The sequence below is a fragment of the Anguilla anguilla genome, chromosome 1 (assembly GCF_013347855.1).
Source record: "Anguilla anguilla isolate fAngAng1 chromosome 1, fAngAng1.pri, whole genome shotgun sequence".
NCBI classification, from domain to species: Eukaryota; Metazoa; Chordata; class Actinopteri; order Anguilliformes; family Anguillidae; genus Anguilla; species Anguilla anguilla.
The window spans coordinates 49,406,765-49,530,493 of record NC_049201.1 but is presented as its reverse complement, the minus strand read 5'-3'; the positions used below and the strand labels follow the sequence as shown (position 1 = coordinate 49,530,493).

The following is a 123,729-nucleotide window of genomic DNA, read 5'->3' as shown; positions in this document are numbered from 1 at the left end:
AAAATGTTGGGCAGGATGCCATTCCATCTGCTGCTAAGTTGTTTAGAAAACCTCACACCAGGCAGCAGATTAATGATCAGACTTGTTAAGACAAAGAAACAGCAGGGATTTCTGTGTGTGTGAAGAGTTATTTATATGCTTGTCAGAGTCGCAAGGCAGAAAATTGGGAAAATCTGAATGTTTTCTCACACGCACACTTGCCTCGGCAATTGTTTTAGTTAAATGTGCAGGTGTCTCCTTGGTCTGTTGAGCACTTCCAGTGGTTGATGTTCATGGCCTACACGTCCAGTGAGTGTCTCTTGAGTGCCAAAACGAATGTACTGTCTTCTACTCAACACTAGAAGAGGCTCTTTTGCCTGCTTCAGAAATAACCTTATCACATGAACATTACTGACTTGATGATTCTGAGAAACACTCCCATAAGGCCATTTGAAAACAAATTCAACAAGGTCTGTCGCTTTGCAGAAAGGAACCCCCTGGCAAGATGCAAGAGAAAAGTACAAAGGCCTGTACTCTGCAATATTTTTAACGGGCTCAGACTAATAGCTGTGCAGAACCACTGCGCTCTTCAAGTAGATCTGAGATTTGCCTTTCTCCTCTAGTGCAGGATGTTTGTAATCTAATAATGCTGAAGGCTAGATTTACTGTAGCCTCCTGTATTGGAGCACTAGATAGTTTATCGTCCCTGCTCACAGACTTCCCTCCATCCCACCCTCTATAGCAGAGAGATCCCCTGTACTAGTACAGCTGCTTCCTTTCAGCTTTGGCCAGTCCCTTTGATCAAGATGTGCGGGGAGCTAGAGAGTCGATACATCAAAAGAGGATAGTGCTCCTGTATGGGGCCAGGCTTGCAGAAATGTGGTTACCTCTGAAATTTCTGAGATCTTTTCCAGAGAGTCAAGGTTGCTGCTCTGAATGTTGACAAGCGTAAACATTTGCTGGCTGAGCAAGGCCCTAGCAACATATAAGGAAGGGAAAAATAGAAACAGTTGAATTCCCTGTTTTATCAAGGTACAATCAGTTATTAGTAATTACAGTCAGTGACTACAGTCATGCTTTCTTCCCCATTGATTCGTTTTTTAACATTAGGTCAGACCCATATTTTATTAAAATATGCCGAAATGTGCAATGCTGCCCAGCAGGGGGAGCAATATGCCTTGGTGAATCGAAGACTGGTGTAATGTAATTGAATATTGATTTAGCCTTTTCCCAGCTGCTTGCCAGTATCATTTAAATGAGTTTATAAAATCAATCTTAGCCTGGGTTTATCAAATAATATTAAAGGCAAAGGTTTTTAGTAACAAATAATAACATTGCGTTTATGTGCTTGTTTGTTTTCATCTTTTCCGTCAGTTTCAGGATGGTTATGTTAATCTGTTTCTGGAGATCACTTTTATGAGTAGATTAGATTAATTATTAAATAAAACAATTTAGCACAATAATTTGTGACAATTGGTAATTTCTGTCAGAGAATACATCTGTGTAATTATTGGAAAATATATTTGATTTTGGTTCTATAAATTTAATTTTCATTTAAGTTTGATTAAACTTAGAAATATAACATTTACACTAATTGCTCAAAGGAAGTGTGCACTTTGTAACACTATCTGCAAATTAATTTCGTAAAGAAATAACATTGAGGGGTAAAATTCTGCCTACTGCTGGGAAGACATGGAATCAGTCTCTCTGCTCTGTAATGAGGTTGTAGACTGTGGTGTACTGTGCACATTGTAATCATCTGATTATTTAATAGGCTCAGTACAAGTGAAACCTCAGTTCAATTTGGCTGTTTATTGAGCTTATAATTGACATGGCGTTCTGAAACTTCCACTGTAGCATAGTGCAAGCGCAATGATACAGATATACACGTGTAATCAAATTGCAATACAGTAGGCCTACCATCCAAAATACAGTAGCTAATCCAATCCAAGGGTCCTTTGATCAGGACTGATTTGATCACTCAAGATTGGTGTATCAATTTAGTAAATATCCTTGTTCACGTCGAAGTAGCCTATTTAAAAAAAAAAAAAGACGCGATCACAGGTCCACAGTGTAGGCTGGTAGTCGTGAATGCAAATGTCAGGATTTATCCTATCATTCAAAAGACTAAACCGGATTCTGAGGAGTAGGCAAGTCTGTTTCTAGAATTCTAAAACAGGACTAGCGCTGGGACCACGCAAACAAATCCGTCATGCGATTGAGACACATAAAACCATTGGTAGGCGGGGAGGGTGGTAATTGAATGTGGTTGCTGTTGGTTGCGGACGCTACTGCACCGCTCTCAATGGCTTAACGGTGCCAACCGGAGTTATTTTTCCTGTCAACGGTCCCTCTCTCGCTGGAGATAATGAGAGGATGGCCAAGCGGCTTGCCCCTGCGCTACAACAAGACCACGACGATGAACTGAATCCCGGCCATGTGAACATGGATTGCGGCGATGAAGAAGATGAACTGTCGTTGGATGAGATTTTAATGCTGTACGGCCAGCCGATCAACGAGGAGCAAGCATGGGCTGTTTGTTACCAGTGCTGCAGGTCTTTGGCGCAGGGACATCGGAGAAGAAATTCTAAATCTGCCACCGCTTCGGTGGGGGGTCACGCAAGAAGGATTGAGGGACCCGGGGATGTCAAAATTCATAAAGACGGGATGGTCAGGTTGCAGTTTCAGGGCAGACCAGGTAAACGCATTCATTTGTGATGGTCACATAGGCTACATATTTTACCTTGTGTTGTAGCTTCGACTGCCTGCAGTGTGTGTGATAGTAAACACTGACAACGCTAAAGTAGGCTATATGTTGAAACAAACGAAATAAATTGTTCAAACAAATCGTGCAGTTTCCCCCCCCACAATTATACAGGGTGTAGACATCGTATACCAACAGCTAGCTTCATGAACAGGATCCAGTGCCACGTCGCACCGTAGGTTAATAGCCGAATGGATGCGAATTATTCAACAATTTTCGTATTTTATTGATTTTGTGCAATTTCAGTTTTATCCGAACATCATATAGCCGACTGTCGTATCACCAGTGGCCATATTTGCGGTTTACATATTGCAGAAAATGTGTTTTTAATGACAGAAGTGGCGGTGCAGCCATTTAAAGATACATCTATCTGGGCTGAACCATCAGAAATAAAAACGTACTATTATGCAACACGGTTTAGATTAACCCACATCTTGTATTTAAATGATACTAGTGCGAAGGCTCTAAATAATAGCAGCAATTAAAAAAAAAAAAACGGCAATTGCTCTGCCAAGACAGGGCTTTGTCTCCTATTAGCCGAAATAAAAATAATGCTGATGGTGTTTGATTCTTCAAATAGACCTATTGGTTTGTATAGTGGCTACTGACTTCAAAATACGTTGTAAAAAAGAAGCACTGGCATGTCTGTGATTCCTGGAAATTTAACTTGACAGCTACGCCATGGGCTTGTCGCTGTAAACAATGAGACCATGTGATTCAGCCGGTGGGAGCACCTTTGCCGCCAGAACAAAAGGACGGCGGTTCAATAATGACCAACCAATGGTACTCCTTTAAACAGGCAATAATGCAGTCGTCTCTTTCCATCTAAGGACACACTGGTGTACCCAATTCTTATGAGTATATAACAATTTAACTGCACTGGTAACATTAATTTGCCAGTGATTTGTTCTGAAAATTCTAGAATTTTCTAATATAATAAAGCCGGAGTAGGAGGCCTATAATCACTAAAGGAAAATATTTTTAAAAAATATTACATTAAGATCATTCATTCCAAATCTAATAACAAGTCCATAGAATGATATGGTATAATATATAAATAACAAAATACAAAACGATTAGCCCTGTTATTATTTTTGCAAAGGGATTCTGAATAAAATATAAAAAACTTTATTATGATTTGTAGTAATTTCCCACTATTCTCAAAGGAAGAACATTGATAAAAACATTTAATTTAAGTGGCAGAATGTCTCATCCGTAGAGTGGTATGTGTGTATATGTGGATGTGGGTTTTCAGCCCTTTCCTTCATCTTATGTAAATGAAAATGGGTAATTTCAGGTACATTTTGTTGAGAGGTTTGCTGGAGTTTTACTAGGTAATGCTGCATATACTGAAGTGTTGATATTGTTACACGGAGGCCTACTGTGTCATAGAAAAAGTGGTGATTTGGCTTGTGACTGATGTTGACCGGAATAATTATTGAGGTTCTGTGAGAGTGGAGGGTTTGTGCTGCTGTCTTCCTGGTTCCCAGCACCCCCTTCAACCTCCCGGGTGATTGACCTGTATGCACAGCCATCCCCTGGGCACCGCACCTTCTCCTCACATCCAGAATATTCTCCCATCTTAGGGCACTGCTACGGACACATATCATACATTAAAAAGGGGAGATTCTGTGTACTTTCTCACTGGGCAGAGCTTTGTCCTCACCCGATTTCAGTTTTGCATTAAAAGAACCTCAGCTAAAATGTGGTTCTGTATTGTGGTCTGTCATGTGACAGCGGCATTCCTAGACAGTGCCATGAATAGGGACAGTGATAAGAGGGAAAGGTCTTCTTTTGTGTGTTGGATCTTTGATGTGCACAATCTTTGTATTCTTTGTATGTCAATGATGATTTTTTCTGCATCTTAATGTGCCAAAGACAGCTTTGCTGTTTGAATTTACACTCATCCTGCAAGCTGCAGTGAAATACATTTTATTCATGCTGCTGGCACAGTGTTAGATCAGGGGAGACCCTGATTCAGGGTTTGAATTTCAAAGGGCTTGTGTATAAACCTGTCAGCTTAAATTAGATTCTTGGTGCATGAGGTCAAGAGTGCTGGTGAAAATCTGCTGAACCTGCAGCTTCTGGCCTTGGGTCAAATAGTATGACCTCTACATTCCTGGGAGTTGCACTGTCCTCCATCAAGGGGTTTTCCTGGAGTACCCGTGTGTATTGCACAAGCTCTTAATCAATTAAGGTTAAGTATTATTTCCAACCAATGTTTAAGTTCTGTTCTGAATTCCTTCCTTAGACGTATCTTAATGCAATGCTGATTTGGCTCATTGATTTAGCATCAGTGACTAGGTGTCCACATTTTCATCAAATAGGACGTCACTGATTTCAATTGTCTGTCTGCGAGTTAAATCAATGAATAATTATAATGTCTTTCAAAAAAAAAAAAAAAATGCAGGGGTTGGACAAAATAATGTAAATACTTAACAGGATAGTTGCTGAACACCAAAGGCCTCAAAAATGACAATACCTCTTTGACTTAGTCTGGGCAAAAACTGTATGTTGTGCGTTTCACAAAGCTTATTGCAGACCGCCATTTGGAAACCACTTGCATCCAAGGCTAATGCACAGAGACACATAACCTGGTGTAAGGAGGACAAAACCTGGACCCCTTAGCAATGAAAAAAGTAATATGGTCTGATGAGTGGTACTCTTTTTGCCACACCTGGATGGGTTTATGTTTGGAGAAAGGCAACAGAGCCTTTCAACCCACAATGTCTGTTTCCAACTGTTAAACATGGCGGTGGGTCGGTAATAGAATCTCATGTGTGTCATTGGGTCTGACCATTGTTCTACATGGTATGATAGCCAAGGGATATGAAGACATTTTACAAGACCAGGTGCAAACACTGTTCCTTCATTATGTCCTCATATTCCAAGATGATAACACTCCAAATCACGGGTAAACAAAAACGAGAGTGGTTGGATGAGCACTGAATGCCTTCCATTGCTTCAACAATCACTAGATCTAAACCTGAATTGACTCTTTATGGGAAGTTGGAAGGGCAGATTGTGCAAGTACATTTTTCGACCCTCAAAGATCTGGAGGCATTCCTTCTTGAAGGATGCTCCAGTGTTCCCAGTCTCCTTGTTATTTACTTGATATTCATTTATTGTTCGGTGCTTCCATTATTTTGTCCAACCACTGTAGTTTGCCTTGGATGTGAATCAGAGATATTATTCTTCATGGCTGACATAGTTGCCTTAATAGTCGGCAAATCATCGCTCCACAGACATTAAAAGTGTCGAGTTGAGAACACTTAACTGCTTGTTCCAATGCAAGGGTTGCAGATGTGATTGAAAGAAAACCAGCTTACACAGGGCCCCCCTGGACTGAGTTAGAAAACCCATAGGCCTACTTGATGACACTTTCTCAAGTGGGTCAGCGGAGTACATGGAAGCATCTGGCTGACTTTGGCAGTTTCTGAGAGGACGTTGTCTAGTTCTCGTCTTCCTGAGGATGTTGATGTGGATGCTTCAGTGATGGGATGGAATCTCAGTTTGCGGGTTCATCTTTCCAAATATGGGGAAACGTAACAGGAAAAAGTAATGAATTATAAAATAGATGGACAATTAGATATCCCTATTCAAAATGTGTTCATTTTTTAGCTTTCTTTCCCAGGAACTGATTTATTGAGGTTGCAATAAATCCAGACATATCTGACAGTCCCTAGGTGGGCATTTAAAAGAGCAAGCTCAATTAAACTCAGGGCAACTGCCAAGTTTTCACCACTCTGGAAACTTGGGATATGACATCAGAGTTCCCAACCTACTGTTTTCTATTAGCTGGATCTGCGATGACAGGGTCACTGACACTCTATGGGCAAGGGGGGTGGAGGTATAACCCTGATCTTGCTGATAAATGCCAGCAATAAGCCAGGCATTAAGGCTGACTTAAATTTTCTCTACCTCTGAAGATGAAGGTCCTTAAATCCCATTCAATATCTGCTAATGACATGAATCTTGAACCTGTCCCAGCCTGCACTAGTGACGAGTGCCTTGACTCACTACTGTAAGCTATTCAGAGAGCTCTACAAGATATAGGCTATTGCACCTCCCTACTGACAGTGGCCAGGATCCAGGTATGCAGTGCCACCTGGCTTCTCCGCTGCCATTTAAAATTCATTGGCAACGTCAGACACCTAAAAAAATGGATTCCTCATTGATTCCGGCCTATTTCCAGGCCGGACAGACCGGTCAAGGTGGATTGTCCTTGCTGCATTGGTGGCTCTTTGGAGCTGCAAATGCTTCAGATGTCGGTACTCTGTAGACTGATGAGATGAGCGATGAGACTGCAGAGGAGGCAAGAGTTAAAAAAAAAAAAAAAAGACTGTAGTTCTGAGCCCTGTATTTGGATATATCTGAGTTCTATTTCTCCTACCTTCTGAGAGCACCCTCGAGCCCTTACATTTGCTCTTACGAAAATAAGGAAAACGGAAGTGTAGTTGTTCTGATGGGGAGTCAGACATTGCTGGTGAAAAATTGTACTGCAGAGCTAAACGGAGCAATCTCATGCATAGAAAATTGAAAACTGTGTAGTCAGTGGCACAGGGGGAAGCAGTTAGCCTGATTCTCCGCCTGAAAATAAATGCCTTTAGAAAACCAGGTTTGTACTCAAGAAGGATGCTCTGATTTGCACTATTGATAGTGATTCAGGAAGCTTTCCAGGTTTTTTTCAGAAATCTGTTCTCCAAATAGAACCAACAATGTGCTGGCTATGTACTAGCCTATATTGTTTTTCTTTTTCTTTGAATGCAACCAAGATTACACAGGAGTGTCAAAGCTCTGCTGTTATTAGTTAGGCTATATGATGAATGCAGTGAAGACTTGTTGCTAGTAGATATAATGTCTAATGGCCGAATAAGAAGTTTGTGGGATCTCGTTATTGGAGACGAAGCTGAAGGTGTGTGTTTGTAATGTTGTGACGGTGTAACCCGCTCCTCTGGTGAACATGAAGGCAACCCTTTGCTGGCCAGCTCTAAAGACAGAAAACATCACTTTGGCAGTGATATTATTTTTGTTATGGGTGGCGGTGGAAATGACTGCTGAGCCACAACTGAACCAAATGCTATTTCAGGATTTCTCTAAATCCTGTTGGGGAAAAGTTTGGCCAGTTTGAGAAATGTAGGCTAAAATGCAACTGAACGTGAACTTGGCTGCGGTGGAGCAGCGCTGTGTTTTTGCTCATGAGTCACTAGGGCAGTCATGAGGGTATCATTTGAACGCATTGTTATGTGTTGACGGTGTCTCAGTACAACGGAGCGTGTGTGTGGGGAGACGTATCGTGCTCTCTGCCGTTCTGTCATTTGATGAAAGGTTATGAAGTGGCCATTAGGCTGTGATGACGTGGCTTTGAGAAAAGTCTCTTGCATTTTCATCAATGTCCAAAATGTCCTATGTTAACGGAAGTGTAGCAGTATTTTAAGTGTAATTTACTTTTTTAAATTTACTACCGGAGATTGAAATAGCCTATTTAATAGTGACCCAGCTCTTAAAGTGATTCCATGGAGTTGTTTCATAGAGATAATTAATCTGTCAGTGACTCTTCTTTTAATTGAATTTTTTTGATAAAACCTATTAATGAGAGCCGCGATGCTTTGTGTTGCATTGTGATCCTGAGACTCTCTGCTTTAGTGCCAGTTGAGTTTGCAAAGTGTGTCTATGACAACCGGAGACACCACAGGCAGGGTCTGTGCCGGAATGCCAGGCGGTAAATGCCCGTTCTCACCGTTTTTTCCCTCGTGCGGGCGCCTCCCTGCTAATCGTGACCGTGTGTCAGGACTGCACAGTTAGGTCATCCTTGCATTCATCTGGTGGCATCCATGCACATAACTGAGGTGGTTATTCAGGGAGCACCTTTATTTGCTGGGAGGGTTATTTTGCCTGTGTCCCCATTTCATTTTCTTGTTATTTTTTTTTGTGTGCCAGGCCTGACACACTGATAGTAAGCCTGGCTGCGTTCGTACCGATCAAGGAGTGGCCTTTATGAACTGTGACTTAAAAATGTCAGATTTGTTTGATCCGCCCTTGTTCTCTTTTCTTCTCACTGAAACCTGTCCTACTTTGGATGAAGGAAGGAATTCTGGGATGTAATAATGCTAATACTGGAGGTCTCAGACGGTTTTTGCGCTGGAATGGACAATATTTAGGCTTAACCAATACAGTAAATTCCTGCATAACCAACCTCAGTGGGACAAGAGGGGATGTGGATACATGAAAGAGTGGATATATAGTAGTCAAAATTTAAATAAACATGGGAGCTTACACTGCAAAAAAAAAAGTTTGTCTTACAAGTCTTGTTTTAGTCTTGTAATGATACTTAATCTTTTTTTCCCTCTGAAGTAGAAAATATTATCTTAAGATAGGCCTACTTCTTGTGTGCCCAATGAAATTGTCTTATTCATTGCCAAACTCTCACCTCATTGCTCTATTTAACTACTGCTTGACTGCATTTACGTGCTTTTTTGCACCAAGAGCATAAGCATGGATATGTTGTTTATGTACTGAACTAGTGTAATAGTTGGGCAGGCTGCCAATCTCAATTTGAATTTGCATTTAAATGAGTGCATAGAATAATTTGGTAGGTTGTTTATGAGGCAGGTGGTAATGCAGGACCTTACTGTATTCCGCAGTCTGCAGAGCCGATGGAGCTGCAGTCCAAGCCCCCTCTATCCCACTGATAAATCTGAAACTGAGGAAGGAGGCCCAGTTAATTTAAACTAGAACAAATTAGGTTTGGTTAGTGCCTGCTTATCATATAATTTATGACGGAAGTGCCAACAGCCAATGTATGCCGCAGGCGTGCAGAATAATGATTGAATAGACCTGCCAAATTATAGCACCAAGTAAGGCTAGATGGCTTATTTAACTGGTGGCTTCATGTAGGCCTATATGTGTACATTTTGTTAAAACGTCCTAATTGCATTCTTATTTTGTCCCAACAGATAAATATGGTTCCCCGTGTACATCATCAGAGGTGAGTGATGTAATGCTCTTTTTTGAAGTTGTTTAGGAATACTGTTGTCTTAATGACAAAGTATTGGTTGTATGAATAAATAACAATAGAAAACGATGTGTTTATGCACTGCCACCGGCTTAAAAATTATTTTTGTGAATGACAGTGTGGCAATTTTCACGTCCACCTGAATGTGGCTCTTGCTTTCTCTTTTCATGAGGATGACAGAACTGTATGGTAATTACAGCTTCATCGCGAGGAGTGATGGATATACTGGAGAACTTTTTTTATTATTGCTGAGTCTGGATTTGCTGTGAGCCATGCCAGAAGCAGAAATATTTGCCTGGGCGTTTGAGTGTTCTAATGCTGCCTGATGACAGGTTCCAGACAGGACTGCTGGCTGTGATTGTCCTTCATCCCCAGAAACCATTAGCAACCTTTCGCACCATGTTGGCATGGCAACCAGTGACGCTCCAAGCTGACACAGGGATACAAGCCTTACACTATTGTTGCTTGACCCTTAGGGTATACAGGACTTGTTTAAATCTGTGGATAAGCACCCCCAAGAAATAAAAACTACAAAATACCCAGCTTTTAATTTTACATTTGCAGTTTCATATTGCAAATTTAAAGTTCATTTTCTGAAGCCTTTTGATGTTATTTTAATTTTAGAGTATGTTGGTCCCAGCTATTTTGTGTGTACACTTCATGTACCTCAAAAGCAGCTTGTATAACCAATTTCCAAAGGCTGTATGTAAGAACATATTATTTTATAGTGTTTATTCACAATTCTAAATATAAATATCAATTTTTAGATCATGCTGGTACATATTATTTTATAGTGTTTATTCACAATTCTAAATATAAATATCAATTTTTAGATCATGCTGGTACATACTATATCATGCACGTGATATAGGACACACTGAAAATAAGATGAAGCATTATTTAAAAAACTAATCGTACATACCGCCTCTGGAGGCATAACACCACTGTGAAACCTTCTTTGGAGTTATTTGAAGTGGATACTCTTGCTTTAAACAGAAACTTGCAAATGCCTGTATATCATCGATGATAAAACACGCAGGTTGTCAGAAACTAAACGTATGTAAGTATCTTCTACTATAAGGGAAATCAAAACATACAGTAATATGTATGTGTAATAATATGTACCATGTGTGAATGGTGTGTGTACCCTGTCCAGGGTGTATTGGTGCCTCTCGTCCAATGCACCCTGGGATAGTCTCCAGCACCCCCCGCTACCCTGCCCAGGATAAGCGGATATAGATAATGGATGGATGGATGAATTCTTCAGTGAATTCTGAGTACTCCGCAGACATGAAAATGGCTCTCTGCAGGATTTCCTGTTTGAAGTTGACCTGGGTGGCCTTTAAAGCCAAAATTAGCACGCCAGAAATTTTACTTTGATGGTCCTGTTTAAGGCATCTTCATAGTTATTCCCAGTATAGTCTGTCTGTTTGTGTTGTGAAGCTAGGTTTGATGGATATCTCACATCAACTTAAAAAAACAGTATTTAACTTGTAAAACCAGGATTTCCCAGTCTATTCTTGGAAAGGGAATGTGAAGATATAATTGGCTAGACTGAACACTTACACAAAGACCCAACCCAAAGAAAACAACTGGGAGATGTTGGAAGAGTTTATTTACTGAGAATGCTTCATGCCATTAGGCTTAATATCTGTTTAATTATCGTAATAGCTTCTGAATGGAATGGCTTCTGTCACTTCTGTCTTTTTCATGTTGGCAATGGCCCAACCAGATTTGTTATGGGTTTTGGAGTTTGAGTGAGACACTATATACTGATATTGAAGCTCTGCAGCTTAATTGGGATCTACCCTATGCTTGCTGATTGTTTGATTTTGAACCTGTTCAGTTGGTTGCTGGCCTGTAGCACACGGATGTACCTCTCCCATGGCTATGTGAAAAACAGCTCATGCAGTCTAATTGCTGGAGCTTTACCATTATGTAGGTGTGAAAGGCCTTGAGGGCTCGTTTAGTATGTTTCTTTGCACCTCAGTTGAAATAGGTGGCAGGAGCAGCAGTAGGAACACAAGTGGCGAAACATGTGCCCTTTGATGGGGGGGGGGGGGGGAAGGGGGGGTTCCAAGTTTGACCAGCCATTCAGATTAAGTTTAGGTTTTCCCCAATCACCCCAATCACCAGTCAACCATCATTATGACCATTAACCATTCCTGTTTCTTGCAGACTATATGCACTGGCACTGTATTATCAAGAGAGAATCCTTGTTAGCTTCGGTGTATGTGCCGTCCATGGTAACAGACTGTTCTGTGCAGGCCGTTAACTTTGTTTAGTCTTAATCGTGCTTGCTGCTTTTAATCTGCTAGCTCATGTGATCCCTCTCTGTGAAAAATCTTTCTCTTTTGCTACTCGATGCTCTCTCTCTCTCTCTCTCTCCCTCTCTCACTCACACTCACTCTCTCTCACGCACACACACACTCACACACACTCCCTCCCTCCCACCCATACTCACTAAACATGCAGAAAAGCTTTGCTGTCTTTATTATATTACTCTTGCTGTTCAGTCGCATCAATCTTGATTTGTTCCCTCCTGTTACCCTGACGCAATTAAACCCCTACTGCAGTGACACTAAATGCTCTAAATTATCCTTCTGGCATAATTCAGTCCAATGCAGAATGCTGCCCCGCCCCCCCCACCCAAACACTGCAAGTGGAACAATTGTCTATAATTGATTTACCTCTGGTTTTTATTTTTGTGTGATTTGGTTTGTTTGCTTATATGTACTGTACTTATTAATAATATAATACTAATACATTTTATTTATCAGGTGCCTTTCTGAGCGCTCAAGGTCACTTTACATGGTATTAAAATGGTTAGAAAAATGACAAGACACTACGCATACAGGACATGGTGTTTCAAAAAATAAAATAAAAAAATTACGGACTAATTACCTACGAATGCCATGGGGGGAGAGAATAGCTATGTCATGTTAATGTGAAGCTAGTGTGAAGAGGTGAGTTTAAAATGGAGAGTATCTCATCAATATGGATGTGGGGTGGGAGTGCAAGATTTGGATGTGGGGAGGGAGGCAAGATTTGACTAGTTGGTTGGGGATTGGGTCTAGCTGACGTGGACGACCTGGATTTTGAGGTGACTTCAGAGAGCGTGGAATCATTGATAGGGAGGAACTGAGAGAGAGAACCTGTCTGAGCTAGCTCCAAAGCGGGAGAGAGGACATCATGTTCAGTACTAGTAAGGAGCAGCTGTTGGTGGATTGCATCAACTTTAGTGTGAAAGAAGCTAAGGAATATATTGCAAAGATCAGTGGAAATGCTGAGTGGGAATTTGTCAGCTGGCTGCAACAATTTGTTAACAGTAGAGAAAAGAACTTTGAATTTCCATGACTTGTGTGAATGATGTTGACATCAGGCAACTGAGAGGGCATTTTTGTCATTTGTTAGGTGTTGAGAATATGCCTCAGCATGAACAAAACTTATTTAAAAAACTTATTAAAACTTATTAACATTATAAGTAGAAACCTTTGCAAGTACAATTTATCCTGCCCTGAACTGAATAATTAGTGAACCTTTACCTCTTGAAACTTTACCTCACACACCCACACTCACGCACACACACACACACACACACACACACAGACACACAGAGGGAAATGAATTAGCTTGTGGAATTAGTATGACATTATCTAGCAGTGCCATCTTAATTTATGCCTTTGGTAAAAGTCCTAGGGGAAAGAAACAATGTATATTCAAACAAAAGGCAACAGATTTTACATGTACACCTACATTTTAGGCATTTTGCTGCAGCTCTTATCAGGAGGGACTTACAATTAGTGCACAAAGAAAAGGTCTACATGTGTAAATCACCAACATTCCAAGTAGCAGTTCATGAGGGTGTAATGGTCAAGCTATAATACACTGGCAATAGGTAATCCATTGTCCCTAGAATTAACATATGGAAGGGAAAGTAGAGAGGTTTTTTAATAGGGAAATATAGGATAGATAGGAGAAGAAGTGGGAGAGGGGAATGGGATTCAGGGTTGGGATGAGAAGAGGGATTTCCTCAACAGATGGGTCTTCAGTTTACACCGGAAGGTAGAGAAGGACTCCGCTGTCCTGACTTTGGTGGACAAGTTGTTCTGCCATTGGGGAGCCAGTAGGTAGAAGAGTTGAGGGCAGGGGGAGGAGCGATGATGACCAGGTCATCACAGGGAGTTCTGTGTTCATTGGATAATTGTAAATTGAGACTGTGAACTTTGAATCAGAATTGTTGAGTGTTGAGTCCACATTGGTGTTTTTAAAGGATAGTCTGACTTTGTGTAATCATATACTGTGCGTATATTGTACATATCAATGGCTGGAGCAGGTCCTTTCCCCTCATTTGCATGGTGTTCTGTTCTGTGTAAGGTGTAACCAGGTAAGCAGACCCAGCAAATCTGACACTGTATGCTCGCTCGCTTTAGAGAGAGCCCCTGTTTCCGTAAATGCCTTCGGTGAGGCACAGTAATTGTCGTGTAGATAGAAGGGGACAGACAGTGCTTATTTTGTCTCTTCTGTTGTGGAAATAGCACATAATAGTAAACAATTGTATCTCTGATTGAATTAAGCCTAGGCATAACACTGAACATATGTTAGCATTTTGTATGTTTATATGACCGTGCTATTGCTAGCGTAGCATCAACAACTAGCTTTTTCATACATGCATGCGAGGGCCTAATGTGCACTCAACATTATGAGCCGTTTGTGTTAAAGAAAGGGGATTCTTGTTCCTCGCTGTTGGAGCTCCTCAGTGGCGGCCTTCTCGGTGGCTAAGTGTTTTGGGATGTTATTCTGGCTTTCTGAATTTGTAACAGCAGACGCTTGTTTGCGTGAAGGTCGCGGAGTCGCCTCGTGTTCCAGGACCGTGGGGCTCGCTCTGCGGTTGCGTAAATTCTGAGATTTCCCATCTCATGCCGATGGCACTCCATCGCATGCCTGCTGTTTCTCATGGCACATTCGTAACAGTGGCAAACATAAAGAAGTGTTTGTTCTCTGATATTCCCCACCTCATTCATACATGTCTCACGGCATGCAGGGGTGGAGTTAGGGAAATTTGTCCTCGGACCCTGCTGCCCTGATCCAGGGTAGGGTATAGGCCTACCTGAGAAAATTAGATAAAAGCTCAAAACTGAAACGGTGGATGAAACCCAGAAACCCCCTACCAGTAATAGTCTGTGTGCTTGTAGTCAAATTGGTCACTTGTCAGGACTAATTCAGTACCAGCAAGGATTTGTGGCCAGGGCTAGTTTTGGTGTGGCAATTATTATTTTGGGATGAATGCTTTGTGTGTGCATGTGTATGTGTGTGTGTGTGTGTGTGTGTGTCTGTGTGTATGTGTGTGTGCAAGTATGTAGCTGGGAGGATCAGAGAACTGCCTGTCTACACACTGAAGCGGACAGAAAGCACAGAGTCACACGACCCTGAGGTCATGGAGAGAGTTGGTCTCTCCTCCACTGCTCTTTTTATCTCACCCTCCCTGCCTCCATCAGAGAGCAGCCACATTTTTCAGGATTTTGATTTGTTTTTTCCTCTGGTGTGTCAAGTTCATTACTCACTTATACAGCCTATTATTTAACATGCTGAGAAGCTGTTGAACTCCTGATCAGATTAGCAGCTTGTAAACTTAATAGTTGGGTTCTGTTTCCTTCTGCTGTACAGCCAGGAAGAAAACAGGTGATCATAAGCTTTATATCTAAAGTAATAAGATAATTAATGAATAAGAGATGGAGCTAATCAGATTCTTTATAATGGCCTGTATTCAATCAACAGTTATTTGTCCTTAACTTTGACTTTAAAGTAAACTCAAGCATGGTACTTTTTCTTCACATTGTTTGTGTAGTTATTTTTTAAGCGATTGCAGTTTGATCTCACTTAAATGAAGAAAAAAATGCATGTTTGCATATTCATTAGACTATTTTAGTAAGAGGCCTTTCAACTTGGGAGGGGGAGGGGGGTGGCTGAAGATTGTTATTCTAGGATGAAGTCAGCCTTGTAAAACGATTACATTTTAGGTCTCTCTCAGCAAAACTTCAAAAGACTTAAAGGCACTGGCCTGAGACAGAGCTCCTTTTGTTTCCGTGAAGCCCCCTATGAAGTTATCTGTTGTGATTGAATCTGCTTTCAAAGAACATGGGTAGTACCCAGAGGTGGAAAATCCAGGTTCAGAAAGTAAAAGTCCTCCCCAGTATTTTGTTCCAATCACCTGCATTTACCAATTAGAACAATTCTCCAGCCAGGGGATATAAATAATTAGTGAAATCAGCTGGCTGAGTTCATGGGTGGAAGAAACACATGGCAGGACTTTTACTTTCTGACGCTGGGACTTTCCACCTCTGGCAGTACCATAAATCTCTCAACACATTCCCCTCCAGAGCATTCTCTTCTTGCTAGGAGGTGCTTTAGTCCAATCGCTGTAGGTGCATGTCACAATGGGAGGCACGACTGAACTGTGAGAGAAACTCAAAATTGAACCTCATTCTCAGGCTCATCACCATTGGTATCATGGTCCTTATTTTGTGTTGCATGTCTATGTTGATAAATAAGAGTTGTGACATTACTTGGCCCAGGACTGCATATCATCATCCACAAGGTACGAAAATATAGTTGCAAAATAGTATTTGTTATGTAGGAACATGGTGAAATTGAATGAGGCTTGGATTAGCAAATGTTATGGACTAGTATGTTATATCTGCATATTCTTGCATTAAGAGATTAGGGTTCCTCCTCATTCTAAATGTTAGTCTGGCTTCTGGAATTACAGTTATCTCATTTAGAACATTTTGTTATCAAACGAGCGGGTTTGATCTTATCAGGGATGGTAAGGATGTAACCATTAGCTTCCTGTACTCTGCAACTGTGTTGGGGAGGAATATGCCAGTGTATATACTAAATAAAATACCATTTAAGACGTAGGATAACCACATTTTTAAAAAATTTCAGAGAAAAGTGGCGTCTTTGAGATGCTCATACTTGAAATGTTTAGAATCATGGGTATCGACCTTGGAATTCTCGTTTAATGCCATGGTGATGGGGGGGTGGGAGGGTGGGCGGCGGCTTTTTGTCACTGTTCTGTGGAAGAGTCTACAGAGCTGAGGGTAAAGTTAGTTTATCTGACTAGTACAGTCTTTTCTTGCAATACAAATAGTTATTTTTAGGTCAATATGACACTTGATTATTAATGGGTCTTTGTGCCTTCTTGGGGATACTGCGTTTTTGTATTCCTGAGAGTAACACTGATGTTCTCCAATACCATACATTGCTCTGGATGAGAGCTTCTGTATTGTAATACAATGTAATGTAATGAATTGCTATGGATACCGGAGGGAAGATTGTCCACACTGACTTCAGTCACTGAGCTTCTGGCAGGGTGTTGTGATGCAGCAGCTTCAAGGCTTTTTATTTGCTCTGCCAGCACCTATATCAGAGTTTACCTTTTACATAACATCTATTGTTATTCTTCATTGACATTACATGCATTGACATAAACAGAGTGCAGGATACTCCATAGGAAAAATGTAGGCTAGATTGTCTGAATATTAGAATAGTATTAGCATAGTACAGACATTTAAACAATCAAGTATGCTTCTTGAAGCCTGTATGTTTTAATTGATTTGATTTCTACTATTTCCATTATACCTCTTTTCATCCCTTTATAATGTTATTTAATTAATGTTTACTCAGGTTGCTGCACTCATTTGTAAAAAATGTATTGTCAGCTACTCCTGGCCTATTTTGGCTCAGTTTTTACTTGAAAAACGTGACTTCCAGTAAAATACAAGTTGATGTCGATGACGGAATTGAGCTTATTTCAGTGGTTTTATTTGCAAAGTGTGGTGTACTCCAGGTCAGGGGACGATTGAGCTTATTTCAGTGGTTTTATTAAGTGTGGTGTAGGCCTACTCCAGATCAGGGGACGGTGCAGTTCCTCACAGCCCTGTCCACTCGGTCGTTTTTGAAAGCAAGGGATATGTGGCAGTTCTGCAGGGTTGACTCAAAAGTTTAAAATTCCAAACTTGTTTTCAAACTAGCATGGCGTGAGAGCTTCGCTCCCCTTGGTGTCAGCCGGAGACAGACACTACAGAGGTGGCTTCAGAATGCCCCTCGGCAGATTGTGATGTGGGCAGAGAAGTCATGCAGTGTTTCTGTACTGCGGGGCCCTGGCTAATATAGACAATCTTCTTTTACTGTGGTGAGGGCAAATGATATTCCCAGGGGTGGGTGGGGGTTGGGTGTGAGCTTGGGTACATCAAGCTGGTTGCTTTCATCCGCAGCCCTGACTATACAGACATATTTGTCAGACGTAGATGTGTGCGTGTTTGTAAGTGTGCATATGCGCACATGTCTGTTTGTGTATGTTTTTATGTGCTTACTTGTGTGTGTGTGTGTGTGCACATGACAGCCCATCGTACCCTCTATCTCTGTATGAATACATTATATCTCAGAAGAGCTGAATTGATGACGCCACCGCAGCAGGGTACATGCCAGAAAGTGACTCAGTGCTGTAGCCGGCTCTCTCTGGGATGCCTCTCCTGGTTTATCAAACTGCTATTTTTAAATTACCTTCAGCATTTTTGTTTGGCTGAACTTGGGTTTTGTGATGATTCTGCAGGTGCTGCTGAACAGGCTGACCTACTTCCTCCTGCATAAAGACTTATGAGCAAACACAAGGAGGGACTGACATGTCAATGCAGGGATAAACACAGAGATTACTGATACAAGCATAAATATGATCTCTCGTATACCTTAAAACCTGCATTCACCAATTTTAAGAATGCTAAGTCTTGATTAATGTTGTTTTGACAGTCATATTTGCCTTTTTACATGGTCATGAAATATAGAGTAGGTGCAGAGTATAGCAGGGTGGCCAGCACAAGGTGTGACTTTTTTTTGGATAATGCTAACAATCGCTAATGCTAACACTATGTTTACTGTGTGAGCCAGCTTCACCTGAGAGAGTCTGCTAGTGAAAACAATTCAATGTGACACAGAGTTCAGTACATTGTATCTCTCTTCAGCAAGACTTTCCCATGAACTGCCCTTCAGAGAGAATTAATACAAATTTTTTCTGAGTAGTGATTCATTTTCTGTTTGACACTCAGACCTGCAGTCTTCAGACTACTGGGCTCCCTCAGTGAAAGCCCTGTGTAAATATTGCGTTAGCTTTATGCAGCTAGTCGTGAGAGCTGTAATCATTGGCGGGCCTATGAGTAAGCCATTGGGAATGATGTTAAGGGAGTTGCCACTGCTGGATATGGGACTGGCCCTTAACAATAGCCAACATAAAGGGAACCATTACCACACTAGGCTGTGCATCCAATATGCTGGCTGCCACTCCTGCAGTCACTTGTGTTGTCATTCTGTAATTTTGAAAGGGTGTCTATTCCTGTTTTTAGCTGGATCAGCACTCATTTATAATAGCTTCTTATTTAATGTAAATATTCAGATAGAGCCTGAGATCTCAGTTTTAGCTTAGTTTTAGCTTCAGATTAGTTTTCTGAGAAAGTCAATACTGTATGTACTTGAAAAAGAATTCTTTGGTAAATGGTTTGGTGGACATTCAGGTTGTATGTCGAGTGAAATAAATTTTGTTGTATAATTTAGTATAATTTTATCAATTTTCTTCGAGTTTAGGTTTCTCAGGGAACAACTCCAGGTGTCATTTGTGGGCCGGTAGTAGTACTTGGACTACTAGGGTCAACCGGAGGGACCTGCTGACTGATGTTTGCTGGGTTGCCAGAAAAGGGATGTTGATTTGGGAAGAGGATTTGCCAGTTCTGTTACTCAAAATGGTTGGATTAAAGAGTAACCTGTTTGTGGTGTGTGCCTTTGTAAGGTTTAACCAAAACACCTGGGGTGCCATTGAAGTTTAAATGAACTTAATAGTATATTAGCTATACACTAGTTTCAGATATATATCAATGTTTATTTCTGTCCTTTAGTGAAGGGGCTGAAAATGCACTTTCACTACTTTTTGATGCTGGATAGTGCTAGAATATTTCCATTGGGGTTCAGAGCACCTTAAAGTTATCCTGTCTGTTTTAGTCGGATGCTTCGGCAACTTATGATGCAAAATGTTCCCTGAGCTTGATCACATCATCCTAATCACAGGCCATACTTTTCAGTAGAGGACAAACAGATCTCTCCCACGTCAATGGGGCTATGTAAAAAACTCATTGTTCCATTCCAGCAGTGGATTCCTCCGTGGAGCAGGAATTCTGGGAAGGATGAGAAAGGATGCTGAGAGTAGATTGGCCTGGGGACAGAGGCCACATGATTACATGCACAACGCTTGTGCGTTCTTCCTGTTGCATTGTGTGGCAGTAGAGCAGAGACAAGTAGGCCTTGAAGGGAGTTAGAAGAGAAAACCCACATTGTGTGTTTGCTTACAGATGAGAGAGTTGCAACTGTGTCTCAAAGGCCTTCTAAAATAGCAGGATCTCTCTTTCTCTCTCTCTCACTCTCTTGCTCTCTCTCTTTCTCTGTCTTACTCTCTCCCCCTCGCTATCTCTCTGTCATGTTCATACTCTCGTTACAAATGTATCTGAGACTGTCCCCCCTCCTCAAACAGCCTGAGCTTGATCCAGTTCAGAGCACCAGTGTGGAATCAGCTGGGGAGTCAGTCTTGCTTTATGAATCACATTTTGGTATGGAAGCATGGATAGTTGGAAAGACCTCAATGCATCGTAAGGTTGCAAAGATGACCTCCACTGAATTCCCCTTGGTTAAGTCTCTTTGAATTAGACACACCATTAAGCATACCATAAAGATAATCTCTGGCCCTTCTCATCTGGCCCTTTTTCAGGTGCACTCCTCTGGAAGCTGCTGCAGATCCTTACCAACTGAAGCCTAGAGCTTTAAGAACAGCCTCTTTCTTACTGTTTGGACGCCGAAATCCCTTGGCTAACATTACTACCACTTCACCTTGCTGTAACTTTGTTGTATTATATTTACATATACTGTATCTTTGTCAGTAAGTGTATTTATTTTGTGATTTTCTGGTTAGGTCTGTGTAATGGTCATAATGTACCAAAAGGACTTGCCTTAGGCCTAGGTCACGTGGCAATAAAAATATCCATTCTATTCTATTCTATTGGTATAACCAAGAGGTTGCAGGTTTGTCCTCCACCCCCACTCCCTGTGTCCCTGTGAATGGTTGCTGTATTTCAGCCTGCATGGACAGCAGATGACCCAGGATGAATGGGGAAGGCTGTGCATTTGAGGGCTCTGTAGAGGCTCTAGTTCACATCCTAAGGGAAAGGGCTGCCCTGCAGTGGTCAGGGAGGACGCACAGAGCCATATTAGCTTTCAGGGAAAGCTCCCAAGGTCAGCTTGGTGATAAAGATTCTATTTTCTCTTTAAATTCTTATGTTTTATTTCTCCTAGCACTGCAGGTTTTCATGGGTACTGCTTTCTAACTGCTTTCTAAATGTGATTGCTGAAACAGCAGCTTTTGGTAAAGGGGAAACATTTGGCGGGGTAGATTTCTTAGGGGCTGCGGTGTTCAGTAATAGTTGTGATATGGTACCACGGCTTTATAAACCGCATGCAGGCCAGGCCCGTTCAACATGTTGAAATGTCCAGTTGTTATCCCCTGACGATATGATACTTTTTATTGGAAAGCAGCGTTTTTTTTTGTGGGGAAGTATTTAGCCACCCACACTAAGGTACGGTAGCTGACCCAGCTATCACAGACACAGACTGGCAATGACACAGGCAGCCTGTGTTAACCCACTGTGTCATTTTCCTCCCGTTCCTGTGCACCATTTCTCAGCGCCGCGCGGGTTTCGCCTCCCCCCCCCCCCCCTCCCCCTCCCCCTGCCCCTCCCCCTCCCCCTTCCCCTCCATTCCGCTGTCACAAGTCTGGGAATAGGACGATGGCGCTTAATTGGAGCGGAGTCATGTTCCCGTCAGTGGTCTCTTGTGTGAGTGGGGAGAGCAGAGCTTGTGTGTATTAACCCTGCGCTCCCTCATAAACCTGCTGATGGATTCATTCTGAGGCTAATTGGCCTCCGATAAAACCCTAGCGCCCCGAGTGGCTATTCATAGTCTGCAGGATAGTATGCGTGCCGCCATTAGGAAACGCAACGGCATATTAACGCACATGGACTGTGAAAATTTATGTATTCAGTCCATATGTTTTATAGTTAATTAACTTAATGGTGTTGCTAGTATTGTGTGTGTGCGTGTGTTTGCGCTTGTGTGTGTGTGCACGTGTGTGTGTGCATGTGCGTGTGTGTGTGTGTGTGTGTGTGCATGTGTATATGTAGGTCGGTACATATAATTATGTGCACACATGCGAGTACAAATTGCACAAATGCATGCACAAATTAGTTGCACGTATGCATGTTTGTGTGTGTGTTAGAGAGTATGAGTGCATTTGTGCATATGTGAATTTGAGAGAGTATGACTTTTGTAGCCTCTGCATTGGGTGGCAAATAAAGCTCAAATTACAAACAAATTATTGACTGCTTTCCATTAACCCTGCCTTGTGAGGGCAGGAGAGTATCATGTTGTGTGTTGGGAGTTCTGTCTCCCACTATTCGTTCTTTTGTGGAATGCAGTGTCAGTACTTCACAAACATAGTGCCTCCTTTGATGCAGCGTCTATGAACTAACGGCCAAAATGGGGTGTCAAATGTCAAAACAATGAGCTGTTCACCTGTTCTTCATTGAGACTGTTCAGTTTGTATGCACCAAGCGCATGCTTCCATAAAGCCAGGAACAATATAGAAGGAATAGAAGGAACAATGGGAAAGCTCTAAAGTCCCTTATGGGACTGGCTGAATCAAAGGACAGTCAGACAGGGGCTGTAATGACCCTCTTGTCATCGTAAGGGAATATCTCTGGGTTGTAACGGTATCCGGGCGGGGATGGACAAAGGACGGGGTTCTGCACCCAGTCAGTCGGGGTCTCCAGGTTCCCAGGCGTTGTGTATCGGGCGAGGACAGATCCGCTGGTGTCACCGTTGCCCCGGTTATTGATGTGTCAATCAGGTAATCAGGTGATCTTAGCCCGCCCCCCCTGCCTTATCTGGATAAAGGGGCCTGTGCTTGTATTCACCATTCAGGTCTGTTCCAGAATGGTCTCTCGCGCGTTTCTCAGCTTTGCATTGTGCCAGACTTGGCATAGTGCGAAAGGGCTCTCTGTGTTCATCTGGGAGCCACACTGGGAGCCAGATTCTCCCTGGTAATACATGAACCCCGCCCCCAAAACATTTGGCATACTTGGTTGATTGCCAGAGCTGTGCCGGGGGTGGCACTCTGATACGGTACACTGACGACTCTCCCAAGTCCACAGCTGACCACAATCTGGACCTTAATCAGAAGGCGGTTACAGTCAGTGGATCCTCACAGAACAGGGCTTCTACATGTTTAGCAATACACGCTATAAATTACTGTATGTGCATTACTGAGAAGGTTAAGCAGCAAGCATGTGAAGTCATTTTGGAAATATTTTTTGAGTAATATGTTTTAACCCTTTATTCTCTGCTCTCATTTTGGTTTCTAGCACAATTTGCCTGACATTCTGCATAACCACGACAGTGCTTATTTCCTTAATCCCTGTGTTTGGTTTGGGTCAAATTGACCCATTTTGAACTTTTACTAAAATAAGAATTATGCTTTTGAGAGGTGTAGTTCATAACCAGTGACTTAACCGGTGAAAATGTGGGTCTTGCTTTGTGTTTAAATTTATTGTTAATCATCTGCTTTCTTCTTTTTTCCTGCATGGGTTCCTTGAATATAATAAGATGAAGAATAATTTGGAATGTCAATTCAAAACAATAAACATCAACAATAACAGATAAAGATGATTTATATCCCATGCCTTCAGTATAGTGTTAAACTTTATTAAACTTTAGAAATAAGCCAATAAATAAGCCAAACCCTTATCACAAATGAATGACCCTTCTATTGTTAAATGTGATGTAGCAGAGCTAAATGGTAACTATTGACCATAGTGTTTATATTTTCTGGAATTCAGATAAAGATAATATATATGGTATTTTTACATAAATTTTGTTTATTTATTGCTGTAAAATCCCAATAATGTCCCTGGGTATATTTGACCCAGGCTAACCATTTCAAATGTGCTAATAAGTAAACCAAACAAATGAGTAAAGCAAGTATCACATTTCAGCAGGTTTAGTTTTGTTCATGTGTGCTGTTGTGAGTTTGAAATTTATTTTGGAGCAAATGTGTAAAAAAGTGTAACCCGAGTTTTGTTTTGTTAAAAAGCTCAAATATAGGAAGACTGAATGAATGCATAATGCTTATGGAACTGGGCTTGCAAGTTTGTTCAATTCCCAAGTTGTGCATTACCGTTAAGAAAACTGCGTAACCTGAATTGCTTCTACAAATATCCAGCTTTATAAATGGTTTTTACTGTATGTAAAGAATGTATGGTGTGTAAGTTTCATTGGATAAATGCCTGCTAAAAGCTTTATGTAGATGCAATGTAAGGTCTCCCTTGGGTAGTTAAAATAGTTTTTGACTATGTAATGGCTGTTTCTTGCTCTTTTTTTTCTTGCCTTCTTTTCAACTGAGCACTTCAGACAGAAGTAACCATACTGCTGTATATACTTTTTTTTTGACAGTTATTTTTGTTTGTATTTCTGAAGATATCTATTCAAATTGAAGAAGGGTAACATGTTGCAACAAATAGTAATTTATTGTAGTAATGTATTGTTTAACGCACAGTACCATTTTAACTACAAAACTGCATACAAAGTTCAGCAGTGATTTATGTTATGACCACCGTATCGCATGTGATCTATCCGTCCATTATCTATACCCACTTATCCTGAGGCAGGAATACACCCTGGACAGGCCGCCAATCTATCACAGGGCACACACACTATTCACTCACACACTCATACCTATGGGCAATTTAGGGTGTCCAATCGATCTACCTGCATGTCTTTGGACTGTGGGAGGAAATCGGAGTACCCTGCGGAAACCCACGCGGACACGAGGAGAACATGCAAACTCCACACAGAAAGGCCCCAAGCCGCGATTCACAGTGCTACCCACTGCACCACCCTGCCGCCCCTCACATGTGATCTAGAATGGCCTATTTCTGCCTTGTCATGTGATGATTGTAAGGGCTGGCTCCATGTTGGATTAAAGTGACAACATGTTGATGACATCACAGCTGTCATTGTGGCTGGTTGCTCTGGTGGGATTGGGAGGTGGATTACATTACATAACACTAAGACACACAAATTATATCTATTTTTGTCATACAGAAGACTTAGCATCTGGACTGCACAACCCATTCACAAATTATTTTAGATCCTGCTGAGTAATTTCTTGTGAAAGGCAGAAGTTCCTTATATTGAGTAAAATCCCGGGGAGCACCGTGGTCGCACTGTTGCTTCACAGCTAGAAAGTCTTTGGTTTGAATCCCAGCCAGGATTGACAAATTGACAAGTACCTTTCCAATTAATGTGCATTTTACTCAGCAAATAGATTTTCCATGATTGGATTTATTTATTTGTTTATAAATTCAAACGATACTGATAAAAGTATTCAATCAAATAATCGATTTTAAAATATTTGTCAAAATTATTAAAGCATATTTTTATAATTAAATTGTTGCTAACTCCTGAAAACAAATAGTCATTACAACTGATAGACCCAGACACTCTTATTCTGCCCGACCATTCACTCTAAAAGTGTCAGTTTGAAATTTTACTCTGGGTAGTGATGGGAGAGTGAGGCATCATAAACCCCTTAATAGGTGGCTCAGGTGGCACAGCTGTGTACTGTCAATGACTTGATTGCATGAACCCATCAATATGCGTCGCACACCAAAAAAAAAAAGAATGTTGCTTTCTATTTTGTCCAGGTTGACGGCAGGTCTGCTAATTCCTTTCACTTTCTGTGGTTGTTGGATTTCTGTACATACAGGATGTGCCCAAAGTTTGCCCTGCTTGCATTTTAATTTTAGCATTTCAAAAGAGATGTAATTTCCGGTGGGTTTTATTTGGTATTTAGCCGTAAAATGTCAATTGGATGCTTACTGCTTTGTTCTTACACCCCTTTAGCTCATATGTGTGAAACCACGTACTAGGTTCTGAAACACAATCATGCAATTGTGTTGTCTGTTGTAGCGTGGCAAATGTATTCTCTGTCTCTCTCTCTCACTCACTCACTCACGCACTTGTACATGCACGCACACACGCACATACACACACACACACACACACACTCAAGTCACCTCTGTGTGGTGTGATGAAGGCCTCACTACTTGTCTTCTCACTTTCCTTGTTTCACCGCAATGTAAATCAGCTTTGTTTAAATTTCAGCTGATGCAGTTGAGCTAATTTTGCTCAAGCAACAACCTCACTCATGGTGTTCCTTCTTATGAGGACCTGGATGGTAATTCATTTATTCCCATTATTGACAGTATTTTAGTGAAACTGATTTAGAAGTGCATGAATGAACTACAGTACCATATGCATTCCCCCTCACTATCCCTTTGTTGGTTATTTTTCTTTCTCCGAATAGCAGATATGATGGACCAGATTCTTTCTTTCTTTAGCCAATGAAAACTATAGAAAATCCTTATGATGCCTGCTTAACATATTATACTAGCCTCTGTGGTTAGGGATGTAGGCTTTGGTTCAGTTTCTCTTTCTGAAAAATGGCACCATATGTCAAATAATAAAGTGAGTCATGATATTCAGAGGCTGATTTCTCAAGCATGGAGTTTTTTACGATATGGAAGCAATATGAATGGCTTTATGATGTGCTGTTCTGTCACTTCGAACCTGGATTAAAGTATGGAATGACCCTTTGTTGTCTTAATGTGTGGCTTTACCAAGGGTGTTTACTAGGTACAGCTCTGATATGAGCCTGACAAAGCCCCACACATTAGTCAGGTGTTATATTGAGGGAATGTGCATTCCATACGTAAAGTCCCCATAATCAACCATGCAAAGGAAGTGTGTGCGTGTGTGTAAGAGGAAGTGTTTGACTGCCTGTGTTTACAGTGTGTGTGTGTAAGAGAAAATGTTTTTTGTGTGTACGGTGTTTCTTTGAGTCTCTGTGTATGGGAGAGTGTATGAGAGTAATGAGACCTTCATTACACCACACAGAGGTGACTTTAGAGTGAGCATGTGTGTGTATGTATGTATATACAGTATATATGTGTGTGTGTGTGTGATGGTGTGTGTGTGTGTGTGCGCGCATAGGTGGCAGCCGAGTATGCAGGCATTGAGCTGGGATCACCGTGAGTTCTCACTTCCCTGCTCTGGCGCAGAAAAAAACCTGTCTTCGTCCTATTCTCTGGTGTTCTTTCTTGTGTATGAATGTACAAAACATTCATGTATATAAATCCAGTGTTTCTGCCAGCCTCTTTGGAAGCTGATAGAAGTACTTGGAAGGGAGGACAGTATATTTTGACAGACGAAAGCAGATGGAGCGTTCTGCTGCACTCCTTGTGCCAGTGAAACAGCAGACTGCTTTGTCCCCAAAATTAACTCCATGGTTTAGGCTACCAAAAGACCTCATTCTTTTATGCACCCCCCCATTTGTGTCCATAGCAACGCCAGTCTCTTAGTTTCCCAGGATGAAAAAGCAGTGCAGGGGCAGAAAAACGTACTCTAATGTCTTTTAACGACTTTATGTTTGCCATAAATGATAATATCAGTTGTCATTGTTGTGAATCAGTTCATGCTTATTTTTGCCATCTCCTTTATGACTTTTTCTGTGGGCTGTTTCTCTTTGGTCAGTTCAGACGGTATGTTGATGGTCATGCGTCCGGTCTATGTTTGTTGCATTGTCATTTGGTTGTCAGATTTCTTCATGGTTCCAGCGCTGTAATAAACCTTGCTTTTCGGTTAGGGCTGGTTGAAATTCCAGTGGTGCAGTAGATATTGAGTGAATTACACTCCCTCAGGGGTTCTCTTTGTGACCCAGCTGAGCCACAGCAAATGGGGGATGCTGCTAGTCTCCCAACCCTCTTTGATGATATTGATCCGGGCCTGTTACCCTTGTCCTCAGGGCTGGCTTTCCTGGCTTTATTGACCAGCAACGTTTTTGGCTGTTGGTGAACAGGAAGTTCTAGTGCACAATTGTCATGATATTGAAATTCATGCATTGGTAATCACCTTTTCCCTGTCATTGAATTGACTTTGTAGATTGTAGCAAAATGTATTAAATAGCTTACTTTACTTTTTATGTTATATTCACATCAGACACCACTTGCAACTGGATGGGGCCGTGTTGTTAGTTAGCATGTGAATTCATACACGGAAGTACTTCTACCTTTTAAAACAAGGGTTATACGGGTTGTACAGTGGTTAGCCTATATATAATGGCTATATCCTACAAGTAGAGGAGGACTTTTGGAGAAATATTGTTTAAAAATTATGTCAAAGCCTCAATGGCTAACTGTTTCTGTGAAAGAATAACTGAACTGTAACATGGAAATACTTGAAAAATGAAAATGAAAATGGAAATGCTTGACAGCATTTATTTAGGAACATCATGAGCCGATTCATTGTAGCATTGCTGGGAGTTGATTGCTTGGAAACGGAGTGCCTGCATCATAAGCTATTTCTTTTTGCAGCCTGGTAAGCTTCTGTTAAATATTATCTTAACAGGCTCCTGGGTTGTTCCCTTTGTGATTTTGAAATAACGATGAAAGCACCCTCTCTGGCTGGTTCATTAAGAAAAACACAAGCCATGCCAAGTGCTTCAGAGCTTACTGGTGTGCTCTTTAGCATCTTACCCAATGGATATAAAAACCTCTCTGTATGCTGTCATTCGGTGGGTTCAAATAAGTTCTTCCCGGCCATGTTGTGGGAAATGATGCTTACTCTCATCTTTTTCAAGCCTTTTCCTTGCTGCACTGATGTCCTGCTGTCTTTTTTGCTGTAGCACTGCAGAGACATTATTTGCCCTTAGCAGTGATTCAGATGCATTCAAAATAAGATATTGACTACTCTCCACTTATTTGAATTATAGCTCAAATAAATTAAGCAAATGCAGGTCAAAAAGGATGCCAAAATGTCACCTTGACCTTGTGGCAAGTGCTATAGAAGGAGCCTGAGGTTACAGCTCTAATCTGCTGTCTGTGTCAGTCTTCAGTCATTAGATGTTTTGCGAACTGTTGATAAAGCAGAGATGTGCAGTGCGGTGCGTACAATGTGTATATTGACAATGGTAATGGCCCAGCCACAAATGTATTTGTGTCTCTGGCTGTTTGGTGTTAAGATTTCTGAGTGAAACTAAGTCCATGCATGCCAAACCTTTTTCATAGGTTTCCAATTCACTTTGAGCGCAGGATTTTGTTGACAGTTTCCTGCTAACAAGGAGTAAGTAATAACTAGGCAGACTATTCATGTGACTGTAAGTAATAAATGGCCTCACCCATTGTGTGGACAAGCTTGCCTGATAACGATCAAGTCCTCTTTAGCGCTGAAAATATTTCACTGTAATGAGAAATCCATCTAGCGGTGCTGCAGTTTAGCACACTCTAGAAATACTTTATACACCTCATCTGATCACATTGATTTTAGTTTTTCTATTTGCATTTTTGTTTGTCTCTGTCAAATTGAAGATAAATCAATGTGTGAAAAATAGTGTAATAATTATCAGAAAATCAGTAAAATATGTAAACTATTTTATGTGAAGGTGCCGAGAAACTGACCAATGGGTGGGTTGTGTGTCCCGCAGGTGATCGAGTCGCTGGGCATCATGATCTACAAGGCTCTGGATTTTGGCCTGAAGGAGAGCGAGGAGCGGGAGCTGAGCCCGCCCCTGGAGCAGCTCATCGACCTCATGACCAACATGCCGGAGTCGGAGCGCGACGCCTGCCCCGACGAGGGCTACGAGGCCACTGAGGAGGAGGAGGATGAGGACGGCGAGGAAGGCCTAGCCGGCGCCGGTGCCTGCTACGTTCGAGGCTACAGGGACATCCTGAAGGTAGAGACGAGGATGGGCTGGAGCTTTGCAGGGTTATTAAAGCGGGTTAAGAACTGCTGCTGCCAGTTAGCTAGATCCATTTGTTTAAGTGGCTGGTTTACTACTGGTTTGGAAACACTGAATAAATATGTTGGTCTAGGCCCTATTGTTTTTCTTTTCTGGGCATAGTTGGCTGGGGACATTACAGAGCTCAAATCTGCAACTGTAGGACCTAGCTTGCACTTGTGTCAACCATCTTTATCAACTTAAGTTACTTGGGAGACCCATCTTATTATGTAATATAATAGGCCCAGTTTTAATAACTCTGGTATGGGGAAAATTATATTTTAATCATTGTGCTTCTCTGGCATTTCTTACTTTTGGCTTGGAGAACTCCTATATTCGCACTGTTATGTCTTAAATGGAACACATTTGTCATGTTGTGCTGTTTCTTGATTACCTCTCTGTCATTTTTGCTGAGAACAAATGCTGAACACACGTGAAATTGGGAAACAATCTCTCTGGCTCAGTGATATAAATGAATTCTTTGAAGTCTTTGATCTATGAGTAAAAACGGTGGAGACACGGAGCTGATGTTGGTAGAGGGTTATTTTGCTTTGAAAGATTGCATATTACATGTCTTAACCGTGGCATTGATGTTCACGCTCCCGTGGTGAGAGACCGAGGCCGGTCACGCTGTCAGTCACATGTCAGGCTCTCTGGCCTGCGTGTTCCTCTGGAATGAATGCAGGCAGACTGTACGATGTTGTTGCTGGTCTGGTCAGGGTTTCCTGCCCACGGGACTGCTGTGACTGAGGCGTACACCTAGAATCATGTCAGACATTCTGCCAAGGCCTGCCCAACCAATCACGTGTCACCTTTTACATTCACAACAAATTGCGGATCTTATCTGTGGCACTGGCAAATGGAATGTTTTTTACTTTGCTCACTGAGGCTGTTGTTCAGTTGCTGGAGTTTTGCCCTTTTTTATGTATGCTTCCTTCAAATTTAGAGTGCCAAATTGTATTGGTTAGATAAGCCAGCCTTCAATGCTGCAACCTTCTCTGTCAATTCAGAGCACATGCTCTATGGCAGACTGCACTGCTGTTGGCCACTGCTTCCATTCACTCCGTAGTCCTGAGGGGTTGCTGTCATGTGATGAGGGTACTAGGGAATATGGGGAGCATGCAGCCCACTGCAGCCCTCCCACTGCCATGTGATGAGGGTGCTGGTGAATATGGGGAGCATGCAGCCCACTGCAGCCCTCCCACTGCCATGTGATGAGGGTGCTGGGGAATATGTGGAGCATGCAGCCCACTGCAGCCCTCCCTCCTGGGGTTATGCTGCGGGCAGTTTAGCATTGCCTTGCAGGGCTCTAAGCACAGGGTGCTGTTTGGACCATGTTGCTCTTCAGAGTACCTGAGAATCACTCTTATTTATTTAGGCTTTTCACCCTTTTCCAGCTGAATATGTTCAGCTGAATATAAGAGAACCATTATTGCCTGGTTTGCACAATGGAAATTAAAAAATATATATATTTTAAATATATTTAATGTTGATTAATGAGGTGATGCTAATAATGGTATTAAGAATTAAAGCTTCACAGATCACATTTAATCTGTCATTAATAATATCATGTGACCGTATAACCTCTGTGGAAATTAAGTTATAGAAAGTCACGTGTTGCTGCCGGGACATAAATACATAAGATTGTCTTTCCAAGCGATATGATAGTAAAGATTCAATATATGCAGATGTAAATATCTGAGAGAGTGAGTGAGCATGCTCTTGTTGGCATGTCTGTAATTTCCCTTAATTCCTGGAACAATTGCTTGCTTGAGTGGGACGTGCATATGTTTGTGCTGGAACATTACATAAGTGTGCATTCTAATGTCTAATGCACACTTATCTAGTCAAGGAAGAAGTAAAAAGTGTCATTATGTGAGAGAGTGTTGGAATTATTACTCCCTTTCCTGTTAAAGACAATCCCTCTAGAAGGAAACCGTTGTCTACCACACAGACAATAATGGCTGCAGTTGCCCTTCAAAATCAATATTCCTCGGTCCAGAAATCATGTGCCCATGTTTATCTGAAGAACTGGGTCATCTTTTCCTGGAGAGGAAATTGACATATTTAATTTTTCTCTTGTTTAGTCCCAATATCAATGTGCACCTTTATTGTTTTTTTGTGTTTGATTTTGACAGTTTAATGTTCAATATCTTTGATACTACATTTTATAAAAATGATGACCCTTATCATAGCACAGTGTAGTATAGCCAATATCGACGTATTAAACATACTGAGAATACCAAAAGTAGTGGTAGTAGTGGTCGTGGTAGTGGTAGTGGTCGTCAGTGGTAGTAGTAGCAGTAGTGGTAGTATTAGCATGTAGCACATAGCACTAGTAGTTTTAGTTTTTCTATCCGGCACACAACTCGTGGATGAAATTCCTTTGGGGCAAGCCAAGAGAAATGTTGAAATGTCAGGGCCATTTAGTTACAGAAGGAATGACACACTATTGACCCTAGTAACGTGTAACACCATGGTTCAGGTCAGGAAGTAGTGTGCTTGTTTTACAACCCAGGATGAAATCTAGATGTGCTGTCTCCTCATTGCGTTCTAAATAATGTGCTGTGGTTGTTGGCCTAATTGGTTGGTTGGTTTCTAATTGTGTTAGTAAAATCTACACTACAGCCAACAGCGTTCATGCAATAGAAATGAATAATAAAACCATCTCTCACTCTTTCTCTCTCTCTCTCTCTCTCTCAGCTGTGCACCTCTCACCTTCCCAGCCCTTCCGACGCGCCCATTCACTACCAGGCTGTGTGCCGTGCTCTCTATGCTGAGACCAGGGAGCTCTGCACGTTCCTGGAGAAGATCAAGAGTGCCAAAGAGGTGAGCCTCTGAGAGCCTTGAGCCAAGCTGGTCAGGCTCCTGTATCAGAAGGCCTCAATCTGGTTTTCTGCCTCTGGATACCCACTGACCCCCTGTTAACCTGACCCAGCTAGCTCATATTGGCTTTTTATCGTGTCTCTGTCAGTGGACCATCATTATGTCAGCATGACCCAAAAACTGATCAAAGTTGTCTAAGTTTAATGTGGTTTAGCTCTTAGTAAAGAACATGTAGTTAATGTTGGACTTTTCTAAAGTATCTTTGGCAAATGTGCAATCGACTGCTTATAGATTACTTGTTTGGTCTTGTTAGGTGTGTTTAACTGGGTGGCAATGCTGGAAATTTACATTGGGCCAATGTGACCCTGCCATATGTTAGCCACTCTTGGCTTCAGAGGGAAAAAAAAGTATCTTCCCGTGAAATTAAATAGAACCTTTGGCAAATGACTGTTGGCATTGCTGGAGCAATAGTACAGCTAGTTTAGACCAGTCACGTCACATGTAGGGGACTGTTGGAGACCAGCAGACTCTGCAAGACCGGGGTCTGTGACCATGGTAGCTAACTATCCCTGCCCCCCCAGGGCGATTCTATTCTGAATATCAAATGGGGGAGCCTTGGCTGACTGCATACGTGGCTGCCTAAAATCAATGCAACATTACACATGCTGGTAAGGCAAAACCAGCACAGCAGAGCTTAAACAGGACTGTAGAACTGTAGTTTCTGTGGAACACTACACTGAAAGAGCAGGGCAGATGGATTCTGTCTGAAGTTTAAGGATCTGTCAGACTGGGGGAGAATAAAATCTTTGATGTCGCAGTGCAGTCAGGGAGGCTTCAGCCTTTTGTTATCCATGACCACCATTGTTCTAGAAAAGTCTGCCTATTCGAAAAACAACCTCAAGTGGGCATCAAGTGAGGGCTGGTACCATGTGTGGCAAGACGGAGCAGGGATACACTGCATTCGTCCTGACTACAGACTGGTAATTGTTGGATGTGCTATGGCAACACAATAGACTAGCCAAGATAAATTTCATTGTTGTCATGAAGTGCCTCCCCGTTTGTTTGTACGCTTTAATTTGTAGTGGGGTGAGAGTGTAAACGACATCATGAGTAAACGAGTAATGACTGGTCATTGCTTACTCTTAAAGAATGAGCGTTTCGGGCCGTCTGGGTAGTGTGGAGGTATAAGCACTCGCCTACCACCGCAGAGGGTTCAACCCCCGGCAGCGGTACTTCCGGCTTGGTCAGACGTTCCTATGAACACAATTGGCAGTGTTTGCGGGTGGGAAGCCGGTGAGGGTATGAGTCCTGATCGTTGCATTAGCGACTCCTACTGGTTGGTTGGGGCGCCTGTTCAGCAGGGAGGGGATCTGGGGGAGATAGCGTGAACCTCACGCATTACGCTCTCCCAGTGAAACTCCTCGCTGTCAGATGAAAATAAGCGGCTGGCGACTCCACACATATTGGAGGCTGGCATGTGGTAGTCTACACCCTCCCCAGACCGACAGAGGATAGTGCATTGACCAGGACTGCGATACACACGGGGAATTGGAAAGAATGAGCGTTTCAGTTGGAGGTTTTCTGTATTGTGCAGTCATTAGTATCAGTGGGAATACAGACTCGTGTTTTACTGGAGGGTAAAACAAGGTCGATAGCATTCAGGTTGTCGTTTGGTTACCTCTGGTTTATTGGATTTTCTGCAGCACAGGAGAGAACGGCGAAAGGCCAGTGACACACCGCTCAGTCAGGGCCAATGTGGGTGTGAATAAACACACTGTTAGCTTTGTGCCGGTGTGCAATATTTGCTCTCGCACCAAAGGGTGAGACACTTAAGCTGTTGAACCCAGTTCTCCTGGTGGTGGTAATCCTTACTGCTGTTTTTACCCTGTCTGCATCCTGCTAGGACTGTCTTAACATCTGTTCTCTGGGCTGCATGTCAGCAGCAGGAACACTTTTTGTTTTGCTCATTGAACTCCTTAGTTTTACATTATATTGCAATGTAACAATGTCACCCTTGACATCTGACATGAACATATAAATAAACTCATTTATATTACAACAAATAGAAATGGGAGACTGTAGAGAAGAGAGAAAGGATTGAAAGAAAGTCAGAGTAAGTGTAGGAGGTAAAGGAGGATATGAAAGTGGCATTTTAAACATGTAAAAAACTGTCATTAAGTTGTAGGAAACACTTATCAATTAATTCAATAATGGTTTGCCATGCTTTGTGAGAAGTTTTCATTGTGTGAATCCAATCTTTTCCAGTCTGAGAGTAGACACATGTCCAATTAGCTGATTGTGTGTGGGTTAAGAACAGTAGGACACCAATGATTTTTATATATACAATAATTTACTAATCTATTTGAGATTTAAGTCTCTTTTGCAAGGAAGAATTTGGAGATGGCCACAAGCAATGCATATAAATGACTGTCAAGATGAAACATTTTCCTGATACTTTTTTAGGCTACTCCTCCTAAGATTAGTACTCCCTTCCTCTCAGGAAAAAGATGTCGTGGACTATAAGGTTGTCGACCCTTATGAACACAAGTTACGCGCTGATTGCAGCTTTGGCCCTAAAGCGTATGCGAGTTTGTGCTGATGCAGCACTTTTACCTTTGGAATGAATACACCTCAGGAACATGAAAAACTGAAAAATGACTGTTTCAAAATTACTTTAAGAAGGCAACTATAGTATATTAGGAACAGCTGGGTTCTTTGGCTCTCAAGCATAGCCACCTTAGCCTCATACTGGAATCCTTCCTGTGAATCAGCACAGCACATGGTCTTCTCACACAACGCCCCTCTCTGTGGGGCCTTTGAATGGAGTGGCGGATTTGGTTGCATCTGGTTACATAATTCCAGATGCAACAAACGCAAGCAGATCCTTATTATGCTGTGGAAAAAAGGAGATTAGTGGGGTTTGGGGGGTCAGTGGGATGCATGATTGTGTTTCTTTAATCACAGAGGGATACAGTGATGTTCAGAACAATAACGTGCCTTGTGTTACAAGTAAATAATAGTTGTTTAGGTAGGTCTCTATAGGTGAGACTGGTAAATCCTGCCCCAAAAAGTATGTTTTAACAATGGAATTTGCTTCAGTTCTTGATGAATCCATCGCTTATGTTTTTCATATTAATCATTAATTAAAAGAATCAATCATTAATGAACATGCTGCACTATATCCCAATTAAAAGCCGTTCATTCAATCTCGGCCACATCTGGTTACAGTTTAATCATGAGTTTAGTAGGGGGACTTGGGCAAGATAACAACAGAGAAATTTCCTACAGAAATACACACTGCCCTGTAGAATACTTCTCCTTTCAGGGAATAATGTGAGGTTGATGTTCAAAGTGTTTCAAGAAAGCTTTACAGTTTTTGTGTTCAAAATGTTTTATAGGTTTTATAAAGCACAGGATTTCTGAAGTGACTAGGAAGCTTCCAGATATATTGGTGAATTACATTTGCAGCTTCTGCATCTCTTCTTAAAAGTAAAGAACAATTGTTCAAATTCATTATGAGCAGCCCCTTAATGAAATGGGTGTTCTGCTATATATTGTAAATATTCTAACATCTTGGAAAATATAATGAGAGAGATTTTATATAGTATATTCCATTTCCATTATGGCTGCTACCTTTATAAACAATTTTTATATTTGTCTTTTTAAAAAACATTTACAAAAAATAGTGGAACGTGGAGAACACGCAAGAAAAAATGGTTGCTGTAGAGATTTGGACCATATGACCTTATGAAGCTTGACAAAGTGCACAGCATTGCACTAAGTGCTTGAAGTGACACAACTTTCCCTGTGCAATCTCACTGAACACCCTTTCTAACCTAAATTATCAAGACAACATATCAAAGATATCCAGACTTAATTTAACTTCATAATGCCCATCCCTTCGTGATTGATTTCTTCAAAGATGTCATGTTTGTCAATGTTTATTTTGTGTGACAGTGCTTTGTCTTAATACTGTCTGCAAAGGAAAACAAGAACAGAAATTGGGGCTTGGCTGCTCAGCGGCCACATCATTACCTAGTGCCTGAGAGGGAGGGAGACTTTTTAAAATGTAAATATTTGCTTTTGTTTTGTTAAACTGTCTTGTTTAAACAAATGCTAATTGGGCAATCAGGTGCAGTTGTGCATATGATTAATGAGAACTCCCACAGTCATGGGAAAGCATTTTTTTTTTTAAATAAATGAAATGGATTATTTTGTAATGCGCTTCTTCTTCTACTTCTTTTTTTCCTTCTAGCTCTTCTTCTTCTTCTTCCCTCACCTTTCCTTTTTCTTCTTCTTCCACCTCTCCTTCTTCTTTCATTTCTCTTTCACCTCTTCTTCTTCCTCTTCCTATTCTTCCTCCTCCAGTCGATTTCATTTTCTTATTTATTGTTAATAAAATGTGTTGTTAATTTTTCACAGGCTTCTTTGCTCATTTTATCAAAGGTGTAGATAAGTTTAAAGGGCGCCATAGATATGTTTTGTAATTTCCATGGCAATGAGCAAATAGTTATCCACACAGTCCTGATGGGTCCTCCCTTTGAGTCTATATAACAATGCTGACAAAAGTCACGGGTCACCTCCTCCCTCCACTACAGTGATCCAGTAGTACTAAGTTGTGTTGTCATTTACATTCAGTACTTCTCCATCAGATATCAGCCTGAAATTCCCTGCTCTTTAATTCCGTCACTGGAAAGGAAGGAAAAACTCATCTCGGCTTTCTAGTATTGCTAACAGTGTGCTTATCATCCCCACGTCAATAATAATATGGGATAAAGAAAGTTATGGGTAGATTATAACAATCAACATGGAACTGATGTCATACTGCACAAAGGGCCTTGGTGTGACGATTTGCAAATTTGACAGTAATAATAATACAGTGATTGTGGCACATCTTGACCTGAGTGACTGCAGCATTATGGCCGCTATCTATCTCCAGTGAGCCCTTCCTGCAGTTACAGCCATTTTATGACTCTACATGTCGGGTGACAATTTATGTCCGCAGGTCCCAAAAGGTTGTAGAGCCTCGGTAAAGATGCTCTTGCTTTATAACCAGGCTCTTAAATCAGTAGGATAAATGAGGCCAGCTCACTGCAATGCCTCAGCATGGGAGAGCATCTGTCTCCGGCTACTGGTCCTGGTTCAGCGTCTATCTGTTTCACAGAATGGTTGCAGTTTGGAACAAGGGTGCACAAGCTGATCCTGTATCATTTTTTTCAGGCCACAAATGTCCTTAATCCCCAAGTCTATCCACACTTTAATTTAAAGGGAGCTCAGAACCTGGAGAGCCATCTTGCCTCCTGCTGTTTGGTTATAATTGAGCAACAACTTTTTGGTTAGTCCTGCTCGCTCCCTTGATGAATTTTGAAATTTAAAAGCATTGTAAGCTAAAGTTTTCCTTGATTTTTCAGTTTTAGTGGATTTGGCTACATCTGTTGTGACTGGTTTTCACTCTCCAAATACCAGAGTTCAATTTGAAACAAACTATTATTAGGAGCACATTGAGTGCTTATTTTTCTTAGAAGATAATCCAGCCGTATCTTATTTCGGAGAAAGAAGACTGCCTAGAGACAACCAACAATGCTGTCTTATGCGGTAATATTGAGCAACGTATCAAACCTCATTTTAAAGACGCTTTCAGAATTTTATGTGCTTGCTCTTTCTGAATATAAATCTGGGACTCCTGTCCTCATTAATGCTCCCAGTCCCAAAGTGAGACAAAAAAGACTGGAACGAATATGGAACTGGTAAGGAACTCCAGTGGAAAATAGCATGTAGTTGATCAAACCAGACAGACTCAATGGGGTCCCGGCTCTTTAACCCCTTCGGTTCATTTAACATCTCCTGCTCTGATTGGCTTAAGGCTGCCACCTCTTCTTGTGGTTTAACCCTTCTTTGTTTGATTGGTAGAATCTGCGGAAGATGGAGGGGGTCAAAGTCGAGGAGCAGGCCAGGGACCTAAACGAGCTGCAGAACGCTGACTGGGTAAGAATAGGGGAAAACTGATCCCATACTCCTTTACGGAAGGCCAGGGAAATGACAGAACTGAGAACGGTGGGCCGTGACTGGATGGTGTTGCACTGAACCCCACCTTCAGGGGTGTCTGCCCTCTCTGCCCCACCCCACCCTTCCTCACTGTGCGCTCTGCTCCTCCAGGCCCGGTTCTGGGTGCAGGTGATGAGGGACCTGCGTAACGGGGTCAAGCTGAAGAAGGTGCAGGAGAGGCAGTACAACCCCCTGGCCATCGAGTTCCAGCTCACGCCCTACGAAATGCTGATGGATGACATCCGCTCCAAGCGCTACAACTTGCGCAAGGTGATGGTGAGTGTGGGAGAGCCTGGGCTGAGGAGGACTGTGTGCTGGAATCTCAAGCGTTAGAACCCCCATGTTCACTTTAAATCTGCCGTCACTCTTTTAGCAGTTCATTTGAATGGTTTTGGTTGGAATCCAATTCTTTAGGTGCTCACATTAATTTCTTCCAAGAGTAGGCAATATAATTACCTCCTAGTAGTGTCCTTTAATGACTACCTCCAGTAGAAGTATATTTAAAACAACAAAGCAGAGGCTTGAGAGATCTTGTGTAATTGCTTGATGAAAAACTGTCATGCTTTGATACTCACTGAGCGATGGTCTACGTATCAATCTTCAGACAGTGTTCTCATGGGTCCCTGAGAATTTAGCTTCCCCTGTGAAACATGCAGGCATCACCTGGGATGACTGTACTTACAACTAAAGACAGCAATGCCAATGAGGAACTGCAGAACATAACTGCTATTATTTCCTGTTATCTCATGTTGTTTTTCCAAAAGGCATATGGCTTAAGAGTGTTTTTCCTGCGCCTCTCCTATGCTTACAGTGTATTACATGCCCTCCCCACCCTGTCAGCAGCACGATCTGCAGTAGAACAGGCCTCTCTCCACCAGCTGCTGGGAGTGGTTTGTTGTCACATGGAATATGAGAGATTAGTCATGGATCACTGGGGCCAGGAGGCTGGTACAGCAGGACCACGCCCCTTGTTGTCTGTTTTATGCCTTCGGTCTACTCTGCATTATGCCTGCCTGCAGTCTGCTGTTTACCTGCCTGTGTCCCTGCCCCCTCTCAGGTGAATGGGGACGTACCCCCCAAGTTAAAGAAGAGCGCCCATGAGGTCATCCTGGACTTCATCCGGTCTCGGCCCCCCCTCAACCCTGTGAGTGCTTCCCCTCGCCTGAACGCGTTCAACGCCGGAAAAAAACACAGATGATCGCTCTCATGCGGCCTATCTGGCTGAAACGCATGATACTCTGCTGCATCCCACGGGCCGTGCTTGTGACGGTAGTTTCTGGGATTCCCATGTGACTGACACATAGCCTCAACCAGGGAGGGAGGGTTCAACTTGAGCTGTCTCAGCAGTGACTCCTCTGGCTGATCTGTTGGCTGCAGTGTGCGGCTGTTGCCCCAGCTGCATGCAGCCTTCCGGTGCAGTGACTGAATTACTTTTCTGGTTGACCACAGAGTGTAAAGAAGCAGACCCAGGCTGAACACATATTTACTGTCTGACAGACGGAGGACATTGCAGGAATGGAACAGTTACAGTTCTGATCGAACTTTCCGAATTGGGAAATAAAATAAAATGGGGAATAGTAAATAATAATAAGGGTTGCTGGGTGGCATGTCCTGTTAAGGCACTGTTCTAGTGTGTGGATTGGCCTCGTAGTCTGCTCCCCTGAATTGAGTTTTTTTTCAGTGATGAGTGAGACTCACAAATGGAGGTAAAATTAAATGAATATAAAATAAATAATAAAAACTACATATGATGAATGCTCGATTCCTGTCACATACCATCAGTTTCTGCACCTTTTTTACCCCCCTGCAGACAGATTAGCTCTCTGTTATATTCAGGGATGCACAAGAGATGGTGGCAGTATTCTCTGCTGGTTTGGACCTGCTTTGAGGGGGATGGGAGGAGCCTGGCCAGGCTTGTTGCTACGGTCTTGGGCTGTCAGTCACGCTTGTCTGCATGCAGGTTGCTGCGCGGAAGCTGAAGCCCCACCCCTATCGGCCCCGGAGCCTCCATGAGCGAATCCTGGACGAGATCAAGTCTGAGAGGAAGCTGAGACCCGTTTCCCCCGATGAGATGCGACGGAGCAGGCTCGGTGAGCGGCATGGCCGTGTGCAGCAGAACACATACATGTCTACATATATGTCTACATATATACACGCATACACGCATACATACATACGCACATGCTAGGGGTTACTGTCAGGATAGCAGTTTCACCCGGATGTTAAACAGTTGGGAGCCTCCCTTTATACACGTTACTCTCCCAGGCACAGAGCGTAATTAAAGATACATTTATACTTTAGAAGAGTGTTAACTTTGAGTCTATCTATCTTAATTGTCCTTTGGGAGGCCCATTCATATTGTTCTTCATTGCAAAACTGTACATGAATTACATCCTTCCTGTTTTGTGTTGAAACAGAGGTTGTGGTCAATCAGAAATGCAGAATTGAAATTAATTGCCCTTTCTGGCTTTTTTGCAAAACAATTTTCAAGAAAAGTTAGCATTTTCTGTTGATCAGACCCCTTGTTTACAATGTATGACAGTGTGCCTTGGTGCCCTGTGTACCGCTGTTACACTGAGCTGTGATAGATGGAGAATGGGTCAAACATGAGTATGGCTGAGACAGAGTGGTCTCTGGATCCAGCGGTGTGGATCTGTGACCCTTCTCTGTCATTCTCTGTCTCTCTGTGTCTGCTTTGCCACATCATGCTGCTGCTTTGAGCGTAGATTTCCTGGCATACTTGTACGTGTACTTGCTATGTATCTGGACTGTATCCAGATACATCCTCAGTCCTGCTTTATTTTTCTGCTCTTTTATGATTTCATTGCTGTGGTTTTTTGACAGTTGCCAAATTCTGTATTTAAAAGAATGAGGGCAATCCATGTCATGGCCATAAAAGCCAAAAACTACACTGGTCTGCAAAGTAAATAATCACTGTAAAAGCGCTTTTGAAACCTCCCAATTTTGTGTGGGGAGTTCAAGGTGTTATTCACCAAAATGAATGCAATTAATGAGGGGAATTTCCTCTAGTTAACTAGATCTGGCAGGCTGACAACCGGAGGAGTCTCTCCCCCCCCCCCCCCCCCCCAAAAAAAATAACAAGCTTTAGGACAGGTCTTTATGATCTAAAGTGAAGCATTCTATGATTACTGCCTTCTTTGTGTTCTTCAAGGTTTTCCAGATCCTGTTTTCCCATGCTCCCACTGTTTTGTGCTTAGCGAAGTGGCCAGAGTATAATCAGCATGAGGTTTTCAATGGCCTTTCAGATTCTAAGAGGGTTTTCAACCTACTGACACGGTTGCATTAACATCTCTCTGTAGTGGGAGACAGAGCTTTAAAACTGCCTGTTTTTCTGCCAGTCTGTACAGACAGGCTTTCTGTGGAAAATTAATTTGCTAAAAAACTGAATATTGGCACGCTCTTCTGTACGCTTTTACTGCAGTTCCCCTTTTAGGTACTGCACAAACCCAGAGGCAAAGTGAACTTACGTAGGTGAAGTTTACAGGCTATAGTTTGTGGTGCAGAATTCTGAACAGTATAAAATAATTAATCAAACTAATGCAGACCTCCTTGTATATTTCTTTACTTCTTGTGAAACAAACAAATGTATACCAAGATCAGGATATCTTATTGAAATATCACAAGATATAGACATGGGTTCTATTTGAATAAAGTAAGAAAAAAAGAAGAAAAAAAACTTTGAGGGATTTTAGGCTGGGGAACATCGCCTACTTCTTTGAAATTCTTATCTAACAGGAAGTTAGATTTTAGAAACCACTACCAGAAAGTTTGTGTGTGTTTTGCTTTGCCTTTGTTTTATTCTGTTCTGTCTTTGTATTCCTGCTTCTTCTTTAACATTCCAACTGTTTTTCTTGCAGTAATTCGGCCGCTTAGCATGTCTTACAGTTTTGACTTGTCAGGTAAAGGTTTCCCTGGCTACCTGACCCTGTCTTTATTTCACCGCCTGTCACGCCTGTGTTCGGCTCCATGGCTCAGCTTCTCATTTCATGCTTTGGCTGTTCCGTGGTCGGCTTTGACGCAGCTGCGTCACCCCTGGCGACATCGCATCAGACACCGGTCAGGGAACGGGTCAAGTGCACATAGCAGAAGAGGGTGGAGGTAGCCAGAGGGGTTTCGCATTGAGACAGACACTGACATAGCCTGAATACCCTATCAGATATTGACGTGGTAATTGCTCTCTCTCCTTCGCTTGTATACTGCCGGAAGTGCCGCAGAGGTGACAGACCATATACCGGGGAATTATCTGACCAAGTTAGAGGTTATCTAGGGCTGTTTTTGATAGCCATGTATCTCTGCTCAATATCGTCTTTGAGAATTCTTATATTGTTGAATCTAATTTTAGAAGTTTTGTGTAAATTTGTTAAGTATTAGCAAACGAATGGAAGGCATCTTACCCAAATGCATATTGAGTAAATGACCTTTATGAAGTTGTTACTGGAACACAAGTTAACCAGCCAGGCACGTTCTGTAGTTGTTAATTTTTCATAGCATGGCCTCAGGTGCCTAGGAAAAAGTTATATTTGATTAAAAATTAATGGAAGTGAACAGCTGAATTCAGATTTGTTCCGTTTGCATATGTAGCGCTGTGTTTCATGGCCATTAGGTGAGAGGTCTGTCAATCAAGTATGAGTGAGTAGGAGGGCTTCTCTTTGCCCCTCCTCGATTCGGCGATTCCTGATGAATGGCTCTTAAAGATGTATTTGTTGCAAAAATGCTCTTTATCCCACCTTCTCTGGCTTAAATATGTGCTCAGTTGGTGCTCACAGCTTCCGATCCTCCTTTTAGCATTACAGAATGAATTTAATAAACGTGTCATTGTCACTGGAGATACAATGGAAAGGATTCTCAGTTCCTGGCACAAACACTTACTTTTATTATTTATGTGAAAATTACACTCTATGCTCATTGTTAGTGTCATCACAAATAACACATTTAAATGTTTGCTGAAAATAAACATATTTTATATTTAAATAAAATAAAATAAGCTCTCTCTCTGGACATGTATCTCCAGTATCTGGTACCATAGACCCATTTACAAAATAGAAAATTCCAGAGTTACTTCTCATTGTGTCAGATGTTAAAGATAATGGCTGGATTTCAGTCAACATTTCCCCTTAACTTTGACTAACAATCAAAAGGAATTGTAATGTTTACATTTACTTGTATGTCCAAGTTAAGAACAAATGTTGATTGAATACTGACCACTGTCTTTTTGTGTCAATATCAGTTTTTCTAAAGTAAAATAATTATATGGCATTTTTTCTGTAGTTTATATGTGAAATATCCCTTCAAACGTGAGTTTTCAAAATGTATTCAGAAGTACTTTATGTGGTTGTGTCTAAACAGGCTCCTGTTTAACAAGATCTCATCCTGTGAAGCTGTCTCTGATGATGAAATTTAGGCCTCTAATTGATGGGTTAATTCATAACCACAATTTTAGATGATTATCAACCACTTAAAGCCTGACCCTTTAAATAGCATTTAACATAGGGGAAAATGTGACATTTACTGCGTTGGTTCAACAGGCTGCGGTCCATACATTTACATGAATTCAGGATCTGACATGACAGCTTTGTTATCATAGGGTGAGGTTATATTCCTAGGAAACTATGATTAAGCCTTTCAGAAGAACAATAACCATATTAACCGTGATCATAGGATACTGAATACTGCCTTTATTCTGTAGCGTTGTATCTGAACATGTTATAAACACAAAAATGGGTGTGCTTCTGTGTAATTTATATAACATACTGTGTTAATAATACGGAAACACTGTCCGAAATGACATAGTAATGTGATAATGGTCACCGAAAAGAAGATTCCCGAAGGTGATCCTGAGATGCATGGATGACATCACACCATAGGTGTAGTATAGCAGCTGTTGCACTTGACCCCGCCTCTCTCTGGTACCTGTGTCTGAAGAGCGGCCATCTTGATGCCCGCTCAATGGCCCCATCTGTGACTGTGCCATAACCATGACTGTGGCCTGAGTGTGTGCTGTGCTCCCACTTGCCATCTGCCTTGAAATGCGCTCTGTCTGAGTGTGCGTGCGTGCTCACTCGGTCTCTTTCCGGAACATACCTGTATGAAGCAGGTGCTCATTGAGGTTTAGCGCGTGTACGCCTTGTGTGGTGTTTCTGGCACGAGCTATATTCCATGATCATTCGGACTCTATTGAAAGCAATGTTCCCTTTTAGGCGCTGGAAAAAGCTTCAGTACCCCTCAGGTGTTGTTATGTGGTCCAGGTAAAGTATGTGCAGTCCTGCCCCTTGTGCATGAGGCTTCTTTTGTACAATTAGCCTGGCTTTCTTTCAGTATGTATTATGGAGTTTTTCTGTCTAGCTTTCTGCCTGTCTGTCTGTGAGAAATTTAACTTTGAATGTGAAATGAGTGAATGTAACCCAACATGCTGTGTTTTTGTATATACAGCAACTAATTTACTCTGACACAGATTAAACATCTTTAACAAGCTTCCAATACTATCCCTTTTGACAAATTTCAATGGATATGGTTAGTCCATCCTTTGTTTGCAGCTGAGGGTTCTGGGTTGGACAGTATTATGCTGTTTGCTGTTTGAATGGTCTGCCAGTTGTAAAGTGTCTTTCTGTGCGTGTGTGCTTTTCGTTGGCTCAGTGAAGTGTGGTTGTGAGTGTTAATAAGTTGCATTTCAGTTTGGCAGCTAACATTGCATGTATTTGACCCACACCGCACCACCCCTTCCCCCAACCCCCAATCCCCAAACTCCCTGCCTCTTCTCACACTCTTTCCCAAAGAACATCTTCTGGGAGGATGACCAATTTGTGTGGAATTCATGTTTTTTCATTCACATCTACAAAACTTGCTTTTTTAACATGCCTGACCTAAAACTAGTAATATTCACACCCAAGAATTTCAACTTACTGTTAAAAGTGGCTTATCTTAGAAAATATACATGGCCTTTTATAAGTATGTATGATAATTATATCAGTTGAGCTCTGTTGGGATAGGCAATCAGTTAGTAATGCTTTATCTTCTGTGACTTGTGATCAGGGTTGGTAGTGTGTGCTGTAAGCAGCAAGCCGTTACACAGGAAGAAAGCCCTCTTGTCTTCAGCTTGTGTTGTAACAAGACCCATGTGTAGGGCTAACGAATTAGCAGTGGGAGGATAAAGTTGTTATGTAATAACTATACCTCCAATAGATTATCATAACCAAAAAGATTAATGCAAACCCATTTATGGGTACGGCAGCATGGTTTGAATCCAGACTACATGCTTGTAATGAAGAATTTATCCGCAAACACATTCTGCATTTCTTTATACTCTTGAAAAAACAGAAGCACTCTGAAAACTCTGAAGATTTTTAGTTTGGGTACTCTGCTACAACCTAACAGTACTAACAAATTTTCACTTCTAAATTAGCCGCAGCATTCTATGGAAGAATTCTAAAAACATATAGAAGTGGTAGTTTTAATTTATATTTGAGGCAACAGTTATACTGTCACTGCCTCAAATATAATGCAATGGAAAAGATATGTACATTAATTAGATTAATTCAATTGAAATTATGTACATTTTTTAAAAGAAGAGGTACTGCACATGTGGAGTACTATGTACTGCGTATACATGTATATTGGAATTCCCTGCTGCGTCACTTTTTTAGAGGTGGATCTGCATTGAGCTTCAGCCTCCCCCCTCTCCCATAATTCCAAGCAAAAATGATGCATTTCCTGGTACTTTACGCTAATTTCTGTAATGGTTCTTGCATGCAGATGTGTCCAGCCCAGCAACCCAGAGGAACCTTTCCATGAGCGCGCTTGCGCTGTCCAACGGTATGCCACCGGCTCAGCGGAATGGCGCGGGTGGGGCTCAGGCCCTCTCTCAGAGGAAGAGACTCCTGAAGGCGCCCACGCTAGCCGAACTGGACAGCTCCGACTCCGATGTAAGTGGTGTCTTTCTCCTTTGGGTATGCCTGTCTTTGGTGTGGCAGCCATGCTGCAGGTGACACCGTGCCCGTGTCACAGGATGAGTTGTGACCGGTGCATTGTGGGTAACTGATCCATACCTGTCTTGCGGGATGAATTGTGACAGGTGGATTGTGGGTAACTGTGTACCTATGTTGCAGGATGACACTACACGTGTATCAGCTAGCAGCTCCAGCATTGCCACTTCATTGCTGGATGACACTTCTCCAGAGTCTGCTGTAGGAAAAAAAAGTAAGTGAATTCTCTAAGATGAATGGGCCAGCAGGTACTGTGCTGACTGCAGTCACAGTTTTCCTCTGTTTTCTGTCAGTTATTTGCAAGCTCTGTGCTTTCTGATTGTCACTCATGTAATCTCTGTTATGTATTGTGTGACAGTTAATTGTGTAAAATGGGGTATGTCACAGTTAGCTGTGCTATGTACTATAGGGTGTTTTGTGATATTCAATGTTCTGTGATTGTAACTTTTACTCTATTTATTTTATGTTCTCTGTGTTTTGTGACATATATTCATCTCTGTGGTACATGCAGCTTGTGAACTCTGTGTTATAGTAACTGATAGGCAGCCTGTTTCGTGACAGTTTCTCATAATCTCTGTTGTGTCTCCATTACTGGTGGTTTCTGGGTTGGTGTGTGACAGTTACTTTTGTTTGCTCATGTCCCCTACCCAGCTCCTCCTATGTTCCTGCCCATCTCCTCCACCCCCCAGCCAGAGAGACGGCAGGCATCCCAGAGAAGGCACTCCATCGAGAAGGAGACGCCCACGAGCGTACGCCAGTTCATGCCCCCAACCCGGCAGAGCTCCAAGTCTCTGGTGAGTGACATAGCCTCCCTACCCCCGTTACGTGGCCTGAGATTCACAGAACTCTTTTTCTTCTAGGTTAAAGTGCTAACTGCCATAGTTTACAGCTGGAATCAAGGCCTCAGTCAAATAATTATTGAAAAATGCTTTAACCCTTTATACAGCAGTAAAATTTAACATATTGCCAGTATTAACAGAAACATCTATTTTCACCAGTTGTCTTAAAGTGTAATTATTTCATATTGTATGTTTTGGTTTGTAAAATGTTAGGTTGAATATACTCAAGGATCTGCAGTAAAGCTTTCAAAGTTTACAAACATCTAAAGAGTTAAACTGAGGTCTGCTCTCCTCTGCTCAAACACTGTAGATCTGTAGATCATCTTGAAATGATTAGAAGAGATTATTAATTAATTGTTGTCAATTTAAAAAATGTGTTAATATGTGGACATGAACTCCAGGAACACATTTAAAGATGCCAGACATTGGCCAAAGGAATTGCCCTCACAGGAAAGAGGTGGGAATGAGTGGTGGGCCCAACCAAACGCAAGATTTACTGCACATCAGAATGCAGTTCATGAATGAAAAGAACTGTTGTGTGCCCTAGTGCTCAGTGTCATTCCTTGTGCAGCCATAACAGCTGGAAGTCTAATGTTCAGAAGGCCTCCGAGCGTGTTTATAGACAGTCACGCTAATTCCCTTCCCTGGGCCTTCTTATGGTGTTTTCACTCTATCACTTTATGTAACGACACTGGAAGTGACAGTTTGTTCTCCCTGCAGTCCCTGTGCTTTTGCCCCCCTCTTCTCGAGCGTACTCTCAGGCTGTTGGGGTTGTTATTCTGCTGAATGCCTTGTGTGTTGGTGCTGCTCTTGGACACAGAGCAGCTGAGGGGTAATGTAATCAGCTGGACTCCTCGTGTCCTGAGGGTGTGGGGCGAGGTTGGTGCGTATGCTGTAACCGCATCACAGTGACTGTGACCTCGGCTCACCCCTCCCCAAGTCCCTCCCCCTCTCCTCCCTCCTCCCCTTTACTTGCCTCTGCTTTCGCACATCTCTCTGCCCCCGCCTGGCTCCTCGCACCCCCTGCTGTCTCGTTCCGCATCCCCACTTCACCCCTCCCCCTCCTGTCTGTGTGTCTGTCGCTCAGGTGGGGAGGATAATCCGCTTGTTTCTGAGGATACCCCTCCACCCCACCCTCTCCGCCCTGCGCATTTCGCAGGGCTCCCATTCTCTGGAGGCGTCCGCGTTGGGCGTCGTCCTGGCCGTGTTCGCTCTCTGTGAGAGCGTGTACACCGGCCGCCGGAATCCCGCGAAGGTTTGCCTCTCCACCCGACGTCCTGGGTGGCGTAGAAACCCATTGCGCTTAGTGCTTCCTGCTTCTTCCAAGAACCCTGACTATGCCTGAACTGGCATTATCATTGCTAGAATGATCCAGTAGCTTAGGCAGCCAGATTAGTTTGATTCTCATGCTTCTTATGGTTGATTAAACATCACCCTAGAGCTCCAATCATGTGTCGAGAATTGGCTTTGCCCTGCTTAGTCACAGCTGTAGTTCTGTGTTCAGTGTATTATAGCAAAAAACTGTTTAGGAAAGAACAGCACTCTCTGGTCTTGATCCAGGTCGCACTGTAGAGTTTTGCTAGAAGCAAAAATTCTAACAGTCTTCATAACTAGATTGTTCATCCATACTTGCTACTGAAGTGCCACGTGGTCTTACCAGATGTTCTGTTTAGGGCTTCAGAGACATAGCAGTGCAAATTTTTCTGCTCTCTTTGCATAACCATATGCTTTTTTTTTTACACATGCGTATATGGTGCTTGTCTACCCATTATGTGCCATAACAGCCCATCTGCTGGAAGAGCAGGTCATGTGGAAGGTCCAATTGTATTATGTTTGTGGCCTCTAAATTACAATGATAAGAATGTTGTGGCTTAGAGAAAATGGATCCTTGGTGTAATGACCTTTGTTCCGAATTTAGGCCATTTATGAAATTCAAGAACAAAAAAGATACAGTACAACAAGAGGAGGAGAGAGAAGGCTGGAAGTGACAGGGCTGGCTGAGGGGGGCCACTGGGGTCAGACACAGCTAATGGAGGGGAACACTGGGAAGAAGCGCGCTGGTTCTTCCTCGGTAATTCAGGAAGAATTTAGGCTGTGAAACCAGAGCGTTGCAGTTCTCGGCATCATTGTAGTTATCATTGTATTTCATTACTTAACTAGAATTTTACCTTTCTATATCCATGTAACTGTTGTTATTCCAGAAGAGAATTATCTCTTCAGATAAATCACCCATGTCTATTGCTTCAAAAGGTCTTGCTAGGGATGTTCCTCTAAAGAAGTTGTAGTTCAACATTTAGAAACTTTTTCATTTAGTGTCTGTAGAAAAGCAACTCTAATTAAATTATTTATTTAGCTGAGCCAAGCAAAGAGTCTTTAAAAGGCTTATTTGCTCAGCAAGTTTAATCAAAGTGATTTTTATTTTCTCACAGAAATTATTTTGCCAGAAATGTAGGCTGTAGACCAGGATGCTCCAAACCTGATATTGAAGAGTCACATTATTCTTCTGGTCTTCATTGTGACTCTTCATTGATCAATTAAAGCATTGATTACAAAAATTAATCTTACCTGATTTCAGTGTACGAAACTAGCTGCTGTGGCCCTTCCAGACAAGGTTGGGGACTTTTGTTCCAGAAAGTATCCCCATGGAAGATTGCATGTTCAGAGTGATTTTCTTTTTCTCTTTCATTGGTAATGTAGGCTCCCAGTTTTCAGAGAGATTGGTGTAGTTATGGTTCCTTTTGATGCAGTCCCAAGGGTACTGGTTGCATGGGTGTGGCTTATTGTGTCATTTTTTCAGGATTGCGTGGACGTCGGCGGCGAGTTGGTACGTTCCGTATGATTCCACCTTCATGTGGATACTAACAGTTGATGATGGCCTTGCCCTCCCCTCTCCATACAACTCTGCATTGGACCACCCTCACAACCTAACGCTGGGTGTTGGAAAAATAAGATGCTAATATGGGTTACATGTAATCGCCTGGGTCTGGCTACTGAGCCCAAGTCCTGGAGGTCTGCATTATCTGCACTTAGATTTTCCAGTCAGGTGCATCACTGCATGATTAATAGTATAAACTGACCCAATTCTGGCTGTTTCCCCCCTTCTGAGAGCACTGTTGTAGCTGGCATGCAGTTGTGGTACACCGGGACCGGGGTAAAGTAGTCATTACCTGGGAAATTCGGTTTAAACTCACATTGTTAAATTCATCTCTTGCTGGATTAATTCACCATGTATCAATGTATATTGGATTCAGACTCTGGGCCGTGAAAGTGGTGCAGTGTATTGGCCATTATGTTATATTAGGTGATAGACTGGGGGGTTTGGTGGGTACTCAATACTATCTTTATTTGATTTTTTTTCAAATGGAAATTTACATGTCTTGAAAGTCTCTTGACTGAGAAATGACCGGTATGGGAGTCCTTTGATTACATTTTAGATATGTCACATGACCTGAACCTGTTTGTGATCATGAGATATGAAGAAAACTGAGAGGGGTTGAGGTGGGTCATAAGATCATGTTAAACATCACTTTGGCTACCTGGTTTACACTGTACCATCCCTTATGATAATCTGCTACCAGAAAATTGGTGCTGAGCCTTGCTAGAGGGGAGAAAGTGGAAGTCCTCTATATAAAATTTAAGGTTGTCCATTTGAATGAAGCTGACAGCAACCTCCCTAAATACTCATTTGCCCAAAGCAGCACCAACATCACTTGGAGTGCCAGCAGTCCCGCTTGATACTAATCACATTCTTCACTTCATGAAGTCCATCCCTTTAAGGAATGTGGTTGCTCATGGCACTGAGCATGCTCAGTAGACGGGGTTGAGGCTGGCATGGTAATGGTGGCCCTGTGTGTTGCAGGAGGAGTTCTGCTATCCAGTGGAGTGCCTGTCGCTGACGGTGGAGGAGGTGATGCACATCAGGCAGGTTCTGGTCAAAGCCGAGCTGGAGAAGTTCCAGCAGTACAAGGATGTCTACAACGCATTGAAGAAGGGAAAGGTAAGCGCTGGACCTGGCTTTAAATTTGGGCTAAATTGTTTGGACTTCTTGAATGTTTGTTGGGGACTGGTATGATCCTCATCTTTGTTGTCCTTCGGTGTTTAAAGACTAGAGTAAGAATTCATTCTTCAGAATCTTTATTGCAGCTTAAATGACTTTTTGTTGAGGGTGAAAGCAGCAGTGGGGTGGGGTGTTCTGTGCTATGGATACTTGGGTTAAGAATCACTAAACAAAGGTCAAGAATTACATTTAGTTTTTTGTTTTTTCAAAAGGAATCATACCTATGGTCTTGACCCTTTTGATAAGTGCAGGGCTGTTGTCAGGACAGCAGCGGTCACAGTCATGGTCACGGTTACGGTCCATGCGTGCCTGGAATTGCCTTAAGCAGTGGCTACTGTCCACTGCAGAGGCATAGACCTCATGCCGAGATTCTTTTATATGGCTGTCCTTCTTTCCCATGCAGCTCTGCTTCTGCTGCCGCACAAAGAGGTTCTCCTTTTTCACCTGGTCCTACACCTGCCAGTTCTGCAAAAGGTAACGTGTCACCATGTTCCAGCACGCAACAAAGCCACACTTCCAGAGGCTTAAGAAGCCTTCAGAGCGACTGCACAAATCTTTCCCTTGTTGTCTGTACCGGCAAAACTAATCCTCTGAGGCAGTCGGCACGGTTTGTCACAGAAGCCAGATAAAAGGCCCGTAGCCATCATTAGCAGTCTTCTAATTAGGCGCGTGTGTTTGATTCCGAAGACATGAAAGCAATAGAGGGAACTGACTTATTTTTCATTCCCTGTGATGATGCTTTTGCTTTTTGACGTGCAAAGGCAAATCTCGTCTGCTGGGCATTAAGCGGTGTTATTGTTGCTGACCAGATTCTTCAATGTCTTTTCTTTTCTCTTTCCATGTGTAGGCCTGTGTGCTCGCAGTGTTGTAAAAAGGTAAGTCTGTACCCATAGTGCACCCGTGCCATCCCAGAATGCACCAGTCTGCAGAGTGTAAGGGTGGTTGGTCTGTGTGTTTGTTGACACTGCGCTCCCTGTCTCAGATGCGGCTGCCCTCCAAACCCTATGCCAGCCTGCCCATCTACTCTCTGGGCTCCAGTGCTCTGCCCAAGGGGGAGGCCGCGGGCCAGGCTGAGAAGCCTTCCACCAGCCACCGGCATGGCCTGCAGCGCACTGTCTCCAGGTAGGGCTGTGTAATCAGTTAACCGAGTAACCGCGGTAACAAGCCCCAATGACGGTAAAAACCAATTAACCGTTGGTTAAAAAAAAGTTACTCATTTATTTATTTTGTGCATACCATAGCATAGTATAGCTACCATTTCCACATGACACACAATAAATTTTAAATATGTGGGTGGTAGCACATTTATTGTAACTAGAATAGATCATATTCTTCTTGTCTAGTATAAATGCAGCTGCAGTATAAGCACAGTTAATTGAGTGTGCAGGTTGTGTTACAAGCACGGCCCTACCTGGGGTACACCTTTACTGAGCTGGTCTTTGTTCCAGTGGAGCCCTAATTCATTCGTTTTGTTGAGCCCTTAAATTCTGAGCCTGGGTTCACTGGTTATTTGGTCTTAATCATTTGCGGTGCGACATTGGTGCACATGTGCATTGGCGCTTAAAAACTACAACCAACTTTAAAATGAGTTTGCTATCTGCCTATTTAGGTGTCTTTGTACCCTTTTTAAGATGATTAATAGTTTAATGACTCATGATATTTCATTGGGCATAAAAATGAATAAGTTGAACAGCAATTAAGACTAGTCATTTTTGGAAAGAGAACAAAATGCTGAAGGGAAGTTTTTCCACACTTCAGGGATGTGGAAAGGCACTGTGATCTGGTCCTTTGTGACGTGGTCTTCTCTTGTGGGTCTGCCCCCCCCCCCCCCCCAGGCTGTCTAAACACAGGGAGAAGTCCCGGGATGAGGGTGAACTCCCCAGGGAGCTGACAGAGGACTGGAGCACCATGGAAGTGTGCGTGGACTGCAAGAAGTTCATCTCGGAGATCATCTCCTCCAGCAAGCACAGTCTGTCGCTGGCCACCAAGCGGGCACGCTTAAAACGCAAGACTCAGTCCTTCTACATGTCCTCGCCCAAGGCCTCCGAGTTCCACCCCTCCGAGAGAACTATCAAAGAGGTGTAGACTGCTGCCTTCTGTCCCCCTTCTGTCCTGCCCTGCACCCCCCGTGCTCTGTCTAGATACCACAGGCCCTTCTGCCAGTGTCTCTGCTGTCCTTTGTTTTTGTCTGGGTCGGTGTTGTCCGTGAGGGCCAGACACAGTCAGCCAAAATGTGGCTGAGAAATGTAAGGGGGAGGGGTAATCTGTTGTCGTCGTTGATGATGTCTGTTCCTGTCATTACCGTGTTACCGGTTCTTCCTTAACAAAAGAATGGTTAACTTTTTAAAGTTCTGTAACTGCTGTACTGTACATACCGGAATTCCCAGAAATCCCACTCCTTTCCCCATCTGACAGAAGTAACTGGAATATGAAAAGCGCTGTTTCAGGCAGAGTGAGCTCTCCGCATGGCACACAGCTCTCAGCATGGTGCACAAAGTAGCTACCGCCCCCACCCCGGTTACAGACCGACACTCTTTGGAATTTGCCCTTGCTTACTCACCCGTAGAAAGATGAAATAAGCACAATTTTACCAGTGACTTTGAAATGTTGCATGCATAGAATGATCATGCATTTCTTTGATCACTGAGGTAAAAAAAAAATCCTTATGGAGAGTTAAAAGAACAATTAGTCTGGATCATGTTTCAGTGATCAGTGATTACTAAAGAATGGGTACATGGTGGCTCTGTCGCACCGGAGATATGTCCTGGTGTGAGCTGAACAAAGTCATATTTTCTACAAGTGAATTTTTTGTAGGGTAAAACACTGGTGTGCGTGCGTGCGTGCATGATTTCTTTGAGGGCTAACAGTAATGGGAGTGTAGCTGATTACTGTATTATTTTAACCAACTACTGTATTCTCTGGCTTTCCATGAAATGTTCCATGCTTGAATTTAGCAAAGTTAGCATTACAGTGCTTGTTATTTTTTGCTGTTTTTTTAGATTAATCTACATCATTTTATTTGTTTCTCCACTCCTATCACGATTCCTTTCATTCTGCCTCGCTATCTCTAGATGCCCCATCGGCACATAAGGTCAGATTGACATTCTCTGATTTTGCATGAAGAGCAGGCTGGTTTCAGTCAACAATTGTCCCTACCTTGACTTGGCTTAACCATGTCTCAGAAATAAGTGTTAGTTTTCTTATATACAAACACAGTTTTGCTGGTTTGTACATCACCAAGATACATTTTTTCCAAACCAGAAGAAAAGCTAGCATCACCTTTTAATTGAATTCCTCGTTATGGACAAATTTTGACTCAATCCCTACTTGGGTCAGGAAGAATATGATCAAAATGAATAATCAATTTCCCCTATATATTGGGAGGCTAAATTAACCTGTCTAAAATTATGTTACTTTTATATGATATTAATTCAGTGTTACTACTGTATTCGGGGTGGGGTTAAGGTGTGTGTTCCAATTCTTTAGTCATTTCACCCCTGAACATTGCCTGTTGCCAAAAGGTAAATTACTCTGTCAGAATGGTGTGAAGTTGAGGCCCCATGTAGTTTTTAACCTGTTGTAAATATCTTGTGATGGTGTTCAATATGAATCCAAAGCTGGCATCTGATTGGTTCCTCCTTGCACCCAGCAGGCCAATGAAGATTTTGTTTGTGTACATACTGTATTTCACCATGGTTCTGAGCTATTGAACGGTAAGATTCTTTGTAGAATTACCTTATTATTTGTATTAAAATTATTATTACTATTTAGTAATATTATTAATATTACATTTTTTAATTAACACTAATTTCTACTCCTGGTAAGGTTATCAGTGGAATATGACTTTTTACTGAGATTTCCTTTTTTCATTATTTTTTTCAGTTGATGGCTGATAAAGTTTTACTTTTGATGTTATAACGCAAAAGCATGCACAGTCGTCCTTCAGAGCCAAGCTGTTCTCTGTTATTATTATTATTGTTCACAAAAGACCTGTCCAAAGACTAAAGGCTACTTTGACATATCTGTTTTTTCCCTTCCTGGCATTTTCATTTCTACATCATTTTCATTCTCAATTTATTATGTGCAAGCTTCAGTTTTCTCTCTGAAGGATGACTAAAAGCAATGATTTTGATTTTGCTGGAGATGAGGACACTGCTGGTTTTGTGCAATAAAAGGAACATTTTCCCCTTCTATAAATATGCTTAAATATTATATGCAATGTAGTTATTAAAAGCACACCCATCATATATTCCAATCTTCCTCCTTATGAACCCTTGTATCCAGTGTTTGAGTCACACTCTGTCTTTTGAGGGGGGGGGGTCTCTCAATCAATGGTTGGGTAAGGGGTGGTTAAGAATGGTTATTTAATGAACATTTTAGCGTCCCCCCCCCCAACATCAGCTTTAACTGCTATCAGGTGAGCTCCCTGTGGCGTGTGCGTGTATCACAGTGTTTGCATCCTCTGTGGTTTTCAGGATGGCAGGAATGAGTTTTTAAATGTTTCAGCTCTAGAAGGTGAAGCTTTCAATTTATGAGTAGCCATTATCCACATCTGATAGGTTAACAATTAAAGCTACAGTTTTTTAAATGGTTGAAATAATAAAAAATAAAAATAACTTTTTCAGGTCATATTTCAGGTAGATATTCTGTCATTTATATGTACGTTGTCTATAAACTGTATTGGATGCCCTAGCCTGAATCCATTAGACAAAGCTGTATTCCCAAGCAAAAAGTCTCGCTGAGGCTCAGCAGCTTGTCTTGTCATCGTGTCACAGCACAAACTAAAACGGCAAACCTTCAGTTTTTTTACCTGAATCAGTCTTTTCTGTCATTTTTGGTTTCCTTAGATTATATATATATTTAAACTGCGTCAGGATTCATGGGAATGTGTTGTTTTGGGAGAAGGGCTGCATCCCTTTCTGTAAACATTTTAGCTTTCGTACAATCACTACTGTATGTCATACTGATAGACATATCACTGTGCTTATAATAGTGTTATAACCATGGATTGGGGTACGTATAATTGGACTTTCAAATTCTATGCACTACTACTTTGGTTGCAGCCATGCTCCAACAGAGATATGGTATCCATAACGATCCAAGCAATTAACTGCAGCAGGCATTTCATCCAGTGCCATCACGCAGTTGGTAGTTCACCTTCAGACAAATGATGCTGTAAGAAAATATATACCCTGATGTCTTTGCATACTTATTTCACGTAAGCATGTGGTTGTCACCATATGTATTAAAGGTTAGCTGAAAGAGGAAGGCCTCGTACTTTCTGATAAGTGAGGCTAAATTTCCTTCAGTTGATTTCCAGAATTTGGTGTTTCTACATGAAAAACTGTTTTGCATATTATGCTTAATGCTAACAACTTTTCTCCCCCACCTGTTGAGGACTATTTCAAACATCATTATGCACAAAATATAGATTGGTCACATGCTGCTTTGTGACTACTGTATTAAAGATGCCTTCAGCGTGTGATATTCAGTGGTTACAGACTGCACCTTTGAGGAATGGCATATTTGTAGACCAGCGGCATGATCCATGATGGGAGGGTTAAGGGGTCAGGAGTGCTTCTTGCAGGGGGGGAGGGTGTTGCATACGCTTGGCCAACCCATCAACTGCTCCTTTTGATGTTTTTTTTACTATTATTTGCAAATTAATTACTTTAAATTAAGCTGCCAAAGCTGCAAAGCTCATCGATATTTATTTTGCCTTAAAGACACTACATTTTAGTTTGTTGTTCCTTTAACAAATGGCATTGCATCATAACTCCTCTGTTAGCAAGTAGTCTACTTCTACTACAGGGGTGATTACTGGGCTTCCATTGCAAACCCTTTGTATTTTTTTCAAAAGAATTAAACAGTTTGATATTGGAGATTTTAAAATGGTAGCATGGGGCTACGGCGAAACAGTTAATCTGGCACATTCCAACTGGTTTAAACTAGATACAAGAAGGAGCAGCTGGAGAGAAGTATCCACATACAATCGCGTAAAAACTGCATTTTTTTCCAGCTGTGTTATATATCACTAACTGGAGACACTCCATATAATACAGAACGTGAAACCCCCTTTGTTTTGTATTAATATTACAAAGGCAAGGAAGGATCACGTTGTACGAGACCCCCAGTCCCCCCCTTGTGTTGCTGCAACATGCATGTTCCACTGTGTACCTTGTACCTTCAGTCTGTAGCTGTTTTTTTAAAGGAGTAATAATAAAATTACCTAAAATAATAATGCAATGCCTTGGAAATGCCTCAAGGATATCTGTTTCATTGTCAGAAATTGAAGCTTTACAGCAGTCACCTTCTCGTAGACCAAACCTTATGGATACAGCTTGGCTTGACTTCAGTGATGCAACTTTGGATGTACTGAATATATACAATATTATTTATTATAAATAAATGAATCCACATTACACAGAAATGGTTTTTTCATTAAATATTAAAATATTTGCAAAACTGTAATAGTCTTCTCTAAGGCAAGTATTTGTCAGTTTAAAATTTTTTTTTAGAGGAAGTGAAAAATATTGCCTTCTCAGAAGCAAACAAGACCAGGTTAAAACCTAGAATATGGCTGGACCTAACACACGTGATCCGGCCGACCAGAGGTGTAACTTCATCACTCACTCAGTCACTCACTCAGTCACAGACATTCGCGTTTGTAGGGCTGGCCCTGCTGTTGGGGTCCAGCCAAAAATACAGGAAACATCATATCATAGGAATTGCTGGAGAAATTTGGCCCTTGCAATGAACCCATCATTATTAGTTGCTGTATTGATTTGGCTGGTGTCACGTCATAGGCCAGTGACATGGCTTCCTTGTTCATACATGATAGTGACATATCTGACATGTCACTCCCATCAATAAAATCCAGTGAAATGCATAGGAAATACATCTTAAATGGACAGCCTGTTTTTTTTTTTTTTTGCTTTTAAAATATTAATTGTCTGCCTATTCCCCAGTTCACTGTCCCTCCGCAATGGTAAAGGTTTAAAGTGCTGGCATAGTCGCTACTCTCTCCTGAATTGAGCTACTTTGCAGTGGTCAACACTGGAACCCCAAAACAAACCCCACCTCCCCTTCTCCCACGTCTATCATTCAATAAATACTCTGCAACAGGGGCAGGCCACTGTCAGTCTGCGGTTCTCCATCTCTGTCATTGCTCCTGTCAGATGAGTGCTTGCTCTTCTCCTTCCTCTTCCTCCTCCAGTCCCTCTGTCTCCACAGTCATTGTATTGTTGTCCCCAATGATGACATACTCCATGTCAGAGCTGTGAACCTGGAGGCTCTGTGGTGCTGAAGAAGAGGACTGTGCTGGCCCCTGCTGGCCACACCTGCAACTGCACATTTCTGCCTCTATGAGAGAAAGATATATTGTTAGATTGGTATTTTGCTGTAAAGGTGGTAGCTGCCTAAAGCTAGCTCTACTTTAATGTGATGCTACGCTGGCTGATGTAGTCTTAAATTTGCAGCACTTGGGGAAATTCTTTACGTTAAGTTCTGAGTCTTAGATTAAGGAAACAGTGAACATGTCCAAGCAGATCCAGCAGAACAAGCGCAAATATTGTGGAGATGCTAAAAAAACTTACACGAACAAAGGGCAGCCAAATGACATACAGATTGTAAGTACATATGATTTCATCAAGAATGTACCATTTTAGAACCTGTCCCTTGATTCGATTCTAAAATGCCAAACAGAGGAGTAGTTGCTAACAAGCCTCTGGTATAACTCAGCACATGGGAATAAATATGTTTGTTTTCATAATTCCACAAGAATCTTTTGCTGTAATGGTTACCATTATGATTCTGGATGCAAGGGAACTGCTTTTACAATTTGATTTGATATTGCATCAACACAACAGCTTGAGGCAGTTGCTCTTTAGCAGTCCAATGGAATTTGTAAGAAAGGCAATCTGGTGGACTATCAATACCACAGTGTGTACAAATGAACAACGTAACTGAAACACATTAGTAGGAGATGTGCTCAGCTCCTCTTACCATGCCTCACGTGCTCAGGGCTGTAAAATGGCGGATACTGGCGTTCTGCACTTATGCACTGTCCATTGTTGCTCCCAAAGATGCAGTTGTTTAGGGTGGAATCGTGAATGTTGATGATGTACGTCGGAGCCATGTCCTGTCGGTCTGTGAGGGGGCAACAGGAGCACTCAGTTGTTTCAGTTCTATTTTCAATTTCTGCCCCATACCAAAAAGAAATATACTGGCATATATTTCCATATATCCATAATATATGTGCACTACATGTCAGTATATGTTAATTCCTGGTCAAATATATTTCTTATATTCAGAATATACAGAACATATATTTGAATATATGCTTAAAATATGTCACAGTGTATTTTGGTTAGAAATATATGGACAAGAATATATGCATAAATATATGTCAAAGTACATTTTGGTTAAGAAATATATGGACAAAAATATGAAAAGGTATACAATTAGCCTACACTCCTAGCTATGAAATGTACACTAAAATGAATGTATGTGGCATGTTTAGGCCAAGTACTTGTGCTTGAATAGCTATTGTCTATTTGATTCTGTGGGTCAAGGAAACCCCAGACATCCTTGTGGAAGTTAGGTCCCCTGCAAATGAGGAATAGTTAAGTTTCACTAATTTATCATAATGGCAGACAATTAAGAATCCATTCTAATCATAGGTTTCACTACCCACCTGCATACAGTTATAATCATATCTAATTAAAATTTTCTCATATGGGGTTTTTGGGACAAAATCTCAAACCTTGACATGAAATATTTTTTATGATCGATATACAACATGGTTTAAAAAGAAATTCTATACAGATTGTCTTCACAATCATTATAATAGCCAGAAAACATATGGAAATATATTTAAACAAAATATATTTAATGTGCCAATTTTTAATGTTTACATATATTGTTAAAATATATGTTAAAAATATATTTTACATATGGAAATATATTTAAACAAAATATATTTAATGTGCCAATTTTTAATATTTAAAAATATGTTAAAAATATATTTTACATATATTTATTTTCGGTATGGGGCATCGCATTCAGTGATGAGTGCAGAGATTTCCAATCCCAAGAAAACAACACATTCTTGATCATGGACGTGATGGTGATCCCCCACTGATCATAATGTAATAGAATATAATATATAGAATAGAATATATCTGGACCACAACCTGGACTCAATCAGCATGTCCCAATCTTGAACATATTTTGAATCTGTCAATCGTGAAACAAATTTTGACTGAATCCAGGCCCATATTTCTTTCTGGTTAAAGGGTATTTTTGCAATGAATTAGGCAAACCTATTATTTTTATTAATGTTTAGGTTATAACAAACTACTACAAGGCAGTCCATCACTTCTCTCTTGGCTTGCATAAAAACACAAATTTTACTTCAAATAGTTACAGTTTAATATTGTACATCTTACTAATAAATATCACACATCTGCTTGAATTACATATTATATTGATATAATTTTAAAAAAATCTTCATGGAAATTAACAACTTCTTTTGCACGAAGATCAGTTGGCTGTTGCCTTTCTCTTACTGGACACAGGTAGCCTTTTGTATGTATTTCATTATTGCCAAGCAATAGATTAAACATAAAAATAAAATAAAAAACACCTGCAGTGTTTAGGTGCGTGTTAGAGACTCACCAATCAGAGCAGTGGTTTGCAGTGGTGGGGGGGTTTGATGAACTGAATCGCTTGCTGGATAAAACACAGAGCGGGTTTTTAGATAAACTATGTACAACTGAACATTGCCGACACAGGCTACAGACTACACGGACCAGATCCGGCCCTTATTATTTCTTTATTGCGTTTAAAAAAACGTCGCTTCACGGTATAGCCTTACCTGGAGAGCCCGTGGCACTTTCGTATAATAAGGGGTCACAGCTTTCCAAAAGCTTGTAGAACAGCTGGCAGGCCCTCCGACCTTTGCGTATTACAGTCTGTATGAACTGAGAGGGTTGCTGTAGGTCCGTACATTGGAACCGAATCATCTGACTCTCGTACATTGCGATGGTCCTCTTGCTGGACAAGTAGTCCGAAATTCGCTCCAGCAGGCAGGACGACATGAACGTGCTCAGTGCGTACTTGCGGCGTAGCAAGCTTTTTTCTTTAGAGAACTGGCGTGAGGAGAAATCAAAGGAAGAAACAAATCAATAACCGTAATATCTTGTGTTGAATATTAGCCTGCCAAGCACAAGACATAGCCTACTATGTCAACATTCAAAATCAGAGACCCAAAAATTAAATAGAGCTTAGTAGCCTAAAGCCACACAGTAAAATCAGAGTTAATTCAACTTTTAACAGACACTCTGGAATGTGGGACCAAAAGTTGTCAATTAAGAGTTGAATTAACTCTGCACATTTTACAGTTGGGCCTATATGTCTAACTGTATGACGAAACAGCTCTACGGAATGACAAAAACAGTACACCGGTACCGTCTTCCGTAAATTTTGTCGTCAGAACCAAATATGTCAAAGCGATTCCCGGTCCACGCAGCCTAGCTAGACTACTTGCCATTGGACCGCCGCACAAAAACAGCCACGCCACACACTTTTTAACCTACTGGTATGATTGCCAGATTTTTTTTTTACCGGAATGCCCGGTTTTTAAATGATCTGTACGAATTTTTTTTTTTTGGACCTGTCCGTGCAGAGTAATTGGTTACAAAATGAACCGTTAGCTCAACCACCCCTGGTCCGATCCGTTCCGCAATCGGTCCCTATCTACTAGGCTTCCAGCTGTGCATGCTGTCCGGTTTTGACAAATGTTTAATGTGGCAACCTTGCCCTAATTATTGAAATTAAAGCTAAATTTAAGTCTGTAAAATGTATTTAACTATTTTTCATGTTATCGTGTAGCATCTTTATTCTGTCTGATGTATTTTTCCATCAACATAGGCTAAAATTTAGGTAATTTATTATTATTTTTTACAGTAGCTAGCACAGTTATCTAGCCCCAGTTAGTAGCCAAACCTACCCCCGTGCCTTGGTCCTATAGCCTACATTCACTAGGCAATAGGCTAGTCGCTTACCGTGAAAATGTTCCGAACTGCAGTTTCCCTATGAGACATTTGACTTAATTTCCCTACTCGCACCTCCTTTTAAAACTATAGCTACATATTCCATTTGGGGTGGTCTTTCTCACTGAAACTCGTCGATGTATACGCCATGCGGAAAATCCCCTATTACTGCACGTGGCTAGGCTAGTATACGGTGTTTTCTGCCGTGGGTTTCCCCATTTGTTTTGCTAACATTGACAGGAGGCTGCGATAGGCTATACTGGGATGCAAAGCTTAACTGTGGTCACAACCCATTATGTCCCTATTAGGCAACTTGTTTTTGTCGTTGGCAGTATCGTTGCAGGTCATTTGTAGTGTTTCTTTGCTAGCCTACTTTTTCTTAGCTTGAGAGAAAATGAAATTTGTGAATGTGTTCTGCATGCAAGTACAAACGTAAAAATAATTTCGACTGCTTATAAGATCATGTTGATCCAGTTTAATCGGGATAAATCCTGAAATAGGTTATATTAATATATATTATACGGAAACCCATGGGTGATTTTATTTAATTAGCCTACAAGAAAAAGGTTGTTAACCGATTATTCATATTCTTAAACCAATCATTTTTAGTTGGTTTAATAAACTAGACAACTAGTATTGGTCTCAGTTTTCATAATTATTCAACACGATGATAACTCAACAATGACCGGAATGGTCGCGTTCGATGCAGATCTCCGCCACGCCTGCGCAAAATTGACCCGTACGAAAGCACTGCGAACGCAAAGCGTCATGAGGGCTGCACCGAATCGCTATTGGTTGTGGTCGTTGTTTTTAGGCGGGTACAACACATTAGAATGAGCGACGCTATTTTCTGTAGAAAATGTACCGGTCACGAAGATAATTTGGGGGAAACAGGGAGATAGGGTTTCTTCCTACAAGAAGAGGTACGAACCAGCAATCAGAAAAATGAAGATTTGGAGCACGGAACACATATTCAGGTAGCAATCAATGTCAGCATCTTTGCAAGCGAGTGATACGAGCTAGCCATTATGTTAGCAATTTTGCTAGCTAACATAATTGGCAGAGAAGACATTCTCATTGCAGGTTGGTCATTCAAATGAAATACGAATTTTATAATTTCCCCCTAATTTATACTATATGTAGGCCAGAATTACACCTGTACATTATGCGTTTCCCCCCGAATAATCGTGTGTAATATCTTGGGTAACCTAACAATCTTTAAGAGGCCTAGCTAGATATACATTCAAATTAAAAATTACATCCATATAGCATATCTGTAAGGGTCTTAAAGACAACTGAAGATATGCATCACGTGCACTTGATTTGTATAGGATAACTCCCTTCCGATTTTAAGAGTTCCGCGCACCGAAGATTTCAGTGGTTCAGCGTTGTAGATAACCGTGTCATATACATACAATTGGACTTCCACAAAACAGTGGAGTTTATTTGGGAATTCCAGGTTGCTGTTGCGGGCTCATCTATACCTTCTAGTCAAATCCCATTTTGCTGCACTGTTGTTTCAATAAAGTCGAAAATACTTATTTAGTGGTCTCATTATCTCCTAGTGCGACTAAGTAAACAATTAAATAAGTTCTTCCAAACTAGTCACATGACGTTTTCAAATACAGATGCGATCTAAATATAATTTTGATTTTGTTTCCTGTTTATAGCTAGTTCAGACGAATTTTTGTGGTTTGAAGTTTCCAGTGTAGGCTACAGGGCTGTTGAAAAACCAGAAAGGGTTTCAGCATTGTTGCATTATAATTTGTAATGATGCAACAAGGAGCCAATAAAAAGGAAAAGGTCGCGCATGGTGGGGTTTGTATCAACTGTTTGGGAATTCCGCCTTCCGTGTTGCCTAGTGTAAACAATGCATCATGCACTCTGTATGGGGGTGTCCCCAACGGGGAAAAGCAAGGCTCCTAGCGGTGATGGCTTAGGTTGTTACTTTCTCCTGAGTGTCATTGTATGGACAGTGTTTCTGTATCACGTGAGAGAGGAATCTTTGTCTTGTGGCCCATTTGGTAATAACTAACTCATTTTAACTTGGTTTTGAATTGTTATTCTTCTTGATTCTTGGAAGCAGATGCACTTTAACGACACTGAATATTCAAGTGACTGATTATATGACTGAGCAGCTAAATTTGATGTTTATTAAAGGAATTACTTGTCTTAATATCGGGAAAGTGAAAGGAAGGAAAGCAACTTGGATGGAATGTCAAATGCACACTAAAAGTGTTTGGGCGAATGAGTGCAACAGCAGTACACTGCACACACTCAAATGTACAGGAAAACTTACAATTTAAATAAGATTACAATAGTCTGTCAATTAAAACAAATATGAATTAAGGTCCGAGATCAACACAGAGAGGGACTCATTTGTCAGCACTGTGTGGTGGCTGAGTGCCATTTAAGATTTAGCAGATGTGTTTTGCATTCCACTGGAAATAGTGGATTATCTGAAATTACATGTATTTTAAAATAAGCACGTAATAAACAACATAGAAATCTGATAAACTAGACAGCTTTGACAGAAGTATGCACACAGACCTCTGCTTTACATACAATTTACAAAATTTCATAGTGAGGTTCTTCACTGTGAATAAAACTCCCCCTTGAACCATCTCGAACCAGATGGGGAAGTGAATATGCAGGGTAACATTTGACGTACAGCTGTTTTTAGCCAAGGTTTGTAGAAATTGAGATTAATATCACACCAAATACAGCTATTCTGACAGAGCTGGAGGCGTTTTTGGAGACACAGCACTCTAATTGCTTAAAAAGGCAAGAGTCTCACTGATGCAATCCTGTGGTTTTAAAGTCATGATGTCAGAATCCATGAAATCTACTATAAACTGAACTGCTTACCAATAATTATCACTGACTCAGCAAATGCACAACGCAGATAAATAGTGTAGCTTTCCATGAAGTTACAGTGAAAGTTGCAACAAAATAATACCATGATTAACAATAAGCCACTGTCAACCAGCTCACTAATTTCTTAAGGCTGTCAAGAATCTTGTTCCGAAGCAAATCTGGAGACACAATATCTTAACCTTGAAAAAGTGTAGATCCTTTCTCATAAAAAGTGTATCTGAGCTGTGCAGTTACCAGTTATTTACACCAGAAATCGGCACCGCAGTGTTACTGGGTGAATTCAGATGTGCTAGGAAATGTGTGTAAAGGCATAGGCGTAAAATGTTTCTATTTAGAATGCTGAATTATTCATGAAGAAACGTTTAGGAAAAGTTAATGCGGCCCAGTGAGAGAAAAGACTTGACAACTGACCATGACAAAATTTAATCACTGAATTTAGGCCCTTGCACTTCATATGAACTGTGTACATGATATTCTCTACTTTTTATTTATATTTAATAATAAATAAATAATATTTATTTATTATTTTTATTTATAAATTATTTATTTTATCGTTTATCAATTTATCATTTTATCATTATTTTAAATATATCTCTGGTATATTGAATTATGTTTACTTATTTAAATATTTCATTTGTAAATTAGTGATGAGTAAATTATATGGGTTGTGCAATCAGGATAATTGTTTCATACAAAAAAGTCTATCAACTTCTTGTTGGCGGAGGACAGAAGTACGTGTGAACACAAACAGAAAAACAAGTGGCTCTATACGTTTTATTGACCTTGTCATTAACAAAAGATTGACTTTGCCATTTGCCTGCATGGGTAAGTTACTTAAGGTTTTGTGTCAGGGCTCATGCTGTACTGTATTTGTCTAAAACCACTTTCACACACTTGAAATTATTAAGTGCCATATTAACTTTTCCTGCAAGGCATGTGGCTTCTTTTCTTCACACAACCAATGATTATCCATTATTTTAACATGTTGACAGTAATTACATATGACATTTTCTGTATTTGTTGGCTGAAAATGCTCAGGTTAAACACTCCTAAGTACCTAATGAAGGGATTGAAGTTGGGCAAGAGCATAACCAAGACGTATAAAATGCCAGCAAGGTGTGCTGTTGTTACTTATTGTTCTCTACCCAGTGAGCTAGCTAACATTAATCAGGTCTAGCTTGCTAATGATGAAAAAGTGAATCATGGCAGCTAATGCGCTGCTGCCTTTTAATGTGCATTACATCTACAGGATTCTTTAGAAACATTTGTATAACTGTATGATGTGGATGCGTGATGGTGTCTGCACTATGTAGCTTGTGAGTGCGGTGTCATTTATTTGCTGTACACACGCCATTTAATGTCGTATTTATTGCAGTAATAAGAAACTGTATAACTGGATGGATGTCTTGGCGAAACAGCTCAGGTTGTATATGCTTGATCTGTTAATGTTATGGTTTTGTGCTCATTAACATCGAAACAGAACATTTCAGTTATTATTAATAGGCCTTGAAAATTACCAGAGCTAGTTTTCTGGAATGGGACTCTAACTCTCATTCACACCCGACCCCTTAACTTTAAAGCTCCATGTCATTTCAGGGTAAGGCCACATGAGGAAAGAAGGGTTCTTTCTGCCTTAACCCTGTTTTAAAAACCCTCGGTGTGTGCACAGCTACCCCTGGGAGACAGTGATCAAGGCTGCCATGCGGAAGTACCCTAATCCCATGAACCCCAGCGTGGTGGGCGTGGACGTCCTGGACCGGAACCTGGACACCCAGGGGCGTCTCCACAGTCACCGGCTCCTCAGCACCGAGTGGGGCCTGCCGGCTATCGTCCGAGCGGTCAGTCCCCCCCCTCCCCCTTGTTATGGCCCCTCTGAAAGCACTGCAGCGTTACGACCACTCAGCTGATCTGCTCCCCCGTGGTACTGATCAGAATCATAATCCGTGTCAGAGTGAAGGTGTTGCTGTTCTTCTCTTATGACTGACCCCTGTAGTTTTAATGTGCCATTCAGTGTTCAACACTCACTAATGCAGGTGATGGCAGTGCCTCATCTTTGTGGCTTGCATTAGCATTGTAATAATTAACAGTGGTAGTGGTAAGTCATAGTGGTAATGTAATGGCAGTAATATTTGCCCTCACAAACAAGGGCTTATGAGAAGGAGGACTCCACTGTCTTCTGAGCTGATCTGCCATACTCTTGTCACCATACAGATTTTGGGAACCAACAGGACCTTAACCTACGTGAAGGAGCACTCTATTGTGGATCCAGAGAAGAAGCAAATGGAGCTTTGTTCAACAAATGTGATTTGGGTTTCTCCATCATCTAGACAGACCGTGCATTTCCTGTACTGAACTTCATGCTTGACTGAGCAGCGATTTGCTTTTCTGCTTCATCTGAGTTTTTATGCAGTTTGAGCTAGCGGTATATGCAGAATTGATCGTTACTGGATGAAACTAGTAAATAGAAGATAATGCTGGTGTTGATATTTCACTGTATCTGTGTCGGTGTTTTACCGAATGTGTTGGAGAGAGGAGCTCTTAGGATTGCCGACATTTTGTTTTTACATGTGGAAGGAAAAGCTCAGATTCAAGTTGTTGCTCTTACGTATCTTGATCATGGCTCTCCATTTTCAAACTTCTTATTTTTAGAGCTCACAAGATTTAGTTGCAGCTGACAGCCGCCAGAGAGTCTAACATGTGTGTGCTGTGAACTCTGGAATTGAAGCGGAAAGAGAGACCAGGACTGAAGAATGTGTCTGCTCTCATTTCAGATCACTCTGACTAATTTGGTATCCGTGGACGAACGTCTGATATACAGACCTCATCCAGAAAATCCTGAAGTGTAAGTTAAAAAAAGATACACACACACACACAAACGTACCATTTTAAAAAACAGATTTTTTTGTGTCCCTATGAAACGGTTGCCATTGTTGAAACTAACAAATTAAATTGTAACTTTTACAAACTACTCCTATGATACATTGATATGATTATGTTGATAAGAACAGTAATATCAATAATAATGATGATGATGATTGTTGTTATTAATTTTTAGTATCTTTCATTAAAGTTATTTGTAGACCAAAGTACTTCACAAAAACATGAAAGAGATGACAAAGCTAGTATAGTAAGTAAAACCAGTAAATAAAATCAGATTAAGCATAAAATAAGTATAAAAGTGTTCAAAATCAGTTAAAAGGTGATGTCAAAGATGTTTTTGTTTGATTTTTAAAAACAGCCACTGCACCTATCTGATCTGTAAATGAAGGTTGTACCATAGTCTAGGACAATAAAAGGAAAAGGAAACTTAACCTGCTCCTTTGTAGTAAACATTTGGGGAACAGAGAATTCTTACATCTGCAGAGGGACATATTTTTACAGAAGTTCACTATGCTGTACAGTATGTTCTACTGCTAATTCAGTTAGGGCTTTCAATCCAAGTTAAAGAGTGTTTCACAGCCAGTGAAACAAGGCAAGTATTGGGGTAATATGAGCTCTCTCTTCCTTGTTTTGGTCAGTAGTCTTTCAGCAGCATTTTAGGTGCAATTACTGTATATACAGTGTTTTGGAAGGTCAGAAAAAGTGCATTACTATAACATGGTATATCTGAGGCAAATTATTTCTTCAGCATCACACTGTGAAAGAAAGGGTCCAACTAGTTATGTTCCAAAGGTAGAAAAACTTTCTTTCATAATATTGCTGATATGGGGCTGAAAGCTCTCTGAATAAAGAAAACAAGTGACCACTCCATCAGTGGAGTTCCCCTTTATGCATACTGCATTTGAACCCACTCGTAGATGCCTGTTAAGCAAATGCATCCCATACTATATTGTACAGCAGGTGCCTGGAGAGCCACAGGGTCTTCCGGTTTCTGGTTTCCACCTTAAAATCATCGACCAAGTTAAACCCAGGAAACCAGGTCAAATTAACTAATCAGCTGCATTAAATGATCAATTAAATAGAATTAATTGAACAATGAACTGAATATCAGCATTGACCAGCAGATCCTGTTTATCTCCAGGACCATCACTGCAAACTCCCACTATCTTGGAGTAAAACCATGTGAGGCCCAACATTATAATGAGCTGAACTGACTGTAATGTTCAGCCCTGGTCTGATTTTCAGCTATAGCTTGAGCCATGCACAGTGCGTATCTGAGCTATTAATCTCTCAGTCCCTTGCAACATGGCTGACACACATGAAGGCATAGAGGAGTTATGCTGACTTGGTGTCCATATTGTATGTGTCTTGCCCCCGCAGCACTGTCTTGACACAGGAAGCCATCATCACCGTGAAAGGAGTCAGTCTGAGCAGCTACCTGGAGGGGCTGATGGCTCTCAGCATGTCAGCCAACGCTAGAAAGGTACGAGTCTGCAACTGGCCGCATTGGCACCATTTTGTCTTACTTTCTCTGCCTCAGTGGCCGATTATTCTATAGTCATAGCAAAGACCTACAGGCTTAAGCAAAAAAGCAAAATGTAGGACTTGAGATTTATACCAAAAAAAATCACATTAGAGACACCGGGCTGTTAATTGTTTGTCAAACCTAAATTGATTGGTTACTTAAAAATAAAATTGCTTAACTTTTTTCTTTACAGCCTGACGTGGAATGCAGAATGTTGTCATATGTCTTTAAATAGAAACATCAACTTTATGCAAATGTTCGACAGAGTTTTGATGAAGTTTTCATATAGCTTAAGTTTAAAAATTACAAGCTTGTGACGGGCAAAGTGATATTTTCCTATAATGGTGTAATGCGAATTGATCAAAAGAAAGTAGAAAAACATAAAAAATAACAAGAAAGGCCAGGAATGAACAAATACATGTTAGTCACCGTTAAAGAGGAAGTTGATCTCAGTGTTGGTCTGCGGTCCCCTCTATGACAAAATCAGAGAACTGCCGACAATGAGACATTTGTGGAAAGGACAGAACTGAAAAACAAACATTTTTTTGGCATTTTTTGGCCTCTATTTTAAGAATTGTTTACTATTTCTAAATCTGGGGTGCAAAAATAACAAAGTTGGATTCGGCTTTCGCAATGAAGTGAACCAAACTCAAAACAACAGGAAGCTATGCATGAATATGTCCTCAGAAAGGCTGTTTTCTCAGGAGGAGCACTTTGCCCTTACTCAAGAGTTTAGTGCGAAGTGTATAAACTCCATGGTATGCTGCTTATTTGTTTGTTGCTGTAGGGTTGGGATGCTATTGAGTGGATCATACAAAACTCTGAAAGGGAGAACGTTCCCTTGTGCAACCTGTATTAATCAGTGGTAACTACATTACGGTTCTTTTTTCTGTCCCAGCTGTTAGCATTGTGTGTAAATGGCAGTATAGTAGTGTCAGCCTTGGCAATATGGCATTTTTTTTTTGCACGTCACCAAGAAAGTTGCAGTAAACATGTTTTGGATCTGGTCATATTTTTATTTATATACTCTTATTAATAAGAGAAAAAAATTATGCTTTTTATGTTTGGTAACTGCAGTAGTGTGCCTTTGATTACAAAAGCGTCTTTGTGACAGTGTCTCTGTACTATACAAATAAAATTGAATTACAATCTTGCACTGGTAGTCAAAAAAAAATGTTGTGAGCAATGCTTTTGCCACAGCACAGCATGGTTAATCTGAAACCTGGCTCAGATTAGAGCAGACTCCACATATTTGGGGCACAGAATAAAGGCCTGATGTCACTGGTCACTGTGCTGGCAGTGTAAAGGTGTGGTTGTATGTGGAGGGAAGTGAAGTTGGCTGTCACATAAATACCACTTAAATACCATTGAGGACATTTGGAACAAAGTTATGGCTAGAGAGACATGAGCAGAACCCAGGGAACACTTCTGGGAGATCTGGACTGCAGTAAAGACTTTGGGGTGCTCTACCACAGGAACACCCCCAGACTGTGTTCAGAAGCGTAACCAGGGGATGTGAGGCCATTATAAGCAAAGCTGATCTGAAACAAATGGCCAATAGCATTTCTGGTTTTGTCTATGGTAGGGCTTTTTGAACATCTTTGAAGATCTTAAGGCCCACTACATTAGAACCTCCATTTTAACCACCCTGTGGTATTGTCCAACACTGAATACTGGCTGCAGTGCAGTGTCTGTTCAACCATGGAAGCATTTCTAAATTGGGGTGTCATAACATTATGACATTATATAAGATATAGCTATTTAGTACAACACACGTATTTAATAACTACTGTGATCACAGTAGTACCAGTACCAGAGAGCTGTAATCTGTTAATCTGACATAATCATCTCTGAAGCAGGTTGGGTCATTGTTGGTAATAAGACCTGAGCCATAATTGATTGAAATTAGTAAGAACACACTTGCCATATTGCCCTTTGCTTACTTAGAATGCCAGAATGTTTATTCGCTACTTTCTGTTACACAATTTTATATATGGTTTTGTTATTTATTTCTTTTTCGTTTTGGTTTCCATTTTGGCTAGATTAGTAATGCTTTGTCCATACCTTGCCATAATCATCTTGTGGTTAACAGCCATAATGTCACATTAAGTATTTGATTTGCGAGCATGCTGGTCAATTCATTGTTTAACGTATAATTTTGTGTGCTTGGTGCTTTGCTGTTTCCATTTGTCGTTCATATATTTTGTCAGTCGGCGTTGTGTCCACTGATTTCCAGCAGTTCAGTGCCTCAGTGGAAGCTGTACTGTCTCATCATGAGATTCTACACCTCAACCCCCAACCATAAGAACAGTGTGTTCTATGCTTTCTGCAAATACCCTTAGTGACATTCAGATTGTTTAACCCTTTTTGTAATGTTTTTTCGAAAATTTAAAGGAGTAACATGGTGGTTGAACGTGACACTTCCCAGTTGTCTTTAGGCAACAACAAAACAAATGTGCATAATTTTTTTTATTATTTAGTCATTTCAATGTACTTTAAAACGTATTTTTCTAAGCCTAAATTTCCCACTATAAAAGTTCACCCGAACCGTCTGGGCATGGTAATGACAACTGTCAGTTAGCTATGATTGACAGACCGTGCCCCGTTACCATAGCTACCCCCATGATACGCGCTCTTTTTGGGAGACTTTTCACAAGCTGGCTAGCTTAGTAGTATATCAAGTATCGATAGATAGCTAAGGTAAGGACGTTGACTTATATCCAATTATAATTTTTGCTATCTAGCTAGCCAAGTTAAGATAAAAGCACAACTATAACGTCCTCATAAAAGCAAACTAGCTAGCTAACGTTATCGATAACATTGCCTTATGAAAGCAAACTACCTAGCTAGCTAACGTTAGCTAGCTAGCTAAATGAATATAACCAGAAATAATATAATAGTCCTTAAAAGGCACTCTAATTTAAGTGAACCTAACGTTAGTCAAATATTTGCATTGTCTTGCCTGTAAGCCAGCGGCGCAAACTATGGGTCTCGAGTTATCCATGGGTTTACGGGGCGTGGAAAGGGGAGTGGTTACTGTGTTCGTGACGCACCAAGTTGACAACTTTCTCAACCGGTTGAAAATAGGACGATAAATTTAAAACGCATATTTCTCCAAAAATACAGAACGGACATATTTAATACTTTACTCATTGTGTTTCTTCAATGCCTCTTGTGCAAATAGCACATAAAACCGAGAAAGTGTGAAAATCACCATGGTATTCCTTTAAGTCAGTGTTCTAGAACACTGTTGCTTTTAATTAGTGATTGTTACATCATCATTGGAATGTTCAGTTAAAACATTCCAATCACACATTTGTGATCTTACACCTTAAAGGGATATTTCACCTTGGTATAACATGAGTAATTTTGTGGAGCTGTCCCCTCTGTATTTGCATAGCTTGAATACTGGCAACACTAGCTGTCCCTGCTGGCCGTTAACACCATTGTCGTTCTTCCAGGTTGTCCGGCTCCCAGTTTACTCCCATTCATTTTTGGGACCTTTGCCAAAATGAATAGTTTTAAAGCGCAAAGTAAGTACGGAGGATAATAGGATTTTATCAATAGGATAATTGATAAAGGTCTGTTTTTCTTTTTGTTTTGTTTTCAGGTTAGTTTAGCTATAAATAGAAGAACTATTTTCAGATTGGATACTTAGTTAAAATAACAAAACTTATTTTAGATATTCTTTTTCTTTTGTAAGGCGATAAAACCTTGAAAGTACGTCAGTTAATTTAATTAACTAATTTTGGCAAGGTCCTGAAAATAAATGGTAGTGCATTGGGAGCCAGACAAATGGGAAGAACAGTGATGCCGTTAGCAGTCAGCAGAGACAGCTGATGTTGCTAGTATCCACCCTGTGCAAATGCAATGGCGTAGGCTCCAGAAAATGTAGTGTTACACCAAAGTGAAATACCCTTTAAAGGGTTAAAGTCAGCCACCTTTGTTGTGAATGCTGTTGTAGGTATGATCTGTGTGTATGTGGTGTACATGTATTCTTGTGCATTCTTGTGTTTGCCTATGATTTTGAGTGTTTGTAGGTTTTTGTGTGTATGCGTGTTTGTGTGTGTGTTCTGCTGTTGAAAGTCTCGATGCTGACCCTACCTGTAACCGCAGGGCTGCCAGGCTGTGGAGTGGGCGATCAGGAGCCTGAGCTCCCACATCACAGCAGTGACTGCCAGGTGGACAGCGCGGGGCTGCAGATCTCCCACTGCGACCGGGTAAAGTCAGCAGGCCCGACCAGGCGAGCCCGGGGTGTGGAGGTGTGGACTGCCCATAAACCGGGCAGCATCGGCATCAGCAATCCATGAGCTGGCATTCATTATCACACGAGACAGGGTTTGTATCGCAGCCCTAGATGTCCTACACGAGGCCGAGTGCTTGTAAATCCGCAGATGTGAGTGAAATCTAGGCTGCGACTTTGGTGTGGTTGCACTGTAAATTTGTCCATGTTTTTGGGGAACTCTATGGTAGCAGTTCGCCACTGCGCAAGGACCATTTGCATTGTGCGGCCCGATTGACTAGCCAATGAAGCCCCGTTATTGTACTGCCGCTGAACAAAAGGACAGAAAACATGTTTTTTTTTCTTTTTGTTTTTGCAGTGATGTGAAAAAACACAGGCTTTAAATTTGTGCTAATTGGCCTGCCCACTCATGCAAATTACAGATTGAGAGCCACTGCTCTATGTGTTCACTGGTACAGCACCCCAAATTTCATCTAACAGGCGTACACACTGTTTTTAATGTCGTGGGCACGTTTTTCTTTTCTGATGTCTGCATGACGTGAGGGAAGCTACAAAAAATAACAGATGTGTCCTGTCGCCATCAAATTAATGTATTGTAACTGATATTTATTCCTTAAAATAAGGACACATTTTGGTTGGGTTATTTCTGGGCCAAAAAGAATTACTCAGAGAATGGAATTATTATAAAGCCAGTTAATATAGACATACACCAAACTACTGTGTGATTTAGGCACTTCACATGTTGGTAAAGAATAGCTAAGAACATTAATAGTCTGTATTAAATTTTTTGTTTTTTATGCCCTGTACTATGGAACAAGAGATGTGCAAACATACTGAAAAGAAGGTCTTGTTAGGGCAAGGTTAGAGAAATCTAGTTGGATACTATTGAAGACTGCTTCATATGAAAGGCTCCTTTATTTTTACTTTTAACCGTGAAATCATTTTATTTGAATGTTCCGCAATCGTTATATGCACAAGACATTTGAAAATGTACGTTAACAGTTGATCCAGAATCGGTAAAAACTGAAAAGAAGCTTTCTCATGTGAAATGGCTTCCTTTCAGGCAAAATTCTAGTTGCTGATAAAGGAAACTGTGGTTATTGTTAAATTATTAGCATGCATTTTTGCACATGAGTTATGTTGGCATGATGCATGTAAGTGTAGAATGGAGGTGCAATGGAAATGTAGACCTTGGAAGAGATGCTAACCTGCTAACAGTGATGTCTTACTCCCAGCAGTAGAGCTCATTAGATTCTGTGTAGATGGGTAACCTTCCAGTAGTTAATCACCCATGCTTACAAAATGATCTTCAAAGTATTCTCATTCTGTTTAAACTGTAAAATAGAATCATGGGTATGTTTATTAACATTATGACACACATACAGTACACTGATTTTTGTGGCTTTGAATTAACAATGAGGGTCAGTGATGACTCGTGATAATTGTGTGTGCTTTTATGTGTGTGGTAAAGGAAGCAGGGTAAGAGTGTTTTAGGTTTGACCGTAAGGTCACAGTGAGCCAGGCTACCTCAACTCTTCCTCTGTGTTAAACATGGTGCTTCCACCAAAGCTTCTCTCCCAGTCACAGGCACTGTACACCGGTTATTGCTATATTATGCCGGTACCGCACACCAATTATGGCTCCAATAAGCCAGTACTGCACATTGGTTTTGGCTTAATTAAGCTTTCCTACCGACAGGAGGGAGAGCTGGCCTATTTCTCACCTAAACTGTTTTCAGAAATATATTTTAGTGGACAGTTTAGGTGAAGAAGGAGAGTTTATCAACGCTCCGCCATATTGCTCCATTTTGAAAACGGGGAGCCAAAACCAAGGACCGCCCAGTGTCTATCCAATCAGGTGCCGGCAGTGTTCTGTGGTAGGCTACACCACTTGTTCGTATTGATCCCATAGAGGCATATATCCGACGGAACCTGCCTACCCTATTTGCATAGTACCGCCCATTAAACGGACACCTTGGGCGTCCTGGCATGTCAGCAGTCCTCTCGGGATTGGGTGAGAACCCCCTATCAGACAATGGAAAAATGTACACTGTTTATTTTCACAGGATGAAAACCAATATGGCTGAATTGTACATTACCTGACACATTTTATGGTGTGGTTTCCTTTTACGTTACTATATGTAGAAAATAAATGCACTGATTAAAATACTGTGCTCTGGGGCCGTCTGGGTAGTGTAGAGGTATAAGCACTCGCCTACCACCGCAGAGACCCCCGACAGCGGTGCTTCCGGCTTGGTCAGACGTTCCTAAGAACACAATTGGCAGTGTTCGTGGGTGGGAAGCCGGTGAGGGTATGAGTCCTGATAGTTGCATTAGCGACTCCTACTGGTTGGTCGGGGTGCCTGTTCAGCAGGGAGGGGATCTGGGGGAGATAGCGTGAACCTCCACACGCATTACGCTCTCCCAGTGAAACTCCTCGCTGTCAGGTGAAAAGAAGCGGCTGGCGACTCCACATGTATCGGAGGAGGCATGTGGTAGTCTACACCCTCCCCAGACTGACAGAGGATAGCGCATCGACCAGAACCGTGATACACACGGGGAATTGGTATAACAACTAAATTGGGGAGAAAATGGCAAAAAAAAACAACTGCTCTGTATAAACCAGTGACAAGCAACAGGGCTGTGTATCCTTGGAGATGCATGTGACATCTGTCAGTGATGCATAATTCAATAAGAGAATGCATTTTTAGAATTTTTCTATAAATGACATCATCAAAACTGGATTTTTTGATTTCATGAAAGTGAGAGGGCCTGAGCTTCTTTTCTTTAAGGAAATGGAAACCTGTGATGTAAGGTTGTCAAGTTTTAGTCTTTACTATGTGGGTACACTTCACTATGGTATCATGTAAATTTATATGTTTACGAAAAGACTTGGATTTCAAAATGAGAAACCTGGGGCAGCTGTTGTAGCCTGTCTGCAGCTGGTGTCACATGGGGGCAGGACTATCATTTTTATTAATGTGAGCGCGGTTAGTACCACCTCCCCCCACCAATCCCAATAAATAAAAAAGAAACAATGAAAAATAATGTGTACCCGATGTGGATACTCCATTTAAAATGCACTTGAAAGCTTGTCATTTAACTAGGGCAGATTTGGTCAACACTGAGCACTGTAACCCCAAAGTGGCCCAGATGTGTGATCTGTGGTCTGAGAAGCAGATCTTAGGCACAGCACCATGGAGAATATTAGCCTTGGGGTTTCTGATCAGACCTGAGCCAACAGTGCTAGAGCTGCAGATCAGGACCGCATATCTCTGTCTTCAGGGATCGCCTTCTCTGATCCTGTAATGAATGATAATGTGTTCCTCGGGAGGGATGGCTGGGATGTTAGGGTATTCCCTGATGATGGGGGGGGGGGGGGGGGGGGGGGGGGGGTCACAGTAAACCAAGAATGGGCAAAGTTAATGGATTTGTTCACAGTGACTGATTTCAAAACTCGTAACTCCACCTGCTATGAGGTTCATGAACCCGGGCTCTCCCATTACCCTGTCTCTATATTACATTACATTACATTACAGGCATTTGGCAGACGCTCTTATCCAGAGCGACGTACAACAAAGTGTATAACCATAACCAGGAACAAGTATGACGAAACCCCTAGAGAGAAGTACCGGTCCAAGTACAGGGAACAACCGCATAGTTCAACTTGGACCCTGATGGTTAAACTGATTAACACTAACAACAAGAACGGCAACAACGCAATCTATGGAAAAATAAAAAAATAAAAAAATACAAGTAGTCGTTAAGACAGGCGCATCAACTAAGTCACCTATGAAACAGCTGCCTAGTTACAACCCTAAGTTTAGTCATTTACAGGGGGGAAGGGAGGGATGGGGAGAGGTGCAGCCTGAAGAGGTGGGTCTTCAGTCGTCGTTTGAAATGGGTCACAGTCTCAGCTGTTCTGACCTCCACAGGGAGGTCATTCCACCATCGTGGGGCCAGAACAGACAGGAGACATTAGTCACCTCCTGCCAATCAGACACATCCAGTCTGCCTGTACCTGCTGTGTATGACGAGCAGCCCTCCAGTGCAGGCTGACGGATTCTGCCACATTGGTTTTACTTACAGTTTGATAATATATATGCGGAAAAGGTAAAAACAGGTGATGTCAAGATTTTTGAAATAGCACCTAGGGTTATTCTGTGAGAATGCAGAACTTGGATGAGGTGCTTGGTTGGATGTACAGGGACTGTTGAATTGTAGTGTACATGGAATATCCAACTAAGACTTGTTCATTTTCAACTACTTGAGTTTCTAGAGCACTGACAATTCATTTCAAACTATCATATATTAATGCTAATGAAAGTTGAAAGGTAATTACTGATTTGTACGTATTAATTTCAGAGAACAACCCTGGGTGCCTTTTTAAGTATCCTGGGAAGTATCCCAGAGACCTGCTAAACCAGCTGATCTATGTTCATTTATGACCCCAATTAGCCACCACTGGGCTAACCTCACTGACTTCAAATGTCTGTTCACTGCTTTTGTGTATTAAAGATATTTATATGAATGTAATATTTATTTATATACTGTTGTTTGCTAATCAAGCCAACTGTTCATTTGTTTGGTTGAAAGAAAATTCCTGTAATGCTGTTTTTTTTCTTCTTTGTGATATTATTCAAGCGGAAATATAATGCAAAATATATTTGTATAGGTTCATTTAATTTATTGAAACAAAACCCTTTTGCAATACCTACAATAAACTAAATGCATTTTAAGTGATTTTGTGTGTTGATTGCTCCCTGGGTAGTGAGATGTAGGGAGAATTTTGGAAATGTAGATCAATGCAGGGGCATTTTATGCTATTTTAATTCCGCAATGAAGAGTGCCATTGATGGTTGGCAGGGATTGTGTGAACTATAACCACTTTCCTCCAAAAGGGGGCAGAGTTGAGCTATAAACTGGAATTCCAGGCATTAACAGGATAGTTCACGTTTAGGTTTATTCAAATATTATTTCAGTTTTAGGGTATGCTTTTTGCCCAATTTTTGTATACAAAGAAGGATATTTTTTTATATTTACTGTTAAGTTTAGATATTTACAGATTAAATCTCTGATGACTTGCTGGCTTTACAGCTGCTGCGGGGACATGCGGGGGTTTGTGGTGCAAAACAAGAAAATACACTCAAAGTAATTCCAAACAGCGTATTCGGTGTTATGCCTCCAGGGAATTTTCCTAAAGGAATTGTTTAATCTTTTTGGTTGGAACAGTTTATTTTCGTGCATACAGCCTGAGGCTACTCCCTGATCAAGGGGAGAAGTACCGGCATTATATACAAACTGATAGTTATGTTTGTAATTGTGAATAAACGCTATAAAGGTATTCTGTTGAAATGTACTTTCTGTAGAAAATATACTACTGCTGTACAAGCTGTACTTACAAACCCCTGAATGCCCTTATACCAGCCATTGTAAAGCCTGTTGGTCATCAGAAACTTCTGTATGTAAAATATCCTTCATTTCACATATAAACTGTCAGGACCATTTAAACATACCGTGGCTCTAAAATAATATATTTTTTAAAACCCCAGCAAGTGAACTGTCAGTACTATTGTTTCCCAAATCTTTCATGAATCTTTTATATTCCCTTTTTTGAAGTACATATTTTCTTGATCTGTGCTCTATGAGGTGTGAAGCCATCAGAGGAATACTGTTTCTCCAGGGCAGTGTGTAGCAGAATTACTGCATAGTTTTAAGGACTATCAATCAAAGGGACTTTGTGTTTAGGCCCCAGGTGAGCGTGACCTGGGTACTCCCCTCATTTGCTCCAGTCAAAACAATGTAAGTGGGTTCAAATGTGCGCCGATGAAGTGGAAAAATCTGGAAACCATTCTCCATAGCGTCTCCTGTGTCTGCTGAGCAGACGAATAGCTTACAACAAATGCACTTACTTTTTTGCTTTGCCAAATGATATGCAGGCTTAATTGAATTTCGATTTGGAGCCTGCAGTACGTGTCCATGACAACTGCAGAGTGCAGAATTTGATCAAAGAAATGAAAATGCAGGAATATGATTGGTTGTTTATTTATCCAATGAAACGCGAGGCCATCGTGTGGTACCTCACTTACAGCACATTGTTTATGTGGTGCAAAAAAAGGTGTTTTGAGCATGCTAAAAGGCCCACTACAGGCCATCCCTCTTGTGCCTCATCCATGAGTCAGAAAACAAAATGAATATGAAACTATAAAACAAAAAAATAAAAAAACCTCTAATATTTTGGAAATTTTTGCTTCATGCAAGTGCCAGTAGAAAACAGGTTTATAACATTCTTCCAAACCGTGAATAATTCTTTCTTATTACTGAACACACATTTCCCAAAACTGTAATACTATAACCCAAAACATGTCATTTCAGGCTAACAAATGGTCTGCACAAGGAATACACAATGCTTACATATGTGTCTAATTAGCATTTTTGAAGGCAGAGTACACACTGCTTTGGTGAAGCTTTTGATTACAGTAAAATAAAATATTACATTGCACCTTTCGGAAAACAAAAACACAGTTACACAATATCCTTTGGAAAAAAGAAAACATTATCAAATGTATAAAAGTGAAAAATGTAAATGTACTTTAAAAAAAGTATCATACGATACCAGTCATTCTGGTGACATGTACAGTACCTAGTCCATCATTTTTCATATCATGCACATAGCCTTTAGCCATGTCTCAATAGTTAAGAGAATTTAAGTCTCTTACCAGGTCAAAACTAGAAGACATTCAAGTAGAGGCAGAGGGCATCCTAAAACTTATTCCAAAAATCAGCTCAGAGATCCCACAAGCCTAATTAGACAATCTTGACTTATAAAAACCAGTTCACAAAAAAAGTTCACATCAGGTACTTTCAGTTTTCAGTCTTGTTCTACCTTCAAAAAGTAAATATTCAAGTTACTTTCAGTGTTAGTTTTCTCGATATTCACTCAACTGAAAATATCTTTTCAGACCAAAAAAACCAAACATTTTCTGTATTTTCAGCACAGTTGTCCAACGTACAAGGACATGTAGTAACTAACTCTTTTAAATTATACAATTTTCATTGCGGCTATGTTTTTTTAAAATGCTTTTGGCTACCAGATTTTGATAGAATGCCTCAATGTCTCCAGTTTTGATATCCATAATCTGTCACAATATACTCTGACCATCTGCAATACATTCATTTTCTCTCAAGCCAAAAAAAAACCCTGAACCCCCAACACCCCCAACAAATTTACACGTTTCAGTCCCCCCAACCCATCTCAAGACATCCAGGAATCCATTGCACTATGAACACTATGTACAAGGCAGTGCCTGAGGGCCCATCAGTACTTGAAGAGGTTGATGAAGCCCTGTGGAGACACAGGCATACAGCAGCTCTCTGCGTTGTTGGCTGTGCAGGGATGGTTTGTGTCCTGCAAAAGGAAACGAAACAACAACAACAAAAGATTAGTTTTACATTTATACTGGAGAGGTTGCGTCATTTGAAAAAGTACTTGCACTTAATTGCATGCGTTGAGCTGCAACTTCCCCTCACCGACCATTCAAGTAAACATGATTTACAGGCTCAATGAAAACTTGTAATTGCCTTAGCTTACTACGCTAGCAGTGAAGTTTCCTAAAGAACCCTGGGACGGCTTTATAAAGCAATAAATTAAGTGCGCTGAAGTGAGCTGCCCTGCGTTCCTCTGTCTTTAAGGCTCCTGATCTGTTGATGTCACGATTAGCGAAGCGGAGTTCAGCTCTCTCACTCCAGCAGCCAGAATTACAGAACCGAGCAGAATGTGGGCAGATCTCCGGGGTCAGCTGACAGACTGAGTGGCAGCTCTCACCTTCCAGAAGAGGATGTGGCAGTGTGTGCAGAACTGCAGGGTGTCGCTGTACTGCTCCTTGCGGGGGTAACACCGGCAGAGCTTGAAATACATTCTCTTCCACTCCAGATGGCCCTTGTCTGACAGTATCACGCGCTTCCGGATCTGCAGGTGGGAAATGTGTGCATGAGATCGTATCGCCTTGTCCTTCCTTACCTACAGCTGATTAGCAGTGCCATTGTATATTCAGGTGCTACCTCCTTTAATGTGTAATAGAGACTGCAGAAAAAAGAACAACCCTGGCTAGAGTTGACTACTAATCAAGTGGAGGTGTTGACACCTGCCATTTATGGAATTACAAGCAGTTAATGTATAGCTCTGCATAAAAAAACTTGAACATTTAATTTAATCAGGAATGTGGGGTGTGTGCTGTGAATGTGTGTGATAGTGTTTGTGTGTGTGTGTGTGGTTGTGTGTGGTCGTGCATGTGTGTGTCGTGATTGCATGTGATTGTGTCTGTGTGTATGTGTGTGAGTGCTGTAAATGTGTGTGAGGGTGTATGTGTGTGTGTATGCATGTGTGTGAGAATGTGTATGTGTGTGAGTGTGTGTATGTGTGAGTGTGTGTATGCCTGTGTGTGAGTGTGTGCAAATGTGTATGCATGTGAGGGTGTATGTGTGTGTGCACATGTGTGAGTGTGTGTGTGTGGCAGGACTCTACCTGTCTCTCAGTGAAGTGATACTGGCACAGCCTCTTCCACAGCAGGCGGTCTTCAGTGAGGGCATTGAGGTCGGGAGACACCTGGCCCAGGCTGACCAGGTCCCGCCCGTCCGACAGCCTCTGCATAATGTTCAGCTGCAGGCATGCGGGCAGGTCCGTCAGCGTCATTCCCTTGGTGGTGGGCTGTGGACACAAGCAAACATACCGTCAGTGTCTGCATCACCCATTCAGACCGCATGCTCTACATTGCTAACTACAGTCATTTCCAGCACTGATGGACGGAAGGGACCAGACCTGCTTAAACATGACCTCAGACTCTCGACGTCATCCACCATGACCCTCGCTACAAAAATGTGTACCTCTGTGTCAAATAAACACAGCCCTGTTGCACCTGTTACCCTCTGTGACATCCCACCCATCACTTGGGCCTCTGCCCCACCCCCCCTTAGCTCCCAATGGCTCCCTGGTCTTCCTGTCCACCCCCCCACCCAACTCCTTGCTCCCAGTAGGCCCTCCCTCCCCACACCGTTGCCCCCTATGGTGTTCCTGCTCTGTCACACCCACCCTGTTGATCTGGATGTTGTCCAGCTGCTGCTGCCACTGCAGGATGCTCTCCATGCGGTACACCCAGATGTTGATGTTGCCCACCAGCACGGACTTGCCCATGTCCTGCACCAGGCTGCAGAGGGACACGTACAGCGTCTGCAGGAGCTCCTTAATGGGCCGCACGTTCTGCTGGTTCTCCAGCACTGTGGAAGGAACAGCATGTCAATTAGCACACGCTAAGGGCGGAGCCACATACATCACCAATGAAGTCCTCTTTCCTTACTTTGTAGTCTCTCATTTCCATTCACGTAGAAAAAGTGCACAATTCAAACAAATCAATGAAATAAAAGGAAAAGTAAACCAAAGATATAATTGTCTGAAATACTGAGAATCTTCAGCAAACTCTCTGAATGTTCTAGAAACATTCAGATTTGGCATGAAAGTGCCAAATGTAGATGAAAAATTTTTGTGCTTGTTTAAAGACAAAATTGTACACTCCAGAGATGATCTACAAGTAGGCCTTAAAAAAAACTTTCCCCAAACAACCTGGCTCTTTGTTTATCTGAAAGAACATTTTGTTTACACAATACAAGAGTGCACCGTTTTCTCTGAAATGACATTCCTTCCACTTGGAGCAATTAAGAAATTCCCCTGCCTCTAGAAGTGGCCAGGCACGATTAGGCATTTGCCCGAGTGAACTGTGTCAGCTTAAATTATTTGGCTTTTTTGGAAACATTGTACACAGACAGGAGGTAGCCATGTCTGAGGCTGCACTGGGGGGAACCCTTTGGGTCTGGAGCCCCGAGATGCCACTGATTTCACTAACTGCTCCCCACTCCTCTGACTCACCTTTCTGCACAACTTTTTCCAGAATGTTCATGTAGTTCTTCTGTGCCACTCCACTCAGCGACGGCAGTTGGGATTTGGCTATCAGCTCCAGTAGCTAGAGAAGACATAAATATTGAGCTGTCAGACTTGCAACCCTGCCTCCCCTCAACCATTTCTTATGCCTTGTTATGCTTTAAGCTGGCTTCCAGTCCGGTGTTATGCTGTTATTCTTTCTCGCTCGCTCTCCGGCTGTTTTTGAAAGAGAAGCTGGCAGAAATAAATATCAGTGTCTGGCTTGGTTCAGAATGAGGGATCTCTTTTTCTCTCCAAGCCCGCCCTCCCCCTTCTCAGTAAACAGAGACTTCTGAGGCTCAGCCAAGACAGTGACACACACTGTGTACATTCAGAGCCGTCAGACAACATCCGTGTCAGCATGTAGTCTCCATTTGAACCATGCCGATTTGCAGTTTCACAATTTCTGCATGGCAATCTTACTTAAGCCTGACAGTGCCTGTATATTACATGATTACCTGCACTCATTTGGTCCACCACAAGACAGAACATTATTTACAGAATGTAGTTTACATCTCGTAGGTGGAAACCACATGTAAAACATGTAAAATATGTAAAACATATTACCGGTATGTTTGTAAAACAATATTTCATTATATCATATGGCAAAATTTAATACTGAATATAGTGCGGTTTGTACGGATTAAAGACTGCTGAACCAACTGTTTATTCAGCCATAGCCCTTTCAGGCTACATTAACGTTAAAACACACGCATGATACTGCATGTACACAACTTCAGGGAATAATCCCGCAGTCTCTAGTTTCAATACAGCACCCCCTAATGATGGGTGTCGATTTCTCAGTGCTTACTCATCTGGAGCCAGAGGCAGCGAAGAACAGGCCCTGGAGGTGACTGTGTGTTTTTTGAGACAAGACCAGCATGTCTGGCATGTGACTGCCTGCCAGCCCCCCCCTACCCCCTCCCCCCACCCCCCATCCCACAGCCTGCTGACATCATGGAGAAACACCGCCTGCGCTTCAGACTCCTGTTCAACCCCCCGGCTAGGAGCATGTGACCATTGTCAGCACCCCTGCGTAACAGCCTCTTTAGCCCCACCCCCACCCCCCCAAGCCTAAAGTCAAGTGCTCCTCTCTTTATTTATCTCCGCGTGGAGCTGCCCGGGACAAAGCGTCTCTGCCTTCAGCCTCCACTTAGTGACACAGCTCTCACTTGGCTGCTTCCCCAGTTTTCCACTGTTGCAAACAAAGACTCCTCGTGCCCGGCTCATTATCTTTATTGGGCCTTCGAATGTCAGAGGGAAAACATACTTCGTCTGAACATCCCAACATTTTGATGGGTTGTTTTTGTCCTCGTTAAAATATGATCTGCTTAACCAAGAGCACAAAGGAAAAGCCCTCCAGCGGCATTGGGGCAGGTTCCCATGACAGAGAGAGAGAGAGAGAGAGAGAGAGAGAAAGAGAGAGAGAGAGGGGGGGGGGGCTGTGCTTAATATGTGAATCTCAGGGGGTTTCACAATCGGAACAGAAAGATTGGGCAATGAACCTGTCACTCAGCACAGCTGTCCAGCCCAGAGTGTCAGTTTCACTGGGAAGTGTTGGGTCAAGCTGAGTGTCTCTAAGCAAGGTGAAAGGTCAATACACTCGAATGCAAAAACAATTACCTTGGTGAGCGCATGCGTGTGTGTGTGCATGTGTGTGTTCATTTAAGACAGTGTGGCTGACGCTCTGCCAAGTGTGAAAAACTTTTAACTCCAGCCCACGTCTCCAGAAATAAAGCAATGATGCCGATGATGGTGCCGACGATGATTAGGATCATGTGTTTGGAAAATCCATTCCTCATGAGAGGAGGGAGGAGCTGTGAGTCATGTGACCAAAATCTCACCAGCTATTACTCAGGACACTGCCTGACAACAAACCCCCCCCCCCCCCCAAAACGCAGGCCTCTTGTTTATCTGGCCTCGGCTGCAATTACCTTTCCAAATGCCATATGTGCTTTTACATAAACCCTGCTTACATACAGTATCAGCCTTCATGTGATCAGAGTACAATCTTATATAATCCAGGGTTCTCTACATCCCTGCCAGCATGCTGCTACCTCAACTGCTACCGTCTGGCGGCTAATGTACCGAAGACCGCGTTAGCTTTTTTTTTATTCCGAGTGTGGGTGCAAGCTGATGTTAAAGCGTCAGATGTGCTGTGCCATGTGTGTATCGACAGACGCAGCGGCAGAGCGCCGCTATCTCTGCTCCTGTGGCAGAAGAAACACCTCCTAGAGCGTCTCATGTCTGGAGCGAGGTGATAAGACGCAAGTCAGAAGCCCTCAGTGCGAGCCTGCCAGCTGACGCTTAACTCTTTGCAGCCAGCGCTGCTTTTCCTTTTCAATTATTTGTGAAATGTTACCCACGATGCTGCGGTACGCCGACTCACCCTCACAACGTAATTGAATCTTCTGGTGTCCATGATGGCGCTGGAGAAGTCCAGTCTGTTGAAGGCCTCCCCTAGCGTACAATATCCATGGCGCTGTGTGAAAGAACACAGAGTTAAAGATTGAAACACCTGGATGCAACGTGTAGTTTAATCAATACAACAAACCGGGTGAGTGATGGATTCATTACCTCTTTGGTGCTTGCTTTGTGGACGTATATCCATTTGTCTTTGTGGAAGTCTGCATAGAAAGAGAATTGGAATCTGTTTGAGGAGCTTCCAGCCTATATTCACAACATACTGTTATTTTGACCACTGCAACCCCCACCCCAAGGAGTTAAAACCTACAAGGAATCTTTGTGTTGTTGTTCAGAAGGTCCTTCTTGCGCTTCTTAGCGGCCATGTCATAACCCATGGAAAGCAGCAGATTTTCTTTGTAGAACTCCTCTTCTTTGCAGTAGCTGCACAAAACGATTGCATTGCGTTAGTTTCTTTGTTTGAGTGAGTGAACTGAAGTTTAGTCATGTAACTTAAAAGCAGTAAGCACAAGCTTTATGATTTGAACTTTTTTTCCTTACAATCATAATGACTTAGATAAGAACATTAATTAATGTTGTTATGATCAATTCATTCTTTCCCATCTGTTTCTTTGTCACGCAGGTCAGGAATTGGAAAATGTTCAAATGTTCCCTTAACATGGTCCTTGCATCACGCACTCGCAAAAGGAGTTGTTTTCAAACACATTAGAGTGGCTACAAAGAAACAGTCCCTCGCAAGTTTATTACGCAACAGCCTAAAGTTTGAGGATAGGCAGACCGCCACCCTCTTCGCCCATCCCCCATCCCTCATCCCAAACGCAGCTCTAATCGGTGTAGTAGTCTCTTCTTTAGATACAACTGTTTTGAAAGCTATTTCGTTTCAAACAGATGCTCATTAATCCTATCAGTCTCTCGGTTATTTATAGCAATATGGTTGACAGCAAGACAAACACTCCTTAAGCCACACAATAGCACTGTTATTTACTGCTGTCTTGTAATTTGACACTCGACTGGCACGAAAGCTGGCAGATGTAGTTTTGCTTATTGACCTTGGTTTCATACCACTGGTAGGAAAACTCAAGAATATCTCTCAAATCTAGGGTTGGGGAGATGGATGGAGAGGTTTAAAGATTACATTAGGGGCAATTATATAGACTTATAGAAGTCTATATAAGGCTGTATAAGTATAATATTACATGCAATTTGATTTCGATGCTTCTGTACATCGTGGAAAATATTTCAACAATCCAGCTAGCAAACTACGTAGAACGATTAACAGATGCAGTCAGTTTGATGTTCCTAGTTCGTATAATGATTATATAACGAAGTAACAAAAAGCGGACGCCAAAATGTGTACTAACCTTTTCAATTCAGTGACATTGTTATTCTTGTCGTCTGAAAATTTTTTCCAGCCTTCCTCTGTTTTTACCCAGCTCTGCCCAGGCGATCTCCAGTCTTGTCCAAGAAATGGCATTTTCGAAAATTATCCGGAACAAAACAGCAAAGAAGAATAACAATAGATAGTTTTTAATGTCTGCACTGCGCACTACTTATGAAATATCTTTATTTTGATCTTTTTGCTCTCTTTTCCTGGTGTGCGTTTGATGACTTCTCTAGTGCGCTATGTGCGCATCAGTTCTTATATCCGCGAACGAAGTTTCCGGAAATGTTTACAGACCCGCCCCTTTTGGAAACTCTCCCACAACACGTGGCTTTGTTTATCATCTTGCCCTGTGTTGCAAAACCTAGCAGGTAACGTTATCCGCCTATAGGGTTATGAAAATGGTCACCTGGCCCTCAACATTAACTGAAATCCACGTAATTTTGATATCAGTTCATGTAAAGCTAGCATTTTAAAGCTACGGCCATTAAAAAAAAAAACATGAAATATGGAGAAACTAATCCCTTTTTTTCTAGTTCTCTGTTCTTAAGTTCTCAGAATTCCTCCCCCTCACTCTGTCCAAGTTAAAAATAAAGTCTTGGCTCTTTCGTGGGATTTTGCTTAAGGGGCAAGACAACATTACAATGTTCATCAAATGTTTTGTTGAAACCGTTTTGGTTGTTCCATTGCCCGCACACAGTTTGTGTTAGCTTAGCACCATAAAGTGGAACCAAATAATTGAAAACCCTAAACCAGAACCAATAAGTGTGTATGTGCCGAGCTTCAGATATGTATTATTTGTGTGTTTCCGTGCGGTATTTATACTATTATGTGTTATGCTGACATTTTTGAATTCCTTTTGTTATTAAATGTTAATTAAAAAAAAAAAATTGTAAACAGGATGGCAAAGGGCATTTATTGATAGTGCAACTGGATATGGCTGCTTTGATATTACACAGTTAGATGATCTATTACTCGATTAGCTTCCAATGACGTCTTGCTTCTTCAGTTAAATGAAGGAGGAGTGGCAGACAGGGCAGAGTCCATGCTTATTTATGGATCCTGTATTTCCTCTTTTTTGCAGTTTTCCTTCTCCAGCCTTCACACTTTGGTCAGATTAAAGTGTTAAGATAGTGGATTGCACAATGGGTGAGATCTCCCACTCTCAGATACACCGGATAGGATTGAAACAAAAATGCTGCAAGTGCACCATTTTAGGGGCTGCAGTTTTCAGGAAATGGGCTACTTGTTTGGAACTGAACTACAGGCTACTGAACTGGGGAAGAGATTACAGAACCAAATGAGCTTTATCAAATAAAAACACCCACAGAGATACTTTATGTATTTTGACTGTCTCCACCCATCTTTATCTCCCTTCATAGCTGACAGACATAGACACTTTGAAAGTGTAATTAGGAGAACAGCTGTGGACTGATCACTCTCAACTGTGTTTCCACTAAGATTCTAATGAGTGCGCATGCACTAATGACCGTGTAGAAAAAACACTTCTACTATTTCTGAAAATTTTAATTTCCTCCTATGTTTAGCCTGAATGCCAACGGGACAGATTTTGTTTCACTATAAAAACTATATCTTAAAATGAAGTTTCTAGACTGTTTCCATTTCCCCTGTACTTGGTTGGGTAAGTTTATTTGGAGTGAGTTGGCTGATTTTGAGCACAGGCCTAGCTGGCCAGTCGATACAACATGAGATATGATTAATTTGATTAGCTATAGACCAAGGTTCCCAATGAAAGGGGTCTAAACACATTTTTATTGCTTACCCAGGGGACAAGGGACAAGCATCGGAAATTAGCATATGCTATAGATGCTGTGATACATTGCATTGGATATTGTTTGACAATAATCTATGTTTAAATGTGTCTGTCCCTATCAAATAAACATTAAATAAAAATAAACATCACATTCTGTTGTAGATATTCATGTGCTGCTCCTGCTGCAACCTTAGCTGACTGTTAGGCATCATTCATACTATCCAAGACACTGAACCCTGCTGTGGCGTTTGAACTGTGGCCCTTGCTCTATACAGAAAAATTTACATTTTGCCCACTGATGGCTTACTGTTTCTCCAGGGGTGACATCACACCCTGAAGTGGATATTCATGTAAAGCACATCTCTGAACTCCACTACATACGCAAGCTATTGGCCAGAAATTCTGCTCAGTGTCTGAACACTGACAGCCAAAGCCAAACCAAGTACAGTGTGTTTAGATTCAGTAAGATTAATTCATTGTATTTACATGAGTGCTTTCAGAAAATCATGGGGGCAGAGAGGCTGAGAAAGAGAACTGCGATAGTGGGGCATGGTGTTTACATACATATCAGTAGCTTCTGTGCAGACTGTCCATTCCTCCTTTACAAACCAAGGCCTACTGTAGCTCTGGTAATGCATACACCAATGCTTTAGCTCCAGTGTTAGCGAACTCATGAAAACCATTTGAAGTGATAGAAAATTGAAGGAATAAATTATTTATGTAAATTAATGAATGAAGTGAAATCTATTAGTCTTGGCAGGGCAGGGTGTGGTTAGAGGGTAGCCGTGCAGTTACTCTGTCTTCCTCTTTGTTCCTCCATCGGGCCCCAGAGGACTGAAACGCCTGTGGGATGCCTGGGTGAGCGCGGGCTGGCATGCCGTCCCTTCACCACCATTCCCGCCCCAGATGCAGCGGAGTAACCAGAGCTCTGCAGCAGGTGCCTCGCCCCTGCCGGGATGGCCAATGGACCCCTCTGTGGAAAAAAAGGTCAAAGGTCACGCTCACACTGGGCACGGTTGAGTAAGAAATGAAAAACATGGCAAGATGAAGCCCCAGCACAGGTGGGTGAGGGGAGGCGACAGCATTCTAAGAAAGTGATAGATAAAATAAAGTTGTGTTTATGTCCTTGATGTTCTGCATGTGCCGAACACACAGACAGCGATGTGCTGGAGCGTGGCCACTCGCCGTCTTGGCTCTGGAAGCTTATGATTTGTATCAGGTTGGAATCCAAATTGTTTGCATGAAAGTCATACACTGCAGACATATCTGGACACGTTTCATTTTCTGAGCTATTCTCTCCAATAACTTTCAGTTGAATTAATAAAAATACATTCCAGGGTTGTCTTCTGAAAAATATTTGCCATGATTTTGCCATGATTTTTGTTGACCACCCTTCGGATTTGTGGCTCTCGATGTTTAATTACAAATTCCTATGGCATATTTTAGAGATTCATCTAAATGTCTGATGGAAACGTCTGTTTAGTTGATACTGTAACTTCGGATATGATGTGCTGACCTGTTGAAAACCTTTTGCCATTATTTCTCCTTCCTTTTGCTTGTGTGGAATTCTGACGGGCTCGCAATTCTCAAAATACTCTGTCTGGCTTTAAACAAGCATCTGATTCCCAAAGGCCTTTTTCTTATTTCAAAACGATTTCCCCTCAAGTGGACACTAAAAGTGTCCTAGCAAGCCGTAGGTGGGTGCGTGGGAAATTGAGGAAGTAATGACCTCTGTCTGGGGACCTTTATGAGGAACAGCAAATTCAGGGCTTTGGCACAATTCCAAGGCAAATGATGTCACATATTTGATGTAGCTATATTTAGTCTCAGTAGAATTAGGAATACTGGTAAATAGCCAAAGTGGAGGATAATAGATATTTTTTGTCATTTTGTTCATTACAGTGAATATATTGTGACCGCATCCCAGAAGCAATAACAAGAATTCTTACATTCATTAGAGTAGCATGTGACATTTGTCCAGCTGCTCCCAAAATATCTTTTCCCAAACTATGCTTGGTCTCTGGCACAAGCACAGCACTGAAGCTCTACTATCTGGGGGTTTCCTAGACATGAGCAGAACACAAATCTTACCTAATAGCAAATAAAAGGAAAAGGATGGATGAATTGTGGGAAAGGAGAGATGGCAAAATAAGACAACTTAAAAAAATAATTTGCTTCCTAAAATATCGTTTAAGGTTCTACTAAATTACCCGCGGACATAACTGACAGGTTTCTATTTTGCTGTTTTTGTTGTTTCAATGGTTACAGACAACAGCTGACAAAATACGTCTCTGTCAGGCGCACCTGCTGCTGTATGTCAGTTCAGTTTCATCATCCCCTCCTCCTGCCCCCAGACGGTTCGGCTCGCACCTTCCGCCACCACATCTGTGAGGCCGTGTGGCAGCCCACGAGGACACAGGCACATGATTCCTGCGGTGTAATGTTCCCCCTTGTTTGTTTCCCAAAATAACCCTAGCTCACCTATAGTCTTTCTGACCTCGACACCCTCACCTTCCACAAGCTGCGGAGCGAAGATGAAAACAGCCATTAGCACAGTCTGTTCTGGACTAGAGGCAATCTGGTTAAGGTTAGCCTAGACTTTGACACCTGGTGGTGACATTTTATTCTTCACAAATAAACGTGGGGTAATTGAAACAGTGAACATGGAAAGGGAATGCTTGGACACTCTACCAGAACTTTCCACTGAGAGCCATTTGATATGCAGCTTAAGTTTCCCGATGCATTGAAGAGAATGAAACACCAACTTAAGTCTCCCTTGAAACTTTTTAATGACAAACACCATCTAATTACTTTGTTTCACAATCACAGTTTAAAAACAAAGAATTTAATTCTGTAATTCCCAACTTTATTTCTGGCTTTTCGGAGCTTGAAAATACTTAAAATTCCAAAAGTCTGGTATTTAAATGTGTCAATGCTGTATTTCCACTTCCGGTTCACTTACACACACGCACACACACATCTGGAACAGAACCAATATTCAAAAATGGAGATAAATTTGACCCAAACAATTACCGAGGCATCTGTGTGAAAAGTAATCTGGGGAAGCTTCTTTGTAGTATCATAAATTCTCGACTATTAACTTTCCTTCAAAAATACAAAGTCTTGAGTAAAAGTCTGGATTCTTACCAAATCACAACACAACTGATCATATTTACACCCTACACACCCTAATTGAGAAACATGTAACCCAAAACCAAAAAAGAATATTTGCTTGCTTTGTTGATTTTAGAAAAGCATTTGATTCTATCTGGCATCAAGTATTATTCTACAAAGTCATCGAACGTGGTGTATGGGGTAAAACCTATGATCTCATTAAATCAATGGGAACAAATACAGTGTAAAAAATGGCAAAAAAAAGAGAGAACAAATTTCTTCTCTCAGGAGTGTGGGGTGAGACAGCGCTGTAGCCTAACCCCAACACTATTCAATATCTATATTAATGAATTGGCAAGCATATTAGAAAAATCTGCAGTGCCTGGTCTCACTCTACCCGACTCAGAGATTAAGTGTCTGTTCTATGCAGATGGCCTGGTTCAGAATAAATCAAATTGCAACAAAATAATTTTACTTCTTGGGAATCACAAACAAAATCACAAAGTAAAAAGAAATGTCATCTGGCCCCAAAAATAATACACTGTAGCAAACTACCTGACCACAGTTACTGACAAAAAAATCCAAAAAAACTGAGAACCACCTTAACGAGGTACAGACACAGCAAGCACCACCTAGCCACAGAGACCGGCAGACACAAGAAATCATGGCTGCCAGAAGAAAGAAGATTGTGCCAACAATGTAAAGACAATAAAATTAAAACAGAGAAACACTTCCTGATTGAATGTGCCAAATTCACCCAAATTCGCCAAAAAATTCTACCCCCAAATTAGCCAAAAAATATCCCCGATTCAACAATACACCTGGCGCAGAAAAGCTAGGGGAAACAAAGACTGCTGCATACTAGCAGCACTATTTTTGTTCTCTTGTCACACTCTGTGAGTGACCCTGTTATGCACACATACACTGTTCTCTGAAACATGTATTGCCAGCCATCCCTTCTTCTCATTCTGCTGTCCACCAGGTGAGCTGTGCAGCCACTTCCGTGGGCGGAGTCTGTACACTTCAGGTGCGGGTGACCAATGCAGGCGGACCAATGGAGAACTGTAATGTTGAGCAGGGAGGTGGGGGCAGCGCTGCTGCAGACTGAAACCACCCCTCCCTGGGTGATGCTATTGGGAATTGCGTGTTGCCCTGCAGTTCATCCATCCACATTCAGTGGCAGCTGGCAGCTGGCATGGCCAGGATTAGATCCATGATGTGGGACACAATGCTGCACCAGGATTTACTGCTGCAATATTTCTGCAGTAATATTTTTCTAATAATATAATGACTGATTTCCATACCGCACAGGATGAAACCGCTGTCTTTAAATGGGTTTATTTCTCTAGTATCTGATCTTATCATTTGGAGACATAATTAAATGCATGGCACTCCATGAAGGTTGTGGGGGTGATATGGAATTTCCTCTTGGTTGTTTAATTTGTCTGCACCTGATATGTCCTCTCTCACAGTTCCTACTGGCATGTCTGGGCATGTTGTTTGCACTCCTCCCTAGAATATCTAAGTGCTCTGTCATAAAAAACACATGACTGAGGCTGATGAACTTGACCCCAGAGAATCGGTTAGCCATAGCTGAGCTGCAGCAGATGTCACTTAATTACTACAACATACAGAACGAATAAGCCCATAACATCTCTAGAAAAAAAACGGTTGTTTGTAATGAACACAGAAAATTACACTTTCTGTGTTGTGTTTTATTATACTGTGCAGCCATTAAAGTCTTTAAGGAGCTATTGTGCTGCTATTTCCTTGATGAAGTCTGTTATTTGCTTAAAAAAATTAAAACAATAATATGAGAAGGGACACAAAAATGTTTTTGTATTTATGTATTTTTGTAGAAATCATTTTTATCAAATAATTATAAAACAAAGTAACACAACAAATATACAAAGGTAAGTAAGTACCATCAGCATGCCGACACAGTGAAAAATGAGAAGGTTCAATCTGTAACAGGAAAGTCATTGGGTCAGTTGGGGTTCTGAAGAGGATTTGTGAGGAGAGCAACAACAGACAAGCAGAAACAGGCAGCAACCATGGTGACCCATAGTTCCCATGGTGATAGTGGTTGTCATGGACTAGTTGAGCAGCAGCCTCACTTTGATTCAATGTCACAGTGATCCTGTGTTTCCAGCTGTGAGTTTATCTTCAGCTGTCGAAACTTGCACTTTGTTCTACATTCAAAATGTCTATAAATACACTGGGAGCAGTAACTATATTCAGCATATCCTATATATATTTATGTAACAGACTATGTTTTGCTTAAATTGTTTGTTGGAAACCTGCTGCTAAGATACTATGGGAAACCTGAAGGCTGCTTAGTGACTATATTCTATTAAAATAAATTAAATTACACAGGTTTTCACAGTTTTCATACCACCCTGACAAACCACAAAATGCAATCTTGTACTGTGCAGAATCAACACTTGTTTCATGATTTCATGGGCTTCTACTCCTAATTAAATGATAGAAGTGTGTTAGTCGGATAAGCAAAATATCTAGCCGAGAATGGACATTTCCCATTTCATTGTGGTTTAATGTCTATATTATACAGCTTACTGAATATGAAAATTCATTATTAACACATGTACTATTAAGAATCAAATTCACAGGAATGTATTCAATATTGAGGCTTGCTCAGTGCACAGATATTACATCTTTTAAATGTTTTTCTATCTGTAGTTTGTTTTTTTGTATTACAAATGATATGGCTTAAATTGTTTTGAAGTACAATGTTTTAAAAAAACTCTTCTTATGAAGAAATGTGTGGTCTTTCCTGTACTATGACACTAATGCAGAACAAGTGTGCTAGACCATCATTTATGAACAAAGATTCCTTTCCAAGGAGAGCTAGACAGTTAACCAGTTGTTACAAGGGTTAGTGTCAAGACTTACTGCTGAGCAGTTGTTTATGTAAAGTGTATCTAAGAGACTTCTGCACACTCTTGAGGCCAATGTGCTGCCTTGACTCTTGAAGTAAAACATCTTCCGATTTAAGACATACCACAGGGCCTTCCATGCCAACCATTTTGTAACACGTTTTGAAATGGGCCTGTAGTATGAGGAAAAACCCATCACAATTGTAATTCTCTCTAATTATGAAAAATGTTCCATGTAGTTCAGGGCGGGTGAGGTTTGTTGGAGACGCAGAAGAGGGGAAGAGAGCCATGATCGAAGAGCTTGTATGGCAGCGTTCCTTTGCAGGTCCACGCATCTGTGTTGGGGTCATAGCACTCGAAGGCGTCCGAGTCCTCGATGACGTCGTTGCTGGTGATGTAACGGCCGCCCGTCACGTACAGCTTGTTGTCGATCACGGTGGCAGCGTGATGCATCCTCCTCTCCTTCATGTTCTTGCACTTCACGAACTTGTTGGCTTTGGTGTCATAAGCAATAACTCTCCTTGTGTAGCCTTTAAAAAAGGTCAAGCAGGGCAATTAAAGCCTGGACAAAATTGCTGCTGGTATATAGTGATACATAACTCTCCGTTCCCTGAGAACTGCCGCCATGTTATTGACTAAAATGCACAAGCATAAGACAGAAGATCTTTGTTCAGATTATTAGTGAAAATATGTTTGTTTTAAAATAATAATTTAGCAATTTTTCAGTTTCACTTTTGCCTGAAGGGTTAAAGTATTTCAGATAATTACTTAACCCTGATCTTGTTTCAGTACAGAGGAAATTAATACCTAAACAGAAACAAGACGTACTCATGGTTTATTTTTAGCACGAGGTGTTTGAATCTTGTGTTTTATGTTACACAATTTCCAGTGCGATTTGTTTACGGACGTGTTGTGCGTACCTCCTATGATGTAGATTTTGCCCTCCATGGTGACAGCGGGGGCGCACACATTTTTCACGGTCCTGGTCTCCAGCCTGGACCACAGGTTCCGAGTGATGTGGTACACCTGGGGAGAAACCAAAGAGGCGCCTTATCCATCGGCGGTCCTCGAAAACAAACGAGCGAGGACACTACGCTCCACGAGACGCTCTCTGACCTGTATCATCCTGACGGGGTTCTGCATGGCGTCCTCCCCACCGAAGACGTAGATCCTTTGGTCGACGGCGGCCACGGCCGGGTGGAGGACAGGCGTGGGCATGGGGGCCATGGGCTCCCACAGGTCGAACATGCTGTTGTACCTCTCCACGGCCCCGGAGATGCGCTTCTCGGGCCCGATCCCTCCCAGGACGAAGATGAAGTGCATGTAGGAGATGCTCTGGTGGGCATAGCGGGGCCTTCGCATGGGCTCGGCCACCCTCCACTGGTTGGTCTTCAGCGACAGCGTGTAGACGTCGGCGCTGACTGTGCCCCCCCCGATGCCCATGGTGAGCCCGCCCAGCACGTACAGGATGCTGTGGATGCAGACGTAGGCGGCCCGGTACAGCCGCACGGGCAGCTTGGCCAGCCGCTGCCAGCGCTGGGTCCGCTCGTCGTAGAGCAGCGCCTCGCGCGACGTCTGCTCGCCGTTCTTGCGCCCGCCCACCACCACCAGCGTCTCGCGGCAGGTGTAGCGCCGCGGCGCCACCCACGGCGGGCCCAGGTCGCCGGGCCACTGGGCGCTGACGGAGAGCATCAGCCTCCGCACCGACTCGATGATCTCCGTGCACAGGGTGGAGGACTGGATGAGCGGGTCATTGGCGATGAACTGGAAGAGGTAGGTGGGGTGGATGTAGCGCAGGCGGACCTTCTTGAAGAGGTCATGGATGGCGCCGCGGCGGTAGAAGGGGTCGTGGTGGATCCAGGCCAGGAGCGTCTCGAAGACCTGCTCCTCCTCGGCACACAGGCGGTCGTCCTCCAGGTAGCACATGAGCTCGGGCAGCGGGAGCTCGCGGAAGTCCTCAGAGGCGGCCACGTCCGAGAAGCTCTGCACGGCCATCTCCCGGGCCTTCTCCCGGAGGCTGGCACAGTGGAGGATCTCCGACAGCCGGACCATGCTCAGGCAGTTGTCCGGGCTCAGCTGCCCCTGCAGGAAGGCCGAGCACGCCTCGAAGAGCCGGGGGTACTGCAGCATGGAGGCGGCCTGCATCAGGGGCAGGACCATCTCCATGGTGATGGTGACGGAACCGGTGTACACGTAGTCCACGATGTCGCCGAGGATGCTGGCCGAGATGCCCTTCAGGTCGACCCGGGTCTGCTGGCGCTCCCTGAAGTTGCTGCAGAACATGGCCCGGAAGTAGGGGCTGCTGGACACCAGGACGGTCCTGTGGCAAGGGATCTCCTCGCTGTCCGAGCAGAGGAGGACGTCTGTGAAGATCCTCTCCTGCCTCAGGCCATTCAGCTGGGAGAGAAGGTGTGAGGAAAGCTCACTGTCCTTGTACTGGTAGAACTCGAGCATTGGCCTGTCCATTCTGTGAGACAGGAGAGAGGAGAGAGGGAACCATCTGCTTTATATGTTCATGGGCACAAGATACATACATTTCTATTTACATTTTTGAATCTATTCTGGGAAAGTTCAGGAAAATCTTGCATGAGTGTACCACCCACACCAGTGGAAGGATTACTGAAGCTAAAGCATAGTATGCATTGCTCTATGAGCCAGACTGTGCCACTCATACCAACCATTCATCGGAAGAGAGAATTACTTCTCAGTGTGGTAGCCTGGTGTATTGTTGGGAGGATGTTGCGGTTGCAGTGGTAATCCAAAGAACCCTGGCCAATTTAAACCCACTCTGGCAGGAAAAGGCCAATTGTGTCCCACACACTAAAATGCTCATGGCATTGGCTCACAGTACAGGCTCAAACCTATACTTATAGGCCCCAGCCTGCACACATGATGTGCACCTTTACTAAGAGAATCAAAATGTTGGCCATTTATTTTATCCTACGCATTCAATAGTACACACTGCAGGCTCCAATCCCCATTTTTGTTCTTGCTTACATTTATAGTTTGAATGGGACCTCCTAGCTTTATTCCAAAGGCTTACATTTAATGTAAAATTGTTATGACTATTCTCCCCACTTCATGGACAATGACTCATTCACCCAGAATACATTTTGCTCATTTATCTTCCCAGTGTATCATTGTTTCTTAAGACAGACCTTGATGCAACGTAGTGTCACTGACACATACGCTCATTTATATTTTCTCTTTCCTGAATCACTTTGATATATATGTCCACTGGACATCAAATGCTACTTTAAAAAAGTGGCTATATCATAGCCCAACTGTCACTTTAGACCCCAACAATTTGTCCCCTGGTTTTTGCATTGTCTAATCTCCCCAGAGACAGCTACTGGACTAATTTAGGTTAAATTATGTTCCATTTTGCATTATAATTGCTATTAAGTATTATTACTTTGCAGCCAAATAAAAGCCATTTAATGGCACCCAAGCACTTTTGGAAAGAGACTGATCATTTGACATGCAGTTTTTTGTGTAACAACTCACTGATAAAGAGTACCTTTCTATAAATTTAAATTTGAACATTTTGTCTGTAGAAAAAAATTCAGATGTAAACAGATCACTAATTAATTTTTAAAACTGCTCCAAATACTAAATAAAAGACCAGAAAGATAATTAAGATTATGCATATCAATTACACAGAAAAATCAACATATGGAGGAACACGACATTTAAGTATCAGGTGGCGTGCAGACTGAGAGGATATAAATGGCACCATGACATTTGCAATATGGACATGATGTAATAAAGGGAAAAATATACACAAAAAAATGTTTATGGCAGATATTTTCTAGAAACCCTTCTTTAAGCAGCAGACACGTGTTTACATCCACATATTAAGGATCAAAACATTCTAATCTCATATGAAGTAGACAATTAAAATTTACTTGGACAGATTTTAAAATAATTTGTGTAAGCCTCTGCGTGATCTTTTAAAGCATCAACAAAAAAAAATCAAGAAAATATATCTGAGAAAAAATGTCATATCCTGCACAGCTCCCATAATTCCTGGCTGATAAAAGACACATGCCAGTCCTTTGCCACCCCCGTCCATATGGATCAATGGAAACTGTTATGCTGTGTTACGCCAATGCCACCTGCCACCATGGCCGAAGCTATTAAACACAAAGAACAGACATTCATTGTATTTATTTATGCATCTCTACCTACTCAGACTCTAGCCCTGTCACACACAGCTCAGCACTTCCTGTTTGGCAGTGACTTCTTACCTGTACTCCTTGTCTGTGTCATTTAGGCTCAATTTGTTTCTTGAATCTGGGGTACCTTCATCCCAAAACGCAAAGCGTGGCATTTTCGTACGCTTCCCTTCCCCCTTTCTTGCTCACCTCTTTCCGTACTTCACCGAAAGTTTCAGGAGGTGGTGTTTAGGGAGGAAGGTGCCGTGACGTTTGTTGTTATGGTCTCGGAGCTAGCCGTGAGGCCACGGGTTGCGCATTCCAGCCCTAAAAAAAGCCTGAGCCAAGCGAGTATCTAACGGCTGCACACGTGACCCTTCCCTTGTTTTGTTTCTTTCCTCAGCGACATGAGAGCGTCTCTGGCTTTGCACAGCGTGTTCAAGTTGACCCATGTCCCCGTGTGTTTACTGAGGCATCGACAGGCCAGTGCTGCTAAACCCTGTGGTTATTTGAGGAGCTGGCCCACCGCTTGGAAACAGCGCAGGCACACTACCCAGGCTTGTGTTACCCTGGATGCCAGTAAATATAGTTTACGATGAAGGTTGAACTGAATAAGTGGAACAGCTGAACTGAAAGGCTTAGCTGTCTACACTGAACACCTCTGCTGAAGAGGTAAGTGGAGAGGTGCATTGTGGGCCATCAGTAGCAGGTATGTGAGACACATCCTGCTATTGCTGAGATCTGGATTAGGGGACATGGACTACAGCTGTTCAAAGACATAGTATAGTTTCTTCTGGTGTTTCTACTTCAGCTAGTGACAAATAGTGAGTTTATGTGGTGCAAGTGACCACAGTTCTGATCCCAAATTTTGACCCCAGCCGTGACCTCTATGTCTACAGTCTTATCAGTGTTATGTTCATTAGGTCACTACTTGTTATCACAATTTTCCTATTAGAGCCCAATAAGTAACTAACTATTGGTTTATTAGCACAGCACATACCCAGAAGATTGGCAGACAGAAGATTTTCAGACTTATCACATATTTAAAAGTTAGACGACTGATAAGTGAGGCTGAATTGGCTCTAGACCTACTGGCTCACCATGAAAAGTTAGCTACTTCCTAATCTAAAGGAAAAGACAAACCTTCATCGTGAATGTTTCAGAACAAATATTGCAACGCATTTTTAACACGAGTGACTGGGAAATACATGCACTTCCAGATATTACAGCCAAATATTTAGGAGCCATACACTTACTAAGGTTGTTTGCTTTTTAAATATATGTATTAAGCATAAAAGGTTTATGCTTTCTAATTTATGCAAGCTTTTAAAAAATACCTTATTTGTTTCATCCAGGGAAAAAAGATTCTATTCTAGAAAAAAATCTAAATTGAAGGTCTTTCTCTGTTTATATGTTTTGGTCCAACCCTCACCTAACTGCACCGCCTCTCGTTGAGAGACCTGTGTTACTTTCCAGTTCAAAAACATCTGCTTTGTAAGTTATACTTTGATGATAGACATTTAAATTACTTTGACTATAATATCAGACTTTATAATATTCTTAAAATAATTTGGAGCAATGGATGTTACAGTAAAACCACTGAACTTAGTGGTAGCCATTTCCTCCCCATGTGACTATGGACAGCAATATAGATAGTTAAACACCGCCATCTAGTGTTACTTTTTTATGCACAATGTTGCAAAGTGCTTCAGCTGAGTAATAAACTGTTCACTGGAAAAAGACACAGATTTATGGTAGGCCACAGTAGAAATGACAAACAGCTATAATTAATTTCTGTCTTCTAAGAAAATAACACACTCTTACTTCACAAATATTTGTGCATTGTCTTCAAAATACTGTGAATATCTTGACTGATAAAACAATAGGATGATCAAGAGGCAGAAGACAAGTATCTTGTGTTGTCTAGCACAGTGTTTCTCAACCTTTTCCTTTCGCGGCACACACAAATTTACAGAATATCATGGCACACCGCTCTCAAAAGCATAAAAAATAAACACCCTGCAGCCCCCCTCCACACACACACCAACGTAGGCCTAAATGTTCTTTTGGGGTTTTAATTAAGCTATATGCATTTTAATGACATTTATTTTGACTTTTGTGAATAGGATTTGTTCATTTAAGTTTTTTAAATTCATTTGAACATTAAAAATTTTTTTAAAGGATTTTTCACACAGCACACCTGACCTCGCCTGACGGCACACCAGATTGCCCCAGCACACTGGTTGGGAAACGCTGGTCTAGCAAGCGAAACCATCATAAAACTGCACCACAACTACAGGAAGAACTCAGTGCAACTAGAAAAAAAACAGTTCCCCTGACAACAGTGAAAGCGCAACTATGATCTGCTGGTCTAAAAGGATGTGTATCTAGCAAAAATCCCTTGCCATGTACTGTTAACAAGAAGACTCTAGTGGGCCACGCACCATCAGCACTGGACGAAAAAGATCAGGTAAAGGCAGATGTACATTGTTTTAGACCAGCTGACCACAGTTGCCATTTCACTGTAGTCAAGGTTCAGTACCAAAAGATATTTGTAATTAACATTACTGCCCATCAGCTGGACAGTTCTGAGTGTGTACTGAACACTGCACCTGGAAATTTTAAGTTTCTTTACAATTCATCACAGGGAATAATCTCATCACAATATGTTTTCTTGTTTAATAATTTGTTTAATTTTAATTAAAGCCAAAGGAGGCTATTTTGAGGAAAGTTGTCTAAGATTATTTTTAAGTCAAATTAATCTTTTTGTGTTGTTGTAGGTAAAATTTTTAAAAGTTTATACCTTGGTTTGTCATTCAGTATATGTGCATATATGAACAGAATTCTTCTCTACCTAAGGTTAAAAATAAAAAATAAATAAAAACAGGTGGCCTAAATATTTTGGCCTGTACAGTAGGTTGTATTATTATTTAATGTATATTCTTTAGCAGATATTCCGCTGTTTTGTTTGAAGAAAGGTTTTGTGGAATGAGGAAAATAACTGAATCAGCAGGACAGAACCCAGCCAGTGCTGCTGTTCTCCATGGAGTGTTCAGCCCTGCCTGGTGGAAATGATCTGTCTCCTCTTTTCAGAAAGAAAGACACATGAGAAAGGATACATTTAGAAATTAATGCATGGCTGAGTTCATATTTTTATTGTGCTTAGCGATGCCCACCCGTATGGGCTAATATGACTATTTCCATATTAACAGATCAATGCAATGTCAACATACCTCATCTAATACCCATATATACACAAATGTTCTTGCAAACAAGTCAAACAATAACAAATTACAATTCAAAGTACCAAAGAGAGCTCCTCAAGTAATCATTCATCCTCACACCCACCCTCCACAATCTGTATTGCTTTACACTCAGTGACCTGCAGTTTATCTCTTTCACCTACTGCAGTGGAATAGGCCTTCAAGAGTCACATCCATCTCGCAGCTCCTGTAGGTCCCCCTGGATGGAGCTCAAAGGCAACCACAAATCACCAGGACTTTACTGCGGCTTCCTTCCTCTCCTACGTCCTCTGCATAAGAGCCATTACTTTCCTGAGGAACCGCTCAGGCACAGGTCAAACCGCGCTTGTGCTTCCTGAACCTGAAAATCAATAGGAGTTCACTCTTTGGGAATTCAGTTGTTGTCCCGTTCCGTTTTTTTTCTCATTATTTTCCACTGTTGGAGCACCCGATTGTGTGTTTGTGTGGCCATTCACACGTGTGCGGTGTACAAGACTGATTGGAGGGGTCATCCCAGCGGGCAAGCGGTCCTGAAGGGAAACACTGCCCCGCACACTCGTTTAACAGACCCGTGAGAACAGTTTGTTTTTGCGGATAAGATAAACCTGGCTGTAAGGGAGTTTTCTCCAGGTTGACAAATTCACTGCATTGCATCACGCTGTGCGGAGAAATAATGACCAGCTCCGACAGCATAACAAACCAAGAATGGCCAGGACTGGTCCTGGAAATAGATACATAGGCCAGGGTCTGCTGCGTTTTGTTTTCAACTAACAATTCAGCCGCTAATTTAGACCCAAGAAACCTGGTGAAGTTCTGAGTAACAATGAAAATCTGCAGACCCAGCAACACTCCAGGACAAAGGATGGGCACTCCTTACTCACACACTGTGAGTAACTCATTTGTTTTCATTGTGTTACAAATGTGGTTTAAAATGCACTGTAATCAACACAGCCCTCAAGCACGCAGTGGGGGGATTGGTGCTCTTGCTCATTCTCACATATTGTCAGAGAGATGTAAATGCATCAAAGAAAAATGTCTGTGAGCAGAGGTACCTTCTTCCTCTCCTACATTCATCACCACAATCACCATTGCTTCATCACCACAATCGCCAAGTGGAAAGTCCTGCTCATATGTGGTAAAACTGAGGCAGGCTGTGGCCTCTTGTCATGTGACATAATGCTCAGCCCGCCCACAGGGAAACACAGAATGCAATAATGAACATGCTGAACACTGCATCAGCTTGAATCTAGCCTTCCGTTTAATTTGAAAAGCAACAGCTGTGACTGCCTGGCTTTCTATTGGAGCTATAGGAAAGGGAGCTAGCTGATTCAGACTGATGCTTTGAAACCAAGGGGTGGCATTCATACAGTCCTGAGGCTCCATGTAAGTGAACCGGCCGACCCTGACCGAGCCCTGATTTCCTCTCCGGTCCCCACCCCCATGACTGGCGTTGACCTGAGCCAGGGCCCCAGAGGGGACGGCTGGGAGGTGGCTGCTCAGATGAGTCAAGGGTTTGTATAAAATACAGAACCTGGAACAGAGCACTAGAACTCTATTTGGTTTTTGTAAATAAATAAAAAAAACAAAACAAGTATAATTTCCAAAAATGTAAGTTAACTTTGGAGGTCAGAGAATCAACCGCAGAAAAACTGATGAAAATGACACAATACAATATATAATACAAAATAATGAAAAAAAAACAAACAAATAATAAACAAATATGCATAAATATGATATAGTACTCCATTGCAAGATAAATATAAAATAACATTTGCAACAACACGGACGTCATCTCCAGCATGGTGAATAAAACTTGTGCTTGGACAGAAAACTATTTTGAAGCAATGAAATGATTCCTGCTGATTTATCTTTTTCATGTGCTTACCCCCCCTTCATATCCCTATTTGGAATGGGCAGTCATGCCCACCACAGTCTCCACTGTGGACTCAGGACAAGCATGTGATGTCAGTGTTGCTTCTTTTCACAACAAGATCAACAAGTGGGGCTCAGACATGAGTCAGGGGATAGATACTTCATGTGCAGCTCAACAGCTGAACAAAGACCATGTGGGTCGCTAACGTGGAAAAAGAAACCTAGCGGGCTGAAACGCTTCCTGGACAGCACTAGTGCCAATTATGCATCACCCTGCTATTGCCTACCCAGGCTACTGGCTGCAGTCAGCCCTGGAATGGCCTAGATTTAAAACCAGACTGTGGGATTCATCCATGCACAGTAACAGCCTCTTAATAGACTGAGCCGACTGCCACTGCAGCTTACTGTCTCGAGGGTGACCCGCAGCAGTAGATGGAGCATTCAGGTATGGGAGTGGTCTCTACTCCAGGTACCCTGAAATGGGAAACTACACCGTATGAGTTTGACTTCGTGTAATCTTATGACTGCTAGTGAATTTAGCCAGCATTATTTTAATAGCCGGGTTGAATTTCCATCTCCAATTGCAGGCCCACCTACATGGGGTTAAAAAGCCACTGACTATTGGTTTTCCAGCAAAACACACGCCTGGACTTTGGGCAGGCTTATCTCACAACAGAGTCAACCTGGTCAGGTTCATAGTGTTGAATGGTGATGGGTCTTATAAATGAGGCTAGAATGGCAGCTTTTGCTTACCAGTCAGAGCACAATCTATGAGTTCCTATTTTGGATCAAGCTCAGACTGACATCAGTTACCCAAGATGATTTTCTGTACTTCCGTATTGCCGAGCCACTGTGAAAGGAAGAGGACAGACATGTGAACATCTTTAAAAACTCTTTGATCTTGTTTGTTGCTCATCAGATAATACTGGTGTTGACGGCCGGGGAGATTGCTTCACAGCCCCTGCAAATTCTAATCCCCATCTGACATTTCTGTGCTGCGAAGACAGCGGTGACTGTAACTGCTTTGGTCTTAAAACCTGATTGAAACATTAATCTTTCAAGTGCTTCAAACTCTAATTTCCCATTTTAGAATCTATTATCTCAGTCCTCTCACCAGAAATATATTTTTTAAGTAGCAATGCTTATGAAGATTATGGTTGCACTGGTGTGTTTTGTGCATTAGTATTTAACCCTCCCGGGGCATCAGTTTTTGTATTGCCAGTAATTATCCCTCAGCAGGCGCCAATTCTAATAAAACAGGTGCCACGGGGAGCTCTCTCCTCCTGATAAAGACTGCTTATCTTTGCTTATTTGAAATAAATGAAATTCATACTCAAGGGCGAATGTTCGTCCTCTGTCAGCTCTCTTAACAGTTACTTTTGAATATCCATTCTCCGTGGTTGCCTGTGGAAGGTATCTTTTCATTGTCATTTCTTGCATTTTCCTATCAGAGTGAAGGTATGTGTGTATATATGTACATATTATACAGAAACATTCATTCAAAAGCACTTGCTCACAGCCTCCTGGAAGGACTAAGTTCTTCTATAGGAGACAATACAATGATAAGCAAGACTAAGGAGATACCAAGCCCATTATCATAATAAATGTTCAGAAGCTGTTCAGAGCATCTCTTTATTGGGACAAGCAGTTTATCGGACCACTGGTTTATTTGATTTGGGTCCAAACCATTATATGCAGTAAGTATATATTCAAGGCTTAAGTCCAACAATCAGCTGCAAACTCATATGTCCTATCATCAGTAAAGTATCACAGCTATACTGATGATAGAAAAAATATGGTAATAAATTGTGCCTGCCAGGCAATTGTTTCCATGGCACAAAGAACGCAGACATTAAACAAGAACATTTTTATGACTAGACTCATTCTGGAGGAAGAACTCATACCTATGGTTTAAGAAAATAAATTGAATTGTCCACAGGGGACATCAGCATAGAGAGCCGTTTGTCAGATAGGTATTGTTGTATTCCTCATATAGATCCAGCTGCTATGTCTTACTGTGTACCAACTCAATTTATTTATCAAATAGTGGTGTTTCTGTGATCATGAAGGAGAGTGATAGAGCATTTATATTATCACATTTTATTATTGTAACATAGCACTCAAACACAGTGTGATCAGTCAATGGCCACCAGCTCTCTTCCTCAATTTATCCAGGTAATATTCAGGAAAAGGATACTCTGAAAGTATTCAGAAGTAAATCAGCAGATTCAGCACTTTCATGAAGTACAGTACATTTTTACTGCAGATATTGGTGATTTGGGAAAGATGTTCTAAATTGTCTCAGCCAAAACTGAACCAATCCCCTGCTGTCCAGTCAACATTTTAACATGGTTGAGAGTAATTTTTGACTGAATTATGGAGTATAAGATACTACACATTTTTAGTTGTCCCTACCCATGATTAAATTCCATCATTGTAATAGGCTTGTTGAGTGGAGTGCTGATCCACTTTCAATTTAATCCAAACTTTCATGCTTAATTTTATGTTATCATTGAGATTAACTCAAAAGACCAACTGTTTATTTTTGAATTACATATCCATATTCAAAACTAATTTTAAATATGCTACATGAATGAGTAAGTTTGTGTTTCACACCTCTCATTGATTCTAAGTACTTTAATACAAACAGGTGTAAATCCACAGGAGCACAAAAATATTTTTTATTGTTCCAAATGCAGGTTGACTGGGGTTGTGTTTATAGTTTGGTTCCTCTGTTTGGTTTGTAAAATTCCCTCTTCTGATGGATTACCTCACTTTTATGGGTGGGAGTTATGGAATGGTATGATTTCCCTAAAGGAGCTGGCACTTATTTTCCACTCCACTGTTATTCAGAATCCATGAGACCTTGATGTGATGTTGAGCAGAGTTTCATCCTAATGTGTGATGTGGAGTAAAACAACTGTGAAGCAGCAGATCCTGTTTAATGCACCTCTGTGCACGTTCCTTCCTCTGCCCCCACAGTGGGTCAGAGGGACCAGCCAACCTAAAAAGGAACTAAACTGGGCCATGTCACACCTCATGTCTGACCTGACCTACTTTTTTGTCCTCCTCTTGGTTCACCCAGGAGTGAACATCATGCTTTTGGGGGCCCAAGAATGCCTTCTGAGCCTTAAAATTTCTTTAAATGTCACGTTTTGTCTGTATTTGAGGTGCAATATCTAGGATAACTTTAACTGTACAGAACAATTAATTACATTTGACAATGAAAGAGATTTCTTGTCAAAAACTTTGTCTCTTGCTAACTAATTTGGAACTCCCAATAATAATTGTTATGGTTTCTCATCATAATTTGCAGCTTGTGCAAAAAAATATGAACCAAACCCTGGAATACATTACAAAACATCCATCCGTCATCTATCTCTGCTTATTCTGAGCAGGGGGGTGCCGCAGTCAGTGTGCATTGGGTGAGAATACATCCTAGACAGGCCACCAATCTATCGCAGGGCACACACACCATTCATTCACACACTCATACCTATGAGCAATTTAGAGTGTCTAATTAGCCTACCTGCATGTCTTTGGACTGTAGGAGGAAACCCACGCGGACATGAGGAGAACATGCAAACTCCACACAGAAAGGCCCCAAGTAGAAATTCGAACCCACGATCTTCTTGCTGTGTGAGGCAACAGTGCTATCCACTGCACCACTGTGCCACCCTACATTACAAATGCTTTGATTTATGTGAATACCTCAGATCACAGGCCCAGGTGATCAGTCCACATCTACTTCACTTCAATCCAGAGAAACAAAATCTACATTCTTCCAGACCTAGCTGCATGGTTGCAGATGAAGTCAAGCTAAGCGGACCTCCAGCCGTGCAGCAACCCTGTATCAGACCTACACAAACCGTTCAGGAAGGAACAATGGGCCACTCATCCAAAGGAAATGTCAACGCCAGTCCTCCTCACTGTAGAGGAAAAAGACAAGCCTGCCTGAGGCAGCACGTACCAAGTTCACCTCTAAGCAAGCCAAAGCTCTACTGCCCTCACTGTGACAACAGGGACTATTACCTCAACTCTGGAGTAAGAGGTGCTGGAGATGTGGTTGAAGCCAGGCTATAATCAGCAACCTGAAACGCTCATACATGGTCTGCAAAGAGCTGTACCTCACCATCCTGCATGACTCTGTCCAAGAGACATCCAGTGCCATCCTCATGGTAAGCCTCCAGACCACCTGAGTCTACCATGTTTGGCTCAACTGCTCTCAAAGAGTTATGCTGAAAGTGGTGAAGGTCCTCGTCCACAAGCATGGCCATACCATGGAGATGTCCTTGATGATGGGTCAGAGAGAAGTATTGTGCTCTCTTAGCTCATACAATGGTTGAACCTCAATGGTCATCCAGAGATGCTTCTCTTGTGAACAGTCCAGCAGCTTGATAGCTCATCAGTCTCTTTTGAAGTGTCATCACTGTTCAAGCCTACTGATAGGTTTCATGTCACCAATGCCTTCACTGCCAGTGGTTTAAGTTTAGCTGAACACACCTACCCATTGGTTGCTCTTCAAAGAATGTATCAGCACCTCCGAGGGCTTCCCTTACCTCCAGTAGACCATGTACAACCCTTGCTCTTGATTAGGTCTGACATGCCTCATCTGCTAGCACCTATGCAGCCTGTTTACTAAGGGCCATCGGGGGGGTCCTCTTGCTGTCTGTTGGTCGGATACTCCAAGATCCAATGAGTTCTATTCAAGGCCCACACAGTGAACTACAATACCTGCATATCACTATTGCTTCAACTTGTAATGAACTTCTCAGCCATGTGGAAGTATCTCTGGCAAGTTGATACCCTGCCCTACAGTGAGAAAGTAGTCACCGGGTCTAAGCAGGACTATCAAACCTATACCCTGCTCCAAACTGCTACCACCAGAGTGAATGTGAATGGTATTCAAAGCTATGCCACACCCCTGCTTTGGCGTATGCCAGCCATCACTCCATGCACCAAAAGAAGCTGTACTACCCAGCCTTTGCAATACTGAGTGGAGGCATTCCAGAGACCCTAAGCAAGCGGTGTCCTACTGCTCTGAAATTTGAAAACTGGACCAAGCAGGGAATGTAAGATCTCACCAGAGGAGGCCAACCCAGCTAAGGCTACACCTGGAAGGAGCTTGTCCAGGCCACTGCAGGGTCCCTTCATGGGGCGGCCGCTTCCCATCCCAGCTCACCTTGTCATGCTGCAGATTTTGTTGCAGCAGAGAAAAAGTAGTGTATGTGGTGTATGTAGTGTATGTAGTGTATGTAGTGTATGTAGTGTAAGTAGTGTATGTAGTGTATGTAGTGTATGTAGTGTAAGTAGTGTATGTAGTGTATGTAGTGTAAGTAGTGTATGTAGTGTATGTAGTGTAAGTAGTGTATGTAGTGTATGTAGTGTATGTAGTGTAAGTAGTGTAAGTAGTGTATGTAGTGTATGTAGTGTATGTAGTGTGTGTAGTGTAAGTAGTGTATTTAGTGTATGTAGTGTATGTAGTGTATGTAGTGTGTGTAGTGTATGTAGTGTGTGTAGTGTATGTGGTGTATGTAGTGTATGTGGTGTAAGTAGTGTATGTAGTGTAAGTAGTGTATGTAGTGTATGTAGTGTAAGTAGTGTATGTAGTGTATGTAGTGTATGTGGTGTATGTGGTGTATGTAGTGTAAGTAGTGTATGTAGTGTATGTGTGTATGTAGTGTATGTAGTGTATGTAGTGTATGTGGTGTATGTAGTGTATGTAGTGTGTGTAGTGTATGTAGTGTATGTGGTGTATGTGGTGTATGTAGTGTATGTAGTGTAAGTAGTGTATGTAGTGTGTGTAGTGTATGTGGTGTATGTAGTGTATGTAGTGTATGTAGTGTAAGTAGTGTATGTAGTGTGTGTAGTGTATGTAGTGTATGTAGTGTATGTAGTGTAAGTAGTGTATGTAGTGTATGTAGTGTATGTGGTGTATGTAGTGTATGTAGTGTGTGTAGTGTATGTAGTGTATGTGGTGTATGTGGTGTATGTAGTGTATGTAGTGTATGTAGTGTATGTGGTGTATGTAGTGTATGTAGTGTATGTAGTGTATGTGGTGTATGTAGTGTATGTAGTGTGTGTAGTGTATGTAGTGTATGTGGTGTATGTGGTGTATGTAGTGTATGTAGTGTATGTAGTGTAAGTAGTGTATGTAGTGTATGTAGTGTATGTAGTGTATGTGTGTGAAACATCGTAATACAATGCGCTGCGCCAGATTAAACATTGGACTAGATCCGTTCCTGGACTGCTTTTGTTGCCGCATTTTTGGAAGAAGGAATGCTGTAAATAAATAAAGTGAAGATCGCCAAATAAGCCACTGGGCTGTCCGACTTTTAACCCAACTCCGATACTTTCAGCAAACATTACGACGCATTCCAGCTTCAGAAAAGTCTATTGATAGCAGTTCTATTCTTTGATACACATAAGGCACCCAAAATGTAGTCAATTAATGCATGTTAAAAACACTGCCTGGCCAAAAAAAAGCTGCAACACTATTTCGTTGGACCGCCTTTAGCCTTGATTATGGCACACATTTGTCGTGGCATTGTTTCGACAAACTTATGCAATGTCACAACATTTATTTCCGTGCAGAATTGCATTCATTTTTGGCCGAGATCTTGTATTGATGAAGGGAAAGTCAAACCACTCTGTAAAGTTTTCTCCAGCACATCCCAAATACTTTCAATGGGGTTAAGGTCAGGACTCTGGTGGCCAATTCATGTGTAAAAATGATTCCTCATGGTCCCAGAACCACTCTTTCACAATTTGAGCCCAATGAATCTTGGCATTGTCGTCCTGGAATATGCACGTGCCGTCAGGGAAGAAAAAATCCATTGATGGGATAACCTGGTCATTCAGTACATTCAGGTACTCAGCTGACTTCATTTTATTGCTGCATAATGTTGCTGAGCCTAGACCTGACCGATTGAAGCAACCCCAGATCATAACACTGCCTCCAGAGGCTTGTACAGTGGGCACTGTCCAAAAAAATCCAAATGGTAACTTTTTTTAGCCAGGCAGTGTATATGACTTATTGAACAATACATATAATTTTATAATAACTGTACAATACAATTTGAACAATGCAAGGAACTTATTTTAATATGTTAATAGTAACAGCAAGCCATTCACAATACCTTCCTCACATATGACTGCAGACTTCATTGCAAAATTTGAATGGGTGCTTTTGCCAGTCAATCGTCTGATTGCAACCTACAATCAGACAATTGAATGGCAACAGTGTTACACAAGAAAATGTTCATGGGAGCTTGTGTAACATTTCTCATCTGGAAATAAAAGATTAAAACTGGTGAGCTGGGCTATGATGAGTGTAACTTCCTTTCGTGTGTGTTTTGCACTTTGAGGAGGACAGCTACTTCTGCATAGCGAGTTTGGTCACAAGGAGCTATCTTGAAATTCAGTCCCATTGAGTTTTTAGTATAACCGGAAGAAAACTAAAACAAGGGACAGAGCAACTTCAAGGTGAGCTGGATTTTTTGAGGTGAAGAAAGAGGGTTAAATGAGCGTCAAATGTACAAAATATAAAATGATAAATAAGCCTAATCTATCAACATATTTTACGTAATCTTTGCATTTTACCTATGTGCACATTATCCATTGACTATCCTCAAAGTTCAATGTGTTCAGTAAGCGGATGTATGCCTGCCTATGTGCTGTGCTAGGCTAAACATCATGTCAGTGGCTACAGGAGTTCATAAAATTTTGCTGAAGTTCTTTCCGTGCTAGTTATGCTGATAGTGACAATGCCTTCGCATTCTGCTTTTAATTGTAAGATACTACTAACCGGATACAAATGTTAATTTATTTAGGTGAATGTGCAATTTCTTAGCACATATTTCATGATAAATGAGCAGCACCCATAGGACTCCATGGAACTGTTATATGGTAGCTGTCTCCAATTCTTGTATATCTCGATGTCTGCCCTCCAAAACTCTGACCATGGACTTTGAACAATCAAATATTTTGATCCACACTTTTTCCAAGTTAATATTTGTCTCCTCATTTCCCACTCTTTATCTGCTCAGGAGGTTCAGCCAATCAAAAATGTTAGAAAAGAACTTCAAAATGAATAATGTAATTTAACTTAGTTCTGATTGGTTGATTGGACAACACAAAACAACACAAAAAAAAGGAGACAGACCAGAATCTGCTCTCACGCTACAGTATATTTGCCATAGCCTGCCTGTCATTTGAAAGATAGTAACCCACAGTAAAAAAATTAAATAAATAAAACTAGGAGAGGCTTGTTCAGCTGCATGTTTATCTAAGTTATCTGCATGAGATTAACCCTTGTGTTGTCTTTGGGTCAAGTTTCTATTGTCCATTTTAACTATTTATGAAGCAATCATAATGAAAAGTGATCAGCAAATGTTGTCTTACACATTATCACAAGTTTGACTCTTCTTTTTTGAATTTTTTTAGAATTCATTTAACAAAAATTATACCACCCAATTTTGAGTTAAATAAGCACAATTTATAAATTGGTTTCTGTTTAGTATATACCAGTGGAAAACACATTGAGAGATTATCACAGACTGGTATATGTCAAAGCCTACCCAGGATACTTGTTTTGAAACATTTATAATTTTGTAATGGTGGCGCATAATGACATGTGCTGTGTTTCTGGTCAAAACTGACCGATGAAATTTTATTGAGAAAAACTGTCGTATCATCAGCAGTAACACTAGATGGCCAAAAGTATGTGGACACCTGACATCCTGCACATCATATTTCACAGATTTTTTGTCTTTCAGACATCAGAACGCACACACTAGACGATTTGGCCAAGAAGGAGCATCACACACTGAACGTTTATACTCATGCCCATGAGTCTTGACTCTCAGAACCTGGGATCTCACAGAAACTCACTTTGCATAAAAACAAACATTTCACTTCCCAGTCAGGTTGGCTCTCACTAGCTTTTGTGAGTTTCTGTTCGAATTCCATCACCATTCCCCTCATACTGCAGGATAATCTGGGCAGATAATAATTTGGACCCGCCCCAAATCGGCAACGTCCTGGCGATTGTCTCGAGGGGTGAATTGGCCCCAAAAGCAGCTTGTTTATCCTGTAGTATGCACCAAGCGTAATAAATTATTTGTGATTCATCTTACAAATGGAGACCACACTTTATTGGTCTCTGTGATTTTGCTATGATTCTCACCTCTTCTATGAACCTCAAGCCCACGGGTCACATTTTATTTGTAAACATCAATTCAACCTCAATACAGATTATGGGATAACATGAACAGTCCCATTTGTGTGGGTGTTTGGGTGTGCGGTTGTTTTCCATCAGCTGGATGAACTCTGCTGGATGTCTTACTCACTCGTTTCCGACGGCCTAAAACATTTCCCCAGAAACACCACAGATGTACAACATTTGAATAAACAATTAATATGTAATGAAAATAGTGATCATTACTTTTATACGTTCAGAGACATTACTATGTATTCAGTTGACTTTCCAAACATTCACACAATTAACAAGGGTGGATGCTTCTAAAGATCAGGCATAAATCAAGGCACAAGCAAGATGGAGACACAGGTATAGGTATTGAAGAGACATTGAGAGAATATTTCCAACAAGAATCATACCATTTAAACTCCCCAAGCAAGAAATCAAACAGTACAGATTACACAGTCACAATAATTAAGGCTGGGCGTTTGTCATAGAAACTATTGGCTAAATTCATGAAGCAGTCAAGGCAAATTTGTCAAACTGAAAAAGAAGTAGAAATCACACTGTGATGTTCTGTGCAAGGACCCAAACGCAGACCAGGGAAATCCGAAAAACGTTGTCTTTATTCAGTCCGAGGTTCGAAGCCAGGTAATCAGAGAAAGGACGGTGCAAAATCGAGTTCCCAAAAGAATTGTGGTAAACGGGCAAAAAATCAAAAACCAGGAGATCAGATCGGCGAAGGTACAAAGGGACAGGCAAAAGAGAAGTCAAAACAAAGCGAAGGTCAAACCAGAAAGCAAACAAACCAAAAGGGGCAGGCAAACTCAAAGTCGTTCAGAAAGGGTGTCTCAGGAATCTCGATAATCAAAGGCTTACTAAACATCGGCACAGTGAATTCGATCAACATTTTGACCAGGAGCTGGTGGAAAAGACTGACATTTATACACTGGGGAAGGTAACAATCAAGGAGGGGTTAAGTGAGTGAGGGCGGAATAACAAACAACATCCAGGTGAAGAACATTAGGATAACTAATTAAAAGGCAGGGGACTGACAAAACGCGGACTGGAATCACATAGACAACAATGATAATAGACGGCCTGGGTTTAGCAGGTAAAAGCGCGTGCAGAGAGAGAGAGGTGCAGTCAGAGCAAGAGACAGGTGCAGGCAATTGCAGAACTCAGCGTTAGAGCAGGCTAGAAAGAAAAGGGGCGGAGCTACAGCGCAGCATGGAAAAGGGGAGAATGGTTAATGTATTAGTATAGTGATCTAAACTATCAAAAACCCAAAACTAGTGTGTGTTAGTCCATTAGTAATATTCACATGTTAGTATATTAATGAGGTTAGTACTTTACAATCTATAAGTTAGTAAGGATTAGTAGAAATTAGTAAAACTAGATATAAGCAGGAAGTAAGTAAAAACGAGACTGGAAGGAAGGGGGGGAAACCACGAAAACCCGGAACCACCCGAATAGTGAAATCACACAAATACAGGGGAGTGAAGCAGCTCAGGGAACACAGACACAGAGACAGTACTGGGGATACAAGTGACCGGGAGATACAGACTACAACATCACACAATTTTCAAAAACAAAGAATTTGTTAAATTGGCCAATAGAACTCACAAGCAGAAGTGTGAAACCAGTAGCACTGTACAATGCAAGTGGCTGCAAGGGGTTACAAAAACTGTCTTGCCAGAGGTTTTGCACCTGCAACACCTCATGCTTTACCTACACATGTATAGTGGCCACGGCTGTATGTCTTCTGATAATAATTGAAAGTGAACTGACTTAGAACATGCTCATCCAGTATGCTGTAGCTAAATGTGCTGGGCAGAAACAAAACAAAAAAAAGGATACAATAATCAAAACAACGACGTCTCCACCCAAACAGATATTTTTCAGGATATCATAAGCTACAGTGTGTGGACTCCTTATCATATAGTTCAAATAAAATGCAACGCACACACAAAATAGAAAACATCTAATGCAAATATTGGGAAATAATATTTACATTGGACAGTTCAGGGTAAAGTTCAGATTCAAGTTCCTATTTAATTGAGCAGGAGTCTCTTCTGACATCAAAATACATGACGAATTCCATCGGTTGACACACTGCTTTTCATTGGGTTACTGAATACATAACTTGTTGTATAATCGTGAACATCTCTTTCTCATAGTAGTCTTTAATCAGTGTCCTGGAAAATATTTGATCTACAAAGCATAAATTGAAGGAAAATTAAGGTAGATTCTAATGCAGAGTTTTTCTTATTGCAAGGCTACCCATTTTCATTTGCAATTTGGTATGCAGTTATAAAAAAATCTGAAATAGGGGGTAGTACAAAAAGGTTGCATGTTGCAGGGAAATTGCATGTTTTTCACAGAAGAGACCTCAACCTTAAGGTAGGCTGGAATTATAACTGTGTTAACCAGAAGATTTGTTCCCTTATGATATTTAGAACATTTCATTAAACAAATTCATACACAGGTTTGAAAGTGAAGATCATTGTTCTTCTGTTCTAGGATGAAGGGAGTAACAGTAATTCTTCTGACTGCAGTCCTTGCGTTGGGACGATGTGAGCACCACGAACATACACTAGGTAACCATCAGTGAGGGGAGGGGAAATATTTAATTTTCCTGTCCTGGGGCCTCATTTATAAAATGGACAATCAATTTTGATCTTAAGTATGACTTACGCAGAAAACCACATACAAGTAGTTATTTATAAAACCTTACTTTGACGTGGAAATGATCTTATCTCTAAGCAAAGTCTAGACTTGACGTAAGTGGTTTTCCTGCTGGTTATGTAGGGGTATTGCAGTTTGGGACGCATATGCGTCCAAGCCTGTGGTGAACTTTGCATTAGCTTTTTGCTGCCCCACCTGCAGCGGCGACACACTCCCAAGCTACCTGTTTGGCTTTGTTTGTCAACCCACTATTTAGTCCGCCGAATAATACGTGTTGCCTGTCTTCAATCTCCTCTACCATTGCCGTGATCTCGTCTTCCAAAAAGTTTGCTTTTCTCTTTTGGTTCATGGTTATTCCTGACTAAACCCTCATTTGTGCTAGCATTATGTAAGAGCAAATCGCTGATTGTAAGGCATGTTCACGTGCCGTCAATTTTAAATTAATTTGAGATCTATAGATCACAGGTGCGTAAGTTTAGGGCTTCTTAGAACCTGCATAAGCAAGGTTATTTATGCTCAGTATCTTTTAGGAATCGAACGTAAGCACACCGTCGGAAATTATTTTAAGACTAAGTTCAAGTATAAATCTATGAACATTTTTTATAAACGAGGCCCCTGATTGGCACTAAGAAAAGCTCAAACAAGCACATTTTGAGCCGGTGTTTTTAATGACAGTTGCAAATAAAAAATGTTTTCTAAATGTAAGGAATTTTTGCATTGTTGGCTATGTAACTGTTATTGTTAATAGCTACACTTTATGAATTTTCTTTGCTTTAACTTCCTGGTCGACACTGCACTTTAAAAAAGTCTGCATTATATTCAATGCATTGATAGACTGTATTATTGCCAATGTATTACATTTAGGAAGGTATTAATTGTGAAATGTGGACTAGGGGCTTTCTCTTACACAACTCGGACATATTACTCTTACATATTTCAGGGTTAAACAAAGCAGAATGACAGGCAGCAATGTACCGAAAGGCACAAAATTTTGTTGGCTCTGGCTGTCACAGTCTTTGATTATTCCTATAGAGAATGTGGCCTTGAAAGGAAAGGCTGTTCAATCTTCAACATATGGCAGTGCTTATGCTAGGAGGGCTATTGATGGAAACCGCGATGGTGACTACTATCATGGATCCTGTAGCCATACTGAGGGTGAAACTAACCCCTGGTGGAGAGTGGACCTACTGGGTGTGCACAGAGTATCCTCAGTGATCATCTCTAACAGAGGGGACGGCTTCTCTGAGCGACTCAATGATGCTGAGATTCACATTGGGAACTCCCTGGAGAACAATGGCAATGACAACCCAACGTATGTCGTTCTCGTTCTTCCCACCACTTTTGGTCATAAAAGATCATTTGTTGGCCATTACAGGACTGAATGATTTGTCTCCCTCCTCAATCTCCATTTCAGGTGTGCTGTGATCTCAACCATTCCACCATGGGAACCCGTCAGTTTTAATTGCAGTGGGATGGTAGGTCGCTACATCAACGTTCTTCTCCGAGGATACACCCAATTCCTGACTCTGTGTGAAGTGGAAGTCTATGCGAGTCCTGCAGGTATGGACCAGAACATAATATCAGGGCAAAATTACACTGTGGCAGTCGGTCCGCCTGAGAGGCGGATTGGTCTCGGCTGTGCCGGCTGGTGGAGAGAGCACACACACCTGGGCTGCGTTGGCTAATCAGCCCAGGTGTTTAAAGCTGTTCTGCTCTCCACAGTTCGGGGCCGAGACCGGGAGCTAACACCGAGAGCGCAATTATGATTTTCGTTTAGTTTTATTTTAAGCACTAAAGACTGAAAAGGAAGTAATCCTCAGCTGGGATGCTGGAGGAGCTGGACCTGGCCGGGAAGGCGGGTCAGATACAGAGCAGGCGAACTGAAAAGTTGCTGCTCTGTTTTACTTTCTTTTGTCTTTGTTATTTTAGCTTGTTGTTTTAACTAATTGTTTTTGCCCGTAAGAGGAACCCGTAAGGCAGGGCAGGGTGAAGTGGTCCGTTTATTTTATTTCGTGTTTGCGTGTGTGCATTCTCTCTCTCCGTGCGAGTATTGGTGTTCCCGAGTATTGTCGCATCTCCCTGCCCGGTGTGTCACGCCTGACGTGTGACAGTTGGTGCCGAAACCTGGGAGGGAGCGGTTTCGGCATAAGCTGAATTAGCCTTCGGCTGAATTCTTGCGTGGAAGGTGTGTGGCAGTCAGTCCGCGGATTGGCGGATTGGTCACGGCTGTGCCAGCTGGTGGCGCCCCTTGCTCCCGGTTTCGGCCCCGAACTGTGGAGAGCAGCGCACCTTTAAGCACCTGGGCTGATTAGCCAACGCAGCCCAGGTGCGTGTGATCCACTGATTTTATGCTCATATGTCTGGATGTACAATATTTGAAAAAAAAACAAAAAAAAAACGTGGAGTCAAAACATCCCTTTTAATTTACAGTGAATTCATTACATTTTTTTTAGAAGACATCGGAATAGCTTCCACCTTGGGACCCAGTATAACACAAAAAGGTAAATGCATCTTCTTCTGAAAATAATTGGCTTTGGGAATATTCTATCACAGTATGTTTGATATTGGTAAAGAATGATGATTATTGTTATTAATCACTGTTTATTAATTATTCTTTATTTATTTCTGCCTTTTGCTCCCAGTTAAATACCCAATTCTATTTATTTGCCCATCTCCTACAAAAGGGCATGCGGCAGTACCACTACTTTTCAGTCCACTGCCCACCAACTGAAACCCTCAGTCCTTGCACTGAAAGAGTACACTTCATGCATGGCAATTACCCAACTACCTACAGATATAACTCTTGATTGGCAGCCTGGAATTCAAGTGATAACCTCAGGAAGAATCAAAACAGCAATCCACGGCAGCATTGTTGTGTGTTCTATATCTGATTGTATGATTTAGTTTCTAAGAACTACCTGTTATGACAAAAACCAATCAAATACAGTTTAAACACTTAAAACTATCCTTTGTGCATTAATCCACCACTTTATCTTGATGTCAGCTTTTCTTGCCGTTGTGACATATGCTCAAAACATGCAGCAAATTAAAATATGCTTTTTATAAGGTTTTTGAGCTGCTATGACATCACACTTTCTTCTTCCTTAAGGGAATGTTGCTTTGCGGAAAAAGGCGCGTCAGTCATCATCCATCTCTCGGGGCCAGGCTAGCAAGGCCGTTGATGGAAAACGCAACACTTGGTTCCAAATGGGATCTTGCACTCAGACCCGCACTGAAGCTGACCCCTGGTGGAGAGTGGACCTGGAGAAAGCCTATAATGTCACCTCTGTAACCATCACCAGCAGAGATGACTGCTGCGCAGAGATGATTGATGGAGCTGAGCTCCGAATTGGAGATTCCTTGGAAAACAACGGCAACAACAATCCAATGTAAGGCAGTGGACCGCACCCCTACTTTACAGCTTTGTCTCAAAAATCCTAGTAATTTAGGCCGCTGAATGTTGCAAACACATCCAGAATCCAGAAAACACAATGGGCTGTTTTCTTAAAAATTCACTTTGCAATTGTACATTTACTAAATTCTGAAAATATTATTATTTGAAGTGCTCAAGCATAAATTATAGTAACCTGGACCGAAGTGCCCTTCTTGCTAATTTGCATGTCATGATTGGTGAAAAGACACCAGTTTTACAAGTATGTACATAAAACTCTCAGCGCAGAATGTAGCCTGATGAGACTACAGTATGTTAGTGTGTGTACACAGTCTACTCGTGTTATTTTAAGACTACAGCCAATTATGCAGTCATCAAATGGGAATGCCTATTAATCACATTTTGTATATTGGGCCCTTAGTCTATTGTATTGCAGTGACAGAGCAGGTCCTGATCCGGTACATTTAAATATGATTGTATATTTTTCAGGTGATTTCTCATGTGAAATATTTCTGCATAAACATCCTTCTAAAGAAAGTACACAATAAGCATGTCACTATCCATTATAAAGATCAAGGCTTGCATCCCTGCTAAAGCAGAAATGGGAACCCCACTTTCTTTTATCCCTCAGATCTTAGCTCTTGACAAGATAGTATTGGCTCTCTTTTGACCCCAATTTTAAGCTGGCTGTTTTTACTGATGCCATGAAGTCATTTGCATAGTCTAAGACCAACAGTTGTCCTATCCGCTCAATTTCCTTTTCATCTTAATAAAAACAAATATTTTCAACCTTTTTTTAAGTAATGCTAAAACTTTTCTTTTTAATAATAGCAGTTGGGGATGTTTTATTCACATTGCCTAAAATCTGCAATTCCTCCCACAGATGTACTGTGATTTCCTCTTTTCCTGCATGGGAGACCTTGACCTTTCAGTGTCATGGGATGATGGGACGTTACGTCAACATCTTCCTCCCTGGCTGCGATAAATACCTGACTCTGTGTGAAGTGGAAGTCCATGCAGAACCTGATCCTGGTTCGTACAGAGAAGGACATATCAAAATATTACATGACAAGAACAGTAGATTCCAGTAGCCTGTTAACTTCAAAAAAGAATGAAACCAAGAGTAAACATCATCAGATAGTAATTACACGAACCAATCAATGTTCCTATGCACCAACAAAATTTTCTTGACTTGTACCAGTGTCTCACTGTCAAGCATAGCTGACCTACGGGTGAAGTTTCTTGTTGTGCTTTATGTCTACAGTAAGATAACTTTTAAACCTGTATATCTTTCTCTTCACAAAATCAATCTCCCTGCCAGAAGTCAAGACAGACTCTCCACCATTGGGTAAGTACAGCATCGACGCTTTTGGTTTTTTTATTTTTGTATTTATCAAAGGAAATTATTGTTCTTTCCATATACTGATTACTCACATACATTCTTCAGATCAATATACTATCCATGGTATTACCACAATAATGTAAACTATGCTTAGTTCTTGATGTTACATTATGAGAGCGCATGTGGTGTTGAACAGTCAGATGCTTGCAGACACTTTCTGAAGGAGCTCTTTCAAGAACATTACACGCAATTCATCTCTGCAAGTGTAAATCATATGAACATGATCATATGAACTGTTAATATAATTACAGTCTATCTCTGCATTTTTTGGAACATCTGAGGAGTGAAATAACAATTACGTAAAATTCATGTTTTTTGCTTTTGACAGTTACTGAACCAGACTCATCAGAAGAATTTGAAGAAATCCTGTCATTCGCCTTTGACTTCATGCAATCCATTCAACAATTATTTGGCACAATATGTAATTGCATGTTTACATTTTTGACATTTATCAAAAAAAATTATTAAATGTGATTTACTCTTAAATGTGAAATCAGGCATTTAGGAATTTTTTACTCTTGCCTTGTGGCAAGAATGCAGTTATTGTTAATTTCATATTCAAATTATACGTACACAATAGGGATGAGTCAGAATATTCAAATAGTTATGAATGTGTACTCTGTTAAATTACCTGACAATCATCAATTTAATTTAATCATCTATTTTATTTCTTATTGTAAATTGAACTGTACATCCCTTTTTAATATTGAAAGTGTTAAGAAAAACAAACACCTGGTCTTAAAGGAATAGTTCACCTATGGGAGCTTTTTTACATTTATTTCAGTTCTCCATTGGCCCAGACAAATTTTGCGTGAATTTTCTCAGGGGCATTTGTGGGTTTGAGGTCTAAGTTAGAGGTGGGCAACAAGGGCCTTATCTGTTTCTGTCACCCGCCTGCCCAGACCATGTCTAAGGCGTATGGCACAGGTCATCCTCCAGCAGGTTACTAATTTCAGGACTTTCCCATGCAGTGCGTGGATGTTTCACTGTCTATTCAAAAGGCAATCAACGGTTTCCGTGGATCAAATGCTGTCAAATTTGACTTTGATTTAAATCCCAGAAGCAGGAAAGTTGCATACTTTGCATTTATTGTTCATCGTTCTTTCTTATAAATGTAACTCCTGTGTTTCTTTCCTTTTTTAATTGTTTATGGTAGTTCTTTACTGCATCGTGGTATTTCTTTCATTCTCACACTCGTCTGTAATGAGAAGAATGACAATAAATGCAACTCTTTTCATTTCAGTTGACTGTAGTTAAAATGTTAGCAACATTACTGGCATAAATTATGGATAGACTGTCTTTATAAACAGAGTTTGATGAATAATGTGATATTTTGCAATAGTCTCTCTTTTTTGCATAATAAATGTAACAAGTCATCCTGCTTTAGCGTTTATCATAATAAATTCATATTTATTATTGCTCTTTTCCCCAGCATTCGCTGAAGAGGATGAAGTCACACGAGACAGACAATGTACTGTGAGTAGGACAGTTCAAGGTAGGACAGCTCAACTCAACTCGTATATTGGGCTTATAAGATGTTTTGCCATATCACAGTGTCTTAACTTTGAATGAGTAAGATAAGTGAAATACAAGAGATTCTTCAGGTTGAGTTCTGTTAGTAGAACAAGGGGACATAGATGGAAATTAACAAAAGGTAGATTCCATACAGACATTAGGATTTTTTTCAGAGAGAGTAGTCAATGTTGTGACGGTCCGGGTAGGGGGGACCCAAACGCAGAGGGAAAAAAAACACAAACTCAAAAGGGAAAATTAAGAAAGACTTTACTAACACAAGGTGAACAAACAAGGAACAGACAAAGCCACAATGGGCTAAAACACAAACTCAAAAAATAATCTAATGAAACAGAAAACAGGAACTCAAAAACACAGACAGGGCAGAACACGGGAAGGCAGAGCACAAGGGAAGGTCAAAAACACAAGTCAGGAACAAAATACAGGCAGGTGAAACAAACTCAAAAAATAATCTAATGAAACAGAAAACAACAAGAACTCAAAAACACAGGCGGGGCAGAACACGGGAAGGCAGAGCACAAGGGAACAAGCAGGTACATACAGTTTGCAACATCGGAAACAAACACATAAAAGAAACACCAGAAAATACATACGGGTC

The 123,729-nt window shown here is 41.5% G+C and overlaps 6 protein-coding genes and 1 long non-coding RNA gene across 22 annotated transcripts in view; 4 read left to right on the top strand and 3 right to left on the bottom strand.

Annotated features, from left to right (window-relative positions):
- The first annotated feature begins 2,051 nt into the window (after positions 1-2,051).
- LOC118234108 (protein spire homolog 1-like) lies at positions 2,052-57,750 on the top strand. 8 transcript variants are annotated; one of them, XM_035430443.1, is made up of 20 exons: positions 2,052-2,677; positions 9,700-9,731; positions 29,449-29,697; positions 32,446-32,571; positions 38,479-38,553; positions 38,725-38,883; positions 39,671-39,757; positions 40,574-40,703; positions 42,492-42,533; positions 44,832-44,879; positions 46,384-46,553; positions 46,737-46,827; positions 47,265-47,407; positions 48,540-48,707; positions 50,250-50,276; positions 51,312-51,449; positions 51,913-51,983; positions 52,357-52,384; positions 52,492-52,631; positions 53,345-57,750. In XM_035430443.1, exons 1-20 carry the CDS (start codon positions 2,356-2,358, stop codon positions 53,592-53,594), a joined length of 2,496 nt encoding a protein of 831 aa, XP_035286334.1. In that variant the 5' UTR covers positions 2,052-2,355; the 3' UTR covers positions 53,595-57,750. The 8 variants fall into 8 exon arrangements, with proteins under 8 accessions (XP_035286334.1, XP_035286324.1, XP_035286353.1 ...); XM_035430433.1 differs by having other exon boundaries at positions 2,053-2,677; positions 38,725-38,889; XM_035430462.1 differs by lacking the exon at positions 42,492-42,533 and having other exon boundaries at positions 2,053-2,677; positions 38,725-38,889.
- A 135-nt stretch (positions 57,751-57,885) lies between these two features.
- si:dkey-29h14.10 lies at positions 57,886-63,261 on the bottom strand. Its single transcript, XM_035430510.1, has 5 exons — positions 62,576-63,261; positions 61,387-61,660; positions 61,188-61,241; positions 59,514-59,657; positions 57,886-58,871 (listed from the first exon to the last, which is right to left on the bottom strand). The coding sequence occupies exons 1-5, from the start codon at positions 62,612-62,614 to the stop codon at positions 58,684-58,686; spliced, it is 699 nt and encodes a 232-aa protein (XP_035286401.1). The 5' UTR covers positions 62,615-63,261; the 3' UTR covers positions 57,886-58,683.
- Positions 63,262-63,325: 64 nt separating this feature from the next.
- On the top strand, positions 63,326-75,772 carry prelid3a (PRELI domain containing 3A). Of its 2 annotated transcripts, XM_035430531.1 has the most exons (7): positions 63,329-63,540; positions 67,110-67,278; positions 67,652-67,741; positions 68,212-68,282; positions 69,701-69,803; positions 70,633-70,710; positions 73,962-75,772. In XM_035430531.1, exons 1-6 carry the CDS (start codon positions 63,509-63,511, stop codon positions 70,702-70,704), a joined length of 537 nt encoding a protein of 178 aa, XP_035286422.1. In that variant the 5' UTR covers positions 63,329-63,508; the 3' UTR covers positions 70,705-70,710; positions 73,962-75,772. The 2 variants fall into 2 exon arrangements, with proteins under 2 accessions (XP_035286413.1, XP_035286422.1); XM_035430522.1 differs by lacking the exon at positions 70,633-70,710 and having other exon boundaries at positions 63,326-63,540.
- A 4,344-nt stretch (positions 75,773-80,116) lies between these two features.
- On the bottom strand, positions 80,117-88,104 carry fbxo32 (F-box protein 32). Its single transcript, XM_035428802.1, has 9 exons — positions 87,843-88,104; positions 86,792-86,904; positions 86,635-86,684; positions 86,447-86,539; positions 84,007-84,100; positions 83,176-83,360; positions 82,612-82,794; positions 81,913-82,056; positions 80,117-81,495 (listed from the first exon to the last, which is right to left on the bottom strand). Exons 1-9 carry the CDS (start codon positions 87,953-87,955, stop codon positions 81,406-81,408), a joined length of 1,065 nt encoding a protein of 354 aa, XP_035284693.1. The 5' UTR covers positions 87,956-88,104; the 3' UTR covers positions 80,117-81,405.
- LOC118233283 lies at positions 86,108-94,515 on the top strand. 4 transcript variants are annotated; one of them, XR_004766508.1, is made up of 4 exons: positions 88,145-88,233; positions 88,947-89,011; positions 90,467-90,697; positions 91,905-94,515. It is a non-coding gene; the product is annotated as an uncharacterized LOC118233283 (long non-coding RNA). The 4 variants fall into 4 exon arrangements; XR_004766509.1 differs by lacking the exons at positions 88,145-88,233; positions 88,947-89,011 and adding an exon at positions 86,108-86,614; XR_004766510.1 differs by lacking the exon at positions 88,947-89,011 and having other exon boundaries at positions 88,152-88,233.
- Positions 94,516-94,693: 178 nt separating this feature from the next.
- LOC118233273 (kelch-like protein 38) lies at positions 94,694-100,386 on the bottom strand. Its single transcript, XM_035428790.1, has 4 exons — positions 99,898-100,386; positions 96,764-98,114; positions 96,568-96,673; positions 94,694-96,177 (listed from the first exon to the last, which is right to left on the bottom strand). Exons 1-4 carry the CDS (start codon positions 99,978-99,980, stop codon positions 95,888-95,890), a joined length of 1,830 nt encoding a protein of 609 aa, XP_035284681.1. The 5' UTR covers positions 99,981-100,386; the 3' UTR covers positions 94,694-95,887.
- A 15,795-nt stretch (positions 100,387-116,181) lies between these two features.
- The window catches only part of LOC118226149, a 10,243-nt gene continuing 2,695 nt past the window's right edge, over positions 116,182-123,729 (top strand). For 2 of the 5 annotated variants that reach the window (XM_035415540.1, XM_035415520.1), the window contains exons 1-10: positions 116,368-116,520; positions 116,641-116,717; positions 117,838-118,117; positions 118,220-118,365; positions 119,259-119,306; positions 119,915-120,194; positions 121,080-121,228; positions 121,506-121,544; positions 121,927-122,019; positions 123,031-123,093. In XM_035415540.1, the coding sequence (XP_035271431.1) occupies positions 116,471-116,520; positions 116,641-116,717; positions 117,838-118,117; positions 118,220-118,365; positions 119,259-119,306; positions 119,915-120,194; positions 121,080-121,228; positions 121,506-121,544; positions 121,927-122,019; positions 123,031-123,093 (1,225 nt within the window). In that variant the 5' untranslated portion in view covers positions 116,368-116,470. The other 3 variants (XM_035415556.1, XM_035415531.1, XM_035415547.1) reach the window with 3 other exon arrangements.

Excerpts from the sequence above, each read along its gene's own strand:
- LOC118234108 (XM_035430433.1), top strand. The coding sequence starts at position 2,356 with ATGGCCAAGCGGCTTGCCCCTGCGCTACAACAAGACCACGACGATGAA. Across the intron at positions 42,534-44,831 it reads TTACAGTTTTGACTTGTCAG|GCGCTGGAAAAAGCTTCAGT; the intron begins GTAAAGGTTTCC and ends GTTCCCTTTTAG. Across the intron at positions 51,450-51,912 it reads ACGCATTGAAGAAGGGAAAG|CTCTGCTTCTGCTGCCGCAC; the intron begins GTAAGCGCTGGA and ends TTTCCCATGCAG.
- si:dkey-29h14.10 (XM_035430510.1), bottom strand. The coding sequence starts at position 62,614 with ATGTCTCATAGGGAAACTGCAGTTCGGAACATTTTCACG. Across the intron at positions 61,661-62,575 it reads CAGTTCGGAACATTTTCACG|TTCTCTAAAGAAAAAAGCTT; the intron begins GTAAGCGACTAG and ends TCCTCACGCCAG. Across the intron at positions 58,872-59,513 it reads CCCTGAGCACGTGAGGCATG|AGGCAGAAATGTGCAGTTGC; the intron begins GTAAGAGGAGCT and ends TTTCTCTCATAG.
- prelid3a (XM_035430522.1), top strand. The coding sequence starts at position 63,509 with ATGAAGATTTGGAGCACGGAACACATATTCAG. Across the intron at positions 67,279-67,651 it reads TGCCGGCTATCGTCCGAGCG|ATTTTGGGAACCAACAGGAC; the intron begins GTCAGTCCCCCC and ends GTCACCATACAG. Across the intron at positions 68,283-69,700 it reads CATCCAGAAAATCCTGAAGT|CACTGTCTTGACACAGGAAG; the intron begins GTAAGTTAAAAA and ends TTGCCCCCGCAG.
- fbxo32 (XM_035428802.1), bottom strand. The coding sequence starts at position 87,955 with ATGCCATTTCTTGGACAAGACTGGAGATCGCCTGGGCAGAGCTGGGTA. Across the intron at positions 86,905-87,842 it reads AATGTCACTGAATTGAAAAG|CTACTGCAAAGAAGAGGAGT; the intron begins GTTAGTACACAT and ends CGTTTTGTGCAG. Across the intron at positions 84,101-86,446 it reads GATTCAATTACGTTGTGAGG|CTACTGGAGCTGATAGCCAA; the intron begins GTGAGTCGGCGT and ends TGTCTTCTCTAG.
- LOC118233273 (XM_035428790.1), bottom strand. The coding sequence starts at position 99,980 with ATGCCACGCTTTGCGTTTTGGGATGAAGGTACCCCAGATTCAAGAAAC. Across the intron at positions 96,674-96,763 it reads ACCCCGTCAGGATGATACAG|GTGTACCACATCACTCGGAA; the intron begins GTCAGAGAGCGT and ends GTTTCTCCCCAG. Across the intron at positions 96,178-96,567 it reads CAAAATCTACATCATAGGAG|GCTACACAAGGAGAGTTATT; the intron begins GTACGCACAACA and ends CCTTTTTTAAAG.